This window comes from Tachysurus fulvidraco, chromosome 7, assembly GCF_022655615.1.
Source record: "Tachysurus fulvidraco isolate hzauxx_2018 chromosome 7, HZAU_PFXX_2.0, whole genome shotgun sequence".
In the NCBI taxonomy this organism is placed as follows: domain Eukaryota; kingdom Metazoa; phylum Chordata; class Actinopteri; order Siluriformes; family Bagridae; genus Tachysurus; species Tachysurus fulvidraco.
Window position 1 is genome coordinate 29,612,954 of NC_062524.1, and position 144,179 is coordinate 29,757,132.

Sequence of the window (144,179 nt, forward strand, 5' to 3'; positions counted from 1 at the left end):
GTTTTTGCATAGAGTATACTTGTACAAGCTTCACAATGCTAATGTTAAATTCAACAGAATTATAAATAACTACAATTTCAGGAATTAATGTCAAAATATTCAGTAGTAATATTTTTACCAAAATAATCCATCATACATTGTATTTTTATTTAAATGTATAAATAGGATTTGTTTTCCAACTAAAATGAAAATCAGACTCATCTGGAAACGCAGAACAGGTTTGCTGAAGAAAAAAAGCAGCCTTCCATTTAACACTGTGGGGTATTGTACAATTCCCTCTCAGGAAAATCCATGGCCAATGAGCATAGACATGCCACATGTGGCCACGCCTATTCTTAATTGCCTCACTTTGTGTGCCGACTTCATTTGTCTGCCGTGGCGCTTTTGTGTTTAACTGCAGGAAAAGAAACCCTGTGCTTTTCTGCAGATAAAGCTGAAACTGGTGGAAAATGGTGTTGAAGTACACCACAGTGACCTAGAGGGTGCAGCCCTGTAACATCTTAAAGCTCACCTTCATGCCAACAAGATCAGAAACTGAACAAATCATTTTTTAACCTACAGCATTTAAACTCGGTATATAACTGTGAAACTGATGATAATTTGTGTTGAAACACTGTGTAACACTTACAGTACAGACCAAAGGTTTGGACAACACACCTTTTCATTCAAAGAGTTTTCTTTATTTTCATGACTATGAAAATTGTAGATTCACACTGATGGCATCAAAACTATGAATTAACACATGTGGAATATACGTACATAACAAAAAAGAGTGAAACGACTGAAAATATGTCATATTCTAGGTTCTTCAAAATAGAGGTCGTCACCTGAAATGGTCTTGAAGGAGTTCCCAGAGATGCTTAGCACTTGTTGGCCCTTTAGCCTTCACTCTGCGGTCCAGCTCACCCCAAACCATCTCGATCGGGTTCAGGTCCGGTGACTGTGGAGGCCAGGTCATCTGGCGCACCACCCCATCACTCTCCTTCATGGTCAAATAGCCCTTTCACAGCCTGGAGGTGTGTTTGGGGTCATTGTCCTGTTGAAAAGGTGGTGTGTCCAAACTTTTGGAAGGTGTGTCCAAACTTTTGGTCTGTACTGTAAATGTCCATAAACCCGGTAGTGGTTTCCAGATGTCTATGGGTTAGACATCCAAATATTCTGGTAGAGATATTACAACAAACATAAAAAGATTTTTAAAAATGTGGACCACATTATGGCTGGACGCAATCCACAGGGGTTGTTTGTGCATATTTATTACCTACATCCTTAGTGGAGTTTGTGACTGTTAGATACAGGCCTTTTTATTTCCCGCAGGAATTCACCACGGTTTCTATTATTGAGTGTACATTCCCCCCAGCACTAATGCTAATGGGGCTCTTTGTGAACTCTATGGGGCTATTAGTAATCTGCAGAATGTTCACCCTGACTGACTGTTTATCATCAGCGAAGATATCAATCATGTAAATCGCAAGTCAGTGCTCCCTAAATTCCATCAGTAAGTGGACTTTGCAATGAGAGGGGAAAACACGCTGGATCTTGTTTACTCAAACATTTTGGAACAACGTAACGGCAAGGAAGACTATCCCTCCCCACAGCGATCAGGTACGCGTATACACAGCCGATGTGAGGAGATCTCTATTCAGAGTTAACCAACAGAAGGTTGCTGTACCAGACAACGTTCCTGGCAGGGTGCTCAGTGAATGCACAGAACAGCTAGAGGATGTCTTCACTGATATCTTAAACATTTCCCCGAGCAGCGCTGTTGTTCCTACGTGCCTCAAGACAACCACCATTGTCCCCATCCCAAAATGTTTATGAGCTGTTCAGTTTCACATCATTTGCTGTTTCCTTAGTGTTGAGGATTTCCTGTGATAAATCCTTAAGTATAATAATTACATGAATCTAAAATAATTACAAACATTACAGGAGTCATTAGACTTAACTTACATGTGAATCTAATGCTGGTTAATCCAACACTGCTGCTTTGTATTTGGCCAAAAATTGTATTCAAATAATCACAACACAATTCTGAACCTTTAACATATCAAACATATGTCACTTTATAATTACAATACTCTGTAGCTCCTATTGTAGTTTTATCATTTTAAAAATATTATGATTAAGATTGTGCTACAGGCCTTCACTTAAAAATTAATCTTCTGTATAAATAAATTATGTAATATTTTGGCTAACTAGTGACTCTAGTTCCCCTGCATACACTTTAGGATAGGAAAGCTGATGCAAATATTTAATTGACATTAAATTACAATATAAATACAAGTTAAGGCTGATATGGCCCAAAATATCATTTTCTAACAGCAGTTCATAAATTATTTAATACATATGTAGATAACAATTATTAATTATAAAGAATTTAAAAAGCAGACAAATTCAAACCATCCCACATTCCTGACCACTCAAGTACATTGTGAAAGTTTACTTAAGCATTAACAAAGTTTATTTGGTTTCATAACTCGCTCAAAATGTTGTCTTGAGCTTTCATTACTCTTTATATATACACATAGTTTAGCTTTAGGACTAAAGTTCTTTTTAAATACCAGGTATGTCTTTGATGATCATCAATGTTACATCTACGTCAAAAGACCATTTGCATTTATTTGATTTACCCCAGAACCTTCAAGTCCTGGACAAACACAATGCAAATAAAAGTTTCAACAGAGATCTGGAAAATTCAAGAAATGACGAAGCATTTATAAATTGTCTTCTACTGAATATTAAAAACAAAATAAAACAAAAAAAAACAAATTGGGGTAAAAGAACTTTGCAGGCAAATTTTAGAACTCTCTCTAAATTCCTTTCATATATTGTCATTTTTTCACAGTATCTTAATGTTTCTGTCCTAATTTCATATTTATTACCTGTATTTGTTTTGAGATGTGTGTTAATTTATTATATTCTATTATAAAATGGGATGTCATTCTGTGTGATATCTTTTTGTTAAGATTTGCTAATTGACTAAGTTCCCAAAAATGAGTCTACATGATGACGTACTATTTGTTGCTCATGCTATAATGTACAAAACAAAATCTGCACCTTTTGAACAGAAATCATGTTATTAATGATGAACTACATTTCTGTGAACCTTTATATCAGCAAGAAACCCAATGCAAATGAAACTTTTAAAAGAATTTACCAGGAAGAAAGTTCTAGGAAGATAAACATCATTTTGTCATGGGATAAAGCTTTTTTATTATTATTTTTTTAGATATATCAGGTCACCATCATCCCAAACAATGACACCCCACAGTGCACCAGTAAATATATCATTTAAACAATTATAAAAATATCTCAAGCTTGACCATGACTATGACAGGAGAAAGCTGTCCACTAAAAGACTAAAGACTAAAAGAGCAGGTAAAGAGAATATTAGACAGAGACAAAGCCATAAGGCCAAGGGTAAGTCTGAAAGTACTGGAGAGATCCACATCTCTGAGGGAAGCTGCTGTTCAAACGGACAAACATAGCTTTTAAAAAGTTCCAAAATGGGAGAATACTTACCCAAGGGTTAAAGTAAATTAAATTACATTTCTGCAAGATTCTCTGTAAACATTACACTTAAAGGAAAGGTTTTAGAAGCCAGAAGGAGGAGACATTGTATGTCCTTTTGCATTATTCATTAATGCATTATTAACATACGTGTTTAAGAGGTCTTTTATCCCCAATGCTATTAAATTTCTTAATTCCTCAAGCGATTGATAAAACAAGTGTAGAGATACACTTGAGATACTGTGATGTGATGTGATAATGTGATATTCTAATGGATATGTTTTTATGTGATATTTGTCTTTGTTTTTATGTGATATTTTCCAGTTCCTTTTGTTTTTCTTATTTTTAAGTGATGGTGAGCCAAAGAAAAAAAATCCACCTTGGTGAACAATAAAGACATGCGATATAATATTATAATATACAATACAATATTAAGTCACCTAAACTCAAACCAGACTATATATTGATTCACATGCATACACAGACTCAAAGTTACCTTATAATATCTTCCTTACGGAGTAAAGGGGATCCCATACACATTAGGTCAGACACATGCTCAGTTAGCTGAGTGCAAAAGATGAGTAGTTAACTGTAAGGGGTTACAGAACATCTAAAGCAGGATTCAGAATTTTAGAAATGCAGGATGAGGTCATGGATCTAAAATCAAGACTCACACATCAGTATAAAACCTGTCATTCCCATTTTCATAGTCACTCTCCTGTCATAGCCCTTATACCTACAGAGCCTGCTTGTCTGATGATATCAAAGGTAGGCTAAGGACAATCAATGGCTATTTCCATGTTCTACTTTTGTTTAAATAAGCAGACTCATACCCTATGCAAATAGGTTTTCCACACTGTAAATTCCTGCCATTCTTTCATCTCTGTGGATGCTCAAGAAAAGTTTGCATAAGAAATCAGAAATTTCAAGTGTGCACGCCCAAGCCAAGACTTATACAAAGTCAGACGCTGACAGCAAAGATCAGAAACAAAAAGAAGCAACAGACTTGAAATCTTCCGTTCACAGGTATGAGAACTCATCATTTAAAAATCTCATTTTGGTTATTCGCTAGTTTTTAACCTGCTTACAGTTTAATCATGTGCTTATATTATAAGAAAGATCTACAGCGATTAGGAGTGTTGTAAAAAAATAAGAATTGGGGGGTGCAAATTTCCCACTGGCACCTTTAAAAGTATTAATGGTACATGTTAAAAACTGTAAGCAGCAGATGACATTAATTACTAAAGGAAAGTTTTTTGTTTTGTTTTTTACAATAACTGTGCTGTGTACTCGAGTTATATTATTAATACGTAGTTGTACTTTAAATATATACTTTATATTATATGTCACTCTTAATTTTATATTGCTGGCAAATTAAGACACACATATTTATGTAAAAAATATTTAAACTTTTTAAGAGCTAATTATTCAGTTTTCTGTTTCTTAACTGCATTAATAACATAATTAAACTGCAAACCTGTTGTTTTTTTTTTTTTTTTACTCCCACAGGTACAGTACTTGTCCATCATGAAGCTAAATCTTTTACTTTTGTGTCTCATCGGTGAGTTGATTTTCATCAAAAGTTATCATATTTCTAATTCTGATATTAAAACAAATAAGACCATAAAGCCTATTTCAACACACACATATACTACCTTTCAGCTTAAAATGGTCTTCTAAATTGTGATTCATTTAAAAAAAAATATTTAAAATAAGATAAATTTTTCACAATAAAATAATTTGAATGTAATACAAAAAAATATTTGCTGAATTGCCACGAATGAAAAGACATTTGTCCTTGCTGAGATATGTTAGCAGGGCTATTTTGATGATTATATATAAATATGTATGTATGTATGTATGTATGTATGTATGTATGTATGTATGTATGTATATACCTGTCTATAGCAGCAGCGACATGGATTTATCATTTTTGTCTATTCTCTGCTCATCCTGTTTAAAAATGGGAAATGTCTGTAGGGAAGTGTAGAGCATCATTGTGACGCAAGCGCTCTGTCTGAATAAAATAATACACTACTGCCAACAGGTATTGTGCCAATCACCCTGTCCAGTGTCCCTCACGCGTACCATCTGATCCAGACACCAATGACCCATTCAGGGGCACAGAATTACTGCAGAACTGTATATAATGACCTGGATGCAATCGAAAGTGTAAATGACTGGTTAAGAATAGCAGCAGAAGCACTGAGACATTTTATGATTTTTCCTGCCTGGATCGGACTGTATAACAACGTCGACGACTGGCTTTGGTCTTATACTGACCTCCCACTGAAGAATACAACCCTGATCAACTGGCAATCTGAGCCTGCGAGTGGGTTTGCAAAATGTGCTGCAATTCAATGGACTGGATACTGGGTGGATCTTCCGTGCACAGATCTGAAACCATTTATCTGCTACGATTGTGAGTAACAATTATTTACATTTCCTTTGTTTCAAATGCTTTACATTTCCTTTGTTGACTAGATTTGCAACAATTTATTAAATTAAATTTAGGATTTAAGCTAGTTTATTAAAATTGCCCAGGTGCAGTACTACGCTTGGGACACCTAAGGTGTAACTTTACCTTCTTATTAACATTATTATTAACATCAACAGTATTTAAGTATTTTTCACTCTCATGGATGTTTTTCTTTAAGACATTAATATAAATGTCTAAATGTAACTGTTTATGGCAGTTTGGCAGTTTATAGTACTGTAGGTCTCATGTGACCGGCTATGATATAGCTGTCTATTTGTTAATCTGGGAAGTGTAAAAATGTTGAGCAGAAATGTTCAGTTTTTGTTTATTTATATTGTCATTTATACATATTGTCATATAAGTAATCTTTTTTTATTATTATTACTATTTCACAGCTAGAATCATTGGTGGGGGCAGATTCATCTCCTATCCCCTTCCTCTTCTGAACTGGTTTGGAGCTCAGGCTTTCTGCAGAACATTTCACACTGATTTGGCCAGTGCAACCAACTCAATGGACAACAACGCTTTAAAGAACAAAGTGATAATCTTTACAAGTTTTTGGTTTGGCCTGTATAGGGGCACTTGGACTTGGATAGATGGGACCAAAGCTTCAAACATTCCATGGGCGCTTTTCCAGCCAGATAATCTATTTGGCACACAGAATTGCGGAGTGTTCGCTCTCGGACTGATCAGTGACGAAACCTGCACCAATCAATATGCTTTCTATTGTCACTCCAGTGAGTACTTTGTAATTGCTTTTGCTAATACAAAAAATATTTATCAGGAAAAGCAGTACCATCGTTATGACTTTAGCTTTCCATCACCTAGTTCACGGCACAAAATGAACAACAGGAAAAAGGAGATTTCTGTTGTTTTATTTCTCAAATGTGTCACACAAATAAGCTTGATGCAGTATAGATTGAACTTTATTATAAATAATAAATATACATTTACATTTACAGCTTTTAGCAGACGTTCTTTTCCAGAGCAACATAAAGTGCTTTCAAGTGTCTATCATTGAATATTAACTCTGGTTCACTAGGTTACAGACTTAAGATTCTATGATTCTAAAACACTGATCAAATTATTATTATTATTATTTTGTCTTCATCATACATTTTGTCATAATGAGGATGAGGTTCCCCTTTGAGTCTGGTTCCTCTCAAGGTTTCTTCCTTTACCATCTGGGAGTTTTTCCTCCCCACAGTCACCTGAGTCACCTCAGACTTGCTCATTGGGGATTAATACATACACATTTAAATATATCTAATATTAATCTTGTATTTTGTATTATATTAATCTTGATATTATTCTTTATATTAACCTTTTCTTTTATGTTTATGTTCCGTAAAGCTGCTTTGAGACAATGTCAATTGTTAAAAGCACTATACAAATAAACTTGAATTAAATTTAATATTACATCATCTATTGTAATATGATTAAAATAAACCTGTACTTTTAAAATGATGAATGTGTGTGTGTGTGTGTGTGTGTGTGTGTGTGTGTGTGTGTGTGTGTGTGTGTGTGTGTGTGTGTGTGTGTGTGTGTGTGTGTGCTCGCTCCAAAGCTCCACCAGTGAAGCATCAGCAGATAGTGAGGCTGCAGGTGAAGACTGATGGGAGTGTGTTAGATCAGTCATCCATTTTGGAGAAGGTGAGTCTCACAGTACATTATCCATAACAAATATATAATAATAATAATAATAATAATAATAATAATAATAATAATAATAATAATAATAATAATAATGAGACTGCAGGCTTTTATTATGAAGTGTCTTCTCACTAAGGCACATACTAAGGCACTACCACTACTGAGATTTACTACTCAGGAATTTGATGATGAAGAGAAAAAAAAGAAAACTTTGTTATTGTATCACTAAATACTATAACTGTTATGAGAGCCATGAAGGCTCCCTCTGCTGGCCTGCAGAGGATTTGCTGCAGCAGAGGGAGCCCTCATGGCTCTTATAACAATAACAACACAAATACTAATCTAAACAAAAATAATAATACTGCTCAAAAAATCCTAATTGTTCACTGAATATAGAATTACAATATTCTGTCTAATAGAAATCTGTTTTTTTCAGGTGAAACAGAAGATGAAAGAAAATGGCATGGCAATGGAGAACATCACAGTTAACTGGAGGTTGCAATCAGATGGAAACATATTCAACAAGGAAAATAAAGATGGTCTGTAATGACTAAATGCTCACTCTCTAACATAACCTTTACTCTAAAAATATAATAATGTCAAACAAATCTAAATGAAGCTAGAAAATTTAGTTCAGTGTAACTGGTTATGATTGTGTAATTGCTTTATTTGAATAGATTTAATTATAACTACATTATTGTGTCGTGATGTTTTTGTAGGTCGATAGATAATTTATATATATATTCTGGAAGAGGGACCTGTACATTCTGAGAACGAATGCAGTAAATATCATTAAATAAAATAAAATTACATTTTATGTCACTTTTTAATAATAGGTGCTAAAATGATTCATTCATTCATTCATTCATTCATTCATTCATTCATTTTCTACCACTTAATGTTATTATTTATTTGTAGCTGGTTATGTCAATAAATAAAAAATCTGTCAACTGAGCATTGTTTCAAGAGTGATTCGATTAATTTACTTAGGAAATGTTATCATTTCTGTGTGTGGTGAAATCACATCTGTATCATTTCAATGCTTTATGTGCAATACACACTTTAATTACATGTTGGGAGCAGAACACAAACCAAGAACTGGTTGGTCAAAAATTGTGCTACAGTCGTTTCTTTCTTTATTTTTTATTGTTGGAAATTAATGAATTATTTAATATTTGCACCCAGTAACTGTCACCCTTTCACCTGGTCTCTGCTATGAAAATATATAAGACTCTCACTTCATACTTCATAGCTCACAGATAAACTGTAATATATGATCATTTTCTAATAGGAACAGTTCATAAATTACTGAAATTTCTTTGGTACAGTTTTGTCATAGAGCAAATATTCATTTCCACATGAAAAAAACATCCAAAAAACTTAAGGAGATGGTATTTAATTAATATTCAGATGATACTGTTCATAGTTTTTATTACATTAACTAACTAAAAAACTACAAATCAGTTGTATAATCAGACTTACCATCAGCACCAGTTTTACACAATATTTACACCAGTTTTACACAATATTGTTTTCACCAGTTTTACAAAATATTTAATTAATTGCACAACACTGCAGACGCAAAGCTGAATGTGTGTATACAATTCTGTGGATTTGTATTACGTGTAGATGAGAAAACACTAAAAACTGTGTTTTTTCAGTGCATTGTACAGAAAAAACACAGTGTTTAGGGTTGTCTCATAATAATATGCTGATTATCTAAAATTTAATGAGGGAGAGTTTTTCTTAGTTAACGTTATTGAATCTTTACAGCTAACACATGAGATCCCCAAGTTTGTTTCATAACTGTACTATAATGCTCCTAGTTACAAATTCACCAAAAGTTATACAGTTAAAATAATTGTATTATACTTTATATATTTTACTTTATATGTAGTATTTTTATTAATTTTAAACTTTAGTTTAGTTTAGTATGAATTATTTTGTTTATTTTTATTTATATTTTTCATATTTTTCTTATTTATAATTTATAATAATAATAATAATAATAATAATAAGAAGAAGAAGAAGAAGAAGAAGAAGAAGAAGAAGAAGAAGAAGAAGAGGAGGAGGAATATATGTATTTCTTTTATTCTCTCTCTTCTGTTTCCATACTTCTGTAAAGCTGTTTTGAGAAAATGGGAAATTGTTAAAAGCGCCATAAAAATGAAGTTCGGATAAAGCGGTAGAAAATGAATGAATGAATGAATGAATTACAATAACTGCTTACAGCGTGATTGTGTGACGTCATTTCCGCGCGATGGTAAGTGACGTAAGTGAAGGACCTTCGCTGACCAATCAGAGCGCCCGAAATATTCAAATAAGTTCCTTAATTGTTAATGTTAAACTAAAACAATAATAATTTATCATTCTCGATTAAAGCATGTGAAAAACAAAAACAAACCCGTAAACAAAAGGAGACACTATTAGTGCTAACATTATTAAATACATATTAATGTCCACATTACCAGAGACAGCTGTGGACTAGCGGTTAGCTTTCTGACAGGAAAACTCAACATAATATAACTATAAATCAATACATTTTAGTTCAGTGTTTCTCTCATCAAACTGTTCCATATTAAGTAGAAGATTTGTTATAATTTTTTATGATGCTGTTAAATGTAAACTTTTAAAAATGTGTAAAATCTTCTAGCTCTTTCTAGTCACATGCTGTGTAACCGGAAACAAAAAAAATATGACACTAGTGTTAGTGAGAAGGTAAAAAAACATGTCCAAACTCAGGGATCACAAACAAACAATTTATCAACAGCATGAATGTGGCAGTAATATACTGAAAGAGTTTTTTAAGGGGAAATTGGACTTTTATGCAATGGCCAAGTCAAACTGAAGGGAAATGCCTCAAGAACAAGCAGGAACTGAAGATAGTTGCAGTAGAGGCCTGGCAGAGCATCACCAGGGATGAAACCCAGTGTCTGGTGATGTCTATGTGTTCCAGACTTCAGGCTGTAATTGACTGTAACCTGTATTCCGCTGTATTCCTACACCGTTCACTTGATTTGGATGTAAATGCCCTCAAATTAAAGCTGACAGTCTACAATTAAAGCACAACTTGTTCGTTTCACTCCAAATCCATTGTGGTGGTATATAGAGCCAAAAATGTTAGAATTGTGTCAGTGTCCCAATATTTATGGACCTGACAGTATATGGAATGTATAGGGGATAAAATGCCCTATATATAACATATAGGGGTTATATAAAGGGGTGTATATATAGGGGAATGTATGGAGAAATATATATATATATTTGGGAACATATAGGGATATATAGGGGAATATCTCCTTCTAATACTCCTGACACTTTTCTTCACCTACTCCAACACACCTGTACTCACCTCTTCACCTCGGAAATTTCCACACTTTTCCAAACTTTTGCACCTTCTTGACCTCAGACTCCTGTAACCTTACTGTTCTTCTTCCCTCCCTCTCATTCATACACATGTATTCTGTCTTACTTTAACCAACTTTCATTCATTTTTGTGTGTCTTCAGTAATTATAATATCAAACTTCTTTAAGGGAATTAAGTTTTGGACTGGACTCCCATTCAGATTTAGCAAGTTATGTTAACTTTATTATCCCCGAGGGGCAATTTGTTTTACAGCGACCGGAATCCATACAATCCCAAACACACAACAACACAGTATAGAGGGAAATAAAAAATAAATTATTAAGTATTTATTATTAAGTATTTATATAAACCCAATAGCAACTGGTACAAAATAATCTATTTGTCCTGCAATGCGGTAAAGAATATCTACGTGAAGAAGGTAACAACATAAAAAGATTCTCTAAGGGATGGCTGGAATCTCTTAACATTAATTGGGCCTCTCAGAGTCCTTGCTTTATGCAAACTGTTTAAATCAATCAGGTTACTTCGACAATCTTACCACACACTTTATCAATACCCTGAAGTCTATTTCTATTTTTCAGATTAAGGGATCCATACCAACACACAAATGTAAAAGTAATAACTGACTCAATAAAACAAGAATAAAACATCTTCATAAAAGTGCTATCCACTTTACAACCACCGAGTTTCCGTAAATAATACATACGCTGGTGAACTTTTTTACAAACAGCATCCACATGAGCCCCAAAAGTCAAATTATCATCTATTATAGTACCAAGATATTTAAAATTATGTACAATCTCAACAGCATGATCATTAACAACCCCAGGATAGATGGCTCTACGATTCTTCCCAAAATCTACAATCATCTCTTTAGTTTTTAATGCATTAATGTCCAAAAAGGACAGTTTACACCAATCAATAAAATCTACCAATACAGAACCGTGAACAGGATCATCATTATCAAGGAGGGAAACGATCACTGAATGATCAGCAAACTTAATGATATGGCGCCTCTCAAGTTGCATACAACACTCATTAGTACAGTATAAAGCACAAATAAAAGAGGTGAAAGAACACACACACACACCCTTGTGGTGACCCAGTAGAGGGAAAAAAGTACATCAGAAAAAACACTGTTCACCTTCACACACTGAGACCTATTGGTTAAGAGATCCATCAGCCAATGTATCAATCCAAAATCAATATTATGAACACTCTTTAACCTTCCAACTCGGATATGAGGTTGGATACAATTAAAGGCTGATGAAAAATCAATAAAAACCAAACGTGCAAATGTTTTTGCACCCTCATGGTGTGCCAAAATCATGTTTAATAGAGCACGTATCGCATCATCAACACCCCTGCCTGACCTATAGGCAAACTGAAGCGGATCTAGATTTGCCTGTACCATGGTCAAAAGTGTGTCCTTCACAATCCTCTCAAATGTTTTCATTATACGAGAAGTAAGTGCTACTGGCCTGTACTCATTTAACAGGTACGATAATAGACTCTTTCCAAAGACAGGGAACCTTATGGAGACTCAATGACATTTTACAAATAAAACAAAAAATATCTGCAAGTTGTTCTGCACAATTCCTAAGAATATGGCCCCAATACCATCCAGGCCAGGACTTTTCCTCTCTCTTACACCTCGAAAAAATTTTAAAACCATATCCTTGTCAACATTTACCCTATTCTGTTCCGGGGCAGCTTATTAAACACCACCAATTCCTGACTAAAATCATGACTATTAAAACGATTATAAAAAACATTCAGATCATTAGAGAGATCAAAATCAAGCTTCCCATTAAGAAAAATATTACGTCTTTTGGAATTCATCCCCATCATGGATTTCACCCCCTCCCATGCAGAACGTGAATTCCCAGTTTTTAGCATATCCTCCTCTTTGGCCTTATAATTATGCCTTGCCATTTATAGTTATTTTTTAACTTGTTTTTTTAATACCTTATACTGAGTCACATCACCTTGATTAAAACAAATATTTTTCTGAATAATTGTATTTTTAACCGATTTAGTGACCCATGGTTTATTATTCTGATAAATGGCTATTTCTTTGGGAATAACAAAATCTTCACAAAACGTAATATAAGCTGACACCGTCTCTGTAAATTCATCTAAATCCGCACAAGCATCAGTAAACACATCCCAATCTGTGCAGCTAATAGTGTGTAAAACAGGTTACATACTGATAAAAACCACACAGAGACGTCTCCATATTACAGTTATTAAAATCACCCATAAGGGGTGTCCGGCAAGATCCCTTGAAGCCTTTGCACAATTTTAACAATGATTCGGTTTGCAGAGTCAGCATTAGCTCTCGGGTGAATGTACACGAGCTTGATAAATATCTGGGGGAACTCTCTTGGTAAGAAATAGGGTCGAAGGGAAACAGATAAGACAAGTATGTTAAAGACTTTAGCCACAAGAGGGCGCACACAGCAAATGAACACCAATTCACTTTAAACAAAACACAGAAGGCTTTAGTTTATTAATAATTTGTTCCATTATTTTTTTCCTGTAGACAATTTGATTAAACAGTTAATATTCATTCTACCTGAAGCTATGAAATTCTAGATAAATAAACATTGTGTATTTGACATTTGGTTTACACAGTAAACTATATTAGATAACAATCACAGGTTTGTCTTGTGTACAGAACCATTTGTAAATCTACACCTCAGTTCAAAAGAATGGAAAAAATGCTGGATGTCAGTTTTAGACACCTGAGACCTGATTTTCTTCTTCAGAACAATCAGTGCAGACGTCATTTAATGGTTATGACTGAAACCTGTCATTGATTTATTTAATAGTCCTCTGGAGCTCAGTGGATATAAAGTGGGTTTAACTTTTAAAATGTAAGTTTAACATTAAATCAGTTCTTCATTCAATTCTCTATTAATTTTAGTGTGATTAAATTAAATAACATTCACACACAAGATTTATTGTTGTCATTCATTGGGTTTTAATGATTTAACCAGCATGTGGTCATCATTTTAACATAAACACTTCCTGTGATAGTGTTCACACTTCTCTTATTTTGTGTTTTATACACACACTGTTCCTGGAAGTCAAATCTCACAGTGAACACACTCCAGATCACAACATTAACTCTCTCTCTCTTCTGTAATGTGGAGATTAAGTTAAAGTTGATTCCTCATTATACAGAAATCAACAACTTTTAGTCTGGAAGATAAAATACTTCCATTTAAACATGAATAAAAGCCAAAATGTACTTTTATTTATAAAAAAAAGATATTAAAAGATGTTTAAAGATGATGTTCTTTATCTTCTGCACTTGTCCACACTGGTTATCATATGAGAGATGAAACCCATCAGTAATATAAAACTCTCTCCATTGTGAAAGTGTTAAATGTGAGAATGGAGAAGTGAATAAGACATTGTTTTACTGAATGTCAGTTTTATCCCTCATGTGATCTACTACACAAATTTATGGAAATGGATCAGGATAGTGACCTTTTCTCATCAGTTCTGAGCTCAGGACTGTGTGTCTCACTGCTTAATCTGTACTTTAATCCTTTTTCATCCTGAAATTCCATCTTTATATTCAGAATATCTGATCAAGTCCTTTTAAATGTCCAGGATGTTTCCTGTGTGATGTGATGAAACATCTTCCTGGTTTTACACTCAGGCTTCTGAAAGAGAACTGATTTACCTGCAGGAACTTTCTACACAGGTAGGACTCACATCGATGATGTCTAGTGTTTTCGGTCTGTAAAGAATTTGGATTGAAAATGTAAATCAGCTCGAAAGCGTCAGTGTCATCGTCACGTCTTCGTCAGGTTATCGCACCGCCCCACGTAGAGACAAAAACTATTCACTTCCTTCATGTCCACCATTAGAAGAATGCAGGCTGCGGCTCCTGTAGGTCAAACAGAATGAAAGTAATGTTGATAAACCATTAGAAACATTCCTGTAACCTGATTTTCTGCTAGAGAACAATGCTAATTGTTGACCATGTCAATATATTTGTCCTCATGTGGATGTGTTTTAAAAGGACATCGTCATCATCAGACCCGGACACTTTACTGAGCTCTTTACGGTAAGAGAAACTTTCCGTCAACTTTCTCTTCTCACTGAAAATCACATTATTCACCTTCTTTAAACTGTTTAATGCTCTATTTAAATGTACAGAGATGAAAAGGAAAATCCTGATAATAATATACATGTTTAGTAGCTGATATCTGAATAGATTCTTATTTATTGAGATAATTTTATTATCCTGACACTTTATCACATCTCTTTATGATTCTGTGATTAAAATACAAAACTAGTAAATATTAATATCTTTTATAAATGACATGACACATTATTAGTGGTTTTGTGTTTAACTAATATTAAGAAAAGAAAAGTTAGATCCTGTTAAAAGCTCTTGGAGATCAGTTCTTGTCTTATGGTTTGGTAAAAACAGTTTATATAAAAATATTTATTCAGGTGACAGTAAAAGAACGAGATTGTTGTTGGCTGATTGTTTTAAATGATCAGATTTGATATTTATTCTTTTATCTCTGTAACATTAATAGACTACAGTATTGTGCAAAAGGCTTCAAATATAATAAAATGTTTAATAAATAAATAAAAATAATAATAAAATAACAGTAAACAAAAATAAACTAAACTCAGTTTAAGTCTTTAAACCTGGATCAGTTCCCTCAGGTTTTCTGGGTCTTGGAGAAGTTCAAAAAAAAAAAAACAGGGAACAGATCTGTGTGAGCTGGTTTTTTTGGTTTTATGGTCTATGTTTTTTAATATTTGTTTGTGTCAGTAATAAAACCTAGTATTTCTTTTCTCAGTACTGTATATGAACAGCAGGGGGCAGAGTTGTGTGTAATAGATATAATTTATAATGTAATTCCAGGACAACGCCCTTTAAAACCAGGGAACAGATCTGTGTGAGCTAAAATGAACAAACTAAAGTAATGATGAACTGCTGTGTGTCTGTGTGTGTGTTTATTATCACTGAAATAAGCCAGAATTAATGTATTGTCTTTTAAAGAAACAACGTTTACAGTCTTATAGGTTTAAGTTTAATTTTTTATTTAAAAAAGCAAAAAATACACCACACACACACACACACACACACACACACACACACACACACACACACACACACACACACACATCTCTTTCTATCCTTCTTCTTTCTCACTCTACATTTTCTGTCCTTTACTATTATGAAGCTGTTTGAGCTCCACACATTAAACCAGAACAAGTCGTGATCCAGGAAGAAGATCAGACTATCAGGTTTTTCAGGAACTACAGCACACATGTTAATGTGATGAGCAAATAAACGACAACACTAACACTAACTCTATCTTCTAGATCTTTCTCTCTCTCTCTCTGTCAGGAGCTTTAACAGGATGATGTTTTGTTTTCAGGGTTTTTCTGCTTTACTCTGCAGTTTGTCTGTTAGTTTTCTTCTGTTTCTGTTCACAGCTCTGTGCTTTAGCTCTAAATACATTTACTGTGTTTATTCATTCATCTGCACTACATGACTTATCATGATCTGGGTTCCAGTTTAGTAATAAACAGTGTAACTGGGTGGGGTTTAGTACCAGTCCCACACACTCCTCTAACACACAGCTCTGTATCATGGATCTGATCTGAACAATACGGCTGTAACGTGAGAAGCGTAAACACTGAAGCTGGAAAACTGAAGCTGCTGATTCACTGAAGCTGGTTTTTAGCTTTAAGTTTAACATTCGGTTCTTTGTTCACTTTAATGCCGCTAGTCAGAGCATGTAAATGTGAAGCTATTAGACTGTGATCCCTGAAGACACGTCCTAACTGCTACAGGGTTTCTCAGCTCAGTTCAAAGGGATTAATGAGTTTGTAAATAGAATGAGACGAGACAAACAGAAATACTCGTTCAGACACGACTCAGTTAACGACTCTGAAATCTACTTCCTGTAATCACATCAAGCTCTCGACTCAAATACTCACTAAAAGATGGAAAACACAACCGAGTTCACGCTTTAATGGTATTGTACAGAATCTACACACTGAAAATGTGGAACATGAAACAAACTGTGGAGATTTGTGAACAGAAGTATGTAAAAGAAATGATATAATAAGAATATATTATGTGATGTTGTATTATTTGGATCTCTTCACATCTGCATACACCACAGGGACTCTCTCTACATCAACATCCGTTACTGTGGAGTTTTCTTCCTGTAACACAGCAGTATATTTCACTATCTGAATCAGGAGGAGACTTTATCACTCCTGTGATTTTATACCAAATTATTTTCCCCACAACTTTACCTCTTTATCTCTCTCTGCACTGTGAGCTTTAATATTCACATCAGCGTAAGTCAGTTCATCAGGATTTTCTGGAAATAAAGCAAAATTTATCAGATTAAATGTTACTGAACTGAACAAATAGAAAAACTGAACTAAACACATGAACAGAAAGATTCATTACTTGCCTTGTGTTTTTTTCTTTTTCAACCGAATCCACAAAATTATTAATATTATAATTAATAACACAAAAAGTCCAGCAGATATCAGAGCAGGAAGCAGTGAAGATAAAGGATCAAATTTATCTGTAAAGATTGAAATATAATCATAAATGTAGTGAATTTATTTTCTCTCTATGACACAGACATAAGACTACAGCTGAGTTATAAGACCAAAATATGTCATGAAACCTGAAGAAAGATAATGTGCTTCACAATATTTAGGTTTTCTAATAAAATGCCACTAAAACATAAATAAACAAAATGTAAATAAACAAATCTATTATGTAACTGTGTAAATGTTACAGAACAGTAAAATGAAATAAAATGATGGTGTGATTCTCAAACTAACTCAGAATAGTGTCCTGTGGTAATAATTAAAGGTGCAGTGCACAAAGTTTGAAAAATGATTCATAAAACTGAGTTGGGCCGACAAACAAAACAAATGTGTAGCCAATGAGCAGAAAGGGGCGTGTCTTGTCAATATGTCGTTAGCTCTGCCTCGGGATCTAGGTGTTGAACGCCATCTTCCGCATGAAACAAAGCTAAACCTTTCACGGTACAACACACAGTACTACAAAAACACATTTGTATTACCACAGTATTACTCATTGTGTTCATTTATTGATAAAAATATCCCCTCGGCCATCTGCCCCAGCAGGTTCCGCCATTATAGTTGCCTGGGTTACGTATGTATATGTAGGTGGAGCTATCAATACAGGGGTGACACCCACTTTAGGGGTGTGTTTGTTTTGGTGGTTTCAAATGTCAACATTGGCTTTCAAACATCACACCGCACCTTTAATGACAGAAATATTATATGATCATATCAGCAGATCTACATCAGACACAAAGTTCATGTTATTTAGATTTTCCCTCAAATCCATGAGAAACCTGTAACATGACGCTACACTGGATTCATATTCCATTAATATTCCATTAATATTCCAGTGCAGTCAGTGAAATGTGAATCCTCGATGTGTTTTAAATGACTTTTCATTAACCAGACAGATGTTCAGTAATGAATTTAGACTCACTGACGTACCTGAGACATGACAGAGCTGTGTGATGATGAGAGAAGTTGTTTTATTGCTGACAGGGTTTGCAGACACACAGATGTAAGTGTTAATGTCATTGTGTTGTATTTGAAGTTGGAGCTTGAGGGGAACACTGAGATCTGTGTTATTGGTGATGGAGATTCTCTCATTCTCTCTGTACCAGGATAACTTCACATCTTCTCCATTCTCCACAGAACACAAGAGGAAACACGACTCTGTGGAAATCACACTCCGGTTTCCTCTTCGATTTATTACTGGAGTTGATACTGGAGCTAAAAACACAAACACATTATAGTTGAATGGATTAGAAACACAATTGTGTGTGTGTGTGTGTGTGTGTGTGTGTGTGTGTGTGTGTGTGTGTGTGTGTGTGTGTGTGTGTGTGTGTGTGTTTAATTGTTTTGGTTTGAGATCTGACTCCGCCCCTGACACATCATTGGTTAATTCCTCTAATATCTTCACATCTTCTGTGTTTTTATTTCATTAATAATAAGTCATATATATTCCTTGCTTTTTCCTTTTGAACTCTTGCTCATTGTCCTTAATGTGATTCTGAGAATTGTTTTATTTCAGTTTCCCAATTTACAGTCTCACTTATTCCTTGTGATTATAATTATTTAGTAATATTGATTTCCCTGTGATTATTTTGCCTGTATGTTTATCCTCTGTACACGTCCCAGTGAATGAGCTGTTATGATAGAAACATGAATGTATTAGAGTAAAGTTTTACTGAAATGTTACAGCTGAAGCCTCCAGAGTTCTTCAGTGACAGACACCAGAAGCTGGTTAGGTTTCAGACAATAACTCATGTTAATGTGGGTAGAATCTCAGTGGCTGATAGTTTCAGGATATTTCAGGCTTGTTCTCATGTCCAGGTTTTTTCTTTGATTGGATTAAATATATAATGACTTGTTTCTTCATGGTGAATATTTATTCTGATAATCAGGAAAATAAAAGTCTAATTATTTCTGAGATTTATTTTAAATAATTTAATGATGCATTTTGACTTGACTGAGCTCTGATTGGACGTTTTATATTGAAGTTCAGAATAAACACGGACATGAAGGAGACATGAAACACTTTTACTCACCATAAACACTGACACTGAAAGTCCTAAATGAGAGATGTTCAGTGATGACGTGTAATAAATAAACTCCAGAATCAGTTCTGCTGATGTTCCTGATGGTTAAAGCTCCACTGATTCTGTCCAGCTGCAGTCGCTCTTTAAATCTCTCACTGATGTCTGTAACAATTTCTCCTTTAAACACCTGACTGTTCAATATTTTTTTCTTTGCTTTCTCAGGTCCATAAAACCAAACTATATGAGCATCCCTCTGAATCCCAGTTATCCCAGTATGGAGAGTTATAGTGGTTCCTTCCACTTCCTGCAGTGTGACCGTCTCGTCTCCAGCTTCACACAGTAAACCTGCATCACAGATTCAGCTTCATCATTTCACTCACAAACATCATCACATCCTCATCACATGAAGTGCATTAAAACTACACTGTGATACAGATCTGTGAGTGCAGATGATGCTGCATTTAGACCTGAAAATGCACAAACCTTACATTTCATAGAATCAGATTTGTTCCGTAGAAAATATATTATTTACTACAGTAGTGCATCTAAGACCAGATATGGTATATTATGGTATACGCTGCATTGCAAAAGTATTCACTCCCTTAAAATATCATGAGATTTTAATGATAAAGTACATTTTAATAAAAAAAAAATCATTTATTTGTTTTGGGACATTTGTTCTGCTAAAAGGAGAAATGTCCAAATATCTGGGTTTATCTAAGCAGACTGAAGGTTTTTATTCTAAAAATTCATTCTTTCTTCAGTTTTGACATCCTAACTCCTTCAGGGTGACTTTGGCCTCACTGTTGGCCTCCATCACAGTCCTTGTCTAGATAATGCTTGTGTATGTGGTGTGGATGTAGCTTCCACTTCCTCACTACTGACCTCAGTGGGATGTCCAACCATTTGGATATAATTTTACACCCTGTTCCATCCTATTAACTGATCTTTTGTTCTTTCTTAGAAAGCTCCTTCATTTTCACTTCTTTCACTCAGACTGACTGTGTCTTCAATGGAAACTCAATAAAAGTGGTTTTTATTCAGAAAATTAGAGCTGTTTTAATATTTCAGAGGTGAAAGACAAATTTAGGTAAAATGTTTTCTGGTTAAAACAATATCTTTCACCTGAGCTTTGAGACATTTTGGCATCAATAATTAATTGTGACTGAAAATAGACTGTAAGAGAACACGAGTGCAAGGAAAATACTGAAAGGAAAAATAGATTCATTTATTATGTGTAATTCTCACAAACCTGACCAATTCCATGGGGGTAAATACTTTTGCAAGACTGTAAATTTAAAGTTATTTTTATTCAAAAATGAAACAAGGATTTATCATCATCATCATCATCATCATCATCATCACAGATCAGCACAATAATTACACCATGGATTTATAGCCTTAACAATATGAAATCAATAACCACATTAAGTCTTTATTAAACAGCCAAAACACTTAAACTGTAAACATTATTTTATCTGCTAAAGATATTAAACTGGACTGAAATCATCCAGAAAACTCCTTCAGTACATTAATGTGTGCTTTTAAAACTCACTCTAGACTCTGATTAAAGTACAGCAGTGTTTCTTAATTATGGTCCTTAAATAAATGAAAAGTAAACACAACATTTATTATAAGAAAAGTTCTAACAGTGTTGTAGAGTCTCCAGATCAGTGAGAATAAATATGAAGGTTTAGTATTTATTCAGAGTCTGTAACACAAACCAAATAAAAGTTCCTGTGTTTGTGTCTTTGTGTGAAAAGTTAACGTGGTGTGAAACGTGATCTAACACACAACTGCTGTATCAGTGTTCAGCTCAACACTGAGGAAAATTCATCACACCCAACACACTAACTATTAAAAATGACTTTCACAATCATCCTTCTGTTAGAGAACAGCTGAAGGGGATTTGATTAAATATCCACTGAACTCTTTCTTCCTGAATTCTCTTTCTATATATTTACAGCTCCAGTGTGTTGTGTTTGCAGTAAAGGAGTAAACTTACAGCACAATAGGAGGAGAACAGACCGGAGAATCCACTTTCCTGCTAAAATGGTCACCATGTTTTTAGTCCACAGTAAGCGTTTCTCAGACAAAACATTTTCCCGTCGTCCTGCACATCAGAGTCAGAGAAGAAGTTAATGAACATTTTCAGATAAGAGCCATGATGAAGGTTTCACGGTTTTCCGACACTGTTAGTTTAGCGTCTTTACGCACATCCATTAGCGCAGAAGCTCCTCCTGTCTAAACATGTTCACTACAGTTTCCCCTCAGAGTTAAACACATTTTAACTGTTTTCACATGGATTTAATGCTGATTCTGATGTGTTATAATACAAATGGACGAAATGATTATATATATAATTTTTTTCTCTAAACTAAATAAAAAATTAATTTAATTAATTTATAAGTCTGTAATATTATATCAGTGTTAAATGTATAAATAAGTGTTTTGTAGTTAAAAGATAAGTGTTTTTCCCTCTAATTGGTCAACAATAACAGGTGACATAAATCCAGTGGACACATGCAGTGTGAACTCTACAGTATAAACACCTTGTGTTATGTAGAAGAAGGTAAATGTTCAGAGCCTTCAGTGTCTCACATTTAGTCATCAGTCTGCATCATAAACTCCAGTTTACATCAATCTTTTTAAACTCTTGTGGTTGGAAGTCATTTGCATTTAAAATGAACTGGTTCTGGGTTTTTTCCATGTAAATTTAAATCAGCTGTGAGAAATGATCCACATCAAAGATGTGATCTAAAGACTAACGATGAGATCAGTTCTGACTGGGATTGTAACAGGACTCTGTGTGTGTGTGTGTGTGTGTGTGTGTGTGTGTGTGTGTGTGTGTGTGTGTGTGTGTGTGTGTGTGTGTGTGTGTACTAGTTAATCTGTGTTTTTATCCTGAGGACTGTGTGTTGTTGTTGTTGTGTCATGAAAACCTCTATATAAAAATAATCTACAAGAGCTGTGACCCAGATCAATCACCACACAGATGAAACGATTAAAAGAACCGGGTTTGAGCTTTTCCTGTAAAGTTCATTTACACAAAGTCAGAAGTCTTTATCAGATCAATCAACATTAATACCAAGACTTTAAAGTGTAACTCAGTTCATTTGAACATGTTAGTGATGAACTGAACAAACAGATGTTGTGGTTCCACTGAATTTCTGCTTTTGATGGGAATCAGCAGCATTAATGTGTCAGTGTGTAGAACAGACCTTTATCTTTGTACTTTAAATACATGTGTGGTGTTTTTTAGGATTTATCGATTGTCAGTAATTATTTATGGAGTCTGTTGTAGGAAGTTCAACACTGGACTGGATTAGACGTTACATTATATTCAGGTAACGTGTCATTTTCACTTCAGTCTGTAATATAACATGAACTATCAGGCTCACGCTTGTAAACATTTAATAAAAAACTTTTTACATAATCTCTGATCACGCTTCATTTTTATATGTGATATTTTAAAATGAAAGCAATGAGAAAAAAACAATTCTATTGGTTCTCAATAAACACATGAAGACTTGTGTAGAATGAACAGATGGATCATTTCAGGGGAAATTTCAGATCTTCACAGGTCACGTGTTAAAGAATAAAGCTGGTGATTTTTGCAGTCTGGTGGTCCATCACCACTTCCCCTTTACTGTGTGTGTGAGACGGAGAGATGAACACTGAACCAACCACAAACTTCTGCAGTAACTATAACAAATGTCACAGTTTGTCATCTTTTTTCTCTCCTAATGATTACAACATGTTTTTGTGCTTTATAAAGATGGGGATAATGAAGAGTTGTCAGTAATCTTTGTGAAACATCAGCTGAGTATTGGAGATCTCACTGTTCATTTCCTCTGTGATTCCTGGCATGCTGGAGAACCTAATGCACCATCTCTCCATTTCCCAAATCAATACAACTAACATATCAAATGTCTCAGTGAACTAAAAGCCTGTGTGTGTGGAAGTGATGAAAACACACTGCAGCAGAATATCCAGGGTTCTGTAAGGAGGGACACATAACTGTAGTCAGCTGAGATTACCTAGAGAACTAGTTATGAGTTCAGTTCACAACTAGAGAACAAAGTAACTGGATGGAGGGTCATGAGGTGGAGCGAGTCTTTAAGTGGATTAGACTCTGAATCTTTCATTCTATTTGGTCCACGTTTATCTCGCCTTGTCGTCAGAGATCAGGAACTGCTTCGGGTTGTTTTTCCATGCACAAATTTCACTTCTTGGTTTTTGTGGTTTGTCTTTTTTCATTTCTAATGAATAATAGAAGCAGAATAAACACCTTTTTACAGAGAGCCACATTAACATGCGATTTAGGTTCAGAAGATGAGCTCAAGTATTTTACTTACACAGAAAACACAGTGTTATTACATCACTAGTGCATGACCAGATCCTGTAAGATTCTCTCTCTTCATGCAGGAGTCTGAGACCCTCAGGTTTTATACTGTAGGTGAAGCTCCATAGCTGTTTAACTCTACATCTGTATGGCTTTTCTTCTGAAAATGGTCCAGCAGATGTGTGTGTGGATAAACAATGACTGAGTCACTTACAGACAACGGCTGGGTCTTTTCACCTGTTTCTTGTTTTCCAAACAACAAGCTGGAACATGTTGAGAGAACGTTTCCCATCATCAGTCTCGTACTTTCGGTTTGTAATGTTCCTGCACTAACACGCTGTTCTGACTGTAAGCCTCACTGTGGGTCTGGGCTTAATATGTTCATGTTAGAATTAAAGAAATGAGTCACACGATCTACCCAAAAATGATTTTATTCAGAATTGTAAAAGAACAAGATAATAAACACTTTAAACAAAAATGAACACAAAACAATTCTGTGCCGAGTAACACCACCATGTGACACATCAGCCAACACATCTGGCCAGAGGGCAGTGATGTGGTTTTCTAGTCTGTCTGATCTTCCTCATATAACCACCAGCTTTACACGAATCTAATCCTAATTTGTTTTTTTGCAAATAATAAATATTTAAATCATCTGCTGCTTCTCAAAATCACCTTTAAACAATTCACATTCTCTAATAGAATTGTTCAGTAACAGGAAACATGAGCCGTAGCCGAAAACCTGGTTCATGTGGTTTACTGGTCATAAGGACTGGATTTTACAGAATTGTATAGAATGTCGTTGTAAAAAGGCGGGAGATGAAGATTCTCACTAAACAAGTCTGTTCATGTGGAGCTGCAGTGTTTACAGAGATGCAGCATTTTAACTGTGGGGAATGAAACTGTTCTAGAAATGAGGAAGAATCACAGAAGACAATCTTCAGAGAAGCTTCAATCTAAGTTCTACAAAGTTTCTTGTTCATATTAAATTCTATATGAGAGAAGAGAAATCACATGGTCAAGCTTCAGACTCCATAATGGATGTCTGTAGGTTGTGGAGCTGAGACAGATTATCACTTTATCTCATCTACTGTAGTGTAATGTGTATGGCATTTAGACACAAAGCCCAGAGTGTCAGGAAGAGCAGGTCAGGACAAGCTGAAAGCAGAAGATTGCTTTAACAACAGAGTCTTAACGTACCACAGAACATTCAGCTTTATATCTGACTGCACACAAAACTCCAGTTCTACTGACTGAATGTCCTGCTAGATTCAGTCCTCATCACGACCAGTAACTTCTGCTTCTTATAAACTCATGATCCACACAACCAGGTAGAAAGACTCAGAGTCTTGGTGCTTTCTACAGTTTCTTCCTCTTTCACTCCATTTTATGGAATTTTCACTGGGTTTCTCCTGAATGATGTTTGGGGGGATTTGTGTAGAATTTGTCGAGTTTTGTTTGATTATGTGGAAGTAACAGAGTTCCTGAGTGACACCAGTTTAAATTTGTACTTGGAAATGTGCTTGAAGTGGGCGGGGCTTAGTGTCTCAAACCCTTTGCCTGAGTGTGAGGGGCTGAGTGTATCTCACACTTTGTCTGAGTGGGCAGGGCTTATTGTGTCTCACCCTTTGTCTGGGTGGGAGGGGCTTATTGTGTCTCACCCTTTGTCTGGGTGGGAGGGGCTTAGTGTCTCTCACCTTTTGTCTGAGTTTGCAGGGTCTTAATAAAATCAGGATCAGAATCAGAAAGGTCTTTATTGCCAAGGATGTTTTCACATACGAGGGATTTGTTCTAGTACATGAGCTCCACAGTGTAAACAGGATGGCATTGATAGGACATGAACACATATATAATAGACAGTTGTATGTACAGTGGAAAAAAATGTGTAAATTGAAATATAAATAAGTGAGTATGTGCAAATAATGTAAGAATAGAGTTTGTTCTGTGTATGTTGAGTTGATTAATTATAAATGACTGTGAAATTCGTTTCCTTGGACATTTTTATTCCAGTGTTTAAGCAGCTCAGCTTTCACATTTAGCTGGCAAACAAACACCTCAGTCACGACTTAACTCAGACTTTAGGGATCTGTCACTGGCATGTGTGCAGAACTTCTGAGTAAACAGGAAGTTTCGATGGTCAGCTCGTGTGGAGGTCTGAAGGAAGTGTCTGAGGGCAGTGGAGCGCCTGTGAAAAGGCTAAACTTTATTTTAACAAAATAAAATGTGCACAAAGGCTAAATGTCTCTGATCTCCTCAAGTTTTGTATTTTATTCACATTTATTTGTGTCATCTTTCGATGTGTCTGTTGGAAGGTTTTTTTCTTTTCTAAACAGAGTCTCGTGTATAAATGTGTACGAGTTCATGCATGACTTCTTTGATATTTTGGGTTGTGGAGTTTTTTCATTTCCTGTCTCTCTGACTGTAAGACCCTCTTTGTAAACTCATCACACTTCCTGTTGGAGAATCACGTGAGTAAAACCCTGAATGTGTGCAGTGTGTTTTTATGCTAAAATGGAAATAACTGTTACTATGGATACACATTTTGCAGTTTTTTCCAGTTAAATAAAGGTCTGTGGTGCAGTTTATTTTTATTGTCCTCTGATCTGTTATCTCAAATAAATAAATAATTGAAATAAATAATTGATGGTAATTTATCCGTCTGTACGTCACACGTCCTTTCCAGATCTCTGGTCTCACTGAACCTTTCAGACTCTGTAACACGTTTAATGCAGGATGAAGACCAGGTGTTGAAGACCAGATGTTCCACAAGCCAGATGTTTGAAGTGAACAGCAGCTGGTCTGTAATTACTGATCACATGATAACTTCCTTTTGTTAGTGGACGACTCAGTGTGGAAGCTGTCAGGACTTTCTTTGTTTCATTGTTCGCTGTGCTTGTGTGTTCATCTGGAGACGAGAAAGAAATAAATATGATCTAAAACTGTTTAACTGATGCTTGAGAACGGTTGTTATGGCAACACATTGCTGAGTCACACAGTAAATAAAAAATGTTCCGACGCTGCAGTTTATCCGTCTTCACATCGAGCAGTTAATGGTGTTAAATTACAAACTGCCTTCGTTTTGTAACATAATGACATTAACGCAGCAGAAATTAAATGAATTTTATTTTTCAAATGAATTAAAGTTGAATTGTTTTATGGAGGTCAGAGATGCTCTGTGAGGTGGTTAGACTTTTTTATGCTAACATCCAGCATTTGTGAGTGTTTATTCACCTCAGTGGTGTGTTCTACTTTTAAGGTGTTCGTTTGATGCCTGTGTGAAGAAGTATTCCAGACACCACACACACTTTCACACACAAACCTTCTGCTTGTGTTCCATCAAGCAGCACAAACCACATTCATACACACCGCTGTACTGCCCTACATACAGCTAGCCACAGGTTCTGTTATGAGTTACAGTGGCACAGAGATGCACGAGACCCTGTGCTGCTTTTCTTTTGAAATCATGCGTGCAAAAGTAATGACACATGCATTTGTGTCAAACCTTATTTATTATAAATGATTCCAACACGTATGTGTAACAGAGGCCTGACTTTTTGTCTCTAGTCTCTGAAGCACTACATCACATGAAGATATGTCTACATGTCACACACAACTTCAACATCTCCACCTGTGAAAATACAGAAGTGAACCTCATCAGAATCTTTTACACCTTATTTTAATCTTTCACACCTTTGCCCACTGGTTGCTCACCACTTCCTTTAGAGCTGTGACAGAAATACTGCTTAAAATAGGTTTGAGATCTGGTGTGATTTACCCGAAAGCCGCTTCCACGCGGGAAAACCAGATAAACCACAAGACCTTCAAGCATCTGCAAAAATTAATTTAAGAATAAAATTAAAGAATAAAAGTTTAGTAATGGGAGTAAACTGTGGTAGCATGAGGTAGCGCAAGATGTTGAATCAGTCACAACACACGAGTGTGTATTTACTTCACAAAACACAAAGTGATAACTCGGGGTGGATTACTGATATGTTCCATGGTGATTTGTCTGGTCCATGACCTTGGTACACATTGTGCTAGGACACTAACACTGGGAGATGTTTTGTCAGTGGTCAGTGGTGTGTAATTAAAGCAGAATAATTACATGAATCATCCAGTAAACACAGCTTTAGTGTTGGTTAATAAGATTATATTTAATCCTATTTATGAAGTACAACATGTTACAACATTTACACTAGGGTTGCTATCTCCAATACAGAAAAATAAGGGACGCCTGCCGCTGCGGGGGCCACACCCCTCGGGGCCACAATGACCACAGTCCCGATGGCGTGTCAGTGGTGTTATATCATAACTGAAAACATGTATTCATAAAAATATTAAGATCGATACCAATGGACATTATAATAAGATATCTGCTATTGAAATCAGTGTGAACAGATGCACTCAGTCTCTCACTATCACAACTTAAGTGGTCATATTGAATACACAGCTATGACAATAATAAATATACACCAACAAAGTGTGACTGTGAACTCAAAAAATAAGCTTTTGGAGGACTTTTAGATGTGAACCATATTTTATTAACTTATTATTAAATTAACAGATCCATAACTTAGTAATTATAACCAGCAAACTTGCAAAAGATCTTCCATGAACATCATGAACATAATAACATCAGTGGATGTATATCAGTGTATCAGATGCCATAGTTTCATATGGATTTTCTGACTCTGTCAAAAGAACCGGCGAGGAGGCGTCCCGCCCTCCTCTGTCTCTGATTGGCTGTGATTCACGGCCCGTAACCCTAAAACAAACCAATCAAACCAACGATGGCAACGAGTTTTACCCAATCAGGAGCAGAACAGGACGCGACTCCACACAATGGAGGTGGGGTGATGTGCATGGGATGCTGTATAATGTGGATCATACATTATACATATTCTCAGGATACACAGAGCACAAAGAACCACAAACTGCCCAAGGACATGATGACGCAAAGCATGCTGGGAACTACACAATAGTACTGAGTGTAACACAAAGAGAGAGACAGTCCCAGAGCTACAGGAGCATATTTTTGATAATAGGTATCACTAACTGAAGAGAAATAAGAAACAGTCGAATGTTATTAATAATTCTCTAAATAAATTTATTTACCGCTGAAATAAAGCTGTACAAACTCACAATGATTCACACGATGGAGAACTTTCAGTGATGTTGTAACAAAGAGGTTAACATTTACAGCATTAAGCAGACGTCCTCATCCAGAGCGACTTACATTTTATCTCAGATTTTATTCAGCTAAGCAATTGAGGGTTCCAACGTTCCACCGTGAAAAAGGAACGGGTGCTCCTCCCCTTTCAAAGTGTTGAAAGAGATTTGCCCCAGCCCTGTCTCCGACACGTCTGTTTGGTGGGTGAAGGGGAGGATGAAGTCAGTGTTCCTCAGGGTGGGATGGCAAATGAGGGGTCAAACTCCCTTGTCTGGGAAGGCCAGTTGTAGGCTCTTTGTTGGGCTCACTGGGCCACTTCAAGATGTTCTTTTATGATTGGGCAATATTCCAGGATATGGCCTTCTGAAGCGGGATCACTTCGGGCTAATGGGTGGCATAGTCAACAGTTACCAGGATGTACTCATGGCCCGAGGCTGACTTCGGTAGAAGCGCAACGAGAGCCATGCCCTTAAATGGCACAGAAATGATGGTAAAGGCAATGAAGGGCGTCGGCACAGGTTTCTGTGGGGCCGTCCACCGGCACAGGGGACAAGCTCAACAGATGGCTAGGGCTTCAGCATTCATATCAGGCTACATAAACCAATCCTGTACTTTTCCAGTGTGTTATGTGCCCTGAGATGGGCCCCCCAGCAGATGTGAGTGGGCCAGGTGCATGAGGAGTGGGGTATTGGGTTAGGGTACTAACCCTGAATGTAACCCATTCAGGTCTGAACTACTTTAGGAAACATTTGTTTACAACTGTTTGTAATTTATATTTGTATTTATATTAGCTGTACTTTGTAGTTTATAACATCAAACCTGTTCTTCAGAATTAAATCCTAGACTGGACTCCCTTCTAGACTTATTATTATTATTTTATTACTGTATGTAAAACCTTTTTAGAAGATTCTCTATGCTTGATTTGCCCACATCACTGTGATGCAGCCTACAAGTTACACACAGTGAGTTCTATACACGAGAATACAGGTCATGTATTATGTGAAGCTATGAAATTCTAGATTAATAAACATTGTGTATTTGACATTTGGTTTACACAGTAAACTATATTAGATAACAATCACCAGCACACAGGTTTGTCTTGTGTACAGAACCATTTGTAAATCTACACCTCAGTTCAAAAGAATGGAAAAAATGCTGGATGTCAGTTTTAGACACCTGAGACCTGATTTTCTTCTTCAGAACAATCAGTGCAGACGTCATTTAATGGTTATGACTGAAACCTGTCATTGATTTATTTAATAGTCATCTGGAAGTCAGTGGATATAAAGTGGGTTTAACTTTTAAAATGTAAATTTAACATTAAATCAGTTCTTCATTCAATTCTCTATTAAATTTAGAGTGATTAAATTAAATAACATTCACACACAAGATTTATTGTTGTCATTTATTACGTTTTAATAATTTAACCAGCATGTGGTCATCATTTTAACATAAACACTTCCTGTGATAGTGTTCACACTTCTCTTATTTTGTGTTTTATACACACACTGTTCCTGGAAGTCAAATCTCACAGTGAACACACTCCAGATCACAACATTAACTCTCTCTCTCTCCTGTAATGTGGAGATTAAGTTAAAGTTGATTCCTCATTATACAGAAATCAACAACTTTTACCCTGGAAGATAAAATACTTCCATTTAAACATGAATAAAAGCCAAAATGTACTTTTATTTATATTAAAAAAAAGATATTAAAAGATGTTTAAAGATGATGTTCTTTATCTTCTGCACCTGTCCACACTGGTTATCATATGAAAGATCATGATGAAACCCATCAGTGATATAAAACTCTCTCCATTGTGAAAGTGTTAAATGTGAGAATGGAGAAGTGAATAAGACATTGTTTTACTGAATGTCAGTTTTATCCCTCATGTGATCTACTACACAAATTTATGGAAATGGATCAGGATAGTGACCTTTTCTCTTCAGTTCTGAGCTCAGGACTGTGTGTCTCACTGCTTAATCTGTACTTTAATCCTTTTTCATCCTGAAATTCCATCTTTATATTCAGAATATCTGATCAAGTCCTTTTAAATGTCCAGGATGTTTCCTGTGTGATGTGATGAAACATCTTCCTGGTTTTACACTCAGGCTTCTGAAAGAGAACTGATTTACCTGCAGGAACTTTCTACACAGGTAGGACTCACATCGATGATGTCTAGTGTTTTCGGTCTGTAAAGAATTTGGATTGTTAATGTAAATCAGCTCGAAAGCGTCAGTGTCATCGTCACGTCTTCGTCAGGTTATCGCACCGCCCCACGTAGAGACAAAAACTATTCACTTCCTTCATGTCCACCATTAGAAGAATGCAGGCTGCGGCTCCTGAAGGTCAAATAGAATGAAAGTAATGTTGATAAACCATTAGAAACATTCCTGTAACCTGATTTTCTGCTAGAGAACAATGCTAATTGTTGACCATGTAAATATATTTGTCCTCATGTGGATGTGTTTTAAAAGGACATCGTCATCATCAGACCCGGACACTTTACTGAGCTCTTTACGGTAAGAGAAACTTTCCGTCAACTTTCTCTTCTCACTGAAAATCACATTATTCACCTTCTTTAAACTGTTTAATGCTCTATTTAAATGTACAGAGATGAAAAGGAAAATCCTGATAATAATATACATGTTTAGTAGCTGATATCTGAATAGATTCTTATTTATTGAGATTATTTTATTATCCTGACACTTTATCACATCTCTGTGATTAAAATACAAAACTAGTAAATATTAATATCTTTTAGAAATGACATGACACATTATTAGTGGTTTTGTGTTTAACTAATATTAAGAAAAGAAAAGTTAGATCCTGTTAAAAGCTCTTGGAGATCAGTTCTTGTCTTATGGTTTGGTAAAAACAGTTTATATAAAAATATTTATTCAGGTGACAGTAAAAGAACATGATTGTTGTTGGCTGATTGTTTTAAATGATCAGATTTGATATTTATTCTTTTATCTCTGTAACATTAATAAACTACAGTATTGTGCAAAAGGCTTCAAATATAATGAAATATTATATTTTAGTGTTTAATGAGGAATCAACGTTAACTTAATCTCCACATTACAGTAGAGAGAGAGAGAGAGAGAGAGAGAGAGAGAGAGAGAGAGAGAGAGAGAGAGTTAATGTTGTGATCTGGAGTGTGTTCACTGTGAGATTTGACTTCCAGGAACAGTGTGTGTATAAAACACAAAATAAGAGAAGTGTGAACACTATCACAGGAAGTGTTTATGTTAAAATGATGATTACATGCTGGTTAAATTATTAAAACTAATAAATGACAACAAATATCTGTGTATATAAAAATGTCTCTGTTACTGAACACTTTTAGGAACATTTTCATTTTCTCTGTAACATTTAATGGTTTTTAATATTTGTTTGTGTCAGTAATAAAACCTAGTATTTCTTTTCTCAGTACTGTATATGAACAGCAGGGGGCAGAGTTGTGTGTAATAGATATAATTTATAATGTAATTCCAGGACAACGCCCTTTAAAACCAGGGAACAGATCTGTGTGAGCTAAAATGAACAAACTAAAGTAATGATGAACTGCTGTGTGTCTGTGTGTGTGTTTATTATCACTGAAATAAGCCAGAATTAATTTATTGTATTTAATGAGACAACATTTACAGTCTTATAGGTTTTAGTTTAATTTTTTATTTAAAAAAAGCAAAAAATACACACCACACACACACACACACACACACACACACACACACACACACACACACACACACACACACAAGTCTTTCTATGCTTCTTCTTTCTCACTCTACATTATCTGTCCTTTACTATTATGAAGCTGTTTGAGCTCCACACATTAAACCAGAACAAGTCGTGATCTAGGAAGAAGATCAGACTATCAGTTTTTTCAGGAACTACAGCACACTTCTTAATGTGATGAGCAAATAAACGACAACACTAACACTAACTCTATCTTCTAGATCATTCTCTCTCTCTGTCAGGAGCTTTAACAGGATGATGTTTTGTTTTCAGGGTTTTTCTGCTTTACTCTGCAGTTTGTCTGTTAGTTTTCTTCTATTTCTGTTCACTGCTCTGTGCTTTAGCTCTAAATACATTGACTGCGTTTATTCATTCATCTGCACTACATGACTTATCATGATCTGGGTTCCAGTTTAGTAATAAACAGTGTAACTGGGTGGGGTTTAGTACCAGTCCCACACACTCCTCTAACACACAGCTCTGTATCATGGATCTGATCTGAACAATACGGCTGTAACGTGAGAAGCGTAAACACTGAAGCTGGAAAACTGAAGCTGCTGATTCACTGAAGCTGGTTTTTAGCTTTAAGTTTAACATTCGGTTCTTTGTTCACTTTAATGCCGCTAGTCAGAGCATGTAAATGTGAAGCTATTAGACTCAGATCCCTGAAGACACGTCCTAACTGCTACAGGGTTTCTCAGCTCAGTTCAAAGGGATTAATGAGTTTGTAAATAGAATGAGACGAGACAAACAGAAATACTCGTTCAGACACGACTCAGTTAACGACTCTGAAATCTACTTCCTGTAATCACATCAAGCTCTCGACTCAAATACTCACTAAAAGATGGAAAACACAACCGAGTTCATGCTTTAATGGTATTGTACAGAATCTACACACTGAAAATGTGGAACATGAAACACAAACTGTGGAGATTTGTGAACAGAAGTATGTAAAAGAAATGATATAATAAGAATATATTATTGTATTGTATTATTTGGATCTCCTCACGTCTGAATACACCACAGAGTCTCTCTCTACTTCAACATCCGTTACTGTGGAGTTTTCTTCCTGTAACACAGCAGTATATTTCACTATCTGAATCAGGAGGAGACTTTATCACTCCTGTGATTTTATACCAAATTATTTTCCCCACAACTTTACCTCTTTATCTCTCTCTGCACTGTGAGATTTAATATTCACATCAGCGTAAGTCAGTACTTCAGGATTTTCTGTAAATAAAGAAAAAATTTATCAGATTAAAAGTTACTGAACTGAACAAATAGAAAAACTGAACTAAACACATGAACAGAAAGATTCATTACTTGCCTTGTGTTTTTTTCTTTTTCGGCCAAATCCACAAAGTTATTAATATTATAATTAATAACACAAAAAGTCCAGCAGATATTAGAGCAGGAAGCAGTGAAGAGAAAGTAACAAATTTATCTGTAAAGATTGAGATATCATCATAAATGTAGTGAAATTATTTTCTCTCTATGACACAGACATAAGACTACAGCTGAGTTATAAGACCAAAATATTTCATGAAACTTGAATAAAGATAATGTGCTTCACAATATTTAGGTTTTCTAATAAAATGCCACTAAAACTTTTTAAAACATTCTCAGTAAAACAAAGTATAAACAAATTAATCTATTGCGTAAACATGCAAACATAATTGTTACAGAAGAGTAAAATGAAATAAAATAATGCTGAATAACTCAGAATAGTGTCCTGGGGTAATAATTAAAGGTGGGGTGCACAATGTTTGAAAAATGCTTCAAAAAACAAATGTATAGCCAATGTGCATAAAGGGGCGTGTCTTGTCAATATGCGGCGGAGAGCGTGTTCAGTGCACATGTGTGACATTAGCATAAAGCGATCAAAACATTGACTTGGCAGATACCTGGCGTTACCTCTGCCTAGGGTTCTAGGTGTTGAACGTCATCTTCTGCGTGACACGGAGATAAACGTTTCATGGTACAACACACAGTACTACAAAAACACATCTGTATTACCATAGTATTACTCATTGTGTTTATCCCCTTGGCCAGCTGCCCCAGCAGGTTCCCCCATTATGGTTGCCTGGGTTATGTATGTATATGTGGGCGGAGCTATCAATACAGGGGTAACACCCATTTGGGTTAGGGGCGTGTTTGTTTTGGTGAATTCAAATGTCAACACTGGCTTTCAAACATCGTGCACCTCACCTTTAGTGACATAAATATTATATGATCATATCAGCAGATCTACATCAGACACAAAGTTCATGTTATTTAGATTTTCCCTCAAATCCATGAGAAAACTGTAACATGACGCTACACTGGATTAATATTCCATTAATATTCCATTAATATTCCAGTGCAGTCAGTGAAATGTGAATCCTCGATGTATTTTCAGAATCAGAATCAGCTTTATTGCCAGGCATGTTTTCACATGCGAGGAATTTGTTTTAGTGACATAATCTCCACAGTGTAACAGAATGACATATGTAGTATAGATGAAATTGGATGTACACATTTACAGTTGTGAAATGTGCAGTTTAAATAAGCATGAAATATACATATGCAACTAGTATACAATATATACAATTTGTATGTACACATGCAGTTGTGAAATGTGCAGTTGAAATGACATTTCATTAACCAGACAGATGATCAGTAATGAGTTTAGACTCACTGACGTACCTGAGACGTCACAGAGCTGTGTGATGATGAGAGAAGTTGTTTTATTGCTGACAGGGTTTGCAGACACACAGATGTAAGTGTTAGTGTCATTGTGTTGTATTTGAAGTGGGAGATTGAGGGGAACACTGAGGTCTGTGTTATTGGTGATGGAGATTCTCTCATTCTCTCTGTACCAGGATAACTTCACATCTTCTCCATTCTCCACAGAACACAGGAGGAAACACGACTCTGTGGAAATCACACTTCGCTTTTCTCTTTCATTTATTATTACTGGAGTTGATACTGGAGCTAAAAACACAAACACATTATAGTTGAATGGATTAGAAACACAACTGTGTGTGTGTGTGTGTGTGTGTGTGTTTGTTTTGTTTTGAGATCTGACTCCGCCCCTGACACATCATTGGTTAATTCCTCTGTCTTCACCTCTTCTGTGTTTTTATTTCATTAATAATAAGTCATATATATATTCCTTGCTTTTGACTTTTGAACTCTTGTTCATTGTCCTTAATGTGATTCTGAGCCTTGTTTTATTTCAGTTTCCCAATTTACAGTCTCACTTATTCCTTGTGATTATAATTATTTAGTAATATTGATTTCCCTGTGATTATTTTGCCTGTATGTTTATCCTCTGTACACGTCCCAGTGAATGAGCTGTTATGATAGAAACATGAATGTATTAGAGTAAAGTTTTACTGAAATGTTACAGCTGAAGCCTCCAGAGTTCTTCAGTGACAGACACCAGAAGCTGGTTAGGTTTCAGACAATAACTCATGTTAATGTGGGTAGAATCTCAGTGGCTGATAGTTTCAGGATATTTCAGGCTTGTTCTCATGTCCAGGTTTTTTCTTTGATTGGATTAAATATATAATGACTTGTTTCTTCATGGTGAATATTTATTCTGATAATCAGGAAAATAAAAGTCTAATTATTTCTGAGATTTATTTTAAATAATTTAATGATGCATTTTGACTTGACTGAGCTCTGATTGGACGTTTTATATTGAAGTTCTGAATAAACACAGACATGAAGGAGACATGACACACTTTTACTCACCATAAACACTGACACTGAAAGTCCTAGATGAGAGATGTTCAGTGATGACGTGTAATAAATAAACTCCAGAATCAGTTCTGCTGATGTTCCTGATGGTTAAAGCTCCACTGATTCTGTCCAGCTGCAGTCGCTCTTTAAATCTCTCACTGATGTCTGTAACAGTTTCTCCTTTAAACACCTGACTGTTCAATATTTTTTTCTTTGCTTTCTCAGGTCCATAAAACCAAACTATATGAGCATCCCTCTGAATCCCAGTTATCCCAGTATGGAGAGTTATAGTGGTTCCTTCCACTTCCTGCAGTGTGACCGTATCGTCTCCAGCTTCACACAGTAAACCTGCATCACAGATTCAGCTTCATCATTTCACTCACAAACATCATCACATCCTCATCACATGAAGTGCATTAAAACTACACTGTGATACAGATCTGTGAGTGCAGATGATGCTGCATTTAGACCTGAAAATGCACAAACTTTACATTTCATAGAATCAGATTTGTTCTGTAGAAAATATATTATTATTTACTACAGTAGTGCACCTAAGACCAGATATGGTATATTATGGTATACGTTGCCTTGCAAAAGTATTCACTCCCTTAAATTATCATGAGATTTTAATGATAAAGTACATTTTAATTAAATTTTTATTTATTTTGGGACATTTGTTCTGCTGAAAGGAGAAATGTCCAAGTATAGGTTTTTCTTTAGCAGATTGAAGGTTTTTATTCTAAAAATTCATTCTTTCTTCAGTTTTGACATCCTAACTCATTCAGGGTGACTTTGGCCTCACTGTTGGCCTCCATCACAGTCCTTGTCTAGATAATGCTTGTGTATGTGGTGTGGATGTAGCTTCCACTTCCTCACTACTGACCTCAGTGGGATGTCCAACCATTTGGATATAATTTTACACCCTGTTCCATCCTATTAACTGATATTATGTTCTTTCTTAGAAAGCTCCTTCATTTTCACTTCTTCCACTCAGACTGACTGTGTCTTCAATGGAAACTCAATAAAAGTGGTTTTTATTCAGAAAATTAGAGCTGTTTTAATATTTCAGAGGTGAAAGACAAATTTAAGAAAATATTTTCTGGTTAAAACAATATCTTTCACCTGAACTTTGAGACATTTTGGCATCAATAATTAATTGTGACTGAAAATAGACTGTAAGAGAACACAAGTGCAATGAAAATACTGAAAGGAAAAATATATTCATTTATTATGTGTAATTCTCACAAACCTGACCAATTCCATGGGGGCAAATACTTTTGCAAGACTGTATATTTAAAGATATTTTTGTTTAAAAATGAAAAGAGGATTTATGATCATCATCATCATCATCATCACAGATCAGCACAATAATTACACCATGGATTTATAGCCTTAACAATATTCTCATCAATAACCACATTAAGTCTTTATTAAACAGCAAACACACTTAAAGTGTAAACAGTATTTTATCTGCTAAAGATATTAAACTGGACTGAAATCATCCAGAAAACTCCTTCAGTACATTAATGTGTGCTTTTAAAACTCACTCTAGACTCTGATTAAAGTACAGCAGTGTTTCTTAATTATGGTCCTTAAATAAATGAAAAGTAAACACAACATTTATTATAAGAAAAGTTCTAACAGTGTTGTAGAGTCTCCAGATCAGTGAGAATAAATATGAAGGTTTAGTATTTATTCAGAGTCTGTAACACAAACCAAATAAAAGTTCCTGTGTTTGTGTCTTTGTGTGAAAAGTTAACGTGGTGTGAAACGTGATCTAACACACAACTGCTGTATCAGTGTTCAGCTCAACACTGAGGAAAATTCATCACACCCAACACACTAACTATTAAAAATGACTTTCACAATCATCCTTCTGTTAGAGAACAGCTGAAGGGGATTTGATTAAATATCCACTGAACTCTTTCTTCCTGAATTCTCTTTCTATATATTTACAGCTCCAGTGTGTTGTGTTTGCAGTAAAGGAGTAAACTTACAGCACAATAGGAGGAGAACAGACCGGAGAATCCACTTTCCTGCTAAAATGGTCACCATGTTTTTAGTCCACAGTAAGCGTTTCTCAGACAAAACATTTTCCCGTCGTCCTGCACATCAGAGTCAGAGAAGAAGTTAATGAACATTTTCAGATAAGAGCCATGATGAAGGTTTCACGGTTTTCCGACACTGTTAGTTTAGCGTCTTTACGCACATCCATTAGCGCAGAAGCTCCTCCTGTCTAAACATGTTCACTACAGTTTCCCCTCAGAGTTAAACACATTTTAACTGTTTTCACATGGATTTAATGCTGATTCTGATGTGTTATAATACAAAAGGACAAAATGATTATATATATATATATAATTTTTTTTCTCTAAACTAAATAAAAAAATAATTAAATTCATTTATAAGTCTGTAATATTCTATCAGTGTTAAATGTATAAATAAGTGTTTTGTAGTTAAAAGATAAGTGTTTTTCCCTCTAATTGGTCAACAATAACAGGTGACATAAATCCAGTGGACACTAGTGTAGTTTGAACTCTACAGTATAAACACCTTGTGTTATGTAGAAGAAGGTAAATGTTCAGAGCCTTCAGTGTCTCACATTTAGTCATCAGTCTGCATCATAAACTCCAGTTTACATCAATCTTTTTAAACTCTTGTGGTTGGAAGTCATTTGCATTTAAAATAAACTGGTTCTGGGTTTTTTCCATGTAAATTTAAATCAGCTGTGAGAAATGATCCACATCAAAGATGTGATCTAAAGACTAACGATGAGATCAGTTCTGACTGGGACTGTTACAGGACTGTGTGTGTGTGTGTGTGTGTGTGTGTGTGTGTGTGTGTGTATGTGTATGTATGTGTGTGTGTGTGTGTGTGTGTGTGTGTGTGTGTGTGTGTGTGTGTGTGTGTGTGTGTGTACTCGTTAATCTTTGGTTTTATCCTGATGACTGTGTGTTGTTGTTGTGTCATGAAAACCTCTATATGAAAATAATCTACAAGAGCTGTGACCCAGATCAATCACCACACAGATGAAACGATTAAAAGAACCGGGTTTGAGCTTTTCCTGTAAAGTTCATTTACACAAAGTCAGAAGTCTTTATCAGATCAATCAACATTAATACCAAGACTTTAAAGTGATAACTCAGTTCATTTGAACATGTTAGTGATGAACTGAACAAACAGATGTTGTGGTTCCACTGAATTTCTGCTTTTGATGGGAATCAGCAGCATTAATGTGTCAGTGTGTAGAACAGACCTTTATCTTTGTACTTTAAATACATGTGTGGTGTTTATTAGGATTTATCGATTGTCAGTAATTATTATGGAGTCTGTTGTAGGAAGTTCAACACTGGACTGGATTAGACGTTACATTATATTCAGGTAACGTGTCATTTTCACTTCAGTCTGTAATATAACATGAACTATCAGGCTCACGCTTGTAAACATTTAATAAAAAACTTTTTACATAATCTCTGATCACGCTTCATTTTTATATGTGATATTTTAAAATGAGTGCAATGAGAAAAAAAAACTCAATTGGTTCTCAATAAACACATGAAGACTTGTGTAGAATGAACAGATGGATCATTTCAGGGGAAATTTCAGATCTTCACAGGTCACGTGTTAAAGAATAAAGCTGGTGATTTTTGCAGTCTGGTGGTCCATCACCACTTCCCCTTTACTGTGTGTGTGAGACGGAGAGATGAACACTGAACCAACCACAAACTTCTGCAGTAACTATAACAAATGTCAGGGTTTGTCATCTTTTTTCTCTCCTAATGATTACAACATGTTTTTTGTGCTTTATAAAGATGGGGATAATGAAGAGTTGTCAGTAATCTTTGTGAAACATCAGCTGAGTATTGGAGATCTCACTGTTCATTTTTATCTGTAATTCCTGGCATGCTGGAGAACCTAATGCACCATCTCTCCATTTCCCAAATCAATACAACTAACATATCAAATGTCTCAGTGAACTAAAAGCCTGTGTGTGTGGAAGTGATGAAAACACACTGCAGCAGAATATCCAGGGTTCTGTAAGGAGGGACACATAACTGTAGTCAGCTGAGATTACCTAGAGAACTAGTTATGAGTTCAGTTCACAACTAGAGAACAAAGTAACTGGATGGAGGGTCATGAGGTGGAGCGAGTCTTTAAGTGGATTAGACTCTGAATCTTTCGTTCTATTTGGTCCACGTTTATCTCGCCTTGTCATCAGAGATCAGGAACTGCTTCGGGTTGTTTTTCCATGCACAAATTTCACTTCTTGGTTTTTGTGGTTTGTCTTTTTTCATTTCTAATGAATAATAGAAGCAGAATAAACACCTTTTTACAGAGAGCCACATTAACATGCGATTTAGGTTCAGAAGATGAGCTCAAGTATTTTACTTACACAGAAAACACAGTGTTATTACATCACTAGTGCATGACCAGATCCTGTAAGATTCTCTCTCTTCATGCAGGAGTCTGAGACCCTCAGGTTTTATACTGTAGGTGAAGCTCCATAGCTGTTTAACTCTACATCTGTATGGCTTTTCTTCTGAAAATGGTCCAGCAGATGTGTGTGTGGATAAACAATGACTGAGTCACTTACAGACAACGGCTGGGTCTTTTCACCTGTTTCCTGTTTTCCTACAACAAGCTGGAACATGATGAGAGAACGTTTCCCATCATCAGTCTCGTACTTTCGGTTTGTAATGTTCCTGCACTAACACGCTGTTCTGACTGTAAGCCTCACTGTGGGTCTGGGCTTAATGTGTTCATGTTAGAATTAAAGAAATGAGTCACACGATCTACCCAAAAATGATTTTATTCAGAATTGTAAAAGAACAAGATAATAAACACTTTAAACAAAAATGAACACAAAACAATTCTGTGCCGAGTAACACCACCATGTGACACATCAGCCAACACATCTGGCCAGAGGGCAGTGATGTGGTTTTCTAGTCTGTCTGTTCTTCCTCATATAACCACCAGCTTTACACGAATCTAATCCTAATTTGTTTTTTTGCAAATAATAAATATTTAAATCATCTCTGCTTCTCAAAATCACCTTTAAACAATTCACATTCTCTAATAGAATTGTTCAGTAACAGGAAACATGAGCCGTAGCCGAAAACCTGGTTCATGTGGTTTACTGGTCATAAGGACTGGATTTTACAGAATTGTATAGAATGTCGTTGTAAAAAGGCGGGAGATGAAGATTCTCACTAAACAAGTCTGTTCATGTGGAGCTGCAGTGTTTACAGAGACGCAGCATTTTAACTGTGGGGAATGAAACTGTTCTAGAAATGAGGAAGAATCACAGAAGACAATCTTCAGAAAAGCTTCGATCTAAGTTCTACAAAGTTTCTTGTTCATATTAAATTCTATATGAGAGAAGAGAAACCACATGGTCAAGCTTCAGACTCCATAATGGATGTCTGTAGGTTGTGGAGATGAGGCAGATTATCACTTTATCTCATCTACTGTAGTGTAATGTGTATGGCATTTAGACACAAAGCCCAGAGTGTCAGGAAGAGCAGGTCAGGACAAGCTGAAAGCAGAAGATTGCTTTAACAACAGAGTCTTAACGTACCACAGGACATTCAGCTTCATATCTGACTGCACACAAAACTCCAGTTCTACTGACTGAATGTCCTGCTAGATTCAGTCCTCATCACTACCAGTAACTTCTGCTTCTTATAAACTCATGATCCACAGAACCAGGTAGAAAGACTCAGAGTCTTGGTGCTTTCTAAAGTTTCTTCCTCTTTCACTCCATTTTATGGAATTTTCACTGGGTTTCTCCTGAATGATGTTTGGGGGGATTTGTGTAGAATTTGTCGATTTCTGTTTGATTATGTGGAAGTAACAGAGTTCCTGAGTGACACCAGTTTAAATTTGTACTTGGAAATGTGCTTGAAGTGGGCGGGAAGTGTCTCAAACCCTTTGCCTGAGTGTGAGGGGCTGAGTTTATCTCACCCTTTGTCTGAGTGGGTGGGGCTTATTGTGTCTCACCCTTTGTCTGGGTGGGAGGGGCTTATTGTGTCTCACCCTTTGTCTGGATGGGAGGGGCTTATTGTGTCTCACCCTTTGTCTGGATGGGAGGGGCTTATTGTGTCTCACCCTTTGTCTGGATGGGAGGGGCTTATTGTGTCTCACCCTTTGTCTGGATGGGAGGGGCTTATTGTGTCTCACCCTTTGTCTGGATGGGAGGGGCTTATTGTGTCTCACCCTTTGTCTGGATGGGAGGGGCTTATTGTGTCTCACCCTTTGTCTGGATGGGAGGGGCTTATTGTGTCTCACCCTTTGTCTGGATGGGAGGGGCTTATTGTGTCTCACCCTTTGTCTGGATGGGAGGGGCTTATTGTGTCTCACCCTTTGTCTGGGTGCGAGGGGCTTAGTGTCTCTCACCTTTTGTCTGAGTTTGCAGGGTCTTAGAAAAATCAGGATCAGAATCAGAAAGGTCTTTATTGCCAAGTATGTTTTCACATACAAGGCAATGATATTGATATTGAATGGCATTGATAGGACATGAACACATATATAATAGACAGTTGTTTCTACAGTGGAAAAAATGTGTAAATTGAAATATAAATAAGTGAGTATGTGCAAATAAAGTAAGAATAGTGTTTGTTCTGTGTATGTTGAGTTGATTAATTATAAATGACTGTGAAATTCGGTTCCTTGGACATTTTTATTCCAGTGTTTAAGCAGCTCAGCTTTCACATTTAGCTGGCAAACAAACACCTCAGTCACGACTTAACTCAGACTTTAGGGATCTTTCACTGGCATGTGTGCAGAACTTCTGAGTAAACAGGAAGTTTCGATGGTCAGCTCGTGTGAGGTCTGAAGGAAGTGTCTGAGGGCAGTGGAGCGTCTGTGAAAAGGCTAAACTTTATTTTAACAAAATAAAATGTGCACAAAGGCTAAATGTCTCTGATCTCCTCAAGTTTTGTATTTTATTCATATTTATTTGTGTCGTCTTTCCATGTGTCTGTTGGAAGGTTTTGTTATTTTCTAAACAGAGTCTCGTGTATAAATATGTACGAGTTCATGCATGACTTCTTTGATATTTTGGGTTGTGGAGTTTTTTTCATTTCCTGTCTCTCTGACTGTAAGACCCTCTTTGTAAACTCATCACACTTCCTGTTGAAGAATCACGTGAGTAAAACCCTGAATGTGTGCAGTGTGTTTTTATTCTAAAATGGAAATAACTGTTAATATGGATACACATTTTGCAGTTTTTTCCAGTTAAATAAAGGTCTGTGGTGCAGTTTATTTTTATTGTCCTCTGATCTGTTATCTCAAATAAATAAATAATTGAAATAAATAATTGATGGTAATTTATCCGTCTGTACGTCACACGTCCTTTCCAGATCTCTGGTCTCACTGAACCTTTCAGACTCTGTAACACGTTTAATGCAGGATGAAGACCAGGTGTTGAAGACCAGATGTTCCACAAGCCAGATGTTTGAATTGAACAGCAGCTGGTCTGTAATTACTGATACCATGATAACTTCCTTTTGTTAGTGGACGACTCAGTATGGAAGCTGTCAGGACTTTCTTTGTTTCATTGTTCGCTGTGCTTGTGTGTTCATCTAGAGACGAGAAAGAATTAAATATGATCTAAAACTGTTTAACTGATGCTTGAGAACGGTTGTTATGGCAACACATTGCTGAGTCACACAGTAAATAAAAAATGTTCCGACGCTGCAGTTTATCCGTCTTCACATCGAGCAGTTAATGGTGTTAAATTACAAACTGCCTTTGTTTTGTAACATAATGACATTAACACAGCAGAAATTAAATGAATTTTATTTTTCAAATGAATTAAAGTTACAATCACACCCCCAGTGTCACCCATATGAGGATGGGTTCCCCCTTGAGTCCGGTTCCTCTCAAGGTTTCTTCCTTTACCAATTTAAGGGAGTTTTTCCTTGCCACTGCTGCCTGAGTCACCTCAGACTTGCTCATAGGGGAATAAATACATACACACTGTGAACTATATACAACTAATAATAATCTAGAATTTTTATTCTGTTAATTCTTATTTCTTTTATTATTCGTTATTTCCTTTATCATTAATTATGTTTACCTTCTGCTCTGTGTTTATGTTCTGTAAAGCTGCTTTGAGACAATGTCTATTGTAAAAAGCGCTATACAAATAAACTTGAATTGAATTGAATTGAATTAAAGTCTGTGAGGTGGTTAGACTTTTTTATGCTAACATCCAGCATTTGTCAGTGTTTATTCACCTCAGTGGTGTGTTCTACTTTTAAGGTGTTCGTTTGATGCCTGTGTGAAAAAGTATTCCAGGCACCACACACACTTTCACACACAAACCTTCTACTTGTGTTCCATCAAGCAGCACAAACCACATTCATACACACCGCTGTACTGCCCTACATACAGCTAGCCACAGGTTCTGTTATGAGTTACAGTGGCACAGAGATGCACGAGACCCTGTGCTGCTTTTCTTTTGAAATCATGCGTGCAAAAGTAATGACACATGCATTTGTGTCAAACCTTATTTATTATAAATGATTCCAACACGTACGTGTAACAGAGGCCTGACTTTTTGTCTCTAGTCTCTAAAGCACTACATCACATGAAGATATGTCTACATGTCACACACAACTTCAACATCTCCACCTGTGAAAATACAGAGGTGAACCTCGTCAGAATCTTTTACACCTTCTTTTAATTCTTTCACACCTTTGCCCACTGGTTGCTCACCACTTCCTTTAGAGCTGTGACAGAAATACTGCTTAAAATAGGTTTGAGATCTGGTGTGATTTACCCGAAAGCCGCTTCCACGCGGGAAAACCAGATAAACCACAAGACCTTCAAGCATCTGCAAAAATTAATTTAAGAATAAAATTAAAGAATAAAAGTTTAGTAATGGGAGTAAACTGTGGTAGCATGAGGTAGCGCAAGATGTTGAATCAGTCACAACACACGAGTGTGTATTTACTTCACAAAACACAAAGTGATAACTCATGGGTGGATTACTGATATGTTCCATGGTGATTTGTCTGGTCCATGACCTTGGTACACATTGTGCTAGGACACTAACACTGGGAGATGTTTTGTCAGTGGTCAGTGGTGTGTAATTAAAGCACAATAATTACATGAATCATCCAGTAAACACAGCTTTAGTGTTGGTTAATAAGATTATATTTAATCCTATTTATGAAGTACAACATGTTCCAACATTTACACTAGGGTTGCTATCTCCAATACAGAAAAACAAGGGACGCCTGCCGCAGCGGGGGCCACACCCCTCGGGGCCACGATGACCACAGTCCCGATGGCGTGCCAGTGGTGGTATATCATAACTTAAAACATGTATTCATAAAAATAATAATATTGATGCCAATGGACATTATAATGAGATATCTGCTATTGAAATCAGTGTGAACAGATGCACTCAGTCTCTCACTATCACAACTTAAGTGGTCATATTGAATACACAGCTATGACAATAATAAATATACACCAACAAAGTGTGACTGAGAACACAAAAAATAAGCTTTTGGAGGAACTTGAGATGTGAACCATATTTTATTAACTTATTATTAAATTAACAGATCCATAACTTAGTAATTATAACTTGCAAACTTGCAAAAGATCTTCCATGAACATCATGAACATAATAACATCAGTGGATGTATATCAGTGTATCAGATGCCATCGTTTCATATGGATTTTCTGTCACTCTGTCAAAAGAACCGGCGAGGCGGCGTCCCGCCCTCCTCTGTCTCTGATTGGCTGTGATTCACGGCCCGTAACCCTAAAACAAACCAATCAAACCAACGATGGCAACGAGTATTACCCAATCAGGAGCAGAACAGGACGCGTCTCCACACAATGCGGGTGGGGTGATGTGCATGGGATGCTGTATAATGTGGATCATACATTATACATATTCTCAGGATACACAGAGCACAAAGAACCACAAACTGCCCAAGGACATGATGACGCAAAGCATGCTGGGAACTACACAATAGTACTGAGTGTAACACAAAGAGAGAGACAGTCCCAGAGCTACAGGAGCATATTTTTGAAAATAGGTATCACTAACTGAAGAGAAATAAGAAACAGTCGAATGTTATTAATAATTCTCTAAATAAATTTATTTACAGCTGAAATAAAGCTGTACAAACTCACAATGATTCACACGATGGAATACTTTCAGTGATGTTGTAACAAAGAGCGACATCTAGTGGTCATACATCACATTACGTTAAATTATTCTCGTTTATTTCTTATCAGGTTAACATTTACAGCATTAAGCAGACGTCCTCATCCAGAGAGACTTACATTTTATCTCAGATTTTATTCAACTGAGCAATTGAGGGTTAAGGGCCTTGCTCAGGGGCCCAGCTTTGGCAGCTTGGTGGACGTAGGAATCAAACTCACAACCTTCTGATTGGTATCCCAACACCTTAACCACCATGTCCCCACGGGTTCATCTTTCATGTGCTTTAGTAATATCTGTTGTGGTTAATATAATGTACATTGTGCTGATACACGAGCTAAGTGTAAGCTCTTTGTTGGGCTCACTGGGCCACTTCAAGATGTTCTTTTATGATTGGTCAATATTCCAGGATGTGGCCTTCTGAAGCGGGATCACTTCGGGCTAATGGGTGGCATAGTCAACAGTTACCAGGATGTACTCATGGCCCGAGGCTGACTTCGGTAGAAGCGCAACGAGAGCCATGCCCTTAAATGGCACAGAGATGATGGTAAGGGCAATGAAGGGCGTCGGCACAGGTTTCTGTGGGGCCGTCCACCGGGACAGGGGACAAGCTCAACAGATGGCTAGGGCTTCAGCATTCATATCAGGTTACATAAACCAATCCTGCACTTTTCCAGTGTATGTGCCCTGTGGTGGCCCCCCCAGCAGATGTGAGTGGGCCAGGTGCATGAGGAGCGGCGTACTGGGTTAGGTTAATAACCCTAAATGTAACCCATTCAGGTCTGAACTACTTTAGGAAACATTTGTTTACAACTGTTTGTAATTTATATTTGTATTTATATTAGCTGTACTTTGTAGTTTATAACATCAAACCTGTTCTTCAGAATTAAATCCTAGACTGGACTCCCTTCTAGACTTATTATTATTATTTTATTACTGTATGTAAAACCTTTTTAGAAGATTCTCTATGCTTGATTTGCCCACATCACTGTGATGCAGCCTACAAGTTACACACAGTGAGTTCTATACACGAAAATACAGGTCATGTATTATGTAGGCAGCAGTGGCAAGGAAAAACCTTAAATTGGTAAAGGAAGAAACCTTGAGAGGAACCGGACTCACGGTGGACCCATCCTCATATGGGTGACACTGGGGGTGTGATTGTAATATACAGTCAGTTAAATGTTGTATTGGTGTAAGGATCATGGACTTCAGATCTCCATAGTATCACAGAGTCTAACTGGAGATGTCTCAGGATTCTTAGAGTCGGCCTCGGCTCAGTGGATGTCCAAAGGCTACGTCCCACAGAGGACGTTGGGAGCTGGTACCATGTCTGGATGCCTCAAGATGGGTACAAAGAGAGAAGCGGTGGAGAGGGGTTAACATATCTGATGTTCATAAAAATGTGAAAGTGACGTGACATACGGCTAAGTACGGTGAACCATACTCAGAATTGCTTCTCTGCATTTAACCCATCCAAAGTGCACACACACAGCAGTGAACACACACACACCGTGAACACACACCCGGAGCAGTGGGCAGCCATTTATGCTGCGGCGCCCGGGGAGCAGTTGGGGGATTCGGTGCCTTGCTCAAGGGCACCTCAGTCGTGGCCGGCCCGAGACTCGAACCCACAACCTTAGAATTACGAGTCAAACTCTCTAACCGTTAGGCCACAACTTGCAGGTCAGATGTACTGGTGCATGATATTATAGGATGTATTATGTGTGAGCCTGACTAAAGAGATGAGTTTTTAATCTACATTTAAACTGGGAAAGTGTGTCTGAGCCCCGAACACTATTAGGAAGACTATTCCAAAGTTTGGGAGCTAAATAAGAAAAGGCTCTACCACCTTTAGTAGACTTAGATATTCTGGGAACTACCAGAAGTCCTGAGTTTTGTGATCTCAGAGAGCGTGAAGGATTGTAACGTGTTAGAAGACTAGTTAGATACATGGGAGCTAAACCAGTAAGAGCCTTGTACGTAAGTAGCAGCAGTTTGTAATCAATTCTAAACTTAACAGGTAGCCAGTGTAGAGATGATAAAATTGGGGTTATATGGTCATACTTTCTTGTCCTAGTGAGAACTCTGGCAGCTGCATTTTGGACTAACTGTAGACTATTTATTAAAGATGCAGGACAACCATCTAGTAATGCATTACAATAGTCCAGTCTAGAGGTCATGAATGCATGAACTAGCTTCTCAGCATCAGATACAGACAGGATGTTTCTCAGCTTGGCAATGTTTCTAAGGTGGAAGAAGGCTGTTTTGGTAGTATGAGCGATATGATTTTTAAAAGACAAGTTGCTGTCTAATATAACACCCAGGTCTTTCACTGTCGAGCTACTAATAACAGTACATCCCTCTAAATGGAAGTTAAGTTGTGAGAGTTTCTGTGCACTGGTTTTTGGACCTATAAATATTATTTCTGTCTTATCAGTGTTTAACAATAGAAAGTTGCAGCTCATCCAGTCTTTTATCTCTCTAAGGCATTGAGTTAATTTGGACACTGTGGCTATTTCATCTGGTTTTGATGAGATATATAACTGTGTATCGTCAGTGTATCCCATGTCTTCTAATAATGTTCCCTAATGGAAGCATGTATATCGAGAAAAGCAGAGGTCCTAGAACTGATCCTTGAGGGACCCCATAATTAACTGGTAATAAACTGGAGGATTCACCATTTAATTCTACAAAATGGTATCGATCAGACTGGTAGGATCTAAACCAGCTTAAAGCCTGACCATGAATACCTGTTTAATTTTGTAAGCGATCTAGAAGAATGTTGTGATCTATAGTGTTGAATGCAGCACTAAGGTCAAGTAGAACTAATAAAGACATACAGTCTTGGTCCGAAGCTAAGAACAAGTTGTTTGTAACTTTAACAAGTGCAGTTTCTGTGCTATGATGGGGCCTGAAACCTGACTGAAACTCTTCAAGGATTTTGCTCTCCTGTAAGAAGGAGCTCAGTTCAACAGACACAACCTTTTCAAGTATTTTAGACATAAACCGAAGATGTGAAATACGTCTGCAATTTGATAGTTCATTTGGATCTAAATTAGGTTTCTTAATGAGTGGTCTAATAACTGCCAACTTGAAAGACTTCAGGACGTAACCTAAAGATAACGAGGAGTTAATGATATTAAGAAGAGGCTCACCAGCTTTTATTTGGCTCACCAAATAAAAACCTGGGATTGTTCTGGTTATTTTCTATGAGTTTGCTCAGGTGCTCAGCCCTAGCAGCTTTTAGAGCCTGTCTGTAGCTGGACATAATTTCCTTATACGCAATTCTAAAAACCTCTAATTTAGTTTTTCTTCATTTCTGTTCGAGGATACAGGTCTCCCTCTTGAGGGTGTGAGTATGACTATTATATATTAGTAGTATGATTACGAGTATGACTAACCCTAAATGTAACCCGTTCAGATCTGAACTACTTTAGCAAACATTTGTTTACACCTGTTTGTAATTTATATCTGTATTTATATTAGCTGTATTTTGTAGTTTATAACATCAAACCTGTTCTTCAGAATTAAATCCCAGACTGGACTCCCTTCTAGACTTAGCACGTGTGTTACAGTCTTTGGCCACAAGAAGGCACACAGAATGCACAGCAATGTAACAGCAAATATTTATTTAAAATGGTCCACTATTATTATTATTATTATTATTATTATTATTATTATTATTATTATTATTATTATTATTATTATTATTACTGTATGTAAAACCTTTTTAGAAGATTCTCTATGCTTGATTTGCCCACATCACTGTGATGCAGCCTACAAGTTACACACAGTGAGTTCTATACACGAAAATACAGGTCATGTATTATGTGAAGCTATGAAATTCTAGATTAATAAACATTGTGTATTTGACATTTGGTTTACACAGTAAACTATATTAGATAACAATCACCAGCACACAGGTTTGTCTTGTGTACAGAACCATTTGTAAATCTACACCTCAGTTCAAAAGAATGGAAAAAATGCTGGATGTCAGTTTTAGACACCTGAGACCTGATTTTCTTCTTCAGAACAATCAGTGCAGACGTCATTTAATGGTTATGACTGAAACCTGTCATTGATTTATTTAATAGTCCTCTGGAGCTCAGTGGATATAAAGTGGGTTTAACTTTTAAAATGTAAGTTTAACATTAAATCAGTTCTTCATTCAATTCTCTATTAATTTTAGTGTGATTAAATTAAATAACATTCACACACAAGATTTATTGTTGTCATTCATTGGGTTTTAATGATTTAACCAGCATGTGGTCATCATTTTAACATAAACACTTCCTGTGATAGTGTTCACACTTCTCTTATTTTGTGTTTTATACACACACTGTTCCTGGAAGTCAAATCTCACAGTGAACACACTCCAGATCACAACATTAACTCTCTCTCTCTCTGCTGTAATGTGGAGATTAAGTTAAAGTTGATTCCTCATTATACAGAAATCAACAACTTTTACCCTGGAAGATAAAATACTTCCATTTAAACATGAATAAAAGCCAAAATGTGCTTTTATTTATATATAAAAAAAGATATTAAAAGATGTTTAAAGATGATGTTCTTTATCTTCTGCACCTGTCCACACTGGTTATCATATGAAAGATCATGATGAAACCCATCAGTGATATAAAACTCTCTCCATTGTGAAAGTGTTAAATGTGAGAATGGAGAAGTGAATAAGACATTGTTTTACTGAATGTCAGTTTTATCCCTCATGTGATCTACTACACAAATTTATGGAAATGGATCAGGATAGTGACCTTTTCTCTTCAGTTCTGAGCTCAGGACTGTGTGTCTCACTGCTTAATCTGTACTTTAATCCTTTTTCATCCTGAAATTCCATCTTTATATTCAGAATATCTGATCAAGTCCTTTTAAATGTCCAGGATGTTTCCTGTGTGATGTGATGAAACATCTTCCTGGTTTTACACTCAGGCTTCTGAAAGAGAACTGATTTACCTGCAGGAACTTTCTACACAGGTAGGACTCACATCGATGATGTCTAGTGTTTTCGGTCTGTAAAGAATTTGGATTGTTAATGTAAATCAGCTCGAAAGCGTCAGTGTCATCGTCACGTCTTCGTCAGGTTATCGCACCGCCCCACGTAGAGACAAAAACTATTCACTTCCTTCATGTCCACCATTAGAAGAATGCAGGCTGCGGCTCCTGAAGGTCAAATAGAATGAAAGTAATGTTGATAAACCATTAGAAACATTCCTGTAACCTGATTTTCTGCTAGAGAACAATGCTAATTTTGACCATGTAAATATATTTGTCCTCATGTGGATGTGTTTTAAAAGGACATCGTCATCATCAGACCCGGACACTTTACTGAGCTCTTTACGGTAAGAGAAACTTTCTCTTCTCACTGAAAAATCACATTATTCACCTTCTTTAAACTGTTTAATGCTCTATTTAAATGTACAGAGATGAAAAGGAAAATCCTGATAATAATATACATGTTTAGTAGCTGATATCTGAATAGATTCTTATTTATTGAGATTATTTTATTATCCTGACACTTTATCACATCTCTTTATGATTCTGTGATTAAAATACAAAACTAGTAAATATTAATATCTTTTATAAATGACACGACACGTTATTAGTGGTTTTGTGTTTAACTAATATTAAGAAAAGAAAAGTTAGATCCTGTTAAAAGCTCTTGGAGATCAGTTCTTGTCTTATGGTTTGGTAAAAACAGTTTATCTAAAAAATATTTATTCAGGTGACAGTAAAAGAACATGATTGTTGTTGGCTGATTGTTTTAAATGATCAGATTTGATATTTATTCTTTTATCTCTGTAACATTAATAGACTACAGTATTGTGCAAAAGGCTTCAAATATAATAAAATGTTTAATAAATAAATTATAATAATAAAATAACAGTAAAAAAAAATATTCTAAACTCAGTTTAAGTCTTTAAACCTGGATCAGTTCTCTCGGGTTTTCTGCGTCTTGGAGAAGTTCCAAAAGAAAACAGGGAACAGATCTGTGTGAGCTAAAATAAACACGTTTTTTGGTTTTATCTGAAAATGTCTCTGTTACTGAACACTTTTAGGAACATTTTCATTTTCTCTGTAACATTTAATGGTTTCTAATATTTGTTTGTGTCAGTAATAAAACCTAGTATTTCTTTTCTCAGTACTGTATATGAACAGCAGGGGGCAGAGTTGTGTGTAATAGATATAATTTATAATGTAATTCAAAGACAAACCCCAAATCTGTTACAACCCTGTCTAGGGTTGGGCTGCACAGCGTTAAAGTTCAGGGTTCAGTGATGGGATATCTTTAAAAATACCACAAGAAACCAACAAGATAGTATCTGTAGGTAAGTGTATTTACAGATATAAAGAATATATATACAGCCAACAGTACACAGGCATCTCTTCAAGGTGGGCCCAGGCCAAAATAATAAACAAAAAGGTCTAAGAGTGAGATAACTATGCTTACCTGAAAACAGAAAAGAAAAATACAGGGGAACTTCCCTAACTCCCTACCAAACACACACGGGGGAAAAAGGAACCCACTCCCAAAGAAAAAAGGCAGCCACACCCCTACTGCCAGTGAAACAGTGACAATTGTACAGTGATATATATGTGTATATGTGGTATATAAAAGTGCAAAACAGCAACAATATTAATATTAATCCTTTTTGAAGGAGTTCATTTTCCTCTTTTTCAAAACCAACAACAAAACAACCAAAAATAATAATTTCATTCAATGAAAATCCAACTTTTTGACTATTAACAGTTCCTGCCTTGGAGTAGAAAACGTGCTTAAAGAAAACATATATTCAAACTCAGTTTGTTACACTCTGTTTCGTTTCATAGTGTTTCATAATGTTTCGTGTCATAGTGTCTTCTTATGTTATATACTTTCATTACAGACACGTTAGCTCCGTTAGCACACAAGACAAACAGGTCTGTCCTTTATATTCGTGAACAGATTATCTGTCTCCCTCCTGTCTTGAAATCTCCGAAAAATAATTTCGCCTTTCATTTGTTAAGCATTTTCACAAAAATACTAACATCTCTCATAAGACTTTGAACAGAATCTTTTTGCTTCTTTTTTCCATATTGTTCCAGTTGTGTCTCATCATTCCTTATCATTGTTGTAAAATAGTATAAAATCATAGTGGTGTGTACAATGAGATGTTAGTTACTATGATGAAATAGTTTTAACTTTCTTAAGCATTAGCCATAAGCACCTTTACCACAGCGCTACAGAAATCTCAAATCTGATTGGTTGAAAAGTGTTGATTAGTTTTCTGCAAGGTTTATAAACCTTCATATGCAATATGTTGTTTATGTAGTATTAAATTGCTGAACACCTACAAGGTTTGGGTTTGATTTGCATTCCTGCCACCCCCCTGTGTTGGGAGAGTTTGCTCCTGGTTCTCCAGTTTCCTCCTCTGGTCTAAGAACAGTAGTGTGTTGGTGTAGGTGACGACGAAAGTGACGTGACATACGGCTAAGTACGGTGACCCATGCTCCCCCAGTGTAGTTGTGGCCTATGATTTGTTGTCTCTCCATCTAGGGCATCACATGCCTTGACCCCAAGTCCTCTTGAACTGGGGCAAGTCTGTGTAGGATAAGTGATACTGAATGTGAATAGATGGAACATGTGTGGGTTAGACTACTGATTGGAAGGTAGAGTTCAAATCCGAGGACCACCAAGTCTGGGCCTCTGACCAAGGCCCTTGTTATATAAATGAGATAAATGTAAGTTGCTCTGGACAAGCATGTCTGCCAAATTACCCTAAATGTAAATGTATTCAATAGCAGAACATAGGAGTCTGAAAAAGTTTTAAAAGTTTTATTTTTGTCTCTGTTAACTTCAACAGATGGAAAAAAAAATCCGATTTCTGAGAAAGCGACTGTTACAAGCTGTTACAATGCAAGCACAAGAAGTAACTTGTTTGATTTGTTCCACAAGACTAAGAATAACTCTCGATGTAAAGTAAAGTACAACAAATGTTAATGAGCTGTGATACCACAGGATATGGAAAGTCATATAGAAAAATAATAAGCATCAGGACAGTATTCCATTTCGCACCATCGATTATTTTCCCAAATGATTCCTAAACGAATTCCGAAATTCCCGAATGCCTCTGAGTGTTTTCTCCTGAACTGAATGAAAAACTACAACCACTTGTACAACATACTGGGTGACATATACACCATGTGTGTGAGTGTAAGAATAAAGAATTTAATTTTTATTCCCAGAAGCCAAAAATCTGTGTTTTGTTGCGTCTGTGTTCAGTTCTGAACGTTTTTGTCATGTCTCACGCCACAGTGGTGTTAATATGAAGCTCCTATCAAAGTAGACACTTAGGACTTTATGAATTTGTCGAGTATCATCAGGTTATTGTAATTTATTATTGATGAGATTTTAGGAAGTATTTGTATCTTCTAAGTAAACCCATTGCTGCTCTCTGAGATGCCCTAAGTGTGTGTTTATAATTTTGTCATTCATCATCATTGTCCTAAAATTCAAAGGTGTTTATCTTTAATCACTAAAATTCAGTGTAAGTTTCTTAGTTCAGACTCACAGACACAACATCGTTCATTTATTTGTACTGAGTCTCAGAAGTCCATCTCGAAACACCTACTGGTACAAAGAGTTAATTTGACCTGGAAGAAGCTGCAGTGGGTCATATGGTGAGTAATGCCATATGTGCAGGTGTGTGTGTGTGTGTGTGTGTGTGTGTGTGTTTGTGTGAGATCATCATGACAGTAGAGTGTGTGAAAGTGGATGAACGTGATACTCTGTCCATCAAGTTCAGCTGGCAACATCTCACATCTTCTCTCAGAGAGATAAAGAAAACCTGTGTGTGTGTGTGTGTGTGTGTGTGTGTGTGGCACTGTGGGAGTGTGTTTTCTGCCTTCTCCTGCTGAACTCGGACAGGAATTGAAATGCACGACTGAAGTTATAATAAATGCGTAGGCAATTTGAAAAAGTTTTTTTGGGTGGAAATTTATCAATAAGAATAATTGGTGATGGAGATTCTCTCATTCTCTCTGTACCAGGATAACTTCACATCTTCTCCATTCTCCACAGAACACAGGAGGAAACACGACTCTGTGGCATTCACACTTCGCTTTCCTCTTTCATTTATTATTACTGGAGTTGATACTAGAGCTAAAAACACAAACACATTATAGGAGAATGGATTAGAAACAACAACAACTGTGTGTGTGTGTGTGTGTGTGTGTGTGTATGTGTGTGTGTGTGCGTGTTTGTTTGTTTGTTTGTTTTGGTTTGAGATCTGACTCCGCCCCTGACACATCATTGGTTAATTCCTCTAAGACACCAGAAGCTGGTTAGGTTTCAGACAATAACGCGATTCACAAATGAGCAGGAAGCAATTCGCAAATAAATACAATTTATAATTTTTTTTTATTTGCAAATCCCATTTTATTTATTTGTGAATTTCATTTCTTTTTGTGAAATTTGTAAAAATATTTGTGAAACTCTTTATATTTATTTGTAGATCATAGTGTATTTATTCAGAATAACGAAACAATTCTGACCCCATACTTGTTTCTTCATGGTGAATATTTATTCTGATAATCAGGAAAATAAAAGTCTAATTATATCTGAGCAGATTTATTTTAAATGATTTAATGATGCAGTTTGACTTGACTGAGCTCTGATTGGACGTTTTATATTGAAGTTCAGAAAAACACTCTGGTTTTTATTCAGAAAATTAGAGCTGTTTTAATATTTCAGAGGTCAAATACAAATTTATGTGAAATATTTTCTGGTTAAAACAATATCTTTCACCTGAGATTTAAGATACTTTGGCATCAATAATTAATTGTGAATGAAAATAGACTGTAAGAGAACACGAGTGAAATGAAAATACTGAAAGGAAAAATAGATTCATTTATTATGTGTAATTCTCACAAACCTGACCAATTCCATGGGGGCAAATACTAGGGATGAGCGAGTACAGCATTATCTGTATCTGTATCTGTTAACCATATGAATGATCTGTATCTGTACGCTGAGTGGGTGGGGCCTAACCCGGATGTAGGCGGGCTTGTCTCGAAATGGGCGGGCTTTAACCGGTATGTTATTTTAAGCATGCACTTGATATGGGTTGATCAGAAATTGTTATATTCATTGCTGGTTAGAAAAATATTTACAGGACAGAATCAGGATTGAGCTTCAGATGAATGGTTTTGATCACGATAGCAAACGAACTATATTACAGAACAAGTTTTGCAACAATGAAAACAAAACAATGCAGTGCAATTATGAAGTAAAATGTAACGAACAACATAACTTTATTTTTTATCTTTTAATTTTTTTATGATCAGTGTGGTTCTTTTTTATTTTTTTTTATTTCCACATCAGGTGTGTGTGTAGCTTAATAATTAATTTGTAATATTTATAACACTAGCTTACTACCTTTATGTTTTTATGAAATACAGCAAAAACGTGAGACCCTCAGTGTGTGGTTACTGGTTAGAGACAGCTGAAGGTTTAAAAAGAGAAAAGAAATCTCCGACAGTCAGAGACGCGATGCGAGTCACATTCTACAAAGCAAGCCCCACGTGTGAACGAACCCACGTTTACCAGAACTCTACTGGTTAGTAAGTACGTATTATTAACGTTACAACCCGAAGTAAAAAGTTGAAGAAACCCTAAACGTTAACGGAAAAGCCCCGCGGACCGGAGTGACTGAGGGAGAGACAGAGAGCTGCTGTGTGTGTGACTGAGTGAGCAGCGCGAGACACAACAACACAATACATTAATGATGGCCAGTTCGTGAACGAATCGTTCTTTTGAACCGGTTCTTTTTAGTGAACTGGATGAACCGGTTCACCAAATCGTACTGATTCGTTCTAAACAGTTCGCGTCTTGAATCAGCGCTGATCCACAAGTTACTAAAGTTACTCACTTTCGGTCATGTCTAACAGTCTGTCCGACTCTAAATAAACTAATATCCCGGAGTTATATGTAACTCCTGTACACTGAACTGACATGTTGTGCTGAGAGAACTGTGAGTGCGAGCTGTTGATACTGCGCATGCGTGAATTACTGAACCGATACAGTGAATCATCAGTACACTGAACTGAGAACTGTTTGTTTCGGACGCGTCCGAGAACCGATGAACCGATACAGCGAATCATCAGTACACTAAACGAACTGTTCCGGACGCGTCTGACATACTGCGCATGCGTGAACCTTCAAATCAAATTATACATATTGGGATATGCATAGTAACTAGTCATAGGCTATTAAACATTTTTATATTAAAAAAAATCGATATATGTCAGTTAATTTTATTATTGACTATTGTGCAGGTTAGTCTGTATTTTTATATGCCGCTTTTTGTGAGTTGATGGATTAGTTTATTAACTTTATATCTTTAAGACACGTAAAACATCCACGTTTGCACATAAATGCCTGTACTGGGTGTTTTAGTTGCAAAACTTAAATTTAAGAAACGTATTCAACTAAAGTTATGATTACAAAGAACTTTTCGAATGTTAAATTGATTGTATTAATATCTGCCGGCAGGGATGATGGAATTTGCGTCATTACGTCATTGTGAATGACGTCATTACGTAAAATGATTTGACATGTAACATGCTGTCTGTATTTTGGCAGTTCACGTGAGAGAATCACTTTATTAAAAATCCCCGAGAATTATTAATACAGAGTCCGGGTGTTGCTCACTCTCTGTGATCATATCAGGGAGTGTCTGTAAGGCCGAGCTCATGTGTGCTTGCGGGGGGATGTAAACACACTTCTGAGAAGAAGCAGCAGCATCTGAAAGAGTAACATCGACACACACACAAATGTGAACACGAATGTTAATGAAATTAATAAAGTGAAAGAGGTAAATGTGACAGACACTTATGACAGCAGATGACTGTACAGTATTATATACTGACTATGACACCCAGATTCTTATACACACATAAGATCTGACTTCTAGAGACGATCAACATAGACGAGTTAAAAGCTCCTGGTAAGATGAGGAGCCATTTTGATTATCACCCTAGAGTCCTAAGGATCATTGGCATCCTTATGATCTGCCTGTTAATAGGAGGGAATGCAGAAAAGACTCCCACCTTTAGTAGAAGTCACAGAGACGTGTCTGATGATGACTTTCCTCCGCCAGAACATGTACTTAAAGGTAAACTGAATAAATTCTTTGATTCCTTCTTCCACAGTATGGGATGGCTCCGGTACGGAATCAACTAGAAGTCACACATTATCGGCTTGCCACTTATATTAACTTCACTAATCGGGCATTACATCTGCTCTGTGCTGCCTGCCTCACTGGACTCGCTACTATTTGCATATCGTAGCAACCGTTCCACAGACGATGCTATTGCTCTCACCCTACACACTGTTCTCTCCCACCTGGAAAATAAGAACACCTACTGTATGTGAGAATGCTGTTTGTGGACTACAGCTCAGCATTTAACACCATAGTGCCTTTGTTGCAAATCTCCAGACTCTAGGACTAAACAGATCTCTGTGCAACTGGATCCTGGACTTCCTGACAGGCAGGAATCAGGTGGTAAGAATGGGCAGCAACACTTCATACCCGCTGATCCTCAACACCGGTGCTCCTCAGGGCTGTGTCCTCAGCCCACTCCTGTACTCCCTTTACACACATGACTGTGCAGCCACACACAGCTCCAACGTCATCATCAAATTCGCTGACGACAACGGTGATAGGCCTGATCACCAACAACCATGAGACGGCCTACAGAGAAGAGGTGAGCACCCTGACAAAATGGTGTCAGGAGAACCACCTCTCACTCAACATTGACAAGACCAAGGAGCTGGTGGTGGATTTCAGGAGACAGAGCAGAGAACACAAACCAAGCACTATCGACAAGACACCTGTGGAGCGGGTGAGCAGCTTCAAGTTTCTGGGTGTTAACACCAGTGAGGATCTCACCTGGTCCATACACACCGAGGCAGTGCTGAAGAAGGCACATCAACGCCTCTTCTTTCTGAGACAGCTGAGGAAGTTTGGAATGAGCCCCAGCATCCTCAGAACATTTTACACCTGCACTATAGAGAGCATCCTGACGGGCTGCATCACTGCCTGGTTTGGTAACACCTCTGGCAACCGTAAAGCTCTGAAGAAGGTCGAGCGAATTGCCAGCACAATGTTGGAGGTGAGCTTCCCTCCCTCCAGGATATCTACACAAGGCGGTGTATAAGAAAAGCCCGGAGGATCATCAGTGCTCCAGCCACCCGTCCCACAGGCTGCTTTCTCTGCTTCCCTCAGGAAGACGTCTCCACAGCATCCGATCCCACACTAGCCGACTGAGGGATAGCTTTTCCCCCTCAGGCTATCAGACTAATTAACAGTCATAACTAATACACCCTACAGCATACTTCCACAATATGGTATGCCACACACTGCACTTTAACTTCAACAGCTCATCACTGGACTATACATACACACTGCATTTATACACACTGGACTATACATACACACGGCATTTAATATAATGTTCTATCTGATAATAATCTATCTGTTCCCACTGGACATTTCTGTATCTGTACAATCTGTTGCACCTTAACATAATACATATATATATATATATATAATATCTATATTTATACGTATATACGGGGCTTCTTTGTGAGATAGACCACAGACTCTGTACTACGTTATTAAATTATATTATTAAAAACAGGCACATGCAACCTAGCTAGCAGGTGAAGAACTCAAACAACAAAATCACCAGCTAACTTACTTTAAATTTGCAAGAAGTATAGACTAATACAATAAAAGGCTTAAATAAACCCAAAACATTAGTCCACTTACAGTTCTCACAGACACGCATTTTATCAACTGGCTAGTTATCCTCCGGACAGTGACGGACCACGTCTTTCTCTCATTTCACCCGAACTACAAAGTGCTGCAGGAAACCCTGTATATTATTTTATATATAATCACCCCGAACGCCAGGGAACTTAGGTGCATACAAAGAAAATCCACCACAGTAAGCATAGGATAATAGAAAGCACATTAAACTTTATTTATCAAAGCATTAAAATAATTCGGGTCATTCACCCTGACCGGAAACAGCCCACCAGAGCAGCCTCCTTCAGATGGTATACTCAGCAGACAAAAGATAATTGAGCTTCCTACAGGGAAGAGTAGTTTCACTGCAAACTGTATGAGCACAGCAATCTCCACCCCATAAACCCACCACAAATCATTAATAATGCACCCTCAAAATCAATACATCACACAACTAAGCACACAAAACCTGTTGGGGCTCTATCAATCCCTAAAAAAGAAAAAAAAAGAAAGACAAAATCCTCTAGCCAACCATTAAACCAAATTACACAAACCTAATAATTCAAAAAGAAACAAAACACCAGCTGGCTAGGGAATTAACATACATTCACAACAGGGAGCAGTCAGTTTTACAAAAAAGAAAACCCAAAAGAGAACAGCGACTAGTCACTATCATCCAACAACCTATAACGAAATAGGCCATTTAATTATTACCAGTCACACTCAAATAAACAAACTAAATGAAAATTAAACATACCTTAACGAAACGAAACCAGCCAACCAACTGTACGGTGGTCCCGAACATCAAGCACCCACATTCTAAATAAATTAAATCAATTTTTAATAAATTTTTCATACATCACTCATACCCAAACAAAACAAATAAAATAAAACATACCTTGGCAAAGCAAATCCACAATGATCCTGAGTTTCAAACTATCACATACTAAAAACAGAATAAAATACTTATACCGGGGAAAATACACCGGGACTCACGGTCCCACACAGCTACAAGCCGAGCAACGGGCAATTGCTAACAGGACCCCATATATATATATATGGCAGGAGGAGTGACTCTGATTACGTCACGGTGCAGGTGCAGCATTAGCTTATTGGCAGCTCTATGGACCTATAAAAACAGGAGCATGCATGGTTACCTGGGATGCATCACTTGGTTACTTGCCGCGTCATTAACGTGCTTCCGTCACTTCCCGGAACTAGATGGGAGTGCTTGAGACGTTAAGGAGAATGTGCTGATGGTTGTTTTCTTGGCCATTGCATGTGTTTGATTATGAGCAGTGCACTGTTTTAATGTGTTTTAGATACGGCAATTTGTTTGAAGAGCACTTCTGTCTTGACCTTACCAGTCACGCTGCAATGTCTGTTTAGTATTGTCACATAAATTGGGCATAGATATTGGAGAAGCTGTGAGAACCTGACACAGTGCTGGCGTTTGCCATGAAAGGTTCCATTGGCTTCATATACAACGCTGATATCTGTGATTTGGTAGGTATTTATGCACATGCATTAGAATGGGAGAACATATCTAACAGAGTAACAGTTTCACTTTGTTTATAGGTGTCGTGACGGGCCGTAATTATTCCAGTTGGTGTGCTCTGCGTTTGTATGACTGCAGTGCTGTCCTGTGTCCAGATCTGCTTTCAATCCTGTTTCCAGATCGGCTTCCAAACCGGTTTCTAAGTTTCTTTTGGTTATTTTCCTTTTGTGGTTGTTTCATATTGTTTTGTCTGTTTTTAGTTTTACAATGTATTATTTTTGAAGTATTTCATTTGAAATTTTGATTTGATCCTTTGTTTTGCTGCCTTTCTTCAGTTGCACTTGATTTCGTATTGCTTCTGGGGTTTGAACAGTTAATTTGGATTGTGATTTTTTTTTTTTTTTTTTTTTCTTTCTATCCAACTGTTGGATTTAGGTTCCATTTATATAATTTGGTTACAAAGTCTGTCCTTTTTCCTCTTTTACATTTTAATTTGTATTTTGTAGAGATTGATTGGAGCAACTATTTATTGGTTGTGAATTTTTAATTATTTACTTTTGTTTTTTGAGTTGACTCCGTCTTTAATGTGACTGTGGTTGATACCATATATCTTTCTTGGCAGGGCCTGAGCACTTGGGGCGAAGGACTGGTTTTTGGTGGTGGTATTTCCTTACAAGTGTGCTGTGACCATCTCGCTGTGTGTGTGGGTGTGTGTAAACAGTGAAGTGCAGTGATTCACCTATGAGCGTGGTCTTTTTATCTGCTTTCCTGTACTAATAAGCTCTAGTCCCTGTCCCTCAATTCGTTCAAGGAAGAGATCTGTAGCTCGTTTGGCTGAAGGTTTCTTTATTTTAATGTTTTAATGAAGATGTCAATAAAGAGAACTTTGTTTACACATTTTTTCATGTATGTAAATTGTTCTGCAATATCTGGAGTTCGCTCCCAAGAATTTCACTCACCAAGGCACATATGCTGTGGTGATGTGACAATAGTGACTTGACTTGATAATTCCAGTGAGGGTGGTATTAATCTTATTTTTATTTGGCCCTTGCATATACAAATGCATTACATTACATCATAATGTCCAATCTAACGACCAAACAACTTGTGAAACTGGACGATATTGACGACGACACTGAATGGATTTCTCCGTTCAGCGATGACTATTTCTCGGAGTTTGCCCAGACTGATCCAGAAACAGACAAAGGTTGTAACGGTTCACGTGTAAGTCACACCTAAACCGTACACGATTATATGGGGCACCACTCCCTAATACAGTTGTTATACCAGAAAACAGACAGACACACCAATATAAACCAACCCAAGTGTATTATACAAAATTTATATTTACCAATATATACAAAAACAAATATATACACACAAAAAACCAAAGCAATGAGGTGTGTGCGTGTGCGTGTGCGCGTAGGTGTGTAGTGTCCTTTAAGGCCTCGGTGAGTATAAATGTCCTTATATGGCGCAATCTCACCGGATGTAGTGACGTGATAGGAAGTCCGGCTTGTGGATGGGTGTACTAGCGTCCTCACCGGTGAATAATCCGATAAAGGGAGGAATATTCCACAATGAGTCTCTCCGCGCTAAACAACCCCCGAATAATCCACACCAAAACCGCGAACCCTCCTTACAGTATCAGCTGGTGCACCAATCGCCATTAACCTCGCCACCTCGAACGCCGTCGGCCCGCTTCCTTATATGGGGGGGGGGAACCCGGAAGTGAAGCGATGTCGCGTGACGTCATCGGCGGGTCTCATAAGAGCGGTAAACAGGGCAACACAAATGCAACAGAATATATTACCGGTGTACACAATCAGGTAATGCTTACTCTATACAACATTTCGGCATTAAGCCATTGTCACCTTATGTGGCTCTGCTACATAGACCCCCCCCCCCCCCCCAGCCATCGGCGCCGAAGGAGAGCGTCCATACCAACGTTTTAGGTTAACCACATTTACAATTTCGTTTTTAGGTGGGTTTCCGCAACAGACTGTGTAATTTACTGGCCCCATTCTTTTTTTAATTTCAGCTGGTCCCTCCCACTTGGGCGCTAGCTTAGCAGAGAATTTATTTGAGGCCGAAGAGAGTGGGTGCGTTTTAATCCAGACTAGATCGCCCGGCTGGAACTGCGCATCCTTCCGTCGAGCATTATAATATCTAGCGTGTCTAGATTGTTGTGCTGCCACTCTACGCTTTACCTCCTCTGCCATGATGGTTTGCCTTTCAATCATGTTGTATGCGGCTTGGTCGGGTGAAGGTGGTTTATGGATAAGCCGTTCCAGCGGACCTTGTAACTGCCGGCCAATCATGAGCTCTGCTGGTGTTTTGCCGGTGGTCTCTTGATGGGCCGTGTTAAGGGCAAAGCGGAACTCAGGTAACCACTGGTCCCAGTTTTGGTGGTATATTCCCACATAGGAGGCAATCATTGTTTTTAATGTCCGGTTTATCCTCTCAGTTAGATTAGTTTGTGGGTGATAGCTGGTGGTGAGTTTCTGGATGCTTCCCCAGGCCTTACAGAGTTCAGAGAGGACACAGGAGGTGAATTGAGGCCCTCGGTCCGATACCAGATATTTGGGAACCCCCCAACGGGTAAATATGTCTTCCCTGAGAATTTTGATTAATTTCTGAGTTTTACCATCTCTAAGGGGAAACATCTCTACCCACTTAGTGAAATAGTCCACTATTACCAGGAGGTAAGTATTCTGCTTCTTGCTCACTGGGAAGGGCCCCATTAAATCCATCCCCAGCATGTGGCCTGGTTCTTGGACCTGGGTGCTTTGCAGAAAGCCGCTGGGTTTTGAGTTTTCTGGCTTGTATTTCTGACACACCTCACAGCCCTTGACGTACTGCCAGACGTCTTTCCGGACAGAAGGCCACCAAGCTACATCCAACAGCCTTAGCAGAGTTTTCAGCCTACCCAGGTGTCCTCCTAAAGGGTTGTCATGGAAGTAGTGCAGGAAACCAGGTACTAATGATTGAGGGACCACCAACTGGAACTTCTCCCCCTGGTTCTTCAAAGGAATCCGGCGGTATAACACCCCCTGGTGGACCTCAAAGGAGATTTGCTTACCCTGGACCTTTCTGTCTTTGCTATCTGCTTGTAGATGGGGGATGTTACTGTCGCTGCCTTGTGCAGTAGCTATTTCGTCTAGGGTGTGAGGGATGTCGGAGGTATATCTGAGAGGTGACATGACTAGACAGGGTACCTCTTTAGCCTTTCCAGGTAGGTAAGCTCTGGACAATGCATCAGGCCCTAGGTTAAGACAGCCTTTCCTGTGGTGTACCTGGAAGCAGAACTGTTGTAGGCGGAGCGTCCAGCGGGTCAGACGTGAGGAGGTCTTGGGGCAGTTGAAGGCCCAAGCCAGAGCTGCATGATCTGTAAAAATGTCACACTGCCTTCCTTCCAGGTAATGTCTCCATTTTTCCACAGCCCAGACCACGGCTAAACACTCTTTTTCTGAGGTGGAGTAATTCAACTCTGCTCCTCTTAGGGTCCTCGAGGCATAGGCCACCACCTTCTCTCCTTCCGCGGAACTCTGGCTAAGTATCGCTCCCAGGCCAACGTCGCTGGCATCTGTATGGACTTGGAATGGTAGGTTGAGGTCAGGCTGCACCAGAACGGGTGGGTTTTGTAAGGCCTGTTTCAAGTCATCCATAGCTTTCTGGCATTCAGGGGTCCATTCCCACTTCACTCCTTTCTTTTTTAGTCGATTCAATGGAGCAGTGATATCTGCAAAGTGAGGGATGAATTTATGGTACCAGCCAGCCAAACCCAGAAAACGTTGCAGTGCCTTGAGGTCAGCAGGGGAGGGATAGTGTGCAACGGCCAGCGTTTTTTCTGGGTCGACCTCCACTCCCCTCTCAGAGACGATATGGCCCAGAAATTTCAGCTGTCGTTTGAAGAAATGACATTTCTTCATATTCAATGTAAGGTTAGCTTGACTCAGTCTTTGTAATATGGCATTTAGATGTTGAGAATGGTGTTTCAAGGATGGCGAGTATACTATGATGTCATCAATGTATACGAAGCAGATCTTCCCCCTTAGATCAGCCAGGACCTTCTCCATGAGCCTCTGGAATGTGGCAGCCGCGTTCTTAAGCCCAAATGGCATGGAGCGGAATTGGTACAGCCCCTTGGTGGTGATAAAAGCAGTTTTTTTCTTTGCTCTCCTTCTCCATTTCCACTTGCCAGTAACCCGATTGCAAATCCAAAGTGCTGAACCAGGAGGCGCCTTCCATGGATTCCAAGATGTCGTGGATGAGCGGCATTGGATAGGCATCAGGAATGGTCTTGCTGTTTAGCCGGCGATAGTCCACACAGAACCTGTGGGAACCATCAGGTTTAGGCACGAGGACTACTGGGGATGACCATGGAGAGAAAGAAGGCTCAATAATGTGGTCTTTGAGCATCTGGTCGACTTGGTCTTCAATGATCTGTTTCTTGAAAGGAGAGACTCTGTATGCTCTGGACTTAATGGGGATGTTGTCGGTCATGTGAATGTTGTGTCGAACCACTGCGGTTTTTCCCAGGTTACCGGAGGTGGTGTGAGGCCAGTTGGACATCAACCTTTGCAGCTCCTCCTGATTTCCAGTGTCCCAGGTAGGGTTAATAACAGGATGCAGGGGAGCTAATGCTGGGTGGAGCAACGTGGGAGGTAAGGCGTAGTACAGACTCAGTACAGCTGTTGGATCAGACGGCGTAGGGGCGGTCATGGTGTTCAGCCCGGGAAGGCCATGGGATGGAAGGAAGGGGTGGTATATGTAACCCTTTTCTGTGTCGAGAGCATACCGGCATCGTCCCACCTCTAGGATGGCTCCGGTAGCCGTTAGAAAGTCCAACCCCGCTATAAGTGGGAAGGCCAGGTGGGCATCCTTCATTATGTAAGTGTCCACTCCACACTCCTTTTCATGCCATTTATAGCTGACCGTCCTTTTCTCCACCGCTTGGTGTATCTTTCCATCCGCCATGATGAATCTCTGTGTGGACCGTGAGGTGCTTGTGGGGGTCTCTCCGGTTAGTTGTAGCCAGAGGTTCTCTTGCATTAGAGTATAAGTGCTCCCTGTGTCCAGTACAGCGCTCACCTCTTTCCCTTTCACCGTTACTGGTACCAGCAGAAGTGATGACAGCACCTGGGGTTGAGCGATGGAGACCCCTGCCAGGTTTTTGGGGGAAGAGCGATCAGTCGGCCTCTTGCTGCTCCTTTCCTTCCCGTTCTGCCCCACCTTCTGCCAGTAGTCTTTTGCCCCAAGGCAATCCTTCTCCACCATGGACCCAACCTTCACCAGTTGTTCCACGGTGGTTATCGTTCCCCTCAGGCAGCCTGCAACTCTCGGGTTGATGTTGTTGAGGATACGACTCACTAATTCGTCCTCTGTGATGTCGGGCTTCCACTTGAGGCAGAGGGCTCTGTAGTCATAGGCGAAGTCTCTCAGGCGTTGTCGAGGTTGCTGTACCAGTGATCGGAGTTTGTCTTCCACCTCCGTGAGGTAGTCATCTGGTAGGAACGCCGCCATAAAAGCCTCTTTGAAAGACTGCCAGTCCGTGACCTTTGTTTTTTCAGCCTTCCACCAGCTCAAAGCCGATCCTCTCAATACAGTGCTCAGAGTACCAATTAGTTCCACACTGGGGAGTGGTCTGATGTCCAAGTAGTTTTCACATTGCTCGATGAAGTTTAGTACATCTGCCGTTTCACAGGCATCACCAAATGTGGGAAACTCCAGGCGGATGGGAGGACGAGCACAAAAGGACGATATATTGGCTGCTGCCGGAGGGGTAAGCTCACTAGAGGGTTGCCTGGCAGTAGGAGTCGCAATGCTATAGGTGGTATTGGTAGGCTTGGGTGGAGGCACTTTAGCTCTGGTAGCTGGAACCGGTGTCTTGGGAAGGTGGATGGGTGTAACGGGAGAACTAGCTGGAGTGTAGGCCTGTAGTCTGGCGAGGGTGGGAGTGCTTGTCAGTCGCAATTTCTTCATCTGACTTTCCCATTTTGCATCCCTCCTTAGAAAACAGTCTGTCACCGCTCTTTCCAGCTTCTCCAGGGACATCTGGAAACCCTCCTGCAACTCTGCTAAGCCAGCGTCCACTGCCTCCCTGAAACTGGTTTCCCGATTTAGGGTACTCTCAACAGACTGCTTGAAATCGTGATTCAACGAGTGTACCTGTGAGCTAAGGGCCAATAAATCCGCCTTAAGCTGCGCAATATCAGTTTGCATTGTTTGTATCAACTCAACATTCATCACACAGCTTTCCTCATTATTATCCTCAGACTCATCACCATCAGAAATATACAAAGAGCTAAGCATAGATGTTATTTCAGCTGTTGGATTACGTCTAGTTACAAATGGGCCTGCAGTAAAATCTGCATCAGGAATGGCATTAGCAGTGTTTTGTTCATTAACAGGAGTGTTGTTACCACTAACCACGTCAGAATCTATAACAGTGAGTGGTGTGGTCTGTTCTGAATCCATAGTAAAAAAATAACAATACAAAAAATAATAGCAATAATAGTAATAATAAACAAAATATTACAAAAAAATGCTAAATAAATGGAGCGGCCCCCGTACGGGCCACCACTATGTAACGGTTCACGTGTAAGTCACACCTAAACCGTACACGATTATATGGGGCACCACTCCCTAATACAGTTGTTATACCAGAAAACAGACAGACACACCAATATAAACCAACCCAAGTGTATTATACAAAATTTATATTTACCAATATATACAAAAACAAATATATACACACAAAAAACCAAAGCAATGAGGTGTGTGCGTGTGCGTGTGCGCGTAGGTGTGTAGTGTCCTTTAAGGCCTCGGTGAGTATAAATGTCCTTATATGGCGCAATCTCACCGGATGTAGTGACGTGATAGGAAGTCCGGCTTGAGGATGGGTGTACTAGCGTCCTCACCGGTGAATAATCCGATAAAGGGAGGAATATTCCACAATGAGTCTCTCCGCGCTAAACAACCCCCGAATAATCCACACCAAAACCGCGAACCCTCCTTACAGTATCAGCTGGTGCACCAATCGCCATTAACCTCGCCACCTCGAACGCCGTCGGCCCGCTTCCTTATATGGGGGGGGGGAACCCGGAAGTGAAGCGATGTCGCGTGACGTCATCGGCGGGTCTCATAAGAGCGGTAAACAGGGCAACACAAATGCAACAGAATATATTACCGGTGTACACAATCAGGTAATGCTTACTCTATACAACATTTCGGCATTAAGCCATTGTCACCTTATGTGGCTCTGCTACATAGACCCCCCCCCCCCCCCAGCCATCGGCGCCGAAGGAGAGCGTCCATACCAACGTTTTAGGTTAACCACATTTACAATTTCGTTTTTAGGTGGGTTTCCGCAACAGACTGTGTAATTTACTGGCCCCATTCTTTTTTTTTATTTCAGCTGAAATAATACAGACAGTAGAGACTGTGACTTGTAAAGAAGTTACAAGATTAATTCTTTGCCTTTAACTGCATTTTTATGTACAGGTCCTGTCCCCTCATATTGTCCACTGAAGATCATGTAGCATTATGAAGCATTCATGAGAACCCTACAGGGGAAATGATATGCTGATGTAAGATTGTACATGATTAAGCTTAGCTTAAGGCAGGGGTCGGCAAACCGCGGCTCCGGAGCCGCAAGTGGCTCTTTCATCCCTCTGATGCAGCTCCCTGTAGATTTGGAAAATAAATATTTAATTTAAATGTATTTTATTTTAGTTAGTTTTTAAAAAAAAAATAATTCTAAATTCTAAGATCATGATGCTCTTGTAACATTAAAATAAACCATGTTTAATTTTTTTGTTGCTCAAAATATGCGTCATAACTGCCGACTTGCGAAATCCGACACACAGAAGCAGACGCATTTTTGGTTTGCTGCAGCCGGCAAGTTAAAATTTTGATGTCATGCAGGGCTGTCAGGTGTCACGCATTGAGAGTGACAGTCACGCATTTGGGTCTTTTCTCCCGCTCTCCCGCCACACATCGTATTTCTCACGCAGAAAATCTTTGACTATTTATCATATATTTAATAAGCCGCAGCGCCCAAAATGTTTCAGTCCGCACCGCCGTCTCTATGGAACCGGGCAGGAACCAAGCGCGTCTCAGTTCTTAGTCGAGCCTGACACTTATCAGCCAATCAAAAAAAGAGGCTACACAATAGCCAATCAGAAAATAGTACTATCTGGGTAAGATTTAACGCAACAACCAATAAAAAACTTTGGGGTTGTGGGGGAGGTTGGAGATGTCACGCTTGCCTGTCTTCAAAACTTGAGAGCCCTGGTCATGAATACAAAGAGGACTCAATTAGACATTGAACATTTTATTTGAAAGTAACCTTCAGCCCAGTGACTTTTTTCTTAAGGTTAGTTCAAACTGTTCAAAATATTTTTGTTTGCCTGCAGAAATAAAATTCCGTTTACTCGGTAGCAGTTCATTGATTTCATAAATGCAACACACTACAGTTTTTTCTATACTTTCTATAAAGGTAAAAAATGATATATGCAGTGTTCTCTTCATTTTAGATGTCAAATGGGTTTTGTGGCTCCCTGTGTTTTTTTTCTGTGGGAAACGGGTCCTAATGGCTCTTTGAGTGTTTAAGGTTGCCGACCCCTGGCTTAAGGCATACGTGAATATAATCTAGCTGATTAATTGATACTGATTAAGCAATTGTTTAACAATGTTGTGGATTAAGTAGTTGATTAACAATACTGGTATATATCATTTAGATTTTAGATTTTGTTACAGATTAATGATTAGTAAAACAAAAATTGTGTATTGTCCCAGGGACAAAAGGGATGAAGAGATGTTCGTAAGAACCTGTCTTTCTATGCTTCTGTTGTAAAAAATCTTAGTAGAAATAATTAAAATATTATTCCTTACAATACTATAACCAAAGTAAAGTATTAGGCCTTAGGCAAAATATTACAATTGCTGTCATAAGACATATGTAGGTGATGTCGTAGGCCAAAAATGTTTATTGTAATCATAAACTTAGTAAAAGTAACCAGATTCGGGGCTGTCAGGCCTAGTCAGTCTGAGCACATTTGTAATAACAACTGCAAACTTGTTATGTAGAATGGAAAAGACCATGGTTCCCAGACCTTAGCTCATAGCGATAACTTGTTATGTAGAATGAAAAAGACATTGGTTCACAGACCTAGGCCCTGAGAACTAAGGGGAGGAAAATCCATAAATGGGCATGAGGTGCTCATAAACTTGTTGTGCAGACTGAAGAAGGCCCAGGTGTTTAGTCTGAGGTCATGAAAAATAAGGGGAGGAAAATCCATAAATGGGCATATGGGTGAAAGAATAAGGGGAGGAAAATCCATAAATGGCTGAAAGGTAATGGGAAATAAGGGGAAATTAGGTCAGTGTGTTTAGAAAACATAGGAGGTGATTCCGGTAAATAAGGTGATATGGCACCTGGGCTCCTAGGAGCGCCAGGGTATATATTGAGAAGATATTTGAGGCTCCAGTCTCTTCGGGGGCGAAGGTGTGTGTGTGCGTGGGGACGCGCGTGTGGGCACGTGTCCGTGGGTCAAGGTTGGTGTTTTTATTTTTGCAAGGACGTCGCGAGCGTTCTTGTTTTTCTTGATTGATTTTGCATGACATGCTCTTTTTGGGGGTTTTCATTTGTTACTTTTAATTTGGCAACTTTGTTACTTTTAATTTGGCAACTTTGTTACTTTTAATTTGGCAATTTCTCTTATAATTTGTTGGCTGATTGACCACAATAAAGAAGTCATTCTCATCCAGGTCTGAGGAGTTTTCTCAGTATTTTTGTAGTAATTATAGAGTTAACAGTTAAGTCTAACTAAAACAGTCTTTAGTAACCAAAAAGTGTGGAGATCACCCTGTGATGTGTCGACTTGGAGACCGGCTCTGAGTTACGACATATTTAATGGCACGCCAGATGGGACTCGATTCTCATGGCTGGTAGTTTTGTTACTAGAGATTGCAGTTGTTTTCCTAAAACAGCTTCCTGCAGACCATTCCGGCGGGACCTTGTTAGGTATAGATTAGCTTGGTAAGAAGATGAGCAGGCTGCTTCTGCTGCTCCACCAGCCAATCTAAATCCAGCTTGGCTATGGCTCGTGTCACGACCTCGAGGAGCTCCTCGTACAGCACAGGCTGTGAGGAGTCCATGGGCTTGCTAGCATCCATCAGCTCTCCTTCCTCGGAGGGAGAGACATGTAATGCCGCGCTGCTCGAGCCGGGAGAAGAAGCAGCCATCGGGACTGCTTCTCCGAGGGAGCAGGAGCTCGATTCAGCAGACGAGGCTGGAGAGGACTCATCCGCCTCCAATCCCGCTGCTATATCGGCATGCGAGCCCCACAAGCGCCGGTGCTGCTTTGCCTCGGCAAGAGCGGGACCAGAGCCGCGAAGGAGAGAGCTCTTCTTGAAGAGCGCTCTCCGAGAGCGAAGAGTGTGCATTTTAATCTACATTTAAACTGGGAAAGTGTGTCTGAGCCCCGAACACTATCAGGAAGACTATTCCAAAGTTTGGGAGCTAAATAAGAAAATGCTCTATCACCTTTAGTAGACTTAGATATTCTGGGAACTACCAGAAGTCCTGAGTTTTGTGATCACAGAGAGCGTGAAGGATTGTAACGTGTTGGAAGACTAGTTAGATACATGGGAGCTAAACCAGTAAGAGCCTTGTATGTACTGTAAGTAGCAGCAGTTTGTAATCAATTCTAAACTTTTATACAATTCTATACTTTCTTGTCCTAGTGAGAACTCTGGCAGCTGCATTTTGGACTAACTGTAGCCTATTTATTAGAGATGCAGGACAACCACCTAGTAATGCATTACAATAGTCCAGTCTAGAGGTCATGAATGCATGAACTAGCTTCTCAGCATCAGATACAGACAGGATGTTTCTCAGCTTGGCAATGTTTCTAAGGTGGAAGAAGGCTGTTTTTGTAGTATGGGCGATATGATTTTTAAAATACAGGTTGCTGTCTAATATAACACCCAGGTCTTTCACTGTTGAGCTACTACTGTAGAAACAGTACATCCCTCTAAATGGAAGTTAAATTGTGAGAGTTTCTGTGTACTGATTTTTGGGCCTATGAGTAGTATTTCTGTCTTATCAGAGTTTAACAACAGAAAATTACAGTTCATCCAGTCTTTTATCTCTCTAAGGCATTGAGTTAATTTGGACACTGTGGCTATTTCATCTGGTTTTGATGAGATATATAACTGTGTATCGTCAGCATAGCAGTGGAAACTAATCCCATGTCTTCTAATAACGTTCCCTAATGGAAGCATGTATATCGAGAAAAGCAGAGGTCCTAGAACTGATCCTTGAGGGACCCCATGATTAATTGGTAATAAACTGGAGGATTCACCATTTAATTCTACAAAATGGTATCGATCAGACAGGTAGGATCTAAACCAACTTAAAGCCTGTCCATGAATACCTGTGTAATTTTGTAAGCGATCTAGGAGAATGTTGTGATCTACAGTGTCAAATGCAGCACTAAGGACAAGTAGAACTAATAGTGACAGTCTTGGTCCAAAGCTCAGAACAAGTCATTTGTAACTTTAACAAGTGCTGTTTCTGTGCTGTGGTGGGGCCTGAAACCTGACTGAAACTCTTCAAAGATGTTGTTCTCCTGTAAGAAGGAGCTCAGTTGAACAAAAACAACCTTTTCTAGTATTTTAGACATAAACAGAAGATGTGAAATAGGTCTGTAATTTGATAGTACATTTGGATCTAAATTAGGTTTCTTAATGAGTGGCCTAATGACTGCCAACCTGAAAGATTTAGGGACGTAACCTAAAGATAGCGAGGAGTTATTAATATTAAGAAGAGGCTCACCAGCTTTATGTAACACGTCTTTCAGTAATTTAGTTGGAATGGGGTCTAGTGAGCAAGTTGTTGATTTAGATGTGGTAACAAGTTTATTTAACTTTTCCTGTCCTGTACTTGTAAAGCACTGTAGTTGTGTGTCTAGAGCCTTAAGTGAGACTGGGTCACTAGTTGCTCTCATATGTTGAGCGTCACCTATTTTATTCCTGATACTTTCGATTTTATCAGTGAAGAATTTCATAAAGTCCTCACTACTGAACTGTGATGGAATAGTGTGTTCAGATTTCTGTTTTTTTGTTAATCTAGCCACTGTGCTAAATAAAAACCTGGGGTTGTTCTGGTTATTATCTATGAGTTTGCTCAGGTGCTCAGCCCTAGCAGCTTTTAGAGCCTGTCTATAGCTGGACATACTGACAGTTCAGGCAGGTTATTTGTGAATCTGACTTTGGTTTTTGGAATAATAGTTCTACCGAGTCAGTAACGTGGTGAGACACAGTTAGTCTGTTCTATAGGTAGTGTGTACATTATGAGATAATGGTCTGTGATGTCATCACTTTGAGGTATGATATCTATATCAGTGACATCTATTCTGTGTGATATTGTTAAATCTAGTGTGTGATTACGACGATGAGTTGCTTTAGTGATGTTTTGTTTAATCCCAAGTGTGTTTAATAAGTCCAAAAATGTGAGTCCTAAAGCGTCGTTTGTGTCGTCAACGTGAATGATAAAGTCTCCTACAATTAGTGCTTTATCAAAGTTAACCAATAAGTCTGAAAGAAAATCTGTAAATTCTCTAAGAAAATCGGTGTAGGGCCCTGGGGGTCTGTACACGGTCGCTAGAGCAAGAGACATCAGGGATCTCTTCGTGTGCATGTGTGGTAGTGTAACATTAAGGACAAGCACTTCAAACGAATTAAATCTATATTGTGTTCTCTGGGTAACAGTAAGGTAATCAGTAAAGATAGTGACAACACCACCTCCACGACCAGTGCTTTGGGTGTAAGCGATCTAATGTTCAGAAGCCCAAACTTTAGGAACTGTTTTTGTTTGTTTCTATGGCATTTTTCTGGTCTATTTCCAAGATTATTTCGAGAACTTCTCACGTATTTAATTTTTGATCTCACTGCTCGGGGAACAGACACAGTTTCTATAGGGTGAACTATGTGTGCATTTGTGTCAATGTGTTGAGGTGCAGCGCCATGGAGATGTGGTCTGAGAGGATATCCGGTCCAACTCTGCTGGGGTGCAGGCCGTCAGCACGGAAGAGCCTAGGACGCTCCCAGACAACATTCCAGTTATCAATAAAGAGTAGATTCTGAGTCTGACACCATGACTGAAGCCATTCATTTAAAGCAAAAAGTCTACTGAACCTTTCAATTCCTCGCTGGTATGTTGGAAGCGGTCCGGACACAATGATCCTCGCCGTGGGCGCTATGTGGTGCGAACCGTCTCCACCAGGGTGTTGATGTCACGACCTTAGGTACCTGTGCAGTGACATCAAGAACACGAGCACCAGGTAAGCAGTGAGTCCGAGCCTTACCTTTTGACACAGTAGCACGGACGTGGCGGATGATGGAGTCTCCGATGATCATGGTGTCGCGGTCCGTCTTGCGAAGGGGGGCGAAGCAGTTCCGAGTGGGGATCTCAAAGAAAAGTGGTGGTGGAGGGGGAGAGGTCCTTGATTGGGGCCCAGGGACCCAGCGCCCGTCCTTTACTGCTGCACCCAGGATCCGCGGTGCCCCGGCATCGGAGTGAACAGCGCCTGGCCAGGCTATTTCTTGGGTGCGTTGGTCCTGGATAGAGAAACACACGGAGTAGAGGTGGAGGGAGTAGTAATTACATGCTGGGAGTTTAAATGAGACAGGTAAGCGACTGGCCGGGGAGCTTCCAGCGCGGCTTTCCGCTCCCGCAGCTTGGCTTGCTTCACCTGTAGGTCACAGATCTGCTTCTCCACGGCCTCCAGCTCCAGTTCCACCGATTGTAGCTCGAAGGTGTCTTCACCTGCACTCGAAGGCAGAGACGTAACTGACATGATGTTATAGAGCAAGAACAACAGAGATAATTGGTGTGAAAGGGTGTACTTGCAGTAGCCGGGCTAACAGGCCGGTTATGCATGATGCTAACCAGCTAGCAGCGGGCGCTGGAGAGCAAATAAATAAAGAGATCAAAGGTAAGTAATTAAAGTATATGCAAGAGTTAACTCTACTATTAAGATTCTATTGCCGGGATAAATAGCAACTCAGGATAACTCAGGATAAATTGAGATTGAATGAAGATACTCAGCCAAGCAAACAAATGCAACGCGGCAAATAATTCAAACACTGCATTTATATGACGCTACAATCTAACCGCAACACAACCATACGTGCCTACCTGGTGGCTAAGGCTATCGGCGAGCCCCCACTGTCATCGTTAATGCAGGTTCAGTGGCCCCCGGTTCCGTATGGCATAACACAAAACCAAATTCAAGGACAGCTACAAGCTTGGAGGATGCGAGAGCTCCAAATCTGCTGCTGCTGCTACACGGAAGCTGCTGCTACACGGAAGCTCATTTGAATATTAAACTATTAGGTCAGGGGTCGGCAACCTTAAACACTCAAAGAGCCATTTGGACCCATTTACCACAGAAAAAAAACCACAGGGAGCCACAAAACCCATTTGACATCTAAAATGAAGAGAACACTGCATATATCCTTTTTTTACCTTTATGGAAAGTATAGAAAAAACTGTAGTGTGAGTCTTTTGTACACTATCTGCTTAACTCACTTTGTTCTAGATTAGTGTGATTTGAATTGTGTTATATTCTATACCATTGTTGATTTTATAGTGTTGGTCTTTGTTGTTCTCCCAGCTGATTAATCAGGAGTAGTTTCAGTCTCCCTTAAAGTGTGAATTGGGGGCAGGGCTTACCTATTTAAATTGAAGGTGAACCAGCCTACTCTTCAGTGTTCTTTAACTCTCTACATTTGATTATATTGTCTTCTGGTAAAGTAGGTTCCTGTCTTTTGTATACTATCTGCTTAACTCACATTGTTCTAGATTAGTGTGATTTGAATTGTGTTATATTCTATACCATTGTTGATTTTATAGTGTTGGTTTTCTTTGTTGTTCTCCCAGCTGATTAATCAGGAGTAGTTTCAGTCTCCCTTAAGGTGTGAATTGGGGGCAGGGCTTACCTATTTAAATTGAAGGTTCTCCGCTACAGATGCTAGCTAGGTTTGTCAGTATCTCTCTCTCTAACATTAGTGTCTAGTTCTGTTTCTATATAATCTACCATACCTTTAATTCTCACTCTTGTTTGACTACAAATATGTGCCTTAAACCCATCTCTATACTCAAGACCTACTCTCGCAGACACTCTCATCTACAGAGCAGAGGTCACGATCCCAGTAACCTCATCTACCCTCCTCTGTTGTGTAAGTCTCAAACAGTGTTGGTAGGTGGGCTCTGGAATTGTCAGTCTGTGGTAAAGAAAGCTGATTTTATCTCTGCTTTAACTTCCCATTACTCCTTTGATTTCCTTGCACTAACAGAGACCTGGATATCCCCACAGAACACTGCTACACCAGCTGCTTTATCCTCTGCCTATGCTTTCTCTCACTCACCACGAGAAACAGGCGGGGGTGGTGGTACAGGTTTATTATTGTCAAAGAAATGCTGCTTTACACCCCTCCTCTTCTCTCATTTAACCATCTCTTCTTTTGAATTCCATGCCATTTCAGTTACCTCTCCAATCAACCTTGTTATCATTGTTGTCTACCGACCTCCTGGTCCCCTAGGAGACTTCCTGGAAGAAATGGACTCACTGCTTACAGTAGTGCTTTCCCTTCCGATAGCTCCCCCCTGACAGTGCTTGGTGACTTCAACCTCCCCTCTGACAAGCTACATTCTTCTTCCCTCCTGTCTCTTCTCGATTCACCCTCACACTCAACAGCTACATCCCCACACACAAAGGAGGCAATGTCCTGGATCTGGTTTTCACCCATCCTTCTCCAGCTACAGACGTGACTGCTGCCCCTCAACACGTCTCTGATCATCACCTGGTATCCTTCGCCATCACTCTACCTATCCTACATAAAACTACCTCTCGTCCCCTCGCTCTTACCCGCCGCAGCCTTCACTCTGTCTCCCCTTCATCTGTAGCTTCTGGCACTCTTTTTTCCCTTCCTGATCCTGAATCTTTTTCCTCACTACCCTTGGACTCAGCCACAGATATTTTCCTCTCATCTCTTTCCTCAACTATGGACTTCCTGTGCCCTATGTTCACTAAACCCAAGACAACTTCTTGTTCTGCTCCTTGGCTTTCAGATGTGCTGTGCAACAATCGAAGAGAGCTAAGATCATCAGAGAGAAAGTGGAAGAAATCACAACTTGATGCAGATCTTGATTTTTACCGAACACTTCTTGTCAAGTTCTCCTCAGATGTGACTTTTGCCAAGACTTCCTTCTATAAGGAAAAGCTTGAAGCTTCCTCACATGACCCTCGGAAATTCCATAACATCATCTCTTCTCTGCTCAACCCCCCAGCTCCACCTTCATCCTCCCTGACTGCAGAAGACTTTGCTTCTTTCTACCAGGAGAAGATTGAGGAAATCTGCCGGACCTTCACTTCAGCCCCGACTGCACTTACATCTCAGAGTATACATTCCCCTACACCTTTATTGTCACATTTCTCAACTGTGGCAGCAGAAGAGATTTTACAACTCATCCAGTCCTGCAATCCTACCACCTGCCCATTGGATCCACTCCCTACCACTATGCTCCAGACCATCTCGCAAGAACTTTTGCGCTTCATTTCCACTATTGTCAACAGATCCATAGCATCTGGTCAGGTACCAACTACTTTCAAGAGAGCAAGGGTTATTCCCATCCTAAAGAAACCTGCTCTGGATCCATCAGACATCAGTAACTACAGACCGGTATCACTTCTCTCATTTCTTTCAAAAATTCTTGAACAAATTGTCTATAATCAACTGTCTGTATATCTCTCACAGAACAACCTCCAAGACCACAACCAGTCTGGCTTTAAAGCAGCTCACTCTACAGAGACAGCCCTTTTGGATGTCTCTGAGAAACTACATGCTGCTAGATCAGCCAAACTGTCAACCATCCTTATCCTCCTTGACCTTTCAGAGTGTTTGATACGGTCAACCACAAGACTCTCTTATCCACCCTCAAGAGTCTTGGGATTTGCGGATCAGCTTGGGAATGGTTTGCTTCCTACCTGGAAGGACGCTCATATCAGGTATCATGGAGGGGAGTGACCTCTGCTCCACACAGACTCTCCACTGGCATCCCACAGGGGTCAGTACTTGGTCCTCTTCTTTTCTCCTTGTATACTCACTCTCTTGGGGAAGTTATTTCATCACATGGGTTCTCTTACCACTGCTATGCTGATGATACACAACTTATCTTCTCTTTCCCACCCTCAGATGCCACAGCTTCTGACCGGATCTCAGCATGTCTGGCAGATGACTGCTCATCAGTTAAAGCTCAATCCTAGCAAAACTGAACTGCTGTTCCTCTCATGTTGCTAATGTGACTCGCTCATGTCGGTTTCTTCTCTATAACATTAGAAGGATTCGGCCATTTTTGTCCACACAGACTGCTCAGGTACTTGTTCAGTCTCTTGTCATTTCTAGACTGGATTACTGCAATGCACTGCTGGCAGGTCTACCTATGAACGCAATCCGTCCTCTGCAAATGATCCAAAATGCAGCTGCCCGGCTTATTTTCAACCTGCCAAAGTTCTCGCATACCACCCCGCTGCTGTGATCCCTCCACTGGCTTCTGGTAGCTGAACACATCCAATTCAAAACACTGATCATGGCCTACAAAGCCAAAAATGGACCAGCTCCCTCTTACCTAAAAGCCCTCATCATTCCTCACACTGCACCCCGCAACCTCCGATCTACCAGCACTGCTCGACTGGTTCCACCATCTCTCAGGGTAAGAGGCAAGTATACTACAAGACTCTTCACTGCTCTGGCACCAAGGTGGTGGAATGAACTTCCCCTAGAGGTCCGGACAGCTGAGTCACTAGCTATTTTCAAGCGGCTATTGAAGACCTACTTATTCAGGAAACATTTCAACTAGCACTTCTTTCCTTATCTTTTGCATTTTGCAACATGAGAGGAAAAGGACAGTTGATTGTCCATGGTTACCCCAAGGTTGTGAGCTGTGGCTGAAGGGGAGATCAGATCGTTGTGCAAGGATATAGCAAGATCGTGACCTGGGGATGAATCACCTGGGATGAACAGCAGTTCAGTTTTGCTAGGATTGAGCTTTAACTGATGAGCAGTCATCCATGATGAAATTTCTGCCAGACATGCTGAGAAGCTGTGGCATCTGAGGGTGGGAAAGAGAAGATCAGTTGTGTATCATCAGCATAGCAGTGGTAAGAGAACCCATGTGATGAAATAACTTCACCAAGAGAGTGAGTATACAAGGAGAAAAGAAGAGGACCAAGTACTGAGCCCTGTGGGACGCCAGTGGAGAGTCTGCGTGGAGCAGATGTCACTCCCCTCCATGTTTAACTATATACTTTCTGTTTGATAGGTATGACTGAAACCATTTTAGAACTGTGCCTGATAGTCCCACCCATGACTCTAATCCAGCAATAAGTGTAGAATGGTCAACCATATCAAATGCTGCAGATAAATCCAGTAAAATTAGAACCACAGAATCTCCAGAGTCAGTAGCTAAAAAAATATCATTTAGTACTCTCAGAGGAGCAGACTCAGTGTTATGAGCAGTTTTAAAACCAGATTGAAAATTGTCAGACAAACTGTTATTGGTGAGAAATGACAGAAGTTTTTCTAAAATCTTAGATGTGAAAGGTAAGACCTTTTTAAGATAGACGGATTGAGTGAAGGCTTCTTGAGGAGAGGCGTAACAGTAGCCACTTTTAACTCATCTGGGACACAGCCAATTAAAAGACATTTGTTAAAAATATGACGCTAAACCTGGCCCAACTGTGTCAATAATCATTTTTCAAAATCTTGGATGAATGATGTCGAGGGGACTTCAATTTAGTGATGGTGTCCTTAAGTAATTGAAGAGAGATGGGTTTAAAGGCAGCCCATGTGGCAGGTGCCAGTGAAGGTGTTATTTGTTCAACGGAAAGTGAGTTAACTGTAGATCTCAAGTTTGCAATTTTTTCATTAAAAAACCTCAAGAAGCTTTCACAGAGAGTGTCAGAGCCTACAGACAAAGTACATACAGTTGGGTTAACAATTTATTACTATATTGACATGATAGCATCACGCAGTTGCTGCAGATTTGTCGGCTGCACATCCATGATGGGAATCTCCCGTTCCCCCACATCCCAAAGGTGCTCTATTGGACTGAGATCTGGTGACTGTGGCGGCCATTTGAGGACACTGAACTCATTGTCATGTTCAAGAAACCAGTCTGAGATGATTCACGCTTTATGACATGGTGCGTTTATGACATGCTGGAAGTAGCCATTATGAGATGGGTACACTGTGGTCATAAAGGGTTGGACATGGTCAGCATCAATACTCAGGTAGGCTGTGGCGTTGACACGATGCTCAATTGTGCCAAGAAAATATCCCCCACACCATTACACCACCACCAGTCTGAACCGTTGATACAAGGCAGGATGGAGCCAATCTTTCATGTTGTTGACGCCAAATTCTGACCCCACCATCTGAATGTCGCAGCAGAAATCGAGACTCATCAGACCAGGCAACATTTTTCCAATATTCTATTGTCCAATATTCTATTCTATTGTCACTATTTTGGTGAGCCTGTGCGAATTGTAGCCTCAGTTTCTTAGCTGTCAGGAGTGGCACCCGGTGTGGTCTTCTTCTGCTGTAGCCCATCTGCCTCAAGGTTCAACATGTTATGCATTCAGAGATGCTCTTCTGCATACCTCAGTTGTAACAAGTGGTTATTTGAGTTACTGTTGCCTTTTTATCAGCTCGAACCAGTCTGGCCATTCTCCTCTGACCTCTGGCATCAACAAGGCATTTGCGCCTACAAAACTGCCGCTCACTGAATATTTTCTCTTTTTTGGACTATTCTCTGTAAACCCTAGAGATGGTTGTGCGTGAAAATCCCAGTAGATCAGCAGTTTCTGAAATACTCAGACCAGCCCGTTTGGCGCCAACAACCATGCCACATTCAAAGTCACATAAATCACTTTTCTTCCTCATTCTGATGCTCAATTTGTACTGCAGCAGATCTTCTTAACCATGTCTACATGCCAAGTTGCTGCCATGTGATTGGCTGATTAGAAATTTGCATTAACGAGCAGTTGGACAGGTGTACCTAATAAAGTATATATATATATATATATATATATATATATATATATATATATATATATATATATATATATATATATATATGTGTGTGTGTGTTAGGCGAAGTGAGGGAGGCGGAAGCAGAGGCACCAGCAAAACAGAGTTCAATGAATGAATTCGCAGAGTAAACACACTGGCGATGAGCTCCGTGCAGGCAGGGCGTGCACAGGAGAAGAAGCAGGGTGCTCCCTGACACCACCCCCTCCCCCAGGGGTGGCACCAGACACCCTGACCTGGCGACGACATAGGAGAGGCACAAGGTTTGACATAGGAGAGGCACAAGGTTTGAGCATGGACACATGGAAGGTAGGGTGATTTTGAAGGGCCCAATGAACCGAGGGCTCAACTTGGGGCAGGGCAGCTTCAGTTTCAGGTCCTTGGTAAATAGCCACACAAGGTCCCCGGGACGGAAACGTGGTGATTCCAGCCGCGGCGTGTCGGCGGGTGTTGCGGAGGGCTCGACGCAGCTGGGTGTGTGCAGACTCCCACACCCTACTGCTCTCCCAGAACCATGAATCGACTGCAGGCACATTGCTAGGCTCATCCGACCAAGGGAACAGGGGCGGTTGGAATCCCAACACACACTGGAAAGGGGTGAGTCCTGTAGTTTCCTGGCGGAGCAAGTTCTGGGCCTACTCGGCCCATGGCAGAAACCGACACCACTCCTCTTTATCCTGGCTGCAGTAGGTCCTCAAATAACGGCTCAGTTCCTGGATCTTTCACTCGGCCTGGCCGTTAGACTGCGGGTGGTATCCTGATGTTAGGTTCACGGACACCCCCAGGAATTTGAAGAACCCTCTCCAGACCTGGGACATGAACTGAGGCCCTCGGTCTGAGACGATTTCCTTGGGGAGTCCGAAGTTCCGGAAGACGTGATGGAACAGGGCTTCGGCTGTCTCGAGGGCGGTCGGCAGGCTCCTCAGGGGGATGAAGCGGCAGGCCTTAGAAAATCGGTCTACCACCACCAGGACGCAGGTATGGCCCTCCGACCGGGGCAAATCAGTCACAAAATCGATTCCTAGGTGAGACTAGGGGCGCTGAGGGACAGGGAGCGGCATTAGCTTGCCCACGGGCAGGTGGCATGGGACCTTGGAAATGGCACAGGTGGGGCATTCCTGCACGTACCGTGTGACCTCCTCTGTCATGCCGGGCCACCAGTATCGTGCTTTGACGAGCTGGACCGTTCATTTTCCACCTGGATGGCCTGTGCCCGGTCCTTCATGGACTGATGTGATGAGATTGCATCGGCATGGGGGTCGGGACGAAGACACGTCCATCTGGGCATCCCGCAGGCGTGGCTTCGTGGAGCGATGCCGTGCGAATCCGGTGGTTGATCTCCCAAATGATGGGCCCGAGGATGAGCTTGGGAGGAAGGATGGGTTCCGGGTCACTGGGTTCGTCCGGCCCGTACATCCGGGATAGAGCATCGGCTTTGCCGTTGAGTGTACCGGCCCGATAGGTGATGTGGAACCGGAACCTGGTGAAAAAGAGTGCCCAGCGTGCCTGTCGGGGTTTAAGCCTCCGTGCCTCTCGTAGGTACTGGAGGTTCTTGTGGTCGGTGACTACAGTGAATGGGTGATCGGCTCCCTCCAGCCAGTGTCTCCATTCATCCAGGGCCAGCTTGATGGCCAGAAGCTCGCGGTTGCCAATGTCATAGTTCTGTTCGGCTGCGGAGAGCTTGTGGGAGAAGAAGGCACACGGGTGGAGCTGAGCAGGGGTTCCTGATCGCTGGGAAAGTGTGGCCCCCACTACAGTAGAAGACGCATCGACCTCGACCACGAAGGGCCTCTGGGGGTCTGGGTGACGCAGAACAGGAGCGCTACAGAAGCGTTGGCAAAGATCGTGGAAGGCCTCCTGAGCCTCCCTGGTCCACCTCAGGGATCGGGCTTTACCCCTGAGGAGTGAAGTGAGGGGGGCGGTGATCCGGCTTTTGCGAAACCCAGGAAACGCTGGTGCTCCTTGATCGACTAGGGAACGGGCCACTCTCTCACTGCCTTTATCTTTCCTTCATCCATCTGGACCCCCTCTGCACTGATGATGTAGCCCAGGAAGGGGATAGTATGGCGGTGGAACTCGCACTTCGAGAGGTTCAGGTAGAGCCGGTGTGAACGCAGTACCTCCAGTACGGCACGCACATGTCTCAGGTGTTCCTCCCGATTCCGGGAGTAGATCAGGATGTCGTCTATGTAGACCATGATGAACCTCTGGAGATAGGGCCAAAGTACCTCGTTCATGAACGCCTGGAAGACGGCTGGAGCGATGGATAAGCCATATGGCATGACCCGGTATTCATAGTGCCACGAGGGTGTGATGAAGGCAGTCTTCCACTCGTCTCCCTTAATTATGCGGATTAGGTTGTATGCGCTCCGCAGATCGAGCTTGGTGAAAACCCTTGCATCCCTTGGGTAGCTTAACACCGGGGAGCAGGTCAATGCAGCAGTCCCAGGGTCGATGAGGGGGTAGACAGGTGGCGGCCTGGGCACTGAACACGTCCTCGAAGTCCCGGTACTCCTCAGGGATGTTCGGCTGAGTTGCAGTCGTAGCCTCCTCCACCCGGGTGGTGCCGATCATTGCCCCCTGGACCCGCGTCGGAAGCTGGGAGAGACAGTGCTCCTTACAGAGACCCCACTCCCGGACGTCACAAGGATCCCAGGAGCACCTCGGCGCGTGCTTTTGTAACCATGGTCTCCCCAGGATCACGCTGACGGTGGAACACTCCAGGACCAGGAACCTGATCTCCTCTTGATGGAATAGCCCCACGTGGAGTGTCACTACCGGGGTGCAGTACTTCACCCACCCCTTTCCCAGCGGGCGTCCCTGGATGGTTTGCACCTCTGAGTCCTGGGAGCCCCTCTCTCGGGGGAGGCGTAAGCTGTTGAGGCAGGCCTGGGAGATGAAGTTCCCCGCTGAGCCGGAGTCAACTAGGGCATGTACAGAGATAGATAGAGCAGGGGTTAGAAGAGACACAGTGAGCTTGGATAAGGGTGAGATGTTGGTGGACGCATCGACCTCAACCGTACTCACCGCAGCACGAACGGGGCGTGTGTGGCACCGAGTGACGGAGTGTCCCGGCGATCCGCAGTACAGGCACCTTCCCATGGCCAGGCGGCGGTCTCCTTCTCTCCGGGACAGTCTCTGGGAGCCCAGCAGCATAGGTTTGGCGTCCAGGTCGGCCGTTGTACCTTGCAGCGCGGCCTGGTCGAGTAGGAGTGGGAGCGGGATGACAGGCTGCCAGGCGCTGAGAGAGCCCGATGGATTTCTGGACGAAGCTCTCCAGCCCCACTGTATCCTCATGCACTGCCATGGCCTGCTTGATCTCAGGATTCAATCCCTGCTGATAAATGCCGAGAAGCGCTGACTCGTTCCAGCCACTAGATGCCACCAGGGTGCAGAAATGAAGGCTGTAATCTGAAATGCTGTTGTTCCCCTGACGTAAGCTGAGCAGCTGGTCGGCCGCGGTAAGGACGCCGGAGGAGGCGCAAAACACTTCCAGGAAGTGCGCGGTGAACCCAGCGTAAGACTGCATAGCCGGGCTAGCCGCGTCCCACAGTGATTGTGCCCAAGCCAGCACTCTCCCAGAGAGGAGGGAAATGAAGAACGCTACCTTGGATCGTTCGGTGGGGAATCGCTGTGGTTGCATCTCAATATAGAGATTCACCTGGAGCTGGAAACCGCGGCATTCGGAGGCTTCTCCGGAAAAGGCAACCGGAAGCGCCATGGGGCTGCCGGTGGAAGCGGGGGAGTTTTGTTGAGCAGCGGAGGAAGGGAAAGCGGCTCGGAGCGCGGCAATGAGGTCCCGAACTGAATCGGAAGCCGTGCTGGGTGGTTGATCCATCGCGAGGTAAGCCTGGCGGATCCTGTCCTTTTTCCTTCGGTCCGTTATTCTGTTAGGCGATGTGAGGGAGGCGGAAGCAGAGGCACCAGCAAAACAGAGTTCAATGAATGAATTCGCAGAGTAAACACACTGGAAACAGTAAACAATAACGGACCCTGGAATGGAGCAAATGTGGTGCTTATATAGGCCAGTGTAATGAGGAGCAGGTGTGATAACCAGTACGCTGGTGATGAGCTCCGTGCAGGCGGGGCGTGCACAGGAGAAGAAGCAGGGTGCTCCCTGACAATATATAAAAACACAAACAATCATTTGTAAATATTTCACTCTTGTTATATGCATTTGTCCAGCTGGGGACAATATCTTCTCTTCTACCAACAAGCTTTCCACACACACACATACACACACACACATTGTTTTTTTCATATTCAAATAATATTTGTTTCCTCTCTCTTATTTATGAATTTAGTTGCATCAGTCATCTTTGACCTGGGGATGTTTATAATATTTAATAATTTCTAATTTTACTCAAAAACATGGCATAATTTCATGAAGTTTATTGTTCATAAATTAAATATAATAAAAAGCATAAGAGGTGTAAAGGAAGTTTTATTCACAAGAAATTATGCCAAATAGACATTACAAGTGTAAAAGGTTCACAAATGTATTTTTTTGATTTATAAGCATTCAAGTCAATTTGACCAAAAAAAAAAACCCAGATTTTATTATTTACTGACATTTAAAAAATGGTCAAAATGGTTTCAAAACAATCTCCTGGCTTTGAAATATACCAGCCTTTAATTGTGCATTAACTTTTGTGCCTCTATAGTGAAAATAATTTAAAATTTCTGTTGTTTTTTTTTTCTAGAAAATGAGGCATTTTTGCATATTAATGAGGTTTATTATACCAAATATTACAAAATTTTTTGCAAAATATATGTTAATATGTTGGAAACAAGTTCGACAAAGAAGGTGTAAAAATAGGCTATCATATATACTTCATTTTTTATAAGCAGTCAAAACAGACAAGGTCAACTCCTGACTCGCCGCTCCTAATTTGAGCTTCTCTCTCTCCCGGAAAAACGGTGCTTTCTTGTTTTTCACCTCGTGAGTCGCTGTGTTTTTGGACGTCTACAACGCATCCACCTGTCCTTAAGTGCGCATACAGCCGTGAGTTTCTGCTGGATGTCGCAAGAACCACATTTTTGGAATTAAACTCCGTGCACGCAGAAGAGCTGCGGGACCTTGGTCTACTCCGGAGGCCTACGCCATCACCGACCCCCACTACTACATCTCGCCCACAGCCGAAGCGCCACAAGAGGCGTGAGAGAAAGCAGAAGAGGGGTAAGCGCGGAGGTATCCGGGCCAGGCTAAAGGCTAACCCACACAAGCCAGCTATCCCTACAATCGTACTGGCTAACGTACGCTCTTTAGACAATAAAATGGATTACATCCGACTACTACGCTCGGCTCGTAGATCTGTAAGAGACTGTTGTGTCTTTGTGTTCACGGAAACGTGGCTTAGCAACAGCGTTCCGGACGACGCTATTCAGCTTGATCAGCTAACATGCTATCGAGAGGACCGAGCTCTCGCCGCGGGAGGAAAAACTCGCGGCGGCGGGCTTTGTCTTTACATCAATGATGCGTGGTGCGGCAATGCTGTTGTGGTCTGCAAACACTGCTCACCCCTGGTGGAGTTTATGAGTATTAAGTGCCGCCCGTTCTATCTGCCGAGGGAATACACAGCCATTCTGCTCATTGCTGTATACATTCCCCCAAACTCCAACAACAGCAACAGGAACGATGCACTACATGAACTGTACCAGCACATCAGTGAGCAGCAGACAGCACACCCTGATGCTTTTCTCATCATAGCTGGGGATTTCAATCATGCAGACTTAAAGAGTGTGTTCCCAAAAATACACCAACACATTAACTTTCCAACACGAGGTAATAACATTTTGGACTTTGTTTACACCACTCAGAAAGGAGCCTACAAAGCCCTCCCCCTCCCCCACCTTGGCGCAACAGACCACATTACTGTCATGCTAATGCCTGCATACAGACCACTCATTAAATTCACCAAACCAGTTCAGAAACAAATTCAGGTGTGGCCTGAGGGGTCATCGGAGGCTCTTCAAGACTGCTTTGACACCACGGACTGGAATATGTTTAAGCAGGCTGCCACATACAATAACACCACAGACCTCCAAGAGTACACAGAAACTGTCACTGCCTACATCACCAAGTGCATTGTTGATGTAACAGTCACAAAGACCATCACTATCAGGGCCAATCAGAAGCCATGGATGACAGGAGAGGTCTACAGACTCCTGAAGATGCGGAATGCCGTCTTCAGAGCTGGAGATGAGGCGGGTCTGAGGACAGCCAGGGCCAACCTATCCCGTGGCATCAGAGAGGCTAAGAGGCAGTACTCCAGGAGGATAGCCCATAAATTCAGTGACAGCAGAGACACTCGGAGCCTGTGGCAGGGGATACAAACCATTACAGACTACAAGCCTCCACCACGGACCTGTGACAGTAACACCTCTCTGCTGAACGAGCTGAACACCTTCTTTGCTCGCTTTGAGAAGCAAAACAGCACCACTGCACAGAAAACTCCACCTCCTCCCGGTGACCAGGTAATGATGCTGACCCCGGATAGCGTGAGGAGATCCTTCAGCAGGATCAATGTATGCAAAGCTCCGGGTCCTGACAACATCCCTGGACGTGTACTGAGAGACTGTGCAGTGGAACTCACTGATGTCTTCACAGACATTTTTAACATCTCACTCAGTCAAGCTGTTGTCCCCACATGCTTCAAAGCTGCCACCATCATTCCAGTCCTGAAAAAGCCGTCTCCATCATGCTTCAATGATTACCGTCCTGTTGCACTTACTTCTATCATCATGAAGTGCTTTGAACGGCTAGTCATGCACCATATCAAGTCTGCCCTACCCCCCTCTCTGGACCCCTTCCAGTTTGCATATCGGCCAAACCGCTCGACTGATGATGCCATCTCAACTGCCATGCATTCAGCACTCACTCATGTGGACAAAAAGGACTCATACGTTAGAATGCTGTTCATAGACTTTAGTTCAGCATTCAACACTATCATCCCCCAACAGCTCAGTAATAAACTGCTTCAGCTTGGGCTCAGCACTTCACTGTGCAACTGGCTATTGGACTTTCTGACTGGAAGACCTCAGGCAGTATGGGTCGGCAGCAACACATCCAGCACCATCACACTGAACACTGGGGCCCCCCAAGGATGTGTGCTGAGCCCCCTTCTCTTCACCCTGCTGACCCATGACTGCACACCATCACACAACTCCAACCTCTTTATCAAGTTTGCGGATGACACAACTGTAGTGGGTCTCATTAGCAACAAAGATGAGACAAACTACAGGAACGAGGTGAGACGCCTGGCCGGGTGGTGTACTGACAACAATCTCTCTCTGAACGTGGAGAAGACGAAGGAGATTGTTGTTGACTTCAGGAGAACGCACACTCAGCATGCTCCTCTGTCCATCAACGGTGCCACTGTGGAGAGACAGAGGTCATCACAGAGGACCTCTCCTGGACTGGAAACGCAGCAGCACTGGCCAAGAAATCACAGCAGCGTCTCAACTTCCTCCGCAAACTGAGAAGAGCCAGCGCCATGCCACCCATCATGCACACCTTCTACAGAGGCACCATTGAGAGCATACTATCGAGCTGCATCACTGTGTGGTACGGTGCTTGCAACGCATCCTGCCGGAAGACACTACAGCGCATAGTGAGAGCAGCTGAGAGGATTATTGGTGTTTCTCTCCCCTCCCTCCAGGACATTTACGCGACCCGTCTCACCCGAAAAGCCCTCTGCATTGCAGGTGATCCCACCCACCCATTACACAGCTTCTTCAGTCTGCTGCCATCAGGGAGGAGACTGCGGAGTCTCCGGGCCAGGACCAACAGATTGAAGGACAGCTTCATTCATCAGGCTATCAGGAAGCTGAACTCACTCTCAAACTTGCCTCCACTTCTCTTTTCTGCCACAGGCTCCACAGATCTATGAAGCCAACACTCCCCTTCAGATCCCACATCCCCAAGGACCTTCCACTCCCCCTCCCACTAACATAAGGAAACATGCACCAGTCACTTTGTGCAGTATTGGTCTGCCTATTCTCCACTGCATCTACATATGCTTTGCACTTTATTTAAATCTCATTGCTAATATTTTGCCCCTTGGGACTGAGAGAAATACCTTTTTCGATTTTTTTTTGTGTATATACTGTACATGTGAAAGAGTTGACAATAAAGAAAAACTTGAACTTGAACTTAATTTGTATAGGAATGCAGAAAAGGTCTGCAGGAGGTTTAAAGGTGTTAACACTAATAGTGTCTCCTTTTGTTTATTTGGGTTGTTTTTCACATGCTTTAATTGAGAATGATAAATTATTATTGTTTTAGTTTAACATAAACACTCAGATAATAAAATAATTCGGTTTTATATTTTTAGCTGTCGGTTGCTAATCAAAGAAACTTATTTGAATATTTTCGGGTGCTCTGATTGGTCAGCAAAGGTCCTTCACTTATGTCACTTACCATCGCATGGAAATGACATCACACAATAATGCTGTAAGGAGTTTTTGCATAAATATCTACACTAGATGTCGCCTTGGGTACGGCAGTACATTGGAACGAATGCGTCAATAGAGCCGCCATCTTGGTACAGGGGACCCCCTCCTCTTAATGCATCAGCGTCAATGTAGGCAAAGAAATAAAAATCACCATGAATCGTCATGAATGCCATTTTCTAGTTTTTTTGGTTTATTCCTGTCCTGCAATACTTTTGCCAAATTAAATAAGTATGTACTAAAGTCACATAAACCAAAAAAAAAAGTTTGATTTTGAGGCTGAACTTGTGTGTTACACTGCCAAGCTAACTGGTGACATCCTTCCAGGACTGTCAGCTGAGTTAACCATTTGTTAACCAGAGTATAAACCTTTGCACATGGTGTTGTCTCAACTTTTGAAAGGCACAGACAACCAGTGAAATTAAGCTAAAGTAATTGTTGTCTATGCCATCTTGAGTCTCAACAATGTGAACACGAAGAACAAATATGTCATATTATACAATTTTTTTAATTAACATACGATAAAAAAATCCAAGCCTTTTTCAGGAATAATGTCATTAAATATGTCCTTAAGTGAAGTAACTTGATAAAAGCGCATTCTGCTTGTATTAAGTTCAGGACAATCTAATAAAATATGTTTGACAGATAAGGGAATCTTACAGAACATACATAAAGTTGGGTCTTCACCTTTAAGCAAAAAAATCATGGGTCAATTTTTAATGTCCTTATTAAGAGCTTCAGAATCTAAAAACATTGTCGGTTTTCCTGTCAAAATTGAATGGGAACTACTGAAGCATGGATGAGCTGTCGTCGTTAACCAAGGACTGAAACAAACCAACGTAAGCAGAAATATAATTTCCTAACATTCAATATAATAAAACACATTCTCACTTGTGAAATGTAATCCCTTGCTGTCTGGTTTTTAGATTTCTTTCGCAGCATATGCGTTTGAAGTACAAGACCCCTGTACAAAGATGGCAGCGGTGTTGATGCATTTTTAGAACCCCAAGGCAACATCTATGTATCGATATCTATGGAGTTTTTGTTATTCAATTCAATTCAATTTATTTCTATGGAGCTTTTAACAAAATCCCATTTTTCTCAGCTTTACAGAAGTATGGAAACAGAAGAGAGAGAAAAAAAGTAATAGATATTACTATTATATATATATATATATATATATATATATATATATATATATATATATATATATATATATATATATATATATACACATCCTTAATGAACAAGCACATCAAAGAAATGAAAAACTCCCTGAGAGGACATGAAGAATCCTTGAGAGGAACCAGAATCAGAATGTTAACTCATCCTCATTTAGTGACACTCTACAGTAAATAGTGTAAATATATAAATTTATATAAGTAATTATATATATATAATTAAAATGTCACTAGATATATATGTCACTAAAACAAATTCCTCGCATGTGAAAACATTGATTCTGATTCTGTTTCTATATGTAAATCAGGAGGGACAGCTTTATTTTAGGTAACAGGCCATACACAGAAAAATATGTTCAGTGACTAATAACATAAGAAATTTCTAAAATCACAACCAAATCAAGTGATTGCAATTTATTACAGTTTACAATAAAAAAAACATATATAATCATATTGCTGTAAATGTAATAGCTTGGGGGGGGGGGGGCACGGTGGCTTAGTGGTTAGCACGTTCGCCTCACACCTCCAGGGTCGGGGTTCGATTCCCGCCTCCGCCTTGTGTGTGTGGAGTTTGCATGTTCTCCCCGTGCCTCGGGGGTTTCCTCCGGGTACTCCGGTTTCCTCCCCCGGTCCAAAGACATGCATGGTAGGTTGATTGGCATCTCTGGAAAATTGTCCGTAGTGTGTGTGTGTGTGTGTGTGTGTGTGTGTGTGTGTGTGTGTGTGTGTGTGTGTGTGTGTGTGTGCCCTGTGATGGGTTGGCTCCGTCCAGGGTGTATCCTGCCTCGATGCCCGATGACGCCTGAGATAGGCACAGGCTCCCCGTGACCCGAGAAGTTCGGATAAGCGGTAGAAAATGAGTGAGTGAGTGAGTGAGTGAGTGTAATAGCTGGAATTACTGTTCATTAACTAAACCCTTTTATTCACCTTGGAATAAAACTCACTCACTCATTTTCTACCGCAATGTGCTCATACATAGTCAGTACACACAGTGTTCTACTACACATATATACCCATACATATATGTATAAGTATAAATATAAATAATATATATATGTATAAGTATGATATACCTGTAATATATATGTATCATGTAAGGTGCAACAGACTGTACAGATACAGAAATGTCCTGTGGTACCGATAGCTTATTGTCAGATAGATTGTTATTTTAAATTAAATGCAGTGTGTGTGTGTAGTCCCGTGTGTATTGATGCAGTACTAATGCAGTGTGCATGTGTGTGTATAGTCCAGTGTTGAACTGTTGAATATTGTGGAAGTATGCTGTATGCTGTGTTAGTTATGGCTGTTAATTAGTCTGATGGCCTGAGGGAAAAAGCTATCCCTCAGTCGACTAGTGCAGGATCAGATGCTGCGGAGACATCTTCCTGAGGGGAGCAGAGAGAGAAGTCTGTGGGACGGGTGGCTGGAGTCATTAGTGATCCTCCGAACTTTTCTTATACACTGCAGGTGTCCTGGAGGGAGGGAAGCTCACCTCCAACAATATGGCTGGCAGTTCGCACGACCCTTTTCAAAGCTTTACAGTTGCCAGCGGTGCTGTTTCCAAACCAGGCAGTGATGCAGCCCGTCAGGATGCTCTCTATAGTGCAGGTGTAAAATGTTCTGAGGATGCTGGGGCTCATTCCAAACTTCCTCAGCTGTCTCAGGAAGAAGAGGCATTGATGTGCCTTCTTCAGCACTGCCTCGGTGTGTATGGACCAGGTGAGATCCTCACTGGTGTTAACACCCAGAAACTTGAAGCTGCTCACCCGCTCCACAGGTGTCTTGTCGATAGTGCTTGGTTTGTGTTCTCTGCTCTGTCTCCTGAAATCCACCACCAGCTCCTTGGTCTTGTCAATGTTGAGTGAGAGGTGGTTCTCCTGACACCATTTTGTCAGGGTGCTCACCTCTTCTCTGTAGGCCGTCTCATGGTTGTTGGTGATCAGGCCTATCACCGTTGTGTCGTCAGCGAATTTGATGATGACGTTGGAGCTGTGTGTGGCTGCACAGTCATGTGTGTACAGGGAGTACAGGAGTGGGCTGAGGACACAGCCCTGAGGAGCACCGGTGTTGAGGATCAGCGGGTATGAAGTGTTGCTGCCCATTCTTACCACCTGATTCCTGCCTGTCAGGAAGTCCAGGATCCAGTTGCACAGAGATCTGTTTAGTCCTAGAGTCTGGAGATTTGCAACAAAGGCACTATGGTGTTAAATGCTGAGCTGTAGTCCACAAACAGCATTCTCACATACAGTAGGTGTTCTTATTTTCCAGCTGGGAGAGAACAGTGTGTAGGGTGAGAGCAATAGCATCGTCTGTGGAACGGTTGCTACGATATGCAAATAGTAGCGAGTCCAGTGAGGCAGGCAGCACAGAGCAGATGTAATGCCCGATTAGTGAAGTTAATATAAGTGGCAAGCCGATAATGTGTGACTTCTAGTTGATTCCGTACCGGAGCCATCCCATACTGTGGAATAAGGAATCAAAGAATTTATTCAGTTTACCTTTAAGTACATGTTCTGGCGGAGGAAAGTCATCATCAGACACGTCTCTGTGACTTCTACTAAAGGTGGGAGTCTTTTCTGCATTCCCTCCTATTAACAGGCAGATCATAAGGATGCCAATGATCCTTAGGACACTAGGGTGATAATCAAAATGGCTCCTCATCTTACCAGGAGCTTTTAACTTGTCTATGTTGATCGTCTCTAGAAGTCAGATCTTATGTGTGTATAAGAATCTGGGTGTCATAGTCAGTATATAATACTGTACAGTCATCTGCTGTCGTAAGTGTCTGTCACATTTACCTCTTTCACTTTATTAATTTCATTAACATTTGTGTTCACATTTGTGTGTGTCGATGTTACTCTTTCAGATGATGCTGCTTCTTCTCAGAAGTGTGTTTACATCCCCCCGCAAGCACACATGAGCTCGGCCTTACAGACACTCCCTGATATGATCACAGAGAGTGAGCAACACCCGGACTCTGTATTAATAATTCTTGGGGATTTTTAATAAAGTGATTCTCTCACGTGAACTGCCAAAATACAGACAGCATGTTACATGTCAAATAGGATCATTTTATACACAACAATAAAGGAAGCATTTCACTCTGTCCCACGGGCAGCTCTGGGACTCTCTGTTTAGTTCATCTCATACCGACCTACAGACAGAAACTGAAATCAGCTAAACTTGTTTTTGTGAGGATTTGTGCATTCCCACCAGGACTCACTTAACCTACAGCAATGACAAGCCATGGTTCACTTCAAAACTCAGCCAGGTCCATCAGACCAAAGACAAAGTGTATGCTCACAGGAATGGGGATAGAGTCTTGTACAAACAGGACAAATACAGTCTGGAAAAGGAGATCAGAGTGGCAAAGAGGAGTTATTCCGAAAAGCTACGGATTCAGTTTTCCTCTAACTACTCAGCTTCAGTGTGGAAAGGTCTGCGGGCCATCACCAACTACACAACACCATCCCCCTCACTGTGCTGATCAGCTGGCCCCCATCTTCACACAGATCTTCAACAGATCACTGGAGCTGTGTGAAGTCCCCTCATGCTTCAAAAGCTCCACCATCATCCTCGTCTCAAAGAAATCCAAAATTACCGGACTAAATGAGTATAGACCTGTGGCTCTAACGGCTGTGGTCATGAAATCATTTGAAAGACTGGGTTTGGCTTATCTGAAGGACATCACTGGACCCTTACTGGACCCTCTGCAGTTTGCCTACAGCGCAAACAGGTCTGTGAATGATGCAGTCAATATGGCACTGCCTTATGTTCTGCAACATCTGGACAGACCAGGGACTTATGTGAGAATCCTGTTTGTGGACTTCAGCTCTGCTTTCAACACCATCATCCCATCACTCCTTCAGCCCAAATTAACCCAGCTCTCCGTGCTCTCCTCTGTCTGTCAGTGGATCACCAGCTTTCTGACAGACAGGAAGAAGCTAGTGCCAGTGGGAAAACTCAAATCCAGCACCCACACCGTCAGCACTGGCGCCCCCCAGGGCTGTGTCCTCTCCCCACTGCTCTTCTCCCTGTACACGAATGACTGCACCTCGAATGACCCCTCTGTCAAGCTCCTGAAGTTTGCAGATGACACCACACTGATCGGCCTCATCCAGGATGGTGACGAGTCTGCTTACAGACTGGAGGTTGAGCGGCTGGCTGTCTGGTGCAGTCTTAACAACCTGGAGCTGAACACGCTCAAGACAGTGGAGATGATCGTGGACTTCAGGAGAAACCCCCCTGCTCTCCCCCCACTCACCATCATGGACAGTATTGTCACAGCAGTGGAGTCATTCAGATTCCTGGGAACCACAATCTCCCAGGACCTGAAGTGGGACATTCACATAGACTCCATTGTGAAAAAGGCTCAGCAGAGGTTGTACTTCCTTCGCCAGCAGAGGAGGTTCAACCTGCCACAGGATCAGTTGAAAACAGCTGAAACAGTTCTACACTGCAATCATCGAATCCATCCTCTGCACTTCAGTGACTGTTTGGTTCAGCTCAGCCACCAAATTTGACCTCAGAGGACTACAGAGGGTAGTCCGGACTGCTGAGCAAACCATTGGCACAACTATCCCCCCTCTCAGAGATCTGTACTTCTCCAGAGTGAGCTAAAAGGGCAAAGACAATCACTCTGGACCCCTCACATCCAGCACACTCACTCACTCTGGACCCCTCACATCCAGCACACTCACTCACACTGGACCCCTCACATCCAGCACACTCACTCACTCTGGACCCCTCACATCCAGCACACTCACTCACTCTGGACCCCTCACATCCAGCACACTCACTCACACTGGACCCCTCACATCCAGCACACTCACTCACTCTGGACCCCTCACATCCAGCACACTCACTCACTCTGGACCCCTCACATCCAGCGCACTCACTCTTCGAACTGTTGCCATCTGGTCGACGCTACAGGGCCCTGAGCACCAGAACAACCAGACATAGGAACAGTTTCTTCCCTCAGGTAATCCATCTGATGAACACTTGACATATACAGAACACACTGCACTATTCTTACACACTATTTACTTAAAACAAATACTATTTATTTCAATTGCACATTTCACAGTTGTACATTTGTCTATATTGTATATGTCATTCTGTTATATATGTCATTCTGTTGTATATGTCATTCTGTTACACTGTTACACTGTGGAGCTTCTGTCATTAAAACAAATTCCTTGTATGTAAAAACATACCACTCCGTCCAGGGTGTATCCCGTCTTGATGCCCGATGACGCCTGAGATAGGCACAGGCTCCCCGTGACCCGAGGTAGTTCGGATAAGCGGTAGAAAATGAGAGTGAGTGAGTGAGTGAGTGAAAACATACCTGGCAATAAAGATCTTTCAGATTCTAATTCTGATTCTAATTCTGATTCTGATCAATCTTTTGTGTTATAACACATCACGATCAGCATTAAATCGATGTGAAAACAGTTAAGAGGTGTTTAACTCCGAAGGGAAACTGTAGTGTACATGTTTAGACAGGAGGAGCTTCTGCTCGTTAATGGATGTGTGTAAAGACGCTAAACTAACAGTGTCGGAAAACCGTGAAACCTTCATCGTGGCTCTTATCTGAAAATATTTTGTCTGAGAAACGCTTACTGTGGACTATAAAAATGTGGATTCTACGGTCTGTTCCCCTCCTATTGTGCTGTAAGTTTACTCCTTTACTGCAAACAAAAAACACACTGGATACTAAATACTAAACCTTCATATTTATTCTCACTGATCTGGAGACTCTACAACACTGTTAGAACTTTTCTTATAATAAATGTTGTGTTTACTTTTCATTTATTTAAGGACCATAATTAAGAAACACTGCTGTACTTTAATCAGAGTCTAGAGTGAGTTTTAAAAGCACACATTAATGCACTGAAGGAGTTTTCTGGATGATTTCAGTCCAGTTTAATATCTTTAGCAGATAAAATAATGTTTACACTTTAAGTGTTTTGGCTGTTTAATAAAGACTTAATGTGGTTATTGATTTGATATTGTTAAGGCTATAAATCCATGGTGTAATTATTGTGCTGATCTGTGATGATGATGATGATGATGATGATAAATCCTCTTTTCTTTGTTAAATTTAAACTTTAAATATACAGTCTTGCAAAAGTATTTACCCCCATGAAATTGGTCAGGTTTGTGAGAATTACACATAATAAATTAATCTATTTTTCCTTTCAGTATTTTCATTGCACTCATGTTCTCTTACAGTCTATTTTCAGTCACAATTAATTATTGATGCCAAAGTATCTTAAAGCTCAGGTGAAAGATATTGTTTTAACCAAAAAACATTTTACCTAAATTTGTCTTTCACCTCTGAAATATTAAAACAGCTCTAATTTTCTGAATAAAAACCACTTTTATTGAGTTTCCATTGAATGAGTGAAAGAAGTGAAAATGAAGGAGCTTTCTAAGAAAGAACAAAAGATCAGTTAATAGGATGGAACAGGGTGTGAAATTATATCCAAATGGTTGGACATCCCACTGAGGTCAGTAGTGAGGAAGTGGAAGCTACATCCACACCACATACACAAGCATTATCTAGACAAGGACTGTGATGGAGGCCAACAGTGAGGCCAAAGTCACCCTGAAGGAGTTAGGATGTCAAAACTGAAGAAAGAATGAATTTTTTATATAAATATCTTCAGTCTGCTAAGAAAAACCCAGATATTTGGACAACATTTCTCCTTTCAGCAGAACAAATGTCCAAAAACAATAAATTCATTTTTTTAATTAAAATGTACTTCATCATTAAAAGCTTGTGATAATTTAAGGGAGTGAATACTTTTGCAATGCAGCATATACCATAATATACCATATCTGGTCTTAGATGCACTACTGTAGTAAATAATAATATATTTTCTACAGAACAAATTTGATTCTATGAAATGTAAAGTTTGTGCATTTTCAGGTCTAAATACAGCATCATCTGCACTCACAGATCTGTATCACAGTGTAGTTTTAATGCACTTCATGTGATGAGGATGTGATGATGTTTGTGAGTGAAATGATGAAGCTGAATCTTTGATGCAGGTTTACTGTGTGAAGCTGGAGACGAGACGGTCACACTGCAGGAACTGGAAGGAACCACTATAACTCTTAATCCTGGGATAACTGGGATTCAGAGTAATGCTCAGATTCTGTGGAGGTATGGACCTGAGAAAGAGGATAAAACGATATTGAACAGTTATATGCATGGAGGAGTAATTTTTACGAACATCAGTGAGGGATTCAAAGAGCGACTGCAGCTGGACAGAAACAGTGGAGCTTTAACCATCAGGAACATCAGCAGAACTGATTCTGGAGTTTATACATTCCACACCCTCAATGGACGTGTCTCATCTAGGACTTTCAGTGTCAGTGTTTATGGTGAGTAAAAGTGTTTCATGTCTCCTTCATGTCCGTGTTTATTCTGAACTTTAATATAAAATGCCTGAAATATCCTGAAACTATCAGCCACTGAGATTCTACTCACATTAATACGAGTTATTGTCTGAAACCTAACCAGCTTCTGGTGTCTTAGAGGAATTAACCAATGATGTGTCAGGGGCGGAGTCACATCTCAAACCACACACACACACACACACACACACACACACACACACACACACACACACACACACACACACACACACACACACACACACACACAATTGTGTTTCTAATCCATTCTCCTATAATGTGTTTGTGTTTTTAGCTCCAGTATCAACTCCAGTAATAATAAATGAAAGAGGAAAGCGAAGTGTGATTTCCACAGAGACATGTTTCCTCCTGTGTTCTGTGGAGAATGGAGAAGATGTGAAGTTATCCTGGTACAGAGAGAAGGAGAGAATCTCCATCACCAATAACACAGATCTCAGTGTTCCCCTCAAGCTCCCACTTCAAATACAACACAATGACACTAACACTTACATCTGTGTGTCTGCAAACCCTGTCAGCAATAAAACAACTTCTCTCATCATCACACAGCTCTGTGACGTCTCAGGTACGTCAGTGAGTCTAAACTCATTACTGATCATCTGTCTGGTTAATGAAAAGTCATTTAAAATACATCGAGGATTCACATTTCACTGACTGCACTGGAATATTAATGGAATATTAATGGAATATGAATCCAGTGTAGCGTCATGTTACAGTTTTCTCATGGATTTGAGGGAAAATCTAAATAAAATGTCTGATGTAGATCTGCTGATATGATCATATAATATTTATGTCATTAATTATTATTTCTCTACATTTATGATTATATCTTAATCTGTACAGATGATTCTTCCTCTTCACTGCTTATTGCTCTGATATCTGTTGGATGTATTCTGTTATTTATTATGATAATATCTTTGGGGATTTGGCTGAAAAAGAAAAAAACACAAGGCAAGTAATGAATCTTTCTGTTCATGTGTTTAGTTCAGTTTTTATATTTGTTCAGTTCAGTAACATTTAATCTGATTATTTTTTCTTTATTTTCAGAAAAACCTGAGAAACCGACTTCCTCTGATGTAAATAGTACAGCTCACAGTTCAGAGAGAGATAAAGAGGTAAAGTTGTGGGGAAAATAATTTGGTATAAAATCACAGGAGTGATAAAGTCTCCTCCTGATTCAGATAGTGAAATATACTGCTGTGTTACAGGAAGAAAACTCCACAGTAACGGATGTTGATGTAGACAGAGACCCTGTGGTGTATTCAGACGTGAGGAGATCCAAATAATACAACACATCACATAATATATCCTTATTATATCATTTCTTTTACATACTTCTGTTCACAAATCTCCACAGTTTGTGTTTCATGTTCCACATTTTCAGTGTGTAGATTCTTTACAATACCATTAAAGCGTGAACTTGGTTGTGTTTTCCATCTTTTAGTGAGTATTTGAGTCGAGAGCTTGATGTGATTACAGGAAGTAGATTTCAGAGTCGTTAACTGAGTCGTGTCTGAACGAGTATTTCTGTTTGTCTCGTCGCATTCTATTTACAAACTCATTAATCCCTTTGAACTGAGCTGAGAAACCCTGTAGCAGTTAGGACGTGTCTTCAGGGATCTGAGTCTAATAGCTTCACATTTACATGCTCTGACTAGCGGCATTAAAGTGAACAAAGACCCAATTGTTAAACTTAAAGCTAAAAACCAGCTTCAGTGAATCAGCAGCTTCAGTTTTCCAGCTTCAGTGTTTACGCTTCTCACGTTACAGCTGTATTGTTCAGATCAGATCCAGGTCTTATCTAGAAGATCGAGTTAAAGGTGTTAGTGTTGCCATTTATTTCAAATATTAAAAGTTACAGTAAAAAACATTAAATGTTACAGAGAAAATGAAAATGTTCCTAAAAGTGTTCAGTAATAAAGTAAAGTTCAGATAAAACACTTATTGAAGCTCAAGGTGGAGAAGACCTTTTCGCTCAAGTATGTGCTCCCGAAAAGGCACATGGTCCACTTGAACATTCAGGAAAGCTCAGGGAAGCAAGGTGTCAATTTTCTCAAAAATTGGCCAAGCTTTTTTGCTTTTCCATTCACCTCAGAGTGAGTTCAGAGTTGCACTGCAGTACAATGAGCTACATTTAAAGCACAGGAGGGGCATCTTGCACATCAAAGGAGAAGGGGTCCGCAAAAATTTGAAATGTGGCTCTTGAAGTCTGCAAGTCTCTGATCTCCTGTAGCTTCAAAATGACATCATCATACTTCTCACCACTGAATGGTGTGCCTGCATCCGCAATTGCCTTGCATGCTGGGAAATGGCAAAGGTTTGTCTGAGAGAGCTGGGCTTTCCATAACACAAGTTTTGTGGAGAATGCACAAGAAATACAATTTGAAATGTCACGTTTACACAAATAGACATGCTGAGGAGTGCAAAATACCAGGGAGATGAGAGAGCCAACCGGGTTGCCAATCTTAAAACATGTCTACTGATGTGTAGTGGTTTAAAAAGATCAATATAATTAACTTCTTCCAAGATGGCGGCGCGGCAGTAGCACGCAGCGGCCTCTCCGGATTCAATACGGTGCTAATTACGTTTTTAAGTTTTTATTTACGGTTTTGAGCCCGACCATTGCTTCTACATGGATGCCAGAGACAGCGGTGTTCATGTATACAAACATGTATACAAACACCAGGACCTAATAAAGTACAGAAATCGTGTAACAACCAACCTGCACGATGATGTACTGGTTAGGCTTCGTGACCTCGGCTTGCTGCGGAGACCAGGCCCCCAGTCCCCGGTGTCGCCTGATACCAGAGACCAGGGGAGGGGACGCCGAAAGCGGTTCGCGAGGAAGCGGAAGCGCGGTAAGCGAGCGGGCGTCCGTGCTAGGCTAAAAACAAACCCTAGCCGGCCGGCTATCCCGTCCATTCTACTATCCAACGTTTGCTCCCTGGACAATAAACTGGACTACATCCGACTCGAACGCTCTACACGGAGAGAGGTTAGAAACTGCTGTGTGTTTGTTTTCACGGAGACGTGGCTCAGCGACAGAGTTCCGGACGCCGCCATTCAGCTGGACGGGCTAACTTCATTTAGAGCCGACAGAAATGCAGCTCTTTGCGGTAAGACTCGCGGTGGTGGTGTGTGTGTTTATATCAACACGGAATGGTGCAAGAACTCTGTGCTTGTTTCTACTTACTGCTCATCGTCAGTAGAGTTTGTGACTGTTAGATGCAGACCATTTATTTACCACGGGAATTTACTACTGTTTACATTGTCGGAGTTTACATTCCTCCTAGCGCTAATGCTAAAGAGGCGCTAAGTGAGCTATACGGAGCTATTAGCGACCTACAGAATGTTCACCCCGACGGACTTTTTATCATCGCCGGAGATTTCAACCATGCAAATCTTAAGTCAGTGCTCCCTAAATTCCATCAGCATGTGGACTTTGCTATGAGAGGTGAAAACACGCTGGATCTTGTTTACACAAACATTCCCGGCGCGTACCGTGCGGAGCCCCGCCCCCACCTCGGCTACTCAGACCACATCACTGTTATGCTAATTCCTGCATACAGACCACTCGTCAGACGCTCAAAACCGGTTCTGAAGCAGGTGAAAACCTGGCCAGCAGGAGCCACTTCTGCTCTTCAGGACTGCTTTGAGTGCACTGACTGGAATATCTTCAGGGAGGCTGCAACCAACGGCGACTCCGTCAACTTGGAGGAGTACACGTCAGCAGTGACCAGTTACATCAGCAAGTGCATTGATGACGTGACCGTCTCCAAGACCATCACTACGCACCCCAACCAGAAGCCGTGGATGACTGCTAATGTGCGTGCTCTGCTGAGGTCTAGGGACCTAGCCTTCAGAACAGGGTGGCCCTAAGAACAGCAAGGGCCAAACTGTCTCGAGCCATCGGAGAGGCAAAGCGTGCACATGCCCAGGCAATCCACAGCCACTTCCAGGACAGCGGAGACACCCGGCGCATGTGGCAGGGCATACAGGCGATCACAAACTACAAGACAGCTTCACCTGCTTGTGATAGCGACGCCTCCCTCCCAGACGCGTTGAACGAGTTCTACGCTCGGTTCGAGGTACAGAACAACGTTACGCCAAGGAAGACCATCCCTCGTCCCGATGACCAGGTACTCTGTCTATCCACGGCCGACGTGAGGAGATCTCTATGCAGAGTTAACCCACGGAAGGCTGCTGGACCAGACAACATTCCTGGCAGGGTGCTCAGAGAATGTGCAGAACAGCTAGCGGATGTCTTTACGGACATCTTCAACATTTCCCTGAGCAGCGCTGTTGTTCCTACGTGCCTCAAAACTACCACCATCGTTCCTGTCCCAAAGAAGTCTACAGTGTCTTGCCTCAATGACTATCGTCCCGTTGCACTCACACCCATAGTTATGAAGTGCTTCGAGAAGCTCGTCATGAGGCACATCAAGACCCAGCTACCACCCTCACTACAGTTCGCGTATCGTCCAAACCGCTCCACAGACGATGCCATTACCACAGCCCTCCACTTAGCCCTCACCCATCTGGACAATAAGGACACTTATGTACGAATGCTGTTCATAGACTTTAGTTCAGCATTCAATACAATCATCCCTCAGCACCTGATTGGGAAGCTGAGCCTGCTGGGACTAAACAACTCCCTCTGCAATTGGATCCTGGACTTCCTGACTGGGAGACCTCAGTCAGTCCGGATCGGGAACAGCATCTCCAGCACCACCACACTGAACACTGGAGCTCCTCAAGGCTGCGTGCTCAGTCCACTGCTGTTCACTCTGCTGACTCACGACTGTGCAGCAATGCACAGATCGAATCATATTATTAAGTTCGCCGATGACACGACCGTGGTGGGTCTCATCAACAAGAACGACGAGTCAGCATACAGGGAGGAGGTGCAACAACTAACTGCCTGGTGTAGAGCCAACAACCTTTCTCTGAATGTGGACAAAACTAAAGAGATGGTTGTGGACTTCAGGAGAGCACAGAGCGACCACTCTCCGCTGAACATCGACGGATCATCTGTAGAGATCGTCAAGAGCACCAAATTTCTGGGTGTTCATCTAGCGGAGAACCTCACCTGGTCACTCAACACCAGCGCCGTCACCAAGAAAGCCCAGCAGCGTCTCTACTTCCTCCGAAGGCTGAGAAAGGCACATCTCCCTCCCCCAGCCCTGACCATGTTCTACAGAGGGACCATTGAGAGCATCCTGAGCAGCTGCATCACTGTCTGGTTTGGGAACTGTACGATCTCGGATCACAAAACCCTGCAGCGGATAGTGAGGACAGCGGAGAAGATCATTGGGGTCTCTCTTCCCTCTATCATGGACACTTACACCACACGCTGCGTCCGCAAAGGCAACAGCATTGTCGATGACCCCACACACCCCTCACACACACTCTTCACCCTCCTGCCGTCTGGAAAAAGGTACCGAAGCATTCGGGCCCTCACGACCAGACTGCGTAACAGTTTCTTCCCACAAGCCATTAGACTTCTCAATAACCGAACTGTACTATACTGAGCACAACATACACACACATCATCTGTATGGACTGCACAGACCCTCACAAAACACACACACTGTTTTGCACACGTTTCTGCTGTTTTTGCACATATTGGACAATATCTCAGTCATCTGCTGTTTTTTGCACAACTCCATATATAATCCAAAGGACCTGCTGCTAAGAACCTGCTGCTGTTCATTCTTTTACTGCACAAAATATTGTTTGAACATTCAGTATTTACACCGGTCGGTCGGCGCTGTTTCTGTTACTGTTTATTGTCTTTTGTGTATTGCATTTTTTGTACTTTTTGTATTGTCTTGTAACTTAATGTCTGCACTGTTTTTTGTCCTGCACTGTCTTTTGTCCTGCACTGTCTTGCTTGTCTTGTCCTGCACTGTTTGCACCAGGTTGCACAGTTGCACTTTATGTGGCTAAGACTACTTACATGTCCTTAGCCCTGTCTTTGTTTTATGTAGCACCTTGATCCTGGAGAAACGTTGTCTCATTTCACTGTGTACTGCAACAGCTATATATGGTTGAAATGACAATAAAAAGCTTCTTGACTCTCTTGACTCTTGAACTTACTTAATGTGATGTTTATTATTGTTCTAAGTCTGTTGGTTAACTAAAAATGTAATTCAAGGAGTGTCCAGTAGGGGGAACTCAAAGGCTGCCTCAAGCTATGCTGCTGTGTGTCACAGCCAATGCAGCACTGCACGCAGACAACAGCACGAGTCCCTCTCTTTTCAAGTCAAGTCACCTTTATTGTCACATCACCACAGCACATGTGCCATGGTGAGTGAAATTCTTGTATGTCTGGTAAAATCTAGTACATATAAGTATAAATATTATATACATGTAATATATATATATATATATATATATGTAACATGTAAGGTGCAACGGAAATGTCCTGTGGTACCGATAGCTTATTGTCAGATAGATTGTTATACTAAATTAAATGCAGTGTGTGTGTATAGTCCAGTGTGTATAGATGCAGTATGAATGCAGTGTGTAGCATACCATATTGTGGAAGTATACTGTATGCTGTGTTAGTTATGGCTGTTAATTAGTCTGATGGCCTGAGGGGAAAAAGCTATCCCTCAGTCGACTGGTGCGGGATCGGATGCTGCGGAGACATCTTCCTGAGGGGAGCAGAGAGAGCAGTCTGTGGGACGGGTGGCTGGAGTCATTAGTGATCCTCCGAGCTTTTCTTATACACCGCCTGTTGTAGATGTCCTGGAGGGAGGGAAGCTCACCTCCAACAATTTGCCTGGCAGTTCGCACGACCCTTTTCAGAGCTTTACAAATTGCCAGCGGTGCTGTTTCCAAACCAGGCGATGATGCAGCCCGTCAGGATGCTCTCTATAGTGCAGGTGTAGAATGTTCTGAGGATGCTGGGGCTCATTCCAAACTTCCTCAGCCGTCTCAGGAAGAAGAGGCGTTGGTGTGCCTTCTTCAGTACTGCGTGAGATCCTCACTGATGTTAACACCCAGAAACTTAAAGCTGCTCACACACTCCACAGGTGTCTTGTCCATGGTGATGGGTCTGTGTTCTCTGCTCTGTCTGCTGAAATCTACCACCAGTGCTTTGGTCTTGTCATTGTTTAGTGAGAGGTGGTTCTCCTGACACCATTTAGTCCGGGTGCTCACCTCTTCTCTGTAGGCCTCTCATCAGACAATCTCATCGTTGTCGGTGATCAGGCCTATCACCGTTGTATCTTTTCTTAATATATATATATTTTCCCCCCTTTTTCAAGGTATGGAATTTTTATTAATGTCATCCTTGTAATAAGATAAGATTGCACAGTAGTTGGTAATGCTTTTTATTTTTGAACATGCTTAGGATGTGAGTTAATGGTTCAATTGTCATGTTAGCCTTGTTAGCACGCTAACCACGAGGAAGTAAAATCCTGGGTTAAAATGGTACTGTCTACTAGTGATGGGAAGTTCGTTTTATTTTTCCGCGAACCGGTTCTTTCGGACAGTTCGTTTTAATGAACCAGTTCAATAATCCAGTTCACCAGTTCTTTTACGTCTTGACAAATTCACAATGACGTCATGACGTAAATTCCTTCATCCCACCGCTGCCGGCAGATATTAATATGAAGATATGAAAAGTTCTTTGTAATCATAACTTTAGTTGAATATGTTTCTTAAATGTAAGTTTTGCAAATAAAACACCCAGTACAGGCATTGATGTGCAAACGTGGGTGTTATACATGTCTTAAAGATATAAAGTTAATAAACTAATCTTCATCAACTTACAAAAACTAAGGAAAAAAGCATAATGTTGATTTATGTTTTATATAATGTTTCTTTCACTCCATCAGTTGTTTCAAAAACTAATGTAACTGAGTGAAACACTCATACGTTGATAAGACACATTTCCATTTGTTGCTGTATCAGTTCAGTGATTTACGCATGCGCAGTAACAACAGCTCATCGGTTCTCAGTATGTCGGACACGTCCGAGACAAACAGTTCTCAGTTCAGTGTACCGACGATTCGCTGTATCGGTTCAGTGTTGCACGCATGCGCAGTATCAACAGTTTGAGCTCACTTTTCTCACAGCACAACATGTCTCAGTTCAGTGTACAGGAGTTACATATACTCTGGGATATTAGTTTATTTAGAGTCGGACCGACTGTCAGACATGACCGAAAGTGAGTAACTTTAGTAACTTGCGGATCAGCGCTGACTCAAGACGCGAACTGTTTAGAACGAATCAGTCCGATTTGGTGAACCGGTTCATCCAGTTCACTAACGGAACCGGTTCAAAAGAACGATTCGTTCACGAACTGGCCATCACTACTGTCTACCAATTTAAATGGTTGGGAGCAAATATTATGTTGAATGTACTCCATGTTATTTTATATTTTAGGTTTAACTTGTTGATTGATAATGGGCTACAGAAACATTGTTCAGAGAGTTATTTTATTTTACTTTCAAATAAGTTATAAGAATGTTTACAAAGGACTGAGTGTTTAAGAAATGTTGGTTTAGGGTTGTTATAAAACAATTATAAAAGTGAAAAGTTATGAAGATGTAACTGAAGAAGTGTTTAAATGACAGAGTTATACTAACTGTGATACATCTGCATCTCGTTGCTAGACTGGATATTAATGTTATGTCTTAAGTTATGTCTTGGAAATTAATGCCTTGTTATGTGCATTCAATGTGTCACAGCCAATACAGCTCTGCACACTGACAACAGCACGAGTCCGTGTCTCTTTTCTTAATATATATTTTCCCCTTTTTCAAGGTGTGCAACAGATGCAACAACATTTCTTCAAGAAAGCAACCAAAGAGAATAATGCAGCAGTCGAAGCTAGCTAGACTTGTGTAATATGGTTCAAACATGTCATGTAATGCCTTCCTGATGGCCTATTTTACACAACACTTAATGTGTGCTGATATTTTACAGGCTGTTTTATGACATTTACCTGTGAAATTTATCATGGAAACACTGACCCCCCCCCCTTTCCCCGAAAACAAGTCTGCCTTTTACCGAAAATCAAGTCTGGCCTTTTTGTTGCAGTACTTCTGCCTTATTATGAAAAAACATGCTGCGTTGTCAAAACTGCAGAGAACTTCTTGTACACTTCCCTGTCACATATCACACAGAAGAATGTCTCATGGACCAATCTCCCAATCTCCCTTTATACAATTACAATGAGTGAGTTTTTCTTTTTCTATGTTTTGTCTGTATATGATTTCCACTGATCATACGCCTATATACATATACACATACATACGCATGAATACGACAACCGTGATATACACAAAGACCTATGTATGAGATATCCACCTATATTAATACCTACATTAATCACATCTCTACATATAAAATGATCAATGATGATACTCTATCACCTACAATCACCTATGGTATAGGAGTTCGGATTTAGAATATGATTATGACATACAAGTCTTTAAACGTGGATCAGTTCACACATCTTCTGAACATGGTTTTATCTGAACTTTACTTTATTACTGAACACTTTTAGGAACATTTTCATTTTCTCTGTAACATTTAATGTTTTTTACTGTAACTTTTAATATTTGAAATAAATGGCAACACTAACACCTTTAACTCGATCTTCTAGATAAGACATGGATCTGATCTGAACAATACGGCTGTAACGTGAGAAGCGTAAACACTGAAGCTGGAAAACTGAAGCTGCTGATTCACTGAAGCTGGTTTTTAGCTTTAAGTTTAACATTCGGTTCTTTGTTCACTTTAATGCCGCTAGTCAGAGCATGTAAATGTGAAGCTATTAGACTCAGATCCCTGAAGACACGTCCTAACTGCTACAGGGTTTCTCAGCTCAGTTCAAAGGGATTAATGAGTTTGTAAATAGAATGAGACGAGACAAACAGAAATACTCGTTCAGACACGACTCAGTTAACGACTCTGAAATCTACTTCCTGTAATCACATCAAGCTCTCGACTCAAATACTCACTAAAAGATGGAAAACACAACCGAGTTCACGCTTTAATGGTATTGTACAGAATCTACACACTGAAAATGTGGAACATGAAACACAAACTGTGGAGATTTGTGAACAGAAGTATGTAAAAGAAATGATATAATAAGAATATATTATTGTATTGTATTATTTGGATCACCTCACGTCTGAATACACCACAGAGTCTCTCTCTACTTCAGCATCCGTTACTGTGGAGTTTTCTTCCTGTAACACAGCAGTATATTTCACTATCTGAATCAGGAGGAGACTTTATCACTCCTGTGATTTTATACCAAATTATTTTCCCCACAACTTTACCTCTTTTTCTCTCTCTGAACTGTGAGCTGTACTATTTACATCAGAGGAAGTCGGTTTCTCAGGTTTTTCTGAAAATAAAGAAAAAATAATCAGATTAAATGTTACTGAACTGAACAAATATAAAAACTGAACTAAACACATGAACAGAAAGATTCATTACTTGCCTTGTGTTTTTTTCTTTTTCAGCCAAATCCCCAAAGATATTATCATAATAAATAACAGAATACATCCAACAGATATCAGAGCAATAAGCAGTGAAGAGGGACAATCATCTGTACAGATTGAGATAAAATCTTGAATGTAGAGAAATAATAATTAATGACAGAAATATTATATGATCATATCAGCAGATCTACATCAGACATGTTATTTAGATTTTCCCTCAAATCCATGAGAAACCTGTAACATGACGCTACACTGGATTCATATTCCATTAATATTCCATTAATATTCCAGTGCAGTCAGTGAAATGTGAATCCTCGATGTATTTTAAATGACTTTTCATTAACCAGACAGATGATCAGTAATGAGTTTAGACTCACTGACGTACCTGAGACGTCACAGAGCTGTGTGATGATGAGAGAAGTTGTTTTATGGCTGACAGGGTTTGCAGACACACAGATGTAAGTGTTAGTGTCATTGTGTTGTATTTGAAGTGAGAGATTGAGGGGAACACTGAGATCTGTGTTATTGGTGATGGAGATTCTCTCATTCTCTCTGTACCAGGATAACTTCACATCTTCTCCATTCTCCACAGAACACAGGAGGAAACATGTCTCTGTGGAAATCACACTTGGCTTTCCTCTTTCATTTATTATTACTGGAGTTGATACTGGAGCTAAAAACACAAACACATTATAGGAGAATGGATTAGAAACACAATTGTGTGTGTGTGTGTGTGTGTGTGTGTGTGTGTGTGTGTGTGTGTGTGTGTGTATGTGTGTGTGTGTGTGTGTGTGGTTTGAGATGTGACTCCGCCCCTGACACATCATTGGTTAATTCCTCTAAGACACCAGAAGCTGGTTAGGTTTCAGACAATAACTCGTATTAATGTGAGTAGAATCTCAGTGGCTGATAGTTTCAGGATATTTCAGGCATTTTATATTAAAGTTCAGAATAAACACGGACATGAAGGAGACATGAAACACTTTTACTCACCATAAACACTGACACTGAAAGTCCTAGATGAGACACGTCCATTGAGGGTGTGGAATGTATAAACTCCAGAATCAGTTCTGCTGATGTTCCTGATGGTTAAAGCTCCACTGTTTCTGTCCAGCTGCAGTCGCTCTTTGAATCCCTCACTGATGTTCGTAAAAATTACTCCTCCATGCATATAACTGTTCAATATCGTTTTATCCTCTTTCTCAGGTCCATACCTCCACAGAATCTGAGCATTACTCTGAATCCCAGTTATCCCAGGATTAAGAGTGATAGTGGTTCCTTCCAGTTCCTGCAGTGTGACCGTCTCGTCTCCAGCTTCACACAGTAAACCTGCATCAAAGATTCAGCTTCATCATTTCACTGACAAACATCATCACATCCTCATCACATGAAGTGCATTAAAACTACACTGTGATACAGATCTGTGAGTGCAGATGATGCTGTATTTAGACCTGAAAATGCACAAACTTTACATTTCATAGAATCAGATTTGTTCTGTAGAAAATATATTATTATTTACTACAGTAGTGCATCTAAGACCAGATATGGTATATTATGGTATACGTTGCCTTGCAAAAGTATTCACTCCCTTAAATTATCACGAGCTTTTAATGATAAAGTACATTTTAATTAAAAAAATGAATTTATTGTTTTTGGACATTTCTTCTGCTGAAAGGAGAAATGTTGTCCAAATATCTGGGTTTTTCTTAGCAGACTGAAGATATTTATATAAAAAATTCATTCTTTCTTCAGTTTTGACATCCTAACTCCTTCAGGGTGACTTTGGCCTCACTGTTGGCCTCCATCACAGTCCTTGTCTAGATAATGCTTGTGTATGTGGTGTGGATGTAGCTTCCACTTCCTCACTACTGACCTCAGTGGGATGTCCAACCATTTGGATATAATTTCACACCCTGTTCCATCCTATTAACTGATCTTTTGTTCTTTCTTAGAAAGCTCCTTCATTTTCACTTCTTTCACTCATTCAATGGAAACTCAATTAAAGTGGTTTTTATTCAGAAAATTAGAGCTGTTTTAATATTTCAGAGGTGAAAAACAAATTTAGGTAAAATGTTTTCTGGTTAAAACAATATCTTTCACCTGAGCTTTAAGATACTTTGGCATCAATAATTAATTGTGACTGAAAATAGACTGTAAGAGAACACGAGTGCAATGAAAATACTGAGAGGAAAAATAGATTAATTTATTATGTGTAATTCTCACAAACCTGACCAATTCCATGGGGGTAAATACTTTTGCAAGACTGTATATTTAAAGTTTAAATTTAACAAAGAAAAGAGGATTTATCATCATCATCATCATCATCATCATCATCATCATCACAGATCAGCACAATAATTACACCATGGATTTATAGCCTTAACAATATGAAATCAATAACCACATTAAGTCTTTATTAAACAGCGAAACACTTAAACTGTAAACATTATTTTATCTGCTAAAGATATTAAACTGGACTGAAATCATCCAGAAAACTCCTTCAGTACATTAATGTGTGCTTTTAAAACTCACTCTAGACTCTGATTAAAGTACAGCAGTGTTTCTTAATTATGGTCCTTAAATAAATGAAAAGTAAACACAACATTTATTATAAGAAAAGTTCTAACAGTGTTGTAGAGTCTCCAGATCAGTGAGAATAAATATGAAGGTTTAGTATTTAGTATCCAGTGTGTTTTTTGTTTGCAGTAAAGGAGTAAACTTACAGCACAATAGGAGGGGAACAGACCGGAGAATCCACATTTTTATAGTCCACAGTAAGCGTTTCTCAGACAAAATATTTTCAGATAAGAGCCACGATGAAGGTTTCACGGTTTTCCGACACTGTTAGTTTAGCGTCTTTACACACATCCATTAACGAGCAGAAGCTCCTCCTGTCTAAACATGTACACTACAGTTTCCCTTCGGAGGTTAAACACCTCTTAACTGTTTTCACATCGATTTAATGCTGATCGTGATGTGTTATAACACAAAAGATTGATCAGAATCAGAATTAGAATCAGAATTAGAATCTGAAAGATCTTTATTGCCAGGTATGTTTTCACTCACTCACTCACTCACTCTCATTTTCTACCGCTTATCCGAACTACCTCGGGTCACGGGGAGCCTGTGCCTATCTCAGGCGTCATCGGGCATCAAGACGGGATACACCCTGGACGGAGTGGTATGTTTTCACATACAAGGAATTTGTTTTAATGACAGAAGCTCCACAGTGTAACAGTGTAACAGAATGACATATACAACAGAATGACATATATAACAGAATGACATATACAATATAGACAAATGTACAACTGTGAAATGTGCAATTGAAATAAATAGTATGTGTTTTAAGTAAATAGTGTGTAAGAATAGTGCAGTGTGTTCTGTATATGTCAAGTGTTCATCAGATGGATTACCTGAGGGAAGAAACTGTTCCTATGTCTGGTTGTTCTTGTGCTCAGGGCCCTGTAGCGTCGACCAGATGGCAACAGTTCGAAGAGTGAGTGTGCTGGATGTGAGAGGTCCAGAGTGAGTGAGTGTGCTGGATGTGAGGGGTCCAGAGTGAGTGAGTGTGCTGGATGTGAGGGGTCCAGAGTGAGTGAGTGTGCTGGATGTGAGGGGTCCAGAGTGAGTGAGTGTGCTGGATGTGAGGGGTCCAGAGTTAGTGAGTGTGCTGGATGTGAGGGGTCCAGAGTGAGTGAGTGTGCTGGATGTGAGGGGTCCAGAGTGAGTGAGTGTGCTGGATGTGAGGGGTCCAGAGTGATTGTCTTTGCCCTTTTAGCTCACTCTGGAGAAGTACAGATCTCTGAGAGGGGGGATAGTTGTGCCAATGGTTTGCTCAGCAGTCCGGACTACCCTCTGTAGTCCTCTGAGGTCAAATTTGTTGGCTGAGCTGAACCAAACAGTCACTGAAGTGCAGAGGATGGATTCGATGATTGCAGTGTAGAACTGTTTCAGCTGTTTTCAACTGATCCTGTGGCAGGTTGAACCTCCTCTGCTGGCGAAGGAACTACAACCTCTGCTGAGCCTTTTTCACAATGGAGTCTATGTGAATGTCCCACTTCAGGTCCTGGGAGATTGTGGTTCCCAGGAATCTGAATGACTCCACTGCTGTGACAATACTGTCCATGATGGTGAGTGGGGGGAGAGCAGGGGGGTTTCTCCTGAAGTCCACGATCATCTCCACTGTCTTGAGCATGTTCAGCTCCAGGTTGTTAAGACTGCACCAGACAGCCAGCCGCTCAACCTCCAGTCTGTAAGCAGACTCGTCACCGTCCTGGATGAGGCCGATCAGTGTGGTGTCATCTGCAAACTTCAGGAGCTTGACAGAGGGGTCATTCGAGGTGCAGTCATTCGTGTACAGGAAGAAGAGCAGTGGGGAGAGGACACAGCCCTGGGGGGCGCCAGTGCTGACGGTGCGGGTGCTGGATTTGAGTTTTCCCACTGGCACTAGCTTCTTCCTGTCTGTCAGAAAGCTGGTGATCCACTGACAGACAGAGGAGGGCACAGAGAGCTGGGTTAATTTGGGCTGTAGGAGTGATGGGATGATGGTGTTAAAGGCAGAGCTGAAGTCCACAAACAGGATTCTCACATAAGTCCCTGGTCTGTCCAGATGTTGCAGAACATAAGGCAGTGCCATATTGACTGCATCATTCACAGACCTGTTTGCGCTGTAGGCAAACTGCAGAGGGACCAGTAAGGGTCCAGTGATGTCCTTCAGATAAGCCAAACCCAGTCTTTCAAATGATTTCATGACCACAGCCGTTAGAGCCACAGGTCTATACTCATTTAGTCCGGTAATTTTGGATTTCTTTGAGACGAGGATGATGGTGGAGCTTTTGAAGCATGAGGGGACTTCGCACAGCTCCAGTGATCTGTTGAAGATCTGTGTGAAGATGGGGGCCAGCTGATCAGCACAGTGAGGGGGATGGTGTTGTGTAGTTGGTGATGGCCCGCAGACCTTTCCACACTGAAGCTGAGTAGTTAGAGGAAAACTGAATCCGTAGCTTTTCGGAATAACTCCTCTTTGCCACTCTGATCTCCTTTTCCAGTCTGTATTTGTCCTGTTTGTACAAGACTCTATCCCCATTCCTGTGAGCATACACTTTGGTCTGATGGAGCTGGCTGAGTTTTGAAGTGAACCATGGCTTCTCATTGCTGTAAGTTAAGTGAGTCCTGGTGGGAATGCACAAATCCTCACAAAAACAAGTTTAGCTGATTTCAGTTTCTGTCTGTAGGTCGGTATGAGATGAACTAAACAGAGAGTCCCAGAGCTGCCCGTGGGACAGAGTGAAATGCTTCCTTTATGGTTGTGTATAAAATGATCCTATTTGACATGTAACATGCTGTCTGTATTTTGGCAGTTCACGTGAGAGAATCACTTTATTAAAAATCCCCAAGAATTATTAATACAGAGTCTGGGTGTTGCTCACTCTCTGTGATCATATCAGGGAGTGTCTGTAAGGCCGAGCTCATGTGTGCTTGCGGGGGGATGTAAACACACTTCTGAGAAGAAGCAGCATCATCTGAAAGAGTAACATCGACACACACACAAATGTGAACACAAATGTTAATGAAATTAATAAAGTGAAAGAGGTAAATGTGACAGACACTTACGACAGCAGATGACTGTACAGTATTATATACTGACTATGACACCCAGATTCTTATAGACACATAAGATCTGACTTCCGAGACGATCAACATAGACAAGTTAAAAGCTCCTGGTAAGATGAGGAGCCATTTTGATTATCACCCTAGAGTCCTAAGGATCATTGGCATCCTTATGATCTGCCTGTTAATAGGAGGGAATGCAGAAAAGACTCCCACCTTTAGTAGAAGTCACAGAGACGTGTCTGATGATGACTTTCCTCCGCCAGAACATGTACTTAAAGGTAAACTGAATAAATTCTTTGATTCCTTATTCCACAGTATGGGATGGCTCCGGTACAGAATCAACTATAAGTCACACATTATCAGCTTGCCACTTATATTAACTTCACTAATCGGGCATTACATCTGCTCTGTGCTGCCTGCCTCACTGGACTCGCTACTATTTGCATATCGTAGCAACCGTTCCACAGACGATGCTATTGCTCTCACCCTACACACTGTTCTCTCCCACCTGGAAAATAAGAACACCTACTGTATGTGAGAATGCTGTTTGTGGACTACAGCTCTGTATATAGCATTTAACACCATAGTGCCTTTGTTGCAAATCTCCAGACTCTAGGACTAAACAGATCTCTGTGCAACTGGATCCTGGACTTCCTGACAGGCAGGAATCAGGTGGTAAGAATGGGCAGCAACACTTCATACCCACTGATCCTCAACACCGGTGCTCCTCAGGGCTGTGTCCTCAGCCCACTCCTGTACTCCCTGTACACACATGACTGTGCAGCCACACACAGCTCCAACATCATCATCAAATTCGCTGACGACACAACGGTGATAGGCCTGATCACCAACAACCATGAGACGGCCTACAGAGAAGAGGTGAGCACCCTGACAAAATGGTGTCAGGAGAACCACCTCTCACTCAACATTGACAAGACCAAGGAGCTGGTGGTGGATTTCAGGAGACAGAGCAGAGAACACAAACCAAGCACTATCGACAAGACACCTGTGGAGCGGGTGAGCAGCTTCAAGTTTCTGGGTGTTAACACCAGTGAGGATCTCACCTGGTCCATACACACCGAGGCAGTGCTGAAGAAGGCACATCAATGCCTCTTCTTCCTGAGACAGCTGAGGAAGTTTGGAATGAGCCCCAGCATCCTCAGAACATTTTACACCTGCACTATAGAGAGCATCCTGACGGGCTGCATCACTGCCTGGTTTAGAAACAGCACCGCTGGCAACTGTAAAGCTTTGAAAAGGGTCGTGCGAACTGCCAGCCATATTGTTGGAGGTGAGCTTCCCTCCCTCCAGGACACCTGCAGTGTATAAGAAAAGTTCGGAGGATCACTAATGACTCCAGCCACCCGTCCCACAGACTTCTCTCTCTGCTCCCCTCAGGAAGATGTCTCCGCAGCATCTGATCCTGCACTAGTCGACTGAGGGATAGCTTTTTCCCTCAGGCCATCAGACTAATTAACAGCCATAACTAACACAGCATACAGAATACTTCCACAATATTCAACAGTTCAACACTGGACTATACACACACATGCACACTGCATTAGTACTGCATCAATACACACGGGACTACACACCCACACTGCATTTAATTTAAAATAACAATCTATCTGACAATAAGCTATCGGTACCACAGGACATTTCTGTATCTGTACAGTCTGTTGCACCTTACATGATACATATATATTACAGGTATATAATACTTATACATATATATATTATTTATATTTATACTTATACATATATGTATGGGTATATATGTGTAGTAGAACACTGTGTGTACTGACTATGTATGAGCACATTGCGGTAGAAAATGAGTGAGTGAGTTTTATTCCAAGGTGAATAAAAGGGTTTAGTTAATGAACAGTAATTCCAACTATTACACTCACTCACTCACTCACTCACTCATTTTCTACCGCTTATCCGAACTTCTCGGGTCATGGGGAGCCTGTGCCTATCTCAGGCGTCATCGGGCATCGAGGCAGGATACACCATGGACGGAGTGCCAACCCATCACAGGGCACACACACACACACACACACACACACACACACACACACACACACACACACTCTCACACACACACACTCTCACACTACGGACAATTTTCCAGAGATGCCAATCAACCTACCATGCATGTCTTTGGACCGGGGGAGGAAACCGGAGTACCCGGAGGAAACCCCCGAGGCACGGGGAGAACATGCAAACTCCACACACACAAGGCGGAGGCGGGAATCGAACCCCGACCCTGGAGGTGTGAGGCGAACGTGCTAACCACTAAGCCACCGTGCCCCCCAGCTATTACATTTACAGCAATATGATTATATATGTTTTTTTTATTGTAGACTGTAATAAATTGCAATCACTTGATTTGGTTGTGATTTTAGAAATTTCTTATGTTATTAGTCACTGAACATATTTTTCTGTGTATGGCCTGTTACCTAAAATAAAGCTGTTCCTCCTGATTTACATATAGAAACAGAATCAGAATCAGCTTTATTGCCAGGCATGTTTTCACATGCGAGGAATTTGTTTTAGTGACATATATATCTAGTGACATTTTAATTATATATATATAATTACTTATATAAATTTATATATTTACACTATTTACTGTAGAGTGTCACTAAATGAGGATGAGTTAACATTCTGATTCTGGTTCCTCTCAAGGATTCTTCATGTCCTCTCAGGGAGTTTTTCATTTCTTTGATGTGCTTGTTCATTAAGGATGTGTATATATATATATATATATATATATATATATATATATATATATATATATATATATATATATATATATAATAGTAATATCTATTACTTTTTTTCTCTCTCTTCTGTTTCCATACTTCTGTAAAGCTGAGAAAAATGGGATTTTGTTAAAAGCTCCATAGAAATAAATTGAATTGAATTGAATAACAAAAACTCCATAGATATCGATACATAGATGTTGCCTTGGGGTTCTAAAAATGCATCAACACCGCTGCCATCTTTGTACAGGGGTCTTGTACTTCAAACGCATATGCTGCGAAAGAAATCTAAAAACCAGACAGCAAGGGATTACATTTCACAAGTGAGAATGTGTTTTATTATATTGAATGTTAGGAAATTATATTTCTGCTTACGTTGGTTTGTTTCAGTCCTTGGTTAAAGACCACAGCTCATCCATGCTTCAGTAGTTCCCATTCAGTTTTGACAGGAAAACCGACAATGTTTGTAGATTCTGAAGCTCTTAATAAGGACATTAAAAATTGACCCATGATTTTTTTGCTTAAAGGTGAAGACCCAACTTTATGTATGTTCTGTAAGATTCCCTTATCTGTCAAACATATTTTATTAGATTGTCCTGAACTTAATACAAGCAGAATGCTCTTTTATCAAGTTACTTCACTTAAGGACATATTTAATGACATTATGCCTGAAAAAGGCTTGGATTTTTTTATCGTATGTTAATTAAAAAAATTGTATAATATGACATATTTGTTCTTCGTGTTCACATTGTTGAGACTCAAGATGGCATAGACAACAATTACTTTAGCTTAATTTCACTGGTTGTCTGTGCCTTTCATAAGTTGAGACAACACCATGTGCAAAGGTTTATACTCTGGTTAACAAATGGTTAACTCAGCTGACAGTCCTGGAAGGATGTCACCAGTTAGCTTGGCAGTGTAACACACAAGTTCAGCCTCAAAATCAAACTTTTTTTTTGGTTTATGTGACTTTAGTACATACTTATTTAATTTGGCAAAAGTATTGCAGGACAGGAATAAACCAAAAAATCTAGAAAATGGCATTCATGACGATTCATGGTGATTTTTATTTCTTTGCCTACATTGACGCTGATGCATTAAGAGGAGGGGGTCCCCTGTACCAAGATGGCGGCTCTATTGACGCATTCGTTCCAATGTACTGCCGTACCCAAGGCGACATCTAGTGTAGATATTTATGCAAAAACTCCTTACAGCATTATTGTGTGATGTCATTTCCATGCGATGGTAAGTGACATAAGTGAAGGACCTTTGCTGACCAATCAGAGCACCCGAAAATATTCAAATAAGTTTCTTTGATTAGCAACCGACAGCTAAAAATATAAAACCGAATTATTTTATTATCTGAGTGTTTATGTTAAACTAAAACAATAATAATTTATCATTCTCAATTAAAGCATGTGAAAAACAACCCAAATAAACAAAAGGAGACACTATTAGTGTTAACACCTTTAAACCTCCTGCAGACCTTTTCTGCATTCCTATACAAATTAAGTTCAAGTTTTTCTTTATTGTCAACTCTTTCACATGTACAGTATATACACAAAAAAAAATCGAAAAAGGTATTTCTCTCAGTCCCAAGGGGCAAAATATTAGCAATGAGATTTAAATAAAGTGCAAAGCATATGTAGATGCAGTGGAGAATAGGCAGACCAATACTGCACAAAGTGACTGGTGCATGTTTCCTTATGTTAGTGGGAGGGGGAGTGGAAGGTCCTTGGGGATGTGGGATCTGAAGGGGAGTGTTGGCTTCATAGATCTGTGGAGCCTGTGGCAGAAAAGAGAAGTGGAGGCAAGTTTGAGAGTGAGTTCAACTTCCTGATAGCCTGATGAATGAAGCTGTCCTTCAATCTGTTGGTCCTGGCCCGGAGACTCCGCAGTCTCCTCCCTGATGGCAGCAGACTGAAGAAGCTGTGTAATGGGTGGGTGGGATCACCTGCAATGCAGAGGGCTTTTCGGGTGAGACGGGTCGCGTAAATGTCCTGGAGGGAGGGGAGAGAAACACCAATAATCCTCTCAGCTGCTCTCACTATGCGCTGTAGTGTCTTCCGGCAGGATGCGTTGCAAGCACCGTACCACACAGTGATGCAGCTCGATAGTATGCTCTCAATGGTGCCTCTGTAGAAGGTGTGCATGATGGGTGGCATGGCGCTGGCTCTTCTCAGTTTGCGGAGGAAGTAGAGACGCTGCTGTGATTTCTTGGCCAGTGCTGCTGCGTTTCCAGTCCAGGAGAGGTCCTCTGTGATGACCACACCCAAGAACTCGGTGCTATTCACTCTCTCCACAGTGGCACCGTTGATGGACAGAGGAGCATGCTGAGTGTGCGTTCTCCTGAAGTCAACAACAATCTCCTTCGTCTTCTCCACGTTCAGAGAGAGATTGTTGTCAGTACACCACCCGGCCAGGCGTCTCACCTCGTTCCTGTAGTTTGTCTCATCTTTGTTGCTAATGAGACCCACTACAGTTGTGTCATCCGCAAACTTGATAAAGAGGTTGGAGTTGTGTGATGGTGTGCAGTCATGGGTCAGCAGGGTGAAGAGAAGGGGGCTCAGCACACATCCTTGGGGGGCCCCAGTGTTCAGTGTGATGGTGCTGGATGTGTTGCTGCCGACCCATACTGCCTGAGGTCTTCCAGTCAGAAAGTCCAATAGCCAGTTGCACAGTGAAGTGCTGAGCCCAAGCTGAAGCAGTTTATTACTGAGCTGTTGGGGGATGATAGTGTTGAATGCTGAACTAAAGTCTATGAACAGCATTCTAATGTATGAGTCCTTTTTGTCCACATGAGTGAGTGCTGAATGCATGGCAGTTGAGATGGCATCATCAGTCGAGCGGTTTGGCCGATATGCAAACTGGAAGGGGTCCAGAGAGGGGGGTAGGGCAGACTTGATATGGTGCATGACTAGCCGTTCAAAGCACTTCATGATGATAGACGTAAGTACAACAGGACGGTAATCATTGAAGCATGATGGAGACGGCTTTTTCAGGACTGGAATGATGGTGGCAGCTTTGAAGCATGTGGGGACAACAGCTTGACTGAGTGAGATGTTAAAAATGTCTGTGAAGACATCAGTGAGTTCCACTGCACAGTCTCTCAGTACACGTCCAGGGATGTTGTCAGGACCTGGAGCTTTGCATACATTTATCCTGCTGAAGGATCTCCTCACGCTATCCGGGGTCAGCATCATTACCTGGTCACCGGGAGGAGGTGGAGTTTTCTGTGCAGTGGTGCTGTTTTGCTTCTCAAAGCGAGCAAAGAAGGTGTTCAGCTCGTTCAGCAGAGAGATGTTACTGTCACAGGTCCGTGGTGGAGGCTTGTAGTCTGTAATGGTTTGTGTCCCCTGCCACAGGCTCCGAGTGTCTCTGCTGTCACTGAATTTATGGGCTATCCTCCTGGAGTACTGCCTCTTAGCCTCTCTGATGCCACGGGATAGGTTGGCCCTGGCTGTCCTCAGACCCGCCTCATCTCCAGCTCTGAAGACGGGATTCCGCATCTTCAGGAGTCTGTAGACCTCTCCTGTCATCCATGGCTTCTGATTGGCCCTGATAGTGATGGTCTTTGTGACTGTTACATCAACAATGCACTTGGTGATGTAGGCAGTGACAGTTTCTGTGTACTCTTGGAGGTCTGTGGTGTTATTGTATGTGGCAGCCTGCTTAAACATATTCCAGTCCGTGGTGTCAAAGCAGTCTTGAAGAGCCTCCGATGACCCCTCAGGCCACACCTGAATTTGTTTCTGAACTGGTTTGGTGAATTTAATGAGTGGTCTGTATGCAGGCATTAGCATGACAGTAATGTGGTCTGATGCGCCAAGGTGGGGGAGGGGGAGGGCTTTGTAGGCTCCTTTCTGAGTGGTGTAAACAAAGTCCAAAATGTTATTACCTCGTGTTGGAAAGTTAATGTGTTGGTGTATTTTTGGGAACACACTCTTTAAGTCTGCATGATTGAAATCCCCAGCTATGATGAGAAAAGCATCAGGGTGTGCTGTCTGCTGCTCACTGATGTGCTGGTACAGTTCATGTAGTGCATCGTTCCTGTTGCTGTTGTTTGAGTTTGGGGGAATGTATACAGCAATGAGCAGAATGGCTGTGTATTCCCTCGGCAGACAGAACGGGCGGCACTTAATACTCATAAACTCCACCAGGGGTGAGCAGTGTTTGCAGACCACAACAGCATTGCCGCACCACGCATCATTGATGTAAAGACAAAGCCCGCCGCCGCGAGTTTTTCCTCCCGCGGCGAGAGCTCGGTCCGCTCGATAGCATGTTAGCTGATCAAGCTGAATAGCGTCGTCCGGAACGCTGTTGCTAAGCCACGTTTCCGTGAACACAAAGACACAACAGTCTCTTACAGATCTACGAGCCGAGCGTAGTAGTCGGATGTAATCCATTTTATTGTCTAAAGAGCGTACGTTAGCCAGTACGATTGTAGGGATAGCTGGCTTGTGTGGGTTAGCCTTTAGCCTGTCCCGGATACCTCTGCGCTTACCCCTCTTCTGCTTTCTCTCACGCCTCTTGTGGCGCCTTCGGCTGTGGGCGAGATGTAGTAGTGGGGGTCGGTGATGGCGTAGGCCTCCGGAGTAGACCAAGGTCCCGCAGCTCTTCTGCGTGCACGGAGTTTAATTCCAAAAATGTGGTTCTTGCGACATCCAGCAGAAACTCACGGCTGTATGCGCACTTAAGGACAGGTGGATGCGTTGTAGACGTCCAAAAACACCGCGACTCACGAGGTGAAAAACAAGAAAGCACCGTTTTTCCGGGAGAGAGAGAAGCTCAAATGAGGAGCGCCGAGTCAGGAGTTGACCTTGTCTGTTTTGACTGCTTATAAAAAATGAAGTATATATGATAGCCTATTTTTACACCTTCTTTGTCGAACTTGTTTCCAACATATTAACATATATTTTGCAAAAAATTTTGTAATATTTGGTATAATAAACCTCATTAATATGCAAAAATGCCTCATTTTCTAGAAAAAAAAAACAACAGAAATTTTAAATTATTTTCACTATAGAGGCACAAAAGTTAATGCACAATTAAAAGCTGGTATATTTCAAAGCCAGGAGATTGTTTTGAAACCATTTTGACCATTTTTTAAATGTCAGTAAATAATAAAATCTGGGGGGGGGTTTTTTTGGTCAAATTGACTTGAATGCTTATAAATCAAAAAAATACATTTGTGAACCTTTTACACTTGTAATGTCTATTTGGCATAATTTCTTGTGAATAAAACTTCCTTTACACCTCTTATGCTTTTTATTATATTTAATTTATGAACAATAAACTTCATGAAATTATGCCATGTTTTTGAGTAAAATTAGAAATTATTAAATATTATAAACATCCCCAGGTCAAAGATGACTGATGCAACTAAATTCATAAATAAGAGAGAGGAAACAAATATTATTTGAATATGAAAAAAACAATGTGTGTGTGTGTGTGTATGTGTGTGTGTGTGTAAAGCTTGTTGGTAGAAGAGAAGATATTGTCCCCAGCTGGACAAATGCATATAACAAGTGTGAAATATTTACAAATGATTGTTTGTGTTTTTATATATTGTCAGGGAGCACCCTGCTTCTTCTCCTGTGCACGCCCCACCTGCACGGAGCTCATCGCCAGCGTACTGGTTATCACACCTGCTCCTCATTACACTGGCCTATATAAGCACCACATTTGCTCCATTCCAGGGTCCGTTATTGTTTACTGTTTCCAGTGTGTTTACTCTGCGAATTCATTCATTGAACTCTGTTTTGCTGGTGCCTCTGCTTCCGCCTCCCTCACATCGCCTAACAGAATAACGGACCGAAGGAAAAAGGACAGGATCCGCCAGGCTTACCTCGCGATGGATCAACCACCCAGCACGGCTTCCGATTCAGTTCGGGACCTCATTGCCGCGCTCCGAGCCGCTTTCCCTTCCTCCGCTGCTCAACAAAACTCCCCCGCTTCCACCGGCAGCCCCATGGCGCTTCCGGTTGCCTTTTCCGGAGAAGCCTCCGAATGCCGCGGTTTCCAGTTCCAGGTGAATCTCTATATTGAGATGCAACCACAGCGATTCCCCACCGAACGATCCAAGGTAGCGTTCTTCATTTCCCTCCTCTCTGGGAGAGTGCTGGTTTGGGCACAATCACTGTGGGACGCGGCTAGCCCGGCTATGCAGTCTTACGCTGGGTTCACCGCGCACTTCCTGGAAGTGTTTTGCGCCTCCTCCGGCGTCCTCACCGCGGCCGACCAGCTGCTCAGCTTACGTCAGGGGAACAACAGCATTTCGGATTACAGCCTTCATTTCCGCACCCTGGTGGCATCTAGTGGCTGGAACGAGTCAGCGCTTCTCGGCGTTTATCAGCAGGGATTGAATCCTGAGATCAAGCAGGCCATGGCAGTGCATGAGGATACAGTGGGGCTGGAGAGCTTCGTCCAGAAATCCATCGGGCTCTCTCAGCGCCTGGCAGCCTGTCATCCCGCTCCCACTCCTACTCGACCAGGCCGCGCTGCAAGGTACAACGGCCGACCTGGACGCCGAACCTATGCAGCTGGGCTCCCAGAGACTGTCCCGGAGAGAAGGAGACCGCCGCCTGGCCATGGGAAGGTGCCTGTACTGCGGATCGCCGGGACACTCCGTCACTCGGTGCCACACACGCCCGTTTGTGCTGCGGTGAGTACGGTTGAGGTCGATGCGTCCACCAACATCTCACCCTTATCCAAGCTCACTGTGTCTCTTCTAACCCCCGCTCTCTCTATCTCTGTACATGCCCTAGTTGACTCCGGCTCAGCGGGGAACTTCATCTCCCAGGCCTGCCTCAACCGCTTACGCCTCCCCCGAGAGAGGGGCTCCCAGGACTCAGAGGTGCAAACCATCCAGGGACGCCCGCTGGGAAAGGGGTGGGTGAAGTACTGCACCCCGGTAGTGACACTCCACGTGGGGCTATTCCATCAAGAGGAGATCAGGTTCCTGGTCCTGGAGTGTTCCACCGTCAGCGTGATCCTGGGGAGACCATGGTTACGAAAGCACGCGCCGAGGTGCTCATGGGATCCTTGTGACGTCCTGGAGTGGGGTCTCTGTAAGGAGCACTGTCTCTCCCAGCTTCCGACGCAGGTCCAGGGGGCAATGATCGGCGCCACCCGGGTGGAGGAGGCTACAACTGCAACTCAGCCGAACATCCCCGAGGAGTACCGGTACTTCGAGGACGTGTTCAGTGCCCAGGCCGCCACCTGTCTACCCCCTCATCGACCCTGGGACTGCTGCATTGACCTGCTCCCCGGTGTTAAGCTACCCAAGGGATGCAAGGGTTTTCACCAAGCTCGATCTGCGGAGCGCATACAACCTAATCCGCATAATTAAGGGAGACGAGTGGAAGACATTGGCCCTGGATGAATGGAGACACTGGCTGGAGGGAGCCGATCACCCATTCACTGTAGTCACCGACCACAAGAACCTCCAGTACCTACGAGAGGCACGGAGGCTTAAACCCCGACAGGCACGCTGGGCACTCTTTTTCACCAGGTTCCGGTTCCACATCACCTATCGGGCCGGTACACTCAACGGCAAAGCCGATGCTCTATCCCGGATGTACGGGCCGGACGAACCCAGTGACCCGGAACCCATCCTTCCTCCCAAGCTCATCCTCGGGCCCATCATTTGGGAGATCAACCACCGGATTCGCACGGCATCGCTCTACGAGGCCACACCTGCGGGATGCCCAGATGGACGTGTCTTCGTCCCGACCTCCTGCCGATGCAATCTCATCACATCAGTCCATGAAGGACCGGGCACAGGCCATCCGGGTGGAAAATGAACGGTCCAGCTCGTCAAAGCACGATACTGGTGGCCCGGCATGACAGAGGAGGTCACACGGTACGTGCAGGAATGCCCCACCTGTGCCATTTCCAAGGTCCCATGCCACCTGCCCGTGGGCAAGCTAATGCCGCTCCCTGTCCCTCAGCGCCCCTAGTCTCACCTAGGAATCGATTTTGTGACTGATTTGACCCGGTCGGAGGGCCATACCTGCATCCTGGTGGTGGTAGACCGATTTTCTAAGGCCTGCCGCTTCATCCCCATGAGGAGCCTGCCGACCGCCCTCGAGACAGCCGAAGCCCTGTTCCATCACGTCTTCCGGAACTTCGGACTCCCCAAGGAAATCGTCTCAGACCGAGGGCCTCAGTTCATGTCCCAGGTCTGGAGAGGGTTCTTCAAATTCCTGGGGGTGTCCGTGAACCTAACATCAGGATACCACCCGCAGTCTAACGGCCAGGCCGAGTGAAAGATCCAGGAACTGAGCCGTTATTTGAGGACCTACTACAGCCAGGATAAAGAGGAGTGGTGTCGGTTTCTGCCATGGGCCGAGTAGGCCCAGAACTTGCTCCGCCAGGAAACTACAGGACTCACCCCTTTCCAGTGTGTGTTGGGATTCCAACCGCCCCTGTTCCCTTGGTCGGATGAGCCTAGCAATGTGCCTGCAGTCGATTCATGGTTCTGGGAGAGCAGTAGGGTGTGGGAGTCTGCACACACCCAGCTGCGTCGAGCCCTCCGCAACACCCGCCGACACGCCGCGGCTGGAATCACCACGTTTCCGTCCCGGGGACCTTGTGTGGCTATTTACCAAGGACCTGAAACTGAAGCTGCCCTGCCGCAAGTTGAGCCCTCGGTTCATTGGGCCCTTCAAAATCACCCTACCTTCCATGTGTCCATGCTCAAACCTTGTGCCTCTCCTATGTCAAACCTTGTGCCTCTCCTATGTCGTCGCCAGGTCAGGGTGTCTGGTGCCACCCCTGGGGGAGGGGGTGGTGTCAGGGAGCACCCTGCTTCTTCTCCTGTGCACGCCCCGCCTGCACGGAGCTCATCGCCAGCGTACTGATTATCACACCTGCTCCTCATTACACTGGCCTATATAAGCACCACATTTGCTCCATTCCAGGGTCCATTATTGTTTACTGTTTCCAGTGTGTTTACTCTGCGAATTCGTTCATTAAACTCTGTTTGGCTGGTGCCTCGGCTTCCGCCTCCCTCACTTCGCCTAACACACACACACACACACACACACACACACATATATATATATATATATATATATATATATATATATATATATATATATATATATATATATATATACTTTATTAGGTACACCTGTCCAACTGCTCGTTAACGCAAATTTCTAATCAGCCAATCACATGGCAGCAACTTGGCATGTAGACATGGTTAAGAAGATCTGCTGCAGTACAAACTGAGCATCAGAATGAGGAAGAAAAGTGATTTATGTGACTTTGAATGTGGCATGGTTGTTGGCGCCAAACGGGCTGGTCTGAGTATTTCAGAAACTGCTGATCTACTGGGATTTTCACGCACAACCATCTCTAGGGTTTACAGAGAATAGTCCAAAAAAGAGAAAATATTCAGTGAGCGGCAGTTTTGTGGGCGCAAATGCCTTGTTGATGCCAGAGGTCAGAGGAGAATGGCCAGACTGGTTCGAGCTGATAAAAAGGCAACAGTAACTCAAATAACCACTTGTTACAACTGAGGTATGCAGAAGAGCATCTCTGAATGCACAACATGTTGAACCTTGAGGCAGATGGGCTACAGCAGAAGAAGACCACACCGGGTGCCACTCCTGACAGCTAAGAACAGGAAACTGAGGCTACAATTCGCACAGGCTCACCAAAATTGGACAATAGAATATTGGAAAAATGTTGCCTGGTCTGATGAGTCTCGATTTCTGCTGCGACATTCAGATGGTGGGGTCAGAATTTGGCTTCAACAACATGAAAGAATGGCTCCATCCTGCCTTGTATCAACGGTTCAGACTGGTGGTGGTGTAATGGTGTGGGGGATATTTTCTTGGCACAATTGAGCATCGTGTCAACGCCACAGCCTACCTGAGTATTGATGCTGACCATGTCCATCCCTTTATGACCACAGTGTACCCATCTCATAATGGCTACTTCCAGCATGTCATAAACGCACCATGTCATAAAGCATGAATCATCTCAGACTGGTTTCTTGAACATGACAATGAGTTCAGTGTCCTCAAATGGCCGCCACAGTCACCAGATCTCAGTCCAATAGAGCACCTTTGGGATGTGGTGGAACGGGAGATTCCCATCATGGATGTGCAGCCGACAAATCTGCAGCAACTGCGTGATGCTATCATGTCAATATAGTAATAAATTGTTAACCCAACTGTATGTACTTTGTCTGTAGGCTCTGACACTCTCTGTGAAAGCTTCTTGAGGTTTTTTAATGAAAAAATTGCAAACTTGAGATCTACAGTTAACTTTCCGTTGAACAAATAACACCTTCACTGGCACCTGCCACATGGGCTGCCTTTAAACCCATCTCTCTTCAATTACTTAAGGACACCATCACTAAATTGAAACCATCTTCTAGTCCCCTCGACATCATTCATCCAAGATTTTTAAAAATGATTATTGACACAGTTGGGCCAGGTTTAGCGTCATATTTTTAACAAATGTCTTTTAATTGGCTGTGTCCCAGATGAGTTAAAAGTGGCTACTGTTACGCCTCTCCTCAAGCTAGGGATGTGGTAGCTCAGTGGCTAAGGTGTTGGGTTACTGATCGGAAGGTCATGGGTTCGAACCCCTGGTCCACCAAGCTGCCACTGCTGGGCCCCTGAGCAAGGCTCTTAACCCTCAGTTGCTCAGTTGTAAGTCACTCTGGATAAGGGTGTCTGCTAAATGCCGTAAATGTAAATGTAAAAGAAGCCTTCACTCAATCCGTCTATCTTAAAAAGGTCTTACCTTTCACATCTAAGATTTTAGAAAAACTTCTGTCATTTCTCACCAATTACAGTTTGTCTGACAATTTTCAATCTGGTTTTAAAACTGCTCATAGCACTGAGTCTGCTCCTCTGAGAGTACTAAATGATATTTTTTTAGCTACTGACTCTGGAGATTCTGTGGTTCTAATTTTACTGGATTTATCTGCAGCATTTGATATGGTTGACCATTCTACACTTATTGCTGGATTAGAGTCATGGGTGGGACTATCAGGCACAGTTCTAAAATGGTTTCAGTCATACCTATCAAACAGAAAGTATATAGTTAAACTGGGTAACTTTTCCTCCTCCACATCCCCGCTGTCTTGTGGTCTTCCTCATGGTTCAATTCTGGCACCTTCCCTGTTTTCCCTGTATTGGTTACCACTGGGCTCCCTTCTGAGGAAATACGGAGTGTCATTTCACTTTAACGCGGATGATACCCAAATCTATTTATCTTTTAAGAAAAATGACCCCTCATCCATTACATCCCTTTTATTGTGTTTAGATGAAAGCTTTAAAGCTTGGCTAACCCAAAAATTTCTGTTTTTAAATGAAGATAAAACTGAGGTGACAGTGTTCGGCCCCACAGAAAGTGTAAAGGTCACCAACCCTGACTTAGGATGTCTTTCCGTCTTTAGGTCTCCGCAGGTACGGAATGTGGGTGTTCTCTTAGAAAAGTCCTTAAAACTTGATAAACAAGTTGTTAACTGATAAAACCATAGAGAGGGCATGCTCTAATCACATCTCGTTTAGACTATTGTAACTCTCTATACTATGGTGTCGCCAAAACTCAAATTAACCGTTTACAATTGGTTCAAAATGCTGCTGACAGATTTCTTTTAAAAAAGCGCAAAAGCGATCACATTACCCCTCTTCTGAGGACTCTTCACTGGTTGCCTATTGATTAATACGAAGAGGACTCAATTAGACATTGAACATTTTATTTGAAAGTAACCTTCAACCCAGCATCTTTTTGTTAAGGTTAGTTCAAACTGTTCAAAATATTTTTGTTTGCTTGTAGAAATAAAATGTCGTATACTCGGTAGCAGTTTATTGCTTTACATTTACAGCATTTGGCAGATGCCCTTATCCAGAGAGACGTACATAAGTGCTTAAATCTCTAACGTTGAATACATTAATGCTGGTTCACTAGGTTACATACTTAAGATACCATGAGTTTAAAACATTTGTTCAAAGTTACAATGAAAAAGTGTCAAAGGTTTTTGTTTTTTTTTTAAATGCAAAAGATAAGGAAAGAAGTGCTAGTTGAAATGTTTCCTGAATAAGTAGGTCTTCAATAGCCGCTTGAAAATAGCTAGTGACTCAGCTGTCCGGACCTCTAGGGGAAGTTCATTCCACCACCTTGGTGCCAGAGCAGTGAAGAGTCTTGTAGTATACTTGCCTCTTACCCTGAGAGATGGTGGAACCAGTCGAGCAGTGCTGGTAGATCGGAGGTTGCGGGGTGCAGTGTGAGGAATGATGAGGGCTTTTAGGTAAGAGGGAGCTGGTCCATTTTTGGCTTTGTAGGCCATGATCAGTGTTTTGAATTGGATGTGTTCAGCTACCAGAAGCCAGTGGAGGGATCGCAGCAGCGGGGTGGTATGCGAGAACTTTGGCAGGTTGAAAATAAGCCGGGCAGCTGCATTTTGGATCATTTGCAGAGGACGGATTGCGTTCATAGGTAGACCTGCCAGCAGTGCATTGCAGTAATCCAGTCTAGAAATGACAAGAGACTGAACAAGTACCTGAGCAGTCTGTGTGGACAAAAATGGCCGAATCCTTCTAATGTTGTAGAGAAGAAACCGACATGAGCGAGTCACATTAGCAACATGAGAGGAACAGCAGTTCAGTTTTGCTAGGATTGAGCTTTAACTGATGAGCAGTCATCTGCCAGACATGCTGAGATCCGGTCAGAAGCTGTGGCATCTGAGGGTGGGAAAGAGAAGATAAGTTGTGTATCATCAGCATAGCAGTGGTAAGAGAACCCATGTGATGAAATAACTTCCCCAAGAGAGTGAGTATACAAGGAGAAAAGAAGAGGACCAAGTACTGAGCCCTGTGGGATGCCAGTGGAGAGTCTATGTGGAGCAGAGGTCACTCCCCTCCATGATACCTGATATGAGCGTCCTTCCAGGTAGGAAGCAAACCATTCCCAAGCTGATCCGCAAATCCCAAGACTCTTGAGGGTGGATAAGAGAGTCTTGTGGTTGACCGTATCAAACACTCTGAAAGGTCAAGGAGGATAAGGATGGTTGACAGTTTGGCTGATCTAGCAGCATGTAGTTTCTCAGAGACATCCAAAAGGGCTGTCTCTGTAGAGTGAGCTGCTTTAAAGCCAGACTGGTTGTGGTCTTGGAGGTTGTTCTGTGAGAGATATACAGACAGTTGATTATAGACAATTTGTTCAAGAATTTTTGAAAGAAATGAGAGAAGTGATACCGGTCTGTAGTTACTGATGTCTGATGGATCCAGAGCAGGTTTCTTTAGGATGGGAATAACCCTTGCTCTCTTGAAAGTAGTTGGTACCTGACCAGATGCTATGGATCTGTTGACAATAGTGGAAATGAAGCGCAAAAGTTCTTGCGAGATGGTCTGGAGCATAGTGGTAGGGAGTGGATCCAATGGGCAGGTGGTAGGATTGCAGGACTGGATGAGTTGTAAAATCTCTTCTGCTGCCACAGTTGAGAAATGTGACAATAAAGGTGTAGGGGAATGTATACTCTGAGATGTAAGTGCAGTCGGGGCTGAAGTGAAGGTCTGGCAGATTTCCTCAATCTTCTCCTGGTAGAAAGAAGCAAAGTCTTCTGCAGTCAGGGAGGATGAAGGTGGAGCTGGGGGGTTGAGCAGAGAAGAGATGATGTTATGGAATTTCTGAGGGTCATGTGAGGAAGCTTCAAGCTTTTCCTTATAGAAGGAAGTCTTGGCAGAAGTCACATCTGAGGAGAACTTGACAAGAAGTGTTCGGTAAAAATCAAGATCTGCATCAAGTTGTGATTTCTTCCACTTTCTCTCTGATGATCTTAGCTCTCTTCGATTGTTGCACAGCACATCTGAAAGCCAAGGAGCAGAACAAGAAGTTGTCTTGGGTTTAGTGAACATAGGGCACAGGAAGTCCATAGTTGAGGAAAGAGATGAGAGGAAAATATCTGTGGCTGAGTCCAAGGGTAGTGAGGAAAAAGATTCAGGATCAGGAAGGGAAAAAAGAGTGCCAGAAGCTACAGATGAAGGGGAGACAGAGTGAAGGCTGCGGCGGGTAAGAGCGAGGGGACGAGAGGTAGTTTTAGGTAGGATAGGTAGAGTGATGGCGAAGGATACCAGGTGATGATCAGAGACGTGTTGAGGGACAGCAGTCACGTCTGTAGCTGGAGAAGGATGGGTGAAAACCAGATCCAGGACATTGCCTCCTTTGTGTGTGGGGATGTAGCTGTTGAGTGTGAGGGTGAATCGAGAAGAGACAGGAGGGAAGAAGAATGTAGCTTGTCAGAGGGGAGGTTGAAGTCACCAAGCACTGTCAGGGGGGAGCTATCGGAAGGGAAAGCACTACTGTAAGCAGTGAGTCCATTTCTTCCAGGAAGTCTCCTAGGGGACCAGGAGGTCGGTAGACAACAATGATAACAAGGTTGATTGGAGAGGTAACTGAAATGGCATGGAATTCAAAAGAAGAGATGGTTAAATGAGAGAAGAGGAGGGGTGTAAAGCAGCATTTCTTTGACAATAATAAACCTGTACCACCACCCCCGCCTGTTTCTCGTGGTGAGAGAGAAAGCATAGGCAGAGGATAAAGCAGCTGGTGTAGCAGTGTTCTGTGGGGATATCCAGGTCTCTGTTAGTGCAAGGAAATCAAAGGAGTAATGGGAAGTTAAAGCAGAGATAAAATCAGCTTTCTTTACCGCAGACTGACAATTCCAGAGCCCACCTACCAACACTGTTTGAGACTTACACAACAGAGGAGGGTAGATGAGGTTACTGGGATCGTGACCTCTGCTCTGTAGATGAGAGTGTCTGCGAGAGTAGGTCTTGAGTATAGAGATGGGTTTAAGGCACATATTTGTAGTCAAACAAGAGTGAGAATTAAAGGTATGGTAGATTATATAGAAACAGAACTAGACACTAATGTTAGAGAGAGAGATACTGACAAACCTAGCTAGCATCTGTAGCGGAGAACCTTCAATTTAAATAGGTAAGCCCTGCCCCCAATTCACACCTTAAGGGAGACTGAAACTACTCCTGATTAATCAGCTGGGAGAACAACAAAGAAAACCAACACTATAAAATCAACAATGGTATAGAATATAACACAATTCAAATCACACTAATCTAGAACAATGTGAGTTAAGCAGATAGTATACAAAAGACAGGAACCTACTTTACCAGAAGACAATATAATCAAATGTAGAGAGTTAAAGAACACTGAAGAGTAGGCTGGTTCACCTTCAATTTAAATAGGTAAGCCCTGCCCCCAATTTACACTTTAAGGGAGACTGAAACTACTCCTGATTAATCAGCTGGGAGAACAACAAAGACCAACACTATAAAATCAACAATGGTATAGAATATAACACAATTCAAATCACACTAATCTAGAACAAAGTGAGTTAAGCAGATAGTGTACAAAAGACTCACACTACAGTTTTTTCTATACTTTCCATAAAGGTAAAAAAAGGATATATGCAGTGTTCTCTTCATTTTAGATGTCAAATGGGTTTTGTGGCTCCCTGTGGTTTTTTTTCTGTGGTAAATGGGTCCAAATGGCTCTTTGAGTGTTTAAGGTTGCCGACCCCTGACCTAATAGTTTAATATTCAAATGAGCTTCCGTGTAGCAGCAGCTTCCGTGTAGCAGCAGCAGCAGATTTGGAGCTCTCGCATCCTCCAAGCTTGTAGCTGTCCTTGAATTTGGTTTTGTGTTATGCCATACGGAACCGGGGGCCACTGAACCTGCATTAACGATGACAGTGGGGGCTCGCCGATAGCCTTAGCCACCAGGTAGGCACGTATGGTTGTGTTGCGGTTATAAATGCAGTGTTTGAATTATTTGCCGCGTTGCATTTGTTTGCTTGGCTGAGTATCTTCATTCAATCTCAATTTATCCTGAGTTATCCTGAGTTGCTATTTATCCCGGCAATAGAATCTTAATAGTAGAGTTATGTCGGAACTCAGAGCCGGTCTCCAAGTCGACACATCACAGGGTGATCTCTTCTCTTAGGCCTTTAGTTAAATTTCACTGTTAACTCTATAATTACTACAAAAATACTGAGAAAACTCCTCAGACCTGGATGAGAATGAGCAAACTCCTTTATTATGGTCAATCAGCCAACAAATTATAATTTGCCAAATTCAAAGTATCAAATTGCCAAATTAAAAGTATCAAATTGCCAAATTAAAAGTAACAAATTGCCAAATTAAAGGTAACAAATTAAAACCCCCAAAAAGAGCATGTCATGCAAAATCAATCAAGAAAAACAAGAACTCTCGCGACGTCCTTGCAAAAAATAAAAACACCCACCTTGACCCGCGGACACGGGCATGCGCCCGCGCGTGCACACACACCTTCGCCCCCTAAGAACCAAAAAAAAAAAACCTCAGATATCTTCTCAATATATACCCTGGCACTCCTAGGAGCCCAGGTGCCATATCACCTTATTTACCGGAATCATCTCCTATGTTTTCTAAATACACTGACCCAATTTCCCCTTATTTCCCATTACCTTTCACCCATATGCCCATTTATGGATTTTCCTTCCCTTATTTTTCATGACCTCAGACTAAACACCTGGGCCTTCTTCAGTCTGCACAACAAGTTTATGAGCACCACATGCCCATTTATGGATTTTCCTCCCCTTATTTTTCAGGGCCTAGGTCTGTGGACCACTGTTTTTTTTCATTCTACATAACATGTTATTGCTATGGACCAAGGTCTGAGAACCATGGTGTTCTTCATTTTCCATAACAATTTATGAGCTAAGGTCTGGAAACAATGGTATTTTCCCTTCTACATAACAAGTTGTTATTACAAATGTGCTTTATACTTGGGCCTAAATGGGCCTAATACTTTACTTTGGTTATAGTATTGTAAGGAATAATATTTTAATTATTTCTACTAAGATTTTTTTCCAACAGTTAACTCTTGCATATACTTTAATTACTTACCTTTGATCTCTTTATTTATTTGCTCTCCAGCGCCCGCTGCTAGCTGGTTAGCATCATGCATAACCGGCCTGTTAGCCCGGCTACTGCAAGTACACCCTTTCACACCAATTATCTCTGTTGTTCTTGCTCTATAACATCATGTCAGTTACGTCTCTGCCTTCGAGTGCAGGTGAAGACACCTTCGAGCTACAATCGGTGGAACTGGAGCTGGAGGCCGTAGAGAAGCAGATCTGTGACCTACAGGTGAAGCAAGCCAAGCTGCGGGAGCGGAAAGCCGCGCTGGAAGCTCCCCGGCCAGTCGCTCACCTGTCTCATTTAAACTCCCAGCATGTAATTACTACTCCCTCCACCTCTACTCCGTGTGTTTCTCTATCCAGGACCAACGCACCCAAGAAATGGCCTGGCCAGGCGCTGTTCACTCCGATGCCGGGGCACCGCGGATCCCGGGTGCAGCAGTAAAGGACGGGCGCCGGGTCCCTGGGCCCCAATCGAGGACCTCTCCCCCTCCACCACCACTTTTCTTTGAGATCCCCACTCGGAACTGCTTCGCCCCCCTTCGCAAGACGGACCGCGACACCATGATCATCGGAGACTCCATCATCCGCCACGTCTGTGCTACTGTGTCAAAAGGTAAGGCTCGGACTCACTGCTTACCTGGTGCTCGTGTTCTTGATGTCACTGCACAGGTACCTAAGGTCGTGACATCAACACCCTGGTGGAGACGGTTCGCACCACATAGCGCCCACGGCGAGGATCATTGTGTCCGGACCGCTTCCAACATACCAGCGAGGAATTGAAAGGTTCAGTAGACTTTTTGCTTTAAATGAATGGCTTCAGTCATGGTGTCAGACTCAGAATCTACTCTTTATTGATAGCTGGAATGTTGTCTGGGAGCGTCCTAGGCTCTTCCGTGCTGACGGCCTGCACCCCAGCAGAGTTGGACCGGATATCCTCTCAGACCACATCTCCATGGCGCTGCACCTCAACACATTGACACAAATGCACACATAGTTCACCCTATAGAAACTGTGTGTGTTCCCCGAGCAGTGAGATCAAAAATTAAATACGTGAGAAGTTCTCAAAATAATCTTGGAAATAGACCAGAAAAATGCCATAGAAACAAACAAAAACAGTTCCTAAAGTTTGGGCTTCTGAACATTAGATCGCTTACACCCAAAGCACTTATTGTAAATGAAATCATCTCAGAAAATAGCCTTACTGCACTCTGCCTTACCGAAACTTGGATTAAACCAAATGACTACATCGGTCTAAATGAGTCTACACCATAAGGATATATTTATAAGCATGAGCCTCGTCAGACTGGTCGTGGAGGTGGTGTTGCCACTATCTTTACTGATTACCTTACTGTTACCCAGAGAACACAATATAGATTTAATTCGTTTGAAGTGCTTGTCCTTAATGTTACACTACCACACATGCACACGAAGAGATCCCTGATGTCTCTTGCTCTAGCGACCGTGTACAGACCCCCAGGGCCCTACACCGATTTTCTTAGAGAATTTACAGATTTTCTTTCAGACTTATTGGTTAACTTTGATAAAGCACTAATTGTAGGAGACTTTATCATTCACGTTGGCGACACAAACAACGCTTTAGGACTCACATTTTTGGACTTATTAAACACACTTGGGATTAAACAAAACATCACTAAAGCAACTCATCGTCGTAATCACATACTAGATTTAACAATATCACACAGAATAGATGTCACTGATATAGATATCATACCTCAAAGTGATGACATCACAGACCATTATCTCATAATGTACACACTACCTATAGAACAGACTAACTGTGTCTCACCACGTTACTGACTCGGTAGAACTATTATTCCAAAAACCAAAGTCAGATTCACAAATAACCTGCCTGAACTGTCAGTATGTCCAGCTATAGACAGGCTCTAAAAGCTGCTAGGGCTGAGCACCTGAGCAAACTCATAGATAATAACCAGAACAACCCCAGGTTTTTATTTAGCACAGTGGCTAGATTAACAAAAAAACAGAAATCTGAACACACTATTCCATCACAGTTCAGTAGTGAGGACTTTATGAAATTCTTCACTGATAAAATCGAAAGTATCAGGAATAAAATAGGTGACGCTCAACATATGAGAGCAACTAGTGACCCAGTCTCACTTAAGGCTCTAGACACACAACTACAGTGCTTTACAAGTACAGGACAGGAAGAGTTAAATAAACTTGTTACCACATCTAAATCAACAACTTGCTCACTAGACCCCATTCCAACTAAATTACTGAAAGACGTGTTACATAAAGCTGGTGAGCCTCTTCTTAATATTAATAACTCCTCGCTATCTTTAGGTTACGTCCCTAAATCTTTCAGGTTGGCAGTCATTAGGCCACTCATTAAGAAACCTAATTTAGATCCAAATGTACTATCAAATTACAGACCTATTTCACATCTTCTATTTATGTCTAAAATACTAGAAAAGGTTGTTTTTGTTCAACTGAGCTCCTTCTTACAGGAGAACAATATCTTTGAAGAGTTTCAGTCAGGTTTCAGGCCCCACCACAGCACAGAAACAGCACTTGTTAAAGTTACAAATGACTTGTTCTTAGCTTTGGACCAAGACTGTATGTCACTATTAGTTCTACTTGTCCTTAGTGCTGCATTTGACACTGTAGATCACAACATTCTCCTAGATCGCTTACAAAATTACACAGGTATTCATGGACAGGCTTTAAGTTGGTTTAGATCCTACCTGTCTGATCGATACCATTTTGTAGAATTAAATGGTGAATCCTCCAGTTTATTACCAATTAATCATGGGGTCCCTCAAGGATCAGTTCTAGGACCTCTGCTTTTCTCGATATACATGCTTCCATTAGGGAACGTTATTAGAAGACATGGGATTAGTTTCCACTGCTATGCTGACGATACACAGTTATATATCTCATCAAAACCAGATGAAATAGCCACAGTGTCCAAATTAACTCAATGCCTTAGAGAGATAAAAGACTGGATGAACTGTAATTTTCTGTTGTTAAACTCTGATAAGACAGAAATACTACTCATAGGCCCAAAAATCAGTACACAGAAACTCTCACAATTTAACTTCCATTTAGAGAGATGTACTGTTTCTACAGTAGTAGCTCAACAGTGAAAGACCTGGGTGTTATATTAGACAGCAACCTGTCTTTTGAAAATCATATCACCCATACTACAAAAACAGCCTTCTTCCACCTTAGAAACAATGCTAAGCTGAGAAACATCCTGTCTGTATCTGATGCTGAGAAGCTAGTTCATGCATTCATGACCTCTAGACTGGACTATTGTAATGCATTACTAGGTGGTTGTCCTGCATCTCTAATAAATAGGCTACAGTTAGTCCAAAATGCAGCTGCCAGAGTTCTCACTAGGACAAGAAAGTATAGAATTGTATAAAAGTTTAGAATTGATTACAAACTGCTGCTACTTACAGTACATACAAGGCTCTTACTGGTTTAGCTCCCATGTATCTAACTAGTCTTCCAACACGTTACAATCCTTCACGCTCTCTGTGATCACAAAACTCAGGACTTCTGGTAGTTCCCAGAATATCTAAGTCTACTAAAGGTGATAGAGCATTTTCTTATTTAGCTCCCAAACTTTGGAATAGTCTTCCTGATAGTGTTCGGGGCTCAGACACACTTTCCCAGTTTAAATGTAGATTAAAAACTCATCTCTTTAGCCAGGTGTACACACACATGTAATACATCCCATAAAATTATGCACCATTACATTAGACGCACATTTTTACGAACAGCAGATACGTTAATCCCTCTACACTGCTTTTCTCTTTCTACCCATCCCAAGGCATCCAGACATTGTACCAGCTCCGATCGTCTTCCATGCAATGAAGATTTTGGACCTCCACTGAGATGAGGCCGACTCTATGAGAATCCTGAGACATCTACAGATCTACCAGCTCCAGTTGGACTCTGTGATACTAAGAGGAGATCTGAACTCCATGTGATCCTTACACCCATACAACATCTGTTTGACTGTATATTTGTAATCACACCCTCTATTGTCACCCATATGAGAATGAGGTTCCTCTTTGAGTCTGGTTCCTCTCATTACCAATTTAAGGGAGTTTTTCCTTGCCACTGCTGCCTGAGTCACATCAGACTTGATAATTGGGGATAAATACATATACATACATACATACACACTGTGAACTATATATATCTTGGATTTTTATTATATTAATTCTCTATATTTCTATATATAGCAGATGCTAGCTTCTGCTCGTTCAGGTAAGCGCTGTTTTTCTGATACTGTGTTTCTGATCGAGTGATGGCTAGCAGACAGAATTTCCGTAACTGTGTCTTTCCGTGTCCCCGTTTCAATACCGGGAAGGATTCACATGATCGGTGTGTTGTTTGTTTGGGAGTGGAGCATGCACAATCGGCTCTCGAGGGAGTCGATTGCTCGCATTGTAGTCGCATGGCTATGCGCACTCTTCGCTCTCGGAGAGCGCTCTTCAAGAAGAGCGCTCTTCAAGAAGAGCGCTCTTCAAGAAGAGCTCTCTCCTTCGCGGCTCTGGTCCCACTCTTGCCGAGGCAAAGCAGCGCCGGCGCTTGTGGGGCTCGCATGCCGATATAGCAGCGGGATTGGAGGCGGATGAGTCCTCTCCAGCCTCGTCTGCTGAATCGAGCTCCTGCTCCCTCGGAGAAGCAGTCCCGATGGCTGCTTCTTCTCCCGGCGCGAGCAGCGCGGCATTACATGTCTCTCCCTCCGAGGAAGGAGAGCTGATGGATGCTAGCAAGCCCATGGACTCCTCACAGCCTGTGCTGTACGAGGAGCTCCTCGAGGTCATGACACGAGCCATAGCCAAGCTGGATTTAGATTGGCTGGTGGAGCAGCAGAAGCAGCCTGCTCATCTTCTTACCAAGCTAATCTATACCTAACAAGGTCCCGCCGGAATGGTCTGCAGGAAGCTGTTTTAGGAAAACAACTGCAATCTCTAGTAACAAAACTACCAGCCATGAGAATCGAGTCCCATCTGGCATGCCATTAAATATGTCGTAACTCAGAGCCGGTCTCCAAGTCGACACATCGCAGGGTGATCTCCACACTTTTTGGTTACTAAAGACTGTTTTAGTTAGACTTAACTGTTAACTCTATAATTACTACAAAAATACTGAGAAAACTCCTCAGACCTGGATGAGAATGACTTCTTTATTGTGGTCAATCAGCCAACAAATTATAAGAGAAATTGCCAAATTAAAAGTAACAAAGTTGCCAAATTAAAAGTAACAAAGTTGCCAAATTAAAAGTAACAAATGAAAACCCCCAAAAAGAGCATGTCATGCAAAATCAATCAAGAAAAACAAGAACGCTCGCGACGTTCTTGCAAAAATAAAAACACCAACCTTGACCCACGGACACGTGCCCACACGCGCGTCCCCACGCGCACACACACACCTTCGCCCCCGAAGAGACTGGAGCCTCAAATATCTTCTCAATATATACCCTGGCGCTCCTAGGAGCCCAGGTGCCATATCACCTTATTTACCGGAATCACCTCCTATGTTTTCTAAACACACTGACCTAATTTCCCCTTATTTCCCATTACCTTTCAGCCATTTATGGATTTTCCTCCCCTTATTCTTTCACCCATATGCCCATTTATGGATTTTCCTCCCCTTATTTTTCATGACCTCAGACTAAACACCTGGGCCTTCTTCAGTCTGCACAACAAGTTTATGAGCACCTCATGCCCATTTATGGATTTTCCTCCCCTTAGTTCTCAGGGCCTAGGTCTGTGAACCAATGTCTTTTTCATTCTACATAACAAGTTATCGCTATGAGCTAAGGTCTGGGAACCATGGTCTTTTCCATTCTACATAACAAGTTTGCAGTTGTTTGCAAGTTTGCAAGTATTACAAATGTGCTCAGACTGACTAGGCCTGACAGCCCCGAATCTGGTTACTTTTACTAAGTTTATGATTACAATAAACATTTTTGGCCTACGACATCACCTACATATGTCTTATGACAGCAATTGTAATATTTTGCAAGGCCTAATACTTTAGTTATAGTATTGTAAGGAATAATATTTTAATTATTTCTACTAAGATTTTTTACAACAGAAGTCAACAGACAACAGAGTCCCGGTGTATTTTCCCCGGTATAAGTATTTTATTCTGTTTTTAGTATGTGATAGTTTGAAACTCAGGATCATTGTGGATTTGCTTTGCCAAGGTATGTTTTATTTTATTTGTTTTATTTGTTTTGTTTGGGTATGAGTGATGTATGAAAAATTTATTAAAAATTGATTTAATTTATTTAGAATGTGGGTGCTTGATGTTCGGGACCACCGTGCAGTTGGTTGGCTGGTTTCGTTTCGTTAAGGTATGTTTAATTTTCATTTAGTTTGTTTATTTGAGTGTGACTGGTAATAATTAAATGGCCTATTTCGTTATAGGTTGTTGGATGATAGTGACTAGTCGCTGTTCTCTTTTGGGTTTTCTTTTTTGTAAAACTGACTGCTCCCTGTTGTGAATGTATGTTAATTCCCTAGCCAGCTGGTGTTTTGTTTCTTTTTGAATTATTAGGTTTGTGTAATTTGGTTTAATGGTTGGCTAGAGGATTTTGTCTTTTTTTTTTCTTTTTTAGGGATTGATAGAGCCCCAACAGGTTTTGTGTGCTTAGTTGTGTGATGTATTGATTTTGAGGGTGCATTATTAATGATTTGTGGTGGGTTTATGGGGTGGAGATTGCTGTGCTCATACAGTTTGCAGTGAAACTACTCTTCCCTGTAGGAAGCTCAATTATCTTTTGTCTGCTGAGTATACCATCTGAAGGAGGCTGCTCTGGTGGGCTGTTTCCGGTCAGGGTGAATGACCCGAATTATTTTAATGCTTTGATAAATAAAGTTTAATGTGCTTTCTATTATCCTATGCTTACTGTGGTGGATTTTCTTTGTATGCACCCAAGTTCCCTGGCGTTCGGGGTGATTATATATAAAATAATATACAGGGTTTCCTGCAGCACTTTGTAGTTCGGGTGAAATGAGAGAAAGACGTGGTCCGTCACTGTCCGGAGGATAACTAGCCAGTTGATAAAATGCGTGTCTGTGAGAACTGTAAGTGGACTAATGTTTTGGGTTTATTTAAGCCTTTTATTGTATTAGTCTATACTTCTTGCAAATTTAAAGTAAGTTAGCTGGTGATTTTGTTGTTTGAGTTCTTCACCTGCTAGCTAGGTTGCATGTGCCTGTTTTTAATAATATAATTTAATAACGTAGTACAGAGTCTGTGGTCTTTCTCACAAAGAAGCCCCGTATATAAGTATAAATATAGATATTATATATATATGTATTATGTTAAGGTGCAACAGATTGTACAGATACAGAAATGTCCAGTGGGAACAGATAGATTATTATCAGATAGAACATTATATTAAATGCAGTGTGTATGTATAGTCCAGTGTGTATAAATGCAGTGTGTATGTATAGTCCAGTGTGTATAAATGCAGTGTGTATGTATAGTCCAGTGTGTATAAATGCAGTGTGTATGTATAGTCCAGTGTGTATAAATGCAGTGTGTATGTATAGTCCAGTGTGTATAAATGCAGTGTGTATGTATAGTCCAGTGTGTATAAATGCAGTGTGTATGTATAGTCCAGTGTGTATAAATGCAGTGTGTATGTATAGTCCAGTGATGAGCTGTTGAAGTTAAAGTGCAGTGTGTGGCATACCATATTGTGGAAGTATGCTGTAGGGTGTATTAGTTATGACTGTTAATTAGTCTGATAGCCTGAGGGGGAAAAGCTATCCCTCAGTCGGCTAGTGTGGGATCGGATGCTGTGGAGACGTCTTCCTGAGGGAAGCAGAGAAAGCAGCCTGTGGGACGGGTGGCTGGAGCACTGATGATCCTCCGGGCTTTTCTTATACACCGCCTTGTGTAGATATCCTGGAGGGAGGGAAGCTCACCTCCAACATTGTGCTGGCAATTCGCTCGACCTTTTTCAGAGCTTTACGGTTGCCAGAGGTGTTACCAAACCAGGCAGTGATGCAGCCCGTCAGGATGCTCTCTATAGTGCAGGTGTAAAATGTTCTGAGGATGCTGGGGCTCATTCCAAACTTCCTCAGCTGTCTCAGAAAGAAGAGGCGTTGATGTGCCTTCTTCAGCACTGCCTTGGTGTGTATGGACCAGGTGAGATCCTCACTGGTGTTAACACCCAGAAACTTGAAGCTGCTCACCCGCTCCACAGGTGTCTTGTCGATAGTGCTTGGTTTGTGTTCTCTGCTCTGTCTCCTGAAATCCACCACCAGCTCCTTGGTCTTGTCAATGTTGAGTGAGAGGTGGTTCTCCTGACACCATTTTGTCAGGGTGCTCACCTCTTCTCTGTAGGCCGTCTCATGGTTGTTGGTGATCAGGCCTATCACCGTTGTCGTCAGCGAATTTGATGATGACGTTGGAGCTGTGTGTGGCTGCACAGTCATGTGTGTACAGGGAGTACAACAGTGGGCTGAGGACACAGCCCTGAGGAGCACCGGTGTTGAGGATCAGCGGGTATGAAGTGTTGCTGCCCATTCTTACCACCTGATTCCTGCCTGTCAGGAAGTCCAGGATCCAGTTGCACAGAGATCTGTTTAGTCCTAGAGTCTGGAGATTTGCAACAAAGGCACTATGGTGTTAAATGCTGAGCTGTAGTCCACAAACAGCATTCTCACATACAGTAGGTGTTCTTATTTTCCAGGTGGGAGAGAACAGTGTGTAGGGTGAGAGCAATAGCATCGTCTGTGGAACGGTTGCTACGATATGCAAATAGTAGCGAGTCCAGTGAGGCAGGCAGCACAGAGCAGATGTAATGCCCGATTAGTGAAGTTAATATAAGTGGCAAGCCGATAATGTGTGACTTCTAGTACCGGAGCCATCCCATACTGTGGAAGAAGGAATCAAAGAATTTATTCAGTTTACCTTTAAGTACATGTTCTGGCGGAGGAAAGTCATCATCAGACACGTCTCTGTGACTTCTACTAAAGGTGGGAGTCTTTTCTG

General features: G+C 41.0%; 5 protein-coding genes and 5 long non-coding RNA genes across 14 annotated transcripts; 6 read left to right on the forward strand and 4 right to left on the reverse strand.

The window, feature by feature from the left end:
• Nucleotides 1-4,481: 4,481 nt before the first annotated feature.
• Nucleotides 4,482-8,186, forward strand: LOC113643923. Its single transcript, XM_027148371.2, has 6 exons — nt 4,482-4,533; nt 5,017-5,068; nt 5,555-5,929; nt 6,382-6,723; nt 7,554-7,639; nt 8,076-8,186. Exons 2-6 carry the CDS (start codon nt 5,035-5,037, stop codon nt 8,184-8,186), a joined length of 948 nt encoding a protein of 315 aa, XP_027004172.2. The 5' UTR covers nt 4,482-4,533; nt 5,017-5,034.
• Nucleotides 8,187-14,452: 6,266 nt separating this feature from the next.
• LOC125145141 lies at nt 14,453-23,084 on the forward strand. The gene is made up of 2 exons (XR_007143454.1): nt 14,453-15,090; nt 19,871-23,084. It is a non-coding gene; the product is annotated as an uncharacterized LOC125145141 (long non-coding RNA).
• On the reverse strand, nt 17,011-21,791 carry LOC113643930 (signaling lymphocytic activation molecule-like). Its single transcript, XM_047815923.1, has 6 exons — nt 21,654-21,791; nt 19,658-19,993; nt 18,555-18,839; nt 17,480-17,596; nt 17,316-17,383; nt 17,011-17,222 (listed from the first exon to the last, which is right to left on the reverse strand). Exons 1-6 carry the CDS (start codon nt 21,709-21,711, stop codon nt 17,145-17,147), a joined length of 942 nt encoding a protein of 313 aa, XP_047671879.1. The 5' UTR covers nt 21,712-21,791; the 3' UTR covers nt 17,011-17,144.
• Nucleotides 23,085-30,554: 7,470 nt separating the features above from the next.
• On the reverse strand, nt 30,555-113,401 carry LOC125145123 (CD48 antigen-like). 5 transcript variants are annotated; one of them, XM_047815917.1, is made up of 7 exons: nt 112,556-112,766; nt 110,826-111,161; nt 110,218-110,505; nt 109,832-109,939; nt 109,668-109,735; nt 33,914-33,973; nt 30,555-31,505 (listed from the first exon to the last, which is right to left on the reverse strand). In XM_047815917.1, the coding sequence occupies exons 1-7, from the start codon at nt 112,590-112,592 to the stop codon at nt 31,482-31,484; spliced, it is 921 nt and encodes a 306-aa protein (XP_047671873.1). In that variant the 5' UTR covers nt 112,593-112,766; the 3' UTR covers nt 30,555-31,481. The 5 variants fall into 5 exon arrangements, 4 of the variants coding, with proteins under 4 accessions (XP_047671873.1, XP_047671875.1, XP_047671874.1 ...); XM_047815919.1 differs by lacking the exons at nt 30,555-31,505; nt 33,914-33,973; nt 112,556-112,766 and adding exons at nt 50,663-51,994; nt 109,510-109,574; nt 113,249-113,401; XM_047815916.1 differs by lacking the exons at nt 30,555-31,505; nt 33,914-33,973 and adding exons at nt 50,664-51,994; nt 109,510-109,574.
• On the forward strand, nt 31,499-37,283 carry LOC125145140. The gene is made up of 2 exons (XR_007143453.1): nt 31,499-31,685; nt 36,856-37,283. It is a non-coding gene; the product is annotated as an uncharacterized LOC125145140 (long non-coding RNA).
• Nucleotides 32,045-32,734, forward strand: LOC125145151. The gene is made up of 2 exons (XR_007143475.1): nt 32,045-32,249; nt 32,290-32,734. It is a non-coding gene; the product is annotated as an uncharacterized LOC125145151 (long non-coding RNA).
• LOC125145131 (signaling lymphocytic activation molecule-like) lies at nt 35,244-39,146 on the reverse strand. The gene is made up of 3 exons (XM_047815950.1): nt 38,628-39,146; nt 36,643-36,978; nt 35,244-35,877 (listed from the first exon to the last, which is right to left on the reverse strand). The coding sequence occupies exons 1-3, from the start codon at nt 38,683-38,685 to the stop codon at nt 35,474-35,476; spliced, it is 798 nt and encodes a 265-aa protein (XP_047671906.1). The 5' UTR covers nt 38,686-39,146; the 3' UTR covers nt 35,244-35,473.
• Nucleotides 58,364-61,663, reverse strand: LOC125145149. Its single transcript, XR_007143473.1, has 3 exons — nt 61,523-61,663; nt 60,646-61,443; nt 58,364-58,616 (listed from the first exon to the last, which is right to left on the reverse strand). It is a non-coding gene; the product is annotated as an uncharacterized LOC125145149 (long non-coding RNA).
• Nucleotides 61,794-63,017, forward strand: LOC125145143. Its single transcript, XR_007143457.1, has 3 exons — nt 61,794-61,883; nt 62,038-62,130; nt 62,203-63,017. It is a non-coding gene; the product is annotated as an uncharacterized LOC125145143 (long non-coding RNA).
• Nucleotides 97,277-101,045, forward strand: LOC113643894 (CD48 antigen-like). Its single transcript, XM_047815927.1, has 6 exons — nt 97,277-97,593; nt 98,977-99,312; nt 99,641-99,928; nt 100,207-100,314; nt 100,411-100,478; nt 100,572-101,045. Exons 1-6 carry the CDS (start codon nt 97,557-97,559, stop codon nt 100,647-100,649), a joined length of 915 nt encoding a protein of 304 aa, XP_047671883.1. The 5' UTR covers nt 97,277-97,556; the 3' UTR covers nt 100,650-101,045.
• Nucleotides 113,402-144,179: the final 30,778 nt, after the last annotated feature.

Coding starts and splice junctions, on each gene's coding strand:
- LOC125145123 (XM_047815916.1), bottom strand. CDS start 112,592: ATGTGGATTCTCCGGTCTGTTCCCCTCCTATTGTGCT. Junction 109,575..109,667: donor GTTCAGAGAGAGAAAAAGAG/GTAAAGTTGTGG, acceptor GCTGTGTTACAG/GAAGAAAACTCCACAGTAAC. Junction 51,995..109,509: donor GTGGTGTATTCAGACGTGAG/GTGATCCAAATA, acceptor TTTGACCTTCAG/GAGCCGCAGCCTGCATTCTT.
- LOC113643930 (XM_047815923.1), bottom strand. CDS start 21,711: ATGGTGACCATTTTAGCAGGAAAGTGGATTCTCCGGTCTGTTCTCCTC. Junction 18,840..19,657: donor TTTCAGTGTCAGTGTTTATG/GTGAGTAAAAGT, acceptor TTGTGTTTTTAG/CTCCAGTATCAACTCCAGTA. Junction 17,384..17,479: donor GAAAAAGAAAAAAACACAAG/GCAAGTAATGAA, acceptor CTTTATTTCCAG/AAAATCCTGATGAACTGACT.
- LOC125145131 (XM_047815950.1), bottom strand. CDS start 38,685: ATGGTGACCATTTTAGCAGGAAAGTGGATTCTCCGGTCTGTTCTCCTC. Junction 36,979..38,627: donor TGTTCTCCTCCTATTGTGCT/GTAAGTTTACTC, acceptor TCTGTGATGCAG/GTTTACTGTGTGAAGCTGGA. Junction 35,878..36,642: donor TTTCAGTGTCAGTGTTTATG/GTGAGTAAAAGT, acceptor TTGTGTTTTTAG/CTCCAGTATCAACTCCAGTA.
- LOC113643894 (XM_047815927.1), top strand. CDS start 97,557: ATGTGGATTCTACGGTCTGTTCCCCTCCTATTGTGCT. Junction 100,315..100,410: donor GAAAAAGAAAAAAACACAAG/GCAAGTAATGAA, acceptor CTTTATTTTCAG/AAAAACCTGAGAAACCGACT. Junction 100,479..100,571: donor GTTCAGAGAGAGATAAAGAG/GTAAAGTTGTGG, acceptor GCTGTGTTACAG/GAAGAAAACTCCACAGTAAC.
- LOC113643923 (XM_027148371.2), top strand. CDS start 5,035: ATGAAGCTAAATCTTTTACTTTTGTGTCTCATCG. Junction 5,930..6,381: donor ACCATTTATCTGCTACGATT/GTGAGTAACAAT, acceptor ACTATTTCACAG/CTAGAATCATTGGTGGGGGC. Junction 6,724..7,553: donor TGCTTTCTATTGTCACTCCA/GTGAGTACTTTG, acceptor CTCGCTCCAAAG/CTCCACCAGTGAAGCATCAG.